Genomic DNA, 104,761 nt, shown 5'->3' with positions numbered 1-104,761 from the left:
GATGTTGGTCTGTTGTGTCGTTATCTGGCTTTGTTATCAGAGTGGCGCTAGCCTCATAAAACGAGTTTAAGAGTGTCCCTTTTCTTTAACTTTTGGAAGAGTTTGAATAAGGATTAGCATTAATTCTTCTCAAAATCTTTGGTAGAATTCACCAGCAAAACCCTCTGGCCCTGGGCTTTTCTTGGTTGGGAAGTTTTTGATTACTGATTCAGGTTGTTATTGACCTGTTCAGATTTTCTGTTTCTTCGTGACTTAGTCTTGGTGTGTTGTATGTTTCTAGGAATTTATCCATTTCTTCTGGGCTTTCCTGTTCGGGGGCACTTAATTGTCTATAGCGATCTCTTTTGATCTTCATTTCAGATAAGGGACTCTTTTTGTCCTTGGGGGACTCTTTCATTCAGTAAGCGCCCTGCCTCCCACCTTTATTACAGTGGGCTCCGAAAGAGAAGCTATGCAAACAGCATCCCAGTACCTAAAACCGTCCCGCGGACATCCGCGTTTACTCGTCTATTGACTGTCTTCTCCTCTGGACTATAAATGCTACGACAGCAGACATCACGTCTATTTTCACCACTGAATCTCCGGCCCCTGGAAGTGTGCTGGGCACAGAACAGGCGCTCGTTCTGCGCTGAATCCTCTTGCACTTGCAGTTCCCAAACATGAGCCTGACGGTTGCAATGCCATTTCCTCTGCTGAGAAAGCCCTCCCTTTTTCTCCTGGAAAACTTCTACTTACCCCTCAAGATGCTTTTCAGAGTTGAGTATACCCCCTTCCACCTCCCGTAGCACCTTGAACGTACTGGTAATGATGAACACAACAGTCAAGATTGTTGAGCCGTGCCAATGCACGAAGCACGGGGCTATGCACTTTATATGGAGTAACTCAGTTAATCTGTACCATGCAAGTGGACCTATGAATACCTTCCATTTTACAGATTAAGAAACTGAGACTCAGAGAAGTTAAACCACATGCCCAGGACCACAGATATACTAAGTGATATAAGCAGGATTTGAACCTACAGATGAGGCTCTGGTACCCAAAGTTACCCACAGAAGTAACTGGACTTCCATACCACCAATCGCCATGGCCAGTACAGTACTATGGGGGTAACCACTGGTTCATCTTCCTGCGCCCCCTACACAACAGGAAGCTCCTTGCAGGCAGGGGTCTTGCGTTACTCCTCTCTGCACCTTTTTTGCAGGACAGGGCCTGGGACCCATGAGATAATTAATGTTCCTGGAGTAACTGATTTTTTATGATGCTCACATCTCCTTGGGATATCTTTTTCCATTTCCAAAACCAATATCGGCTTATAACTGAACCCAAACCAAAAACGTCCAACAGGCAGACATTTATAACCATAGGAGCACAAAGTTCTCAAAGCTGTTTGCCATTTCTGATCTCATCCAAGGACGTCAAACACTGGGAATGTAAATTAACTCTAGATTGAAGTTAGAGGAGAAGTCACTGGACTGAGAATGACAAACAAGCGAAAACAACAAGAAGAATATAATCTGTCCCCAAGCACAGCATCCAAAATCAGACAGGAAAGGATTAAGTTTACAGTTGAGTTACCTGCCCAGAATTTCAGCCCCTGGCTGAATGGAAAGAAGAAACCAGGCTATTTACTCCTAAATGTTTTTTAAAGACCAGAATTTCACCCTATAAAGTATGGCAAGAAAAGATAACAAGTTGATTTTCCACTCTGGTAACTGAATTTGGAAGGAGAGAACCATTTATTTTTATCGGTTTCTCATTTGCTTACGACGGTGCTTTTGAAGTTGATGGTAGGAGCTCATAAATTCCCAGTCACGAGGCGGCACACCTCCCTAGTCACCACCCAACACCATGTGAAAATTACGATGATTCTGTTCTGCAGAATTGATATCACCTTGCCTCTGGAGAGCTCTAGGCAGTATTCAAATTTCATTTAAACACCAAATTAAAATTTTAACTATAAAAAATAAGGGGATCAACAAGAGAGAATCATATTATAATACTATATTAGTAAAAATATGGCTGGGAGAAGGAAGTGGATTTTCCATATTGCCATTATGCTAAATACAACGTTATTTCCATTAGAGCCACAGGAAGCATATGGCCCATTTAGCATCAATCTTCATCAGGGCTCTGATCCCTCACTAACATTTATTAAGGCCCCATGGATACCGGCCACTCTCCAAGTCAAGTCACTAGAGAGTAAATTCCTGTACAAGTTTTCCTAACGGTGACTAATGCAGACCTACAATTTCCTATTTTCCAAAAGATATTTTCAATGAGAATAGAAAAAGGCATCTGGCCAAGTTGAGAAGAGGCCGGCCATCAACTCGATTCTTTGCTTTTCATCTAGATGCTTACGGGGCCAGAGCTGTGTCGGGCCACCCTGCTAGAGAGGGGTCTCCTCTTCTCTCTGAAGACCCTCCACTTCTCCCCCTTCCTCCCGCCCTTCTCTCCCTCCCCAAATACAGAAGCCATAGAACTATTTCAAGCTATTGAGGCTTTTAGAGCAATATTGGGAAAGACTGAAGGACACATTTAAAGGAGAACTTAGTCTCCCGACTGATTTATGTAAAATAATAAATGGTGCCACTTGGCTGTTTATAGAGTTAGAGATAAAATTAGATTCTAGACAGTCCTTCCTTGTGTACATGGGGTAACTCTGATGGATTACTGCCTTCATATGACTTAGGGTAATAGCCGCTCGTGGAAATTTACAAGGGGTTCCTTGAGAACACATTTCACAGCCACATCCAATAATTCAGAAGGATATTTTGGGTCCCCCAAATGACTCAAATTTAATTTGGGAACAATACTTGAAAAGAGTAAACTGATAAAAAAGTATCAAGTAGTTAACAATTTTGAAAAGTTGCTTCCCTCTCCAAGGATAAACAGAATGATTTCTACCCTATTTCTCCCTAGGCTCACCTCTACTGACACACTCTTAGCCTGGCCACCCTTAAAAAAAAAAAACAAGCAAAAGGGGAGCAAGTAACGACCCTGGGAATTGGATTGGAGAGATGAACATTTCATCAGCTCCAAGAAAGGAGTTTGGGTTTTAGCCGCTAATGCCCTTGACCTTGGCAGCTTTATTTCTTTTAATAAGGGTTTTTAGGTTGGAAATCAGTCCAACCAGAGCGTCAACAGCTACATAAGCTTTAAAGACTTCGTGCCCAGAATGTTAGCTGCCCTCTGGCAATAGTCATCTGTGCTGAATCCACTCATTTACACCCCCAATACTTACGGGCAACTGCTATCTCCTCAGCACTTTGCTAGTTCTGAAGATATAAATGGAGATCAATAGCAGGGTATAGCTCAAGGGGTAGAGCGCATGCTTAGCATGCACAAGGTCCTGGGTTCAATCCCCAGTACCTTCATTAGAATAAATAAACCTAACTACGCCCTCCCCCAATAAAAAGAGGGGGAAATAAGCAGTTCATGCTCAAAGTCAGCCTATAAAGCAGGGTACAAAGTGCTCTTATAGAGGATAAGTAAGGGATAGCTACACTGAGACCTGAACAGAGAGAGCAAGCTTGCCAGGTCTTGGGGTGGAGGTGCGGGATGGACGGTGAATTTCCGACAGAAAGGCAAGAAGATTTACATGGCTGAACTGTAAAGTGGAAGAGGGAGAAGCATTAGCAATGAGAAGGAAGAGTCAGGGGGAAGCCGGTTGGTTACAGGCCTGTGTATGAGCTAGAACTTTATGGAAACAGTCATGTGATACCATCAGATGTATGCTTTGCAAAGAACACTCGCTGGAGTGCAGAGTTGGGATGGCAGCGTGCAGGTCAAAGTGGAAAGGGAAGACCCTGCTAGTCATTCAGGTGGCCTAGACCAGGATGGGAGATGATTCACCTAAAAGGCACAGTCCACAGAACTTGCTGACGGATTGGACGAGCACGGAGAGACCAAAATGAGGCCCAGGCTTTGGCTGGAGGAGAGGCAGAGAATTTACCAGGGACCGGCACACAAGACAGGCAGGCTCCAGGGACGGGTTCTGAGCTCAGTTTTGGAGAGATGGACTTGGAGGAGTTCAGAGGGCACAGCCGGGGAAGATGCTTCAGAAAGAGTCTACTGCAAGGAATGGGAGTCCCCCACCCTCCCTTTACCCAAGGAGGATAAACTATTAGACAAGAGGGTAAATTCTGAGACAACCCTTTTTCTGAAAACTCCAAGTATCCTGGAAAAAAAAAAAATCAGGGCTTCCAGAAAAATCGACAGGCGGCAGCAGCTGCGCATGCGCGGTGAGAGTACGGCTGGTGGGGGAGGGGGGACGACCTCACTCCACGGGGAGGGCGGAACTTCCGCTGCGGCCGGAAGAAGCTTTTCTCTTCAACGACGAGAATGTGGGCAACATGGCGGCGGTACGTGGTCCCCGTTTGCTCTACCGGAATTTGAAGCAGTTACACTAAGAACAGAAAGCTGCTCTGCAGCCTCCCGCCTCCGCGGCCCTCACTCTCCGGCTGGAGGACGCCGTGTGTGTTGCTGTGCGGGTCCCTCGGGCCTCTCACCCCAAAGCTGCCTCCGGCTTTTCTCCTCACCCCGAGGCCAAGTCCGGAAGGGCCTCGTGGTTCTTCCTCGTGGACGCTCCAAGCTTCATGTTTTCTTTCCAGGGACTGAGCGAACACTGAGCCATGGAAATTCTGGACAAGGTGCGTAGGTAATTTCAGTGTTTCTAGTACATGCGTTTTTAAGTGAAAAATTAAATGTGAAATTAATAGTAACGTATATATGCTGCTGATCAGATACATTTTGAAATTATCAAGATAGTTTATAGTCTTTATGTGTGTGTGTATGTGTGAAAGAGAAAAATCTTTAAATCTGATGTGTATTTTATGCTTGAACCATGTCTCCATTTGCACCGACCACATTTCGAGTGCTCTGTAGCCACATGTGGCCGTGGGTGGTGGTAGCGGGTCTAGACCTTCCAGTCCAGGGAGCTCATAACAGCAGTGATCAACTATCGCTGACATGTACTGAGCCCTGGCTGAATACCAGGGACCATGAAAAGCACTTTATGTGCAGTATAATGGGGATAAGCACAGATTCCTAGGCCTCAGTCCTGGCACCAGCACTTACTAAATTAGGCCGGTTGTTTAACGTCTCTGTGCCTCAATTTCTGGCTGTAAAGTGGAAATGATAATGATACGGTCCAAATGTTTGTTTCCCCCCCCAAAATTCATATGTTGAAAACCTAACTCCTAAGGTGCTGGTATTGGGAGGTGGGGACTTTGGGAGTGATTAGGTAGTTAAGGCGAGTCCTCACAAGTGGGTTAACGCCCTTTTCTATATAAAAGAGGCTCCAAAGAGCTCCCTTGTCTCCATGTACCACATGAAGACACAATGAGAAGCTGGCAGTCTGCAACCCATAAGGCCTTCAGCAGACCCCAAGCATGCTGATGCCTTGATCTTGAACTTCCGAGCCTCTAGAAGCCTGAGAGATAAATTTGTTGTTTCTGAGCCAGCTGGACTAAGACAAGTTGTTTCTGTACTTTGCTAGAGACAGCCAGCTGGACTAAGACGAGCGGTAATACACAGCTAGGGTTGCTGAGGGAGTTTAGTTAGCAGGTGTTCAAATGGTGCCTAGAACAGAGCCCGCCGTAGTCTGTATGTGCTGTAGAGATTTTTGCGATTACTCTTGTCCTAGATCACACAGCTTTCAAAGAGGGCACTGTGATGGACTTTGAAAACTGTCCCTTGGATTTCCAGTTGGAAGCTCTTGGTGACCCTACCAAGGGCAATTGATTTGAATGGTGATGAAAAACCAAAACCGGTCTGCTCTGGGGGAGGTGGGGAGGTGAGTAGGCAGTGACGTGAAGATCTCCATTTTCATTTAGTATCCATGGTTCCTTTAAAACCCAGACCAGAAGCACCCTTTGGGCACCTGCCTTATCTGCACTACCATAAATTGAACATCTGCAAGTCTCACTAACACCCTTCACAATACTGTTCAGTAGCACTGGGTGACTGTCATCAGCGAGCACAATTGAGAGCACCAAGACACTGTAGAGAGAACAGCAAAGGGGCCTCATGGCAGGTCCACGTTTAGATAACAGAGCAAGGTAATGGGGGGAGGTGGATAAAAGAGAAGGAAGAATAAAAGAGAGGTGGGTGGATAATGAGGTATTGCTCCAGTTGCTAAGTCCTGGCCGTCTGTGGCCTGTGCCTTTTGTTCACAGTACATCTAAGAAGACGCTTAATAATCTTAGAAATGACTACCTTTTATTAACTTTTTATTTGGAAATAATGATAAAGTTATATAAAAGTTACAAGAATAGTGCAAAAAGTTCCCAATATTCTTTACGCAAATTCACCGATTGCTAGCATTTTGCCGCATTTACTGTATATTCTCTCTCTCAACCATTTGAGATTAAATTGCTTACATCATGTCCCTTTATCCCTAAATACCTCAGTGTTCATTTTCTAAGAAAATGGACCTTCTCTAATATAATGGCAATACAGTTATCACATTCAAGAAGTTTTATATTGATACAATAATCTTACCTAATCTACAGTTAGAACCGGGGGAAAAATGAAAGAAAAGGCAGAACCAGAGGGCAGATGAATAATGAGTGTTGCTCCATGTTCCAGCTTCACTGTCTCAACTTCAGAGCGACTTTTTTCTGGTCCAGTATCCAATCTGCTATCATGCTTTGCATCTAGAAATAACTTTTTCTTTATCAACTTGAACGTTTTGGACTTTCAGCACTAAATATCCAATGGCCTAGTTCATAGATGCTAGGAATGTAGTTTGAATGGAGGTATCTTAGAAATAGCAGGGATGTTAGGGTTGAAAAGAGAAAGAGCCCAGGAAAGGTAGAGCTGAACAGCTCATGTTTGCAAACCATTGTAAGGACCGAAGATGGCACAGCTGAGTCCTTGGGGACATGTGCTGAGTGACCTCTTTGTTCAGGTACATGACATTACCTGAGGTCACCTAAGTTACCCCTCTGTTAAGGTACTGAGGCGTTAGGATACAAGTCTAAATAAACTGACCCCTGCCTGCGAAGAGATGACAGATTTCTTCACTATGAACACAGATCGCTTCAGTACAAGGTGGTAAATGATGTAAACTCCAAGACCACTGTGCTTACCTGCAGCATCATAGTGGGCCCCTGGTTCATTTCATTCTGGATACTCGGTGGCTCAAAAGCCTTTGGCGTAAGTCTCGCGGCCTCAGCTCTGCTGCTTACTACCGCAGAGCGCTAGCTTCTCATCGTAGTATTTGGAGGGGCTTCTTGTCATGTCCCCAGCTGTGTCCTGAGTCCCAGATTCCTTCTTCCTTCTTTCGGCCTGTTCTTTGAAACCTCCCTCCCTGAATCAATTCTATTTGGATCAGGCTCTGAGTTTCAAAAAATCTAGGCTTAGTCAGCCCAGCTCAAATAAAGGGCACAGATAACAACTGAAGTCCTTCAGCAATGTAAGGATGGCCCAAGACAGCTCATGGACAGTTTCAGCAAGGAATTAGAAAACTACAAGGAAGAACATGGAACTTCACGGTTGAGGGTAGGTGTCCAAAAACATTGACAAGTGTCAAAGGGAGTTCATGCTAATGTAAAAATTCCAGCTGAATTTTTTAAATATTTCCTTTGTCTCATGAGAAACCAGAAAATCATGAGTCCTTTTTGCTCGTAAAGAAGAACATTGCTGAAGAGGCATTTTAGCCTTTATCTTACATCTTTTTAGATTGCACGTGGAGTGATTTGGGTGGCATGTATTTCGTGATGGAATTTCTATCTTCGTTTCTACCAGACTGGGTCTTCTTGGTGAATCATCAGGAGGAGAGAAGCTGAGTTCCGATGCTTCCTGCTGGCACTACAAGTCTGCACAACTGAAACAAGTGTTACCCTGGTAGCAGGGTGCCAGGGAAGAGGAAATTACAAATATAAAATGTCAGTACTCCTCATGTTAAGTGGTGTTGGTGCAAATAATACAATCAAGCATCATTTGTCTGATGTCGTTTTGTTCGATGTGCCATGGTCATTTTTCAGGAAGCTTAAGTTTGTAGTAAAATGACAAAACTTAGCAAGTACTGAGCATAAGGAGGGGACTGACTCTCAGCACAAGAGAGACTTGCCTTTGCTTGGGGATGGAAGTGCTCCATCTTGGTCGTGGTGTTGGCTGCACAGCTGTAAACATCTGTCCAAAGTCATGACACTTAACACTGCTGAAGGGTGAGTTTTATTGTATGTAAATTCTACCTGAATAAACCTGACTCTTAGAAGGAGGGGAAAGTAACTAGGACACAGTCAAGAGAGTGAAATGACAACCTACAGAATGGAGTGTTTGCAAATCATATATCTGATAAAAGTCTAGTTTCCAGAATATATAAAGAACAATTCAACAACAAAAGACAAATCGTTTTAAAGTAGGCAAAAAAAATGGTGGTTCCTTAAAAAGGTAAACATAGAATTACCATACAACCCAGCAGTTCCACTCCTAGGTATATGTACTCAAAAGAATTGAAAACCAGCAGACAGAAAGTTTGCACGTAAATGTTCACAGCAGCACCAGTCACGATATCCAGAAGGTAGGAACAGCCCAGATGCCCTTCAGCGGCCAAATGGACAAGCGTGCTGTGGTCAGCACACACAGCGGGGTGCTGCTGAGCTGTACCAGGGATTAAAGCACGGGTACGTGCTACTCCATGGGTGAACCTCAGACACGCGCCAAGTAAAGAAGCCACATGCAAAAGGTCACATATTACGTGATTCCATTCATATGAAATACTCAGAATTTAAAAATCCACAGAGACAAAATGCAGATTGGTGGTTGCCAAGCCCAGAGGAAGGGGAGAAAGAAGAGTGACTGCTTAGTGGGCACAAGTTTTCCTTTTGGGATAATGAACATGTAGACAGAGGTGGTGGTTGCACAACATTGGGAATGTGATAAATGCACCAAATTGTTTGCTTTAAAATGGTTAATTTCATGTTATGTGAATTTCACCTCAATAAAAATTTTTTGAATGTTTTAAGGAAAAAATTACGGCATTATTGATAGTAGTTTTTCCAAAGTATGTTGTGTTCTTCCCAGCTTTCGTTCTTACAGTATCATTGAGAACTATGGTGGGGTCTCGACTGGGGCCCGTTCCAGAGCTCTGAGCTGCCAGGATGGTTGACGCTGATGAGTAGCCGTGTTTGCCTGAGAACCCAGGAGACCCCTGGGGAGAAGTAGCAAAAAGAAACAGTAGGACTCTAGGTCCCTGGACCGTGGAGATGGTGTCTTTTAAAGAGAGGGGACCGATGCCCCAGCTGCTGACTGTCTGTGAAACTCACAAGGCCAGGCATTCTCCAGCTGGGAGGGCTCTGCGTTCCTCTGCACTGACCAGGCACCCGAGTTGACTCAAACTACAATTGTTGTGGTCCTAGGCAGCACCCCTCAAATGCCCTTGGAGCTGCCCCCTGCGAATTTGTTGCAAGTAACATGGTAGAAGGAACTGAAGAACTTTAAAAATAACTGCACCTACGGTTGGGCAGTGAGCAGAGCTCTGTGAGCACTCCAAAGCCACGCTGGCTGAGGTGAGTGGAGGGAGAGGCGTCTCCTGCAGGGACAAAGCCAGGCCCCGGCACTGGACGTGCACCTCAAGAGGAGCTGTGAGAACAGAAGCAGGTGAGAGGCAAGTAACAGTGGTCCCCAGTCTCCAGTCTTTGAAGCAGTGAGAAGAGTGCAAAATTGTCCTGGCACCAAGCCACCTAGAGCCTAAGAAACTGGGGAGACACCAGGACCACCAAAGGCTTGTTTAACTGACTGGCATCTAAGAGGAAAGCAAGAAGACCAAGGAAGAGTGGGCTCCAGGGGCAGGGCCCGGTGGGATCTCAAGTGATGGCCATTGCTCACGACTGTATCTTGGGAAGATTAGGATCCTCAAGACAGGTTCCCCTCAAGTGTCAGATCAGCCTGGAAGGAGTGGAAGGAGTGCCTCGTTATACCCCTGGGCTCTACTTGACCCTGGATCAGCTAGGATGAAGACTCAGAAGGAATGTGTATCCAAGCTGGACATAGCCCAGAGATGGAAAGAAACGCTTATCCTTTGATGAACAGAACAAGTCAAGATTCAGAAGGGGTTTCACAGGTGGAAGCTGGACCAAAATTAAGAAGAAATGTAACAGGAATGAATGTAAAGACTCAGATTTCTTTTTCTTTTCTTTTTTAAAATACAGTTAAAGGATAGCAGCAGAAATGGTATGATGTGCCCACTAAGTGCTGGAAATTTGACTGGCATTGTTTCCTCTCATCCTCACAACAGTCCTGTAAAACAGCAAATAGGAAAACTGAAGCCCCAAGAGGTTCAAGGAATTTGCTTAAAGTTACATACTGTAAATGTGAGGCAAAGCTACTCTAGGTCCGCAGACCTCCAAAATCCATTCTCCTGTTTTCCACAAGCAGTCCAATAGAATAAACCTTAACCTAAGCACAGTTCATGTAAGAAGGACCTGGGGCTCCACTTGACCATAAGTTTTTAAAGATTGTGTAGACTGAAGGCTACATCAATTGAAATACAGGGTCCAAAACCTCAGGGATATAACCATCCCCCTGTACTTCAAGACTCCGTTGGAGCATTTGAGTCCCAGGCTTGAGAAGGAACTGAGTGCCTCAGAGTTGACTGATCAGTCTCACAGTCCCTCTGAAGACTGACTTGGATCCAGAATCCAGGAATCTTAACCAACAAGAACAACCCCTGGGGAAATCTTAGAAACGAGGCGCCCCCTGGTGGTCCTCTTGACCAGGGACCATGGCCCATTCCGGAGTATTCTGTTCACCTACTGGGATGCACCAAACAATTCTTTTTATCTCTATTTTTTAAATTATGTTTTCATCGTTGAAATTATTTTCATCTTAGCCCTTGTGATTAGTATGTTGTATTTCAGAAACTATTTTTATATACTTATTTACCATTGCGTTCCAAGTTCAAAACTTGGTAGTAGAATTAAACCTAGAATTAAAATTTCAGCTCTTTACCATGAGTTTCTCATGAAGAAACAGCAACAACACAGCAAGAGAATCCAAGCCCATCTCCCGCTCAATGGAGAACTTTTCGAGCTTTATTTAAATTAACATTGTAAGGATGCTTTTGATGGGGAATGTTTATTTCACAAAGAAGAGGATGAATACATTACAGGGGAGGTTAATCATTTCCTATAAGTAATTTATGTTATCTTAGCAGCCTTAGGGTAGTCTTCAGCTCTGAATGAGTATTTTGTTATTTATATTATCCATTGTATGGCCTGTTTATTCTCTGTGAAAATAACTTGCAGAGTTTTTAGTTCCCGTGAATGATTTTGCTTATTTGCTTTTGAGCATTGATCAGCCACAAGTTCTAAAATAAACATGTAATGTATTTTGAGTTTTAAAAAGCAAAGAGAAGCAAAATTGATTAATTTGCCAATCTGCTACCATCAGTGAATCTTTAAGTACATATAAATCATCACAATTCTGAATAATTCTTTAGGTTAATGGTTGGTAAACTTTCTATAAAAGGCCAGAGAGGAAGTATTTTAGATTTTGGAGGCCAGAGAGTCTCTGCCACAGTTACTAGACTCTGCTGTTACAGCAGAAAAGTTTTCAGAGACAATATGTAAATGAACAGATGTGGCCATGTTCCAATAAAACTTTATTTACAAAACCAAGTGGCAGGCCAGATTTGGCTTGCATGCCATAATTTGCTAACATAGTGAACAGTTTTTCTTGATTGGCGCCTTCCATTTTGGAAAACAATTCTGGAAAATTCATACTAAGAATGCCTAGTAATGATGCAGACTTCTCAATTCTGTTCCTTTGTAATAGTATTTACTTGGTGTTTTCCTGATTTTTATTGAAAAATATAAAGAAATGTATTAAATCTTAATATTTTGACCGCATCTGAGTAAGTTACAATAGTTATACCTTGTCACATGGTATGTAAGTCACCTTTATAGATTAGTTACAAAAATTTACCATCCCATTGTTTTTGGTTATTATTATCTGGCCAGCCTCCTAACAGACATGGAAATGATGAAAACATCATTCTCTTCTACTTGTAGAAATTCTTGCTCTCCCAGGCATATGGTCTGGTTATTATTTCAAAGTTTTAGACAAGTACTTTTTTTTATATTTTCATTCTAATGTCTGTCTTGTTCTATATAAAATCATGTAAAGAATTCTGTGAATTTTATTAGAAGGGTTATAAGCTTTGTGGCTGATATATGCCTACATTATTTGGATTTAATTTAATTAGAGTTTTAAAGAGAATGCTGTAAAATCAGATTTAGTGTTTTTATGTTATTTGAAATTTGTTTTCCATCCATTTCACGGCACCAGTAATCAAGGATCTTATTTTTGAAAGCAGTTTATATAGCTATATTTTGATGTTTTAAAAATTGTCTAGAGGATAAGAACAAAGGGAAAATAATCAAGATTTGTGCCTTTTGTGGGGACAGGGTACAACTCCACAGTAGAGTGCGTGCTTAGGGTACACAGGTCCTGGGTTCAATTCCCCAGTACCTCCATATGAGTAAATACCTAATTACACCCCCCTGTCCTAGGAAAAAAAAATTAAAAATAAAGTAAAAAAATTTTTTTTAATTTGTGCCTTTTGATTTTTTTTAATGTTTCAGTTAATGGATTTTTAGCTGAATTTTCCTTTATAAGATTTTCATTTTGAACTGTACTTTTCCCTCATGAATAAACTGGAATATCTTTATTTTGAGTTTATATATTGCTGAATGACCCAGTTTCTTTATGAATCTTACAGGTGGGGTGTTGAAGTAATCTTGTGTATCAAGCAGAATCATTGTTAAATGCAATTATGTATTCATTTTGCCCCAGAAAACCTCCAGCCTGACTACTCTTTGACCAGACAGCTATCAACCATGATCTGTCAACAGCGGCTGGAGATCCAGAAGACACAGGTTAGAATATCTTAATCCTAGCTTTCTCTTTTCTCAACAGCTAATGGGATTTCACTGGAAGAAATTTGGCAATGAAGTGAATAGGAGAAAAAGGGTAATTTTCCCCATGTGTGAATTAAGCCTGACAATATAAGGCAGGTCCATGCTTTCCCTTTCTGTTAGAACTTTAATTTCAGCATATGTGTGTAACTTACAAAGCTGACCATGCAGCCGTGAATGTCCTAGCAGAAGGGAAGGAGTTCTAGAGCTTTCTGTCGTCTCATCGCTACAGGCAGGCATCCTTTGGTTTTCTAGACCCAAGTAGGGATAAGAAGTCAACTCAGTATCCCAAGGGAAGCCTAAACAGAAGGTTAACCCTGGTAAGAAGCCAGCACTTGTCTTAAGGCCCCAGTCTCTATGTCCCGGTGTCCAGAAGCAGTTCCAGAACCAGCAGAAGTTTTGACTGCTACCAGAGACATGGGGATGACTGCCAGGGATGACGCAGCGCCGCAAGACCGCCAGCTGGTTTACTCGGTGCTCAGCTGTCAGAGCAAAGACTGTTCCACTTTCTTTTGAAATACTTTACAAATACAGTGTGATGAAAATGATAATATGCCTAAGAAGAAACATTAGAAGTTGTTTTAATGGAGCACTGAAATAATGGTAGCTGTTTCATTTTAAAAAACAGATAGCATGAACCGTTGGGTGTACAGCTACAGATCCGTGTGCCCCGCCGGGCCAGGCAGCCTCTCCAGGCTGTGGTCTCCACCAGCTCCGGTCTGGAAACCCTGCCAGGGACGCGGGCCCCTCTTCTCTCAGGGCACGTATTGGTTTTGGCGGAGATGTGGAACCACCTAGCCAGGTGAAGCAATTAACGGTACATTTCTTAAAACATTAAATTTCAAATGATTTTAACTAGGAAATATACTCCCGAGTTCAGCATCGTCCAGACTTCCCTCATCTACACCCACCTTTACAATTTTTGCTGTGTCCCTGTATCATTATTTACTTTACATTTTTCCATTACTGAATTTATTTATTTTACCTAAGTAGATTTGTTTTAAAAGAGAGCTTTGTGAAATTACCGTGGGTGGAAAAACCAATATCACTCACCTGGAACAGAAAGTCACCCTGTGAAATGACTGAGTAGCTGTCAGGTGTGCAGGCCCATCACGCCCATTTTGTTCCTCTCGTCTCCTGCCTGGCTCCAGACCACACTGCCTGAAATTCTACTAAGATGAAAGCCCCTGCGATAAACATAAGAACCTGCCGTCTGAGGACTTCATTCTCCGGAGTTAGAATGGCCTGACTGGGGGCCGTAACCCTTACCGTGGCTGTGGGCTGCTTTGGGCACAGGGCCTTCGGAGTCCCTGCTTTCCACCTAATATTCTTGGAAGCCCTGTTCGTCTACCCCTGTCGGGGGACCAAATCCTCCTCTCCCCATGGTCGGACCTTACCCCACACCCGCAGCTCTCCTCTGGCCAGTACTCTTCCCCGCGTGTCCCCTGCTATCTCCAGCCTCTCTCTCTACTGACCTTGATCTGGGCTACAATAATTCTTCCCTGAATTCTCCTGGCTTGGGACATCCTTTGAAGCTCATGCATGCCATCCACCCCAAGGATCTTGCAAAGAGATGTCAGGTGTGAAGGCCCAGGGGCTGCCCTGTCCTCCACAGATAACTGAAGGTGCTCCCAGAAAAGCCTTAATTTCTAAATACCAGGTGTTTCTGGGCCTTCCTGCCCATCTCACGCCACACCTCTCTTTAGCACTTGTGTCCTGTGAGCCAGGTTTTCCTGAAGCATCTTCTGCATGTATTGAACATTTAGGAAGCCCATCCTGTGCTCTTAATCCTGTCCCTCCATCCATCCTCTTCCCCACTGAGGTGGGAAGTCCCCAGGAACCTACCCCTGGTCCTCAGCGCAATCCTCTCCCTCCTCTTGGCAGGCAGATGTCATTTCCAGTTTTCACCACATCTGAGCTCAAGCAAGTTATTTAAACTTCTTGGACCTCAATTTTCTTATCTATGAAGTGGGGATAATCCTGGTTCCTAGATCAGTGGGCTGTTTAAAGGTGTGGATAACTTGGTGCATGTACAGCACTTAGGATGACGCCCAGAACTGGGTGGATATTCAGTAGATGTTAGCTGGTACCCACCTGCCATGTGTGATACACAAGTCTGCATGGCCTGCACTTGACCCTGGGAGAGGCCCTCACGTGCGTTTCCAGATTCTCTCAGACTCCTCCTCCCAACGCTAGCGTTCAGCACGTATGTACCAACTGCTTCCTGGGTGTTGCTGCTACTGAGTGTCTCACTTAAGGCCTGAGGGCCGGGCCAGTGGCACTCAGCCTCCCAGCACTGAGCGCCTTGCCTTAAATTCTCGGTGGATGAGTGGGTATCAGCCTCTGCCAATAAGAAAGAAAATCAGGCATCAAGAGGAGGCTTCCTGATAACAATTAATACAACATCTAGACAAATAATCACGCTATAGACAGAAGTTTAAAGAGTTGCAGTAACTGCACAAGTAGAAAAGGGGAAGATTTCAAAATGCATTGGAAGAGCTCATGCTTCCATAGACTAACTCAGCCTCTGAGTAGTGCAGTTACAGGTCCCGTAATTTCCCTGCTTCTGCATTTTTACCAAGTTTTCTTACAGCATGAAAATACAGGCGTTTCCATTTGGACAGATTTAGCAGCGATCTGAAATAGCAGTAGAAAAAGGGCATATTTTATTTCCTTCTGGTTAAATTGGTCTATTTTAATATACTTTATGAATAAAAGAAAGAGCTCTTATTAATGATGTTAAGGAAATTATATTTTTATTAGATTATATTTTATTAAATGCAGTTTGTGAATTTATTTTCTTGATGTATTTCTTGTAAGTATATTTCTTCTGAGTGCATTCAAAACCCATGTAACTTAACTGTGTTACTATAATTGCCTCAATATCATCTCAACTAAGAGGTAGAAGTCTTTGCACAGAAGCACAGCAGAGCACTTCAGAGCGCCTGGGTGTTTGTTCTGCTGTTGTATCCGGCTTTTCACTGTGTTGTTATGTCTCACAGGACGTAATTTGTCGAGTAATACAGATAAGCTCTTGTAAAAGTTATCCAGGTCATTGCTGGGTTCTGTGGAGGTACTCTGTGAGTCCTGGGACCTAATCCTGATTTTTTATTCCTGTTTTTACTGTATTACCTTTACTTTTTTCTTAATACAAAGTATTACCTGCTAATTATGCGATATTTGGAAATACAGATAATGAAGGAATTCAGTCAATTAGATCCTCACCACACAGACCCCTAAGTCCCCCTACTGAGCAAGGAACTACCACTGTTGACAGTCTTTGTGTAACCATACATACTTCAATAATTTTTTTAGCAAGTATGATAATAAATTCATGTATTCTCTGTCTTCTTACCTACTTTCCCACTTTTTTCCCACTAAACACGGTCAGCATTTCCCTTATCATGAGATACTCTTCTCCATCACCATTTTTTTTTTATTGAGGAAAAATTTACATAACATAGTTAACCATTAACCATTTACTATTTTAAAAGCAGGCAGTTCAGTGGCATTTAGTGCATTCGCAACATTGTGCAACCATCACCTCTGTCTAGTTTCAGAGTATCTTCATCACCCCAAAAGGAAACCCTGGGCTCTGTAAGCATTCACTCGCCGCCAGCCTCCTCCTCCCAGCCCCTGGTGACCACTAGTCTACTGCCTGTCCCTATGGATTTGCCTACTCTGGACATTTCATATAAACAGAATCATACCATGCGTGGCCTTTTGTGTCTGGCTTCTTTCACTTAGCATCATATTTTCAAAGTTCATACACATTGTAGTGTGTTATCAGTGCCCCATTCCCTTTTGTGGCTGAAGACAACTCCATTGTTTGGGTGGACTGCAACTTGTTTGCCCATTCCTCTGCTGGCGGACATTTGGATTGTTTCTACCTTTTGTCTGTGAACAGTGGTACTATGAATGGACGTTCCAGTGTTTGAGTCCCTGTTTCAATTCATTTGGGCATATACCTAGGAGTAGAGTTACTGGGTTGCATAATAATTCTGTTTAACTTTTTGAAGAACCACCAAACTCTCTTCCACAGGTGTGGACCCATTTTACATTCCCAGCAGCAGTATCTAAAGATTCCAGTTTGTCCAGTCCTCACCACAGTGTGTCGTTTCCCAACTTTTTGATTACAGCCCTCCTAGTGGGTGTGAAGTGGCATCCCACTGTGGGTTTGACGTGCACATGCCTCCCAGCCTCATCTTTAATGTCTGCAGGCCATGCCGTCGTGTAGGGTGTATATTCCTAGCGTTCTGGTGGTAGATGTGTAATTAATAATAATTTTCTGTTTTTATAAACAGTGCTGTAGTGAACATCTTCCTACCACAGTCTTTAAACAAATTCATTATTATGTCTTTAATATATATTTCTAAAAGTGCATTTGTTGGAACAAAAATAAAGCTAAGGCTTTGGACATGTATTGACAAGTTGCCTTCAAAAATAGATCAGCTTTATACTTCCTGCCATATCTGACCTCTTTCTTGTAAGTTACTCATTTCTGCCAAAGTATGTAACAGGCTTTTGGAAGAAATTACTGCCTGCGTTAAAACCTGCTGGTACTAAGCCTTTAGAGATTTTTGTCACTTATTTTCACATACGGATTTTTCCCTATCCTTTGCTAAAAAGGATAATCATTACTGTGTTTTAAACGTGTCTGAGAGATACGACACTTTCTTAAATGTATGTAAAAAGCCCTTTATCAGGACAGCTCAATTTATGAACAGTCGAGTATAACTTTTGGGTTGTCCAGGTTCAGTAATATGGCTTGAGCAATAACTCGTCGATTAAATCCTAAAACTAGGTATTTCATTTGTTCAGTCAGATGCCACTCCTGAAACCCCATTATTTCTGCTCTCTAGAGGCAGTACCTGCTCTTCCCTCTGCTGTGTGACCATCGTAATGTTGGACGTCTTTAATTTTTTGTTGAGGCGATGGTGGTTTATGTATTTTTACCTTCAGGACAGTGAAGCTCCTCTCTGGTGATGACCTGATTTCCCTTCGTGGAACATAAAGTAAACTAGTGCATGGAGTTGATAACTTGTGTCACTCTTTACCAAAGAAGTGCTATTTCGTGCAGCTTGAAAGTTCTACACATAATTAGGGAACTGAGGAAAAAATATTCTGTGGACAAGATGAATAGCAATTTTGATGTTTTGTAATTTTTTAATTTATTTTTGTTGTTTCTAGGATATTAAGAATAAGTCACACAGCAGGAATCTGGATGCACCCACTTCCAGAAAAATTTAATAACTGTGAACTGTGATATTTTGTCCAGCACGTTTTTCACTGGAACAGGTTTCTGTCTTTTCGAAGCCTGACTCAAGAAAGCTTATACGACAGAAGGAAGGGCAGGCCCTGTTTTTGAAGGAAAGTGTTGTTACTGCTTGCGGAGCGTGCAGGGGACAGAGTCGGCTGAACTATCTGAAAGCATTAAAATAGCTAGTTGGTGAAGACTGGGAGAATCTGAAAGGTGTTCAAGAGGGGAGCCTTCAGCCTGGATGCGTGGCACAGACAGTCATCATGGTCCTCATGAACAAGTCATTTCTGCCCTAGGAAGAACAGTTCTGATTCAGTGTGAGAAGACAAAGTGATTTATAATTCATACTCCCAACATATTAGCATGCTGTGGGAGCACTGCTTCCAAGTGTCACAACTGGTCTTTATCTCAGAACAGAAATATCCCAGACAGAGCCAAAATACGAGAATATTTATTACAGTTCATTAGTTTCAACCACTGGGACCTAACTAATAACTCTCTAGTTAATGACTATTTTCTGGTTTCTATTCTAAAACAGTTCCCTCCTTATTAGTACTGAAATAATGAACAATTTTCATTCTCTGCATTTGGGTTTTATTAAATGTTTAAGGTTTCTAGTCTTTTGTGTTGTTAATACGGAGTTTGTCACTTAGATTGTATAATCACTTAAGCTGTTTCTACTCACGCAAACCATTTAGATTTTTTTAGATCAATTTATTCAGAAAAGGCTCATGTGTTTTTGAAAAGAATCTGTTCAACCTGCTTTTAAAAATCATGGTTGACAAAAGCAAAATTTCTTCCTTATCCTAGTGGACGTTGCCTCCTCTCCCTCCTCCTCCCCCTTTCACTCCCATCTTCTCTCCCTCTCCATGCTCTCTCCATTCTGATAATACCCTTCATGTCCTGGTGAAATTCTCCATTGTAAGGTCTCTGCCACTCAGAAGGGAGCCAAGACGGGATGCAGGTGTATCCTCTCCCCATTTCCCAGCTGCCAGGATATGGGCATATACTAGGCTTAGCCTACTGCATGCTCTTGTCCATAGCTTTGAAATTTTAGGGAGTGGCCCTAACAAACAGGGGCACCTACAGGTCATTAAGCATGGTGGCCAGTGCACGGACAGACAGATGCCACGAGGGGAGACCCAGCCAGACCCTCCTGATGGTGTGCTCTGGATGTTCTTGGCTTCCTGGCCCTGCACACCTTGCTCACATCCCAGGACTATTTTACCAGCCTTCTCATTGGTTCTGTGAGCTGTTGATATCCCTCCAATAAATTCCTGTCCTCTCAAGTTAAACAGAACCAGCTGTGTTATTGGTAATCAGAACCCCTGATTGATATAATGTATATCTCAGCTTAAACTTGAGATACAGACCTTGGGCTTGTCACTGATTGAATCTATTAATAGAAAATAAATTTGAAATTCAAACTCAATAAATATTTGTTGAGGAACAATTCAGTGTAAGGCATTATTCTGAGGAATGAAGAAAGGCTAAAGATGTCTTCAGTTTGTTTTTCTTTGGACCCCAAGTGTAGTGAGGACACAATACATCTGATCACACTATGGGGCAGATCACACCAAGTCCTGCAGTTGAGGTAGAAACCAAGAACTGGGGGCCCCCAAGAAAGGGGAAAAGCACTCTCACTTGACTGATCCAGAAAGACTTTCTGAAGAAGATGAGACCTGAGTTGGGCCACATCCCTCTAGGTTTGTCAGAAAGCACCACCGCATGTTCTGTTGAGGACAGTGATGTGCTGAGAGCTCGTGGGGAGAGGTGGGGGAAAAAAACCCAAAACCTTTGACATGGCAGAATAGTACATCAGGGAACTCTTGAGCTGAAACTCCAGTCTACCTAGGAAATCACTGGAAACAGGATAATCTCTGCCACAGGGTGGACACTGTGGTCCTACGTCACTGCTTCTTCCCGGAAGTACCCGGCCCCCTTCCTGCCTTCTCTGAGCTGAGGGCAGAAGTGCCCGATGAGACCAGCTGTCCAGTGTCCTTGTGAAGAAGGAAACCTTCTTCCTACTGAAAGACAAAGTGAAGCTATGAAAATGCCAGTCATTCCACTAAAAAATACATAGTTGGTTTCAGTGCAGGTCTTTCTCACCTTCGGCTGAAGGCTGAGGGGACCGTTCCTGTGCCATTAACTCCTTTTGCTGGTAGCACTGGCATTGTTTCCAAAGTCCTCAGAATTCCCCCCTCCAAGTCTGAGTACTCTTTTCATGCTGTACTGGCTCCCCGCAACATTAAAGACACAAATGAAAGAATCAGAAAAACAGAGCATGAGAAGTTTGAGTTTCGTTATGACTACCCTGTGCTCTTGGACCTTAAGCCTCTCATTTCAGCTGACCACTTTATATTTGAGCAAGGTAAAAATGAAGCCACTTCTCAACTCTAATTTCCTATAGCAAAGGATAGAAATATTTTGGAATAATTTGCAAATTGCTACCGTATGTTCCAGGGACCAAGAGGAGGTATTTGATAGTCTATATTTTTAAATTTGATGTGTTACATCTAAAAATTCATTTACTTGGAAGATCTTAATTTCTTTCATAGGGTAAAAAAAAAATGTATATGTTTGCTTTAAAGGAAAGCCGTTCCAACTAAGAACGTGGGTTCTACAAATCCAGACACAGCGGAGATGTAGGCAAAGCTGAAAGATGGAATAATAGAAAGCCAGCACCTAGAAAGTACAAAGACCTGGGTCCCAACCCACTTGCCCCCTTTTATCAGCCCCATGAACTTCCCGCTCTACAAATGGCAAAATTGAGGCTCAGAAGATTAAGGGACCTACTACTGGCAGACGGCGAGGCCCCGCAGAAAGCAAAGCAGTCTGACCCCAGACCTGTGGGTTTCGACCTTTTTACATCCACAGCAGTGCTGGAGCACACGTTCATCTTGAGCTTAAAGGGTAAAAAGACAGATCAAGACTGCATATCGTCCCTGTGACATTTTACATTGTGTAACTGGAAAAAAAATTAGCCACGCAATAGGGGATGGGTGTTCCTCGTCTTTCCCCTTCCACTTTGTCCTCCATTCCTCCCTAGCTCGCTGATGGCACAAGCCAGAACCCTGCAGCATCTCTGATGCTCTCCTACCCCTGGGGCAGGTGTGTGCCCGTGTCTAGGCTGTGCACTGCGCCACATCTGAAGGGGTGCAATTCACCGTAGGCTAATTTACATGAGAACACACAGGTGGCACAAAGATTCTGAGCCTCCCAGACAAGGCTTGGTCCACCCTTGGTCCACACTTGCACACACTGAGGGCATGTGTATGCACATGTTCTCTGAAACACACGCCCTCAGGGCTGCTTCATCCCTGCTGCATCAAGTCCTCGCTCCCTCGCCTGGCTGGAACCTACCTTGGTGCCCTCCTGAGAGTGGGAGAATGATGGGGACCAGGGCGAGAAGAAGTGCGGGTGCCGCCCCTCCTTCCTCTTACTTCCTACGTGCTCACACACCCCAGCTGTTCAGACCTCAGGTTGCCAGCCCGCCACCTCCACCCCGCACCTGACCCCTCTCCGGAGAACTCTTCCTGCTGGCCAAGGCTGCATCTTTCTCATCCTTCAGATCTCAGATTAAGTGTCACTTTCTCAGGTAGCCAAACCCATCTGCCTCAGTAGCCATCCGCCTCCCTCTCCCCTCCCACACAGCAGCCTCAGTTTTTCAACCAGACTTGTCTCTCTCACGCTTCCCCACAGTTTGTAATTGATAAAGTGTTTGTTTAAAGCCTGTTAAAAAAAAGCTTTCTCCCCCACTGGAGGGTGGACTCCCATGAGCTCAGGTGCTGTGTCATCTTTGTTCTGTGCTGTAGTGGGCACATAATAGGTACCAGGCTGAATGAAGAGATGATCAGAACACTAGGAAGCTCTGAAAGAACCAGCTCTTCGGAGATTCTTACTGTTTCCTCAGAACTTTGTGATTCCTCCATGGACGTTTCTCTCGGGAGAAAAAACTCACGGATGCCCCTTTCACGTGGAGGAAGTGTTTATAATCACCGCAGAGCTGAGTGGTCTGCAGGTAGGACTTGGATGGAAGCTTACCTGCTCACCCTCCTCGCATGAATCCATTCAGCTCCCTGCTCTTTTGTAACTGAAGACAAGAACGCACAGTGCACTTGGTCTCTTTCTAAAGTTTGCCCCTTTGAAGTTTTGCTGCTAAACTAAAATCTCCATTTCCATATTGGAACAGGAAACTGAACTGGAGAGCTCTGACTTTTCACAAAGGTGTTATAAATTAGTCAGGAGGAGTCAGTAGAACACAGTTGCGAGCACAGTTACTTAGGGCTCTGTTTTCCTGTTCTAATACCCTGTCACTGAAAAGACACCAAAGTGAAAAACCCTTTGTATGATCTCTTCAGGCCCTGTCGGTGCCAAAGGAGATGAAGCAAACAAAGCCACCCCAGATCTCTCCAGGCACTGACATTTCTCACACCGTGTTTTTAAGAAATACAGGATTCTTAAATTACCCAAAATGTCTTGAATGTTCTTGGAGAATAAATGAGGCCATTTTCAAAATTGTAGGCGAATAAAGAGCCTTACTTTCTCATTAGAGCTTGACAATAGAGCCTGTATTTTAAAAGATCTTAAAATGTCCTCATAGCATTCTGTTAAAGTTACGGAAGTGTTTCCTACAGAACTTCTGGATGGGGTTAGGTAATTAAGCGCATTATCTGGGGAGATATCACTTGTTTAAATGATTGATAGCCTGACCATTCTTATTATGGTCAAGATAACTCTCTGCAGTGCACACGTTGGGTCAATTTTTTGTTATTACTGAAACTCTATTTGAAACTCCAGTGTCAGTGTTATTGTGAGTCAGCCAGGTTGGATACTTTATTTCAACAAGTGCTATGAGTCATTTGAAATGATGTATCATTCATAAGCAGAAAACTTTTTAAATTCTGTTGTATCCCACCTACCTGTGACATTTTGATTCTCTATAGAGTGGGAAAAAAACAGTATACATTGTAATTTGGTGTCTGTTTTTCAGGTAATTGACTTAATAAGTTGAAATGAAATCCTGTGCCACCCAGTTTGCATAAGAGTCGCAGAATTAAGCAGGAACTTTCTGAGAGTTGCATCAGAGTTCAATATGGTAATTCTGAAAGTTGCTTTTCTCCCCTTTGGTGTGTGAGAGCTGGAAGGGTATCGGGCAAGTTTTTCTAGCTCAGAAGCACTACTGAGTTGATCAGAATAAAGTACATTTAATATATTTATACTGAATGTTAAGCATAAAAATATGTATTTAGAGGACTCACATTAGGTAAGATGCATACTGTGTGGGGTGCTACTGTGTGTCCGGCAGTGAAATGGGAATTTTCTGTGACCTTTCGGTTGCATGCATTTCAGGCTTCCTTACACAGTATATTGATGTGCCGCTTCACTGAACCCGGCTGGATTTTGATTCTGACTTCTTAAGAATTCATAAGATCACATTAGCAGTGCCTTCCAGGCAGCGTGCATGAGGAGTGGCGTCCAGCTTCTCAGCAGACTGTTTCTGAGCTGATCTGAGCTGCCCTTCACTTGCTTCTGAGAGGTAGAAAGATGCATGTCATCATTTTCACTGAATCTCTGTTACCAAGTGACTTGTTGGAATTTGATGTCTGTGTATCTCACCATTGTCATTACCAACTCGTGAGAGCCTTCCCATGCTTCTTACTTTCCAGAACTTAAGGTATTAATCCTCCCCTTTACCGTTCGCAAAACGATGCTTGCTCCCTGACCTAAGAATTGTGTTTCCTAAGCTCATCTTCCCCTGCCCTTACCTCTCCTACCCACCTCCCCAAGAAAGAGATTTATGAACTCCTAATAGCAATTCCATGTACTCCGGAGATTGCTGTGAAATTCCATTTATGCCTTGTTTTCCTTAAAGGCAGCCACACAAAGCAGTGGGGAAGATCAGGCCCCCTATGACCAAACAATAAGACAGTCCTCAAAGTCTGAAAACATCCTGTTTGAAAGAAGCTACTAAGTGAAATCAGAGAAAAAGATATTATTCTTCACTTGGTCAGGAAACACTTACGAAGCTTTGCTCTGTATCAGGAGGGAACTGTGCTGGCTTAACCGTTCGCGGACCGATGAGGGAAGAAGAGTGGGGTTTGGAGCCTGGAGATTCTCCAGTGATTAGCTCTGTGACCTTGGCTAAATTTTTGTTGAAGTCTCTGAACTTGAACAGTGGCTGCATCAGTGATGATGCCTGAATGTTAAGAGTTTGGTACTGATTGGATGAAGGTGGGTGAGAGTGCAGGAGAGGGAGGGGTCCCGGGAACCGAGGCCTCCAGCCTGGGTATCTGAGGGCAAGAGAGTTGAAGGAGGAACAACAGGATTTATCATCTGGGTAAAACCTCGAGCAGAGTACAAGCTGACTTGGAAGTTGTACCTCTTATGAATTAATGCTTGCGTCGCCCCCAGCCCCGTGCCACCTGCTGCTGTTAACATGTCCCCAGCCTCTAGGCTGCTCTCGTCCCTGCCAGTCTGTTCACTGCCCTCAGGTTCATTCTGAAACTAAGCCCCCAGGCAGTTCTTGGTTGGTGGCACCTCGATCGCCAGTCCATGGAGATGGCTTCTCTTTCTCGTGTTGTGGGGAGGAGACTGTCCGGAAGCCCTGCAACATCTTCATCGTGCAGCTTCCAGCCTTCATGACTTGAGACAGTACATTTCTGCCGTTTGAGTCCCTCAGTGCGTGGTGCTTCGTTAGGGCAGCCCCAGCAAACTGAAGCACTCGCTCCCGCGCTGAAACATAATCATCATCCACTGAGAGGCGCTCGCACCGCTTTCCGATCACGGAAAAGCTTCCTCAGAGTGTCCGACTTCAACCATGCCACACATAGGTCTTCCCTTCCCTCAGGCTGGGAGTGGCCGTGCTCTGTCCTGGTAATGGGGTGTGCTGGATAATGGCTGGCCCCCCTCGGTGCTCTCTCACTCTCCCCACATGTGACACGCATCTGATTTTTCCCAATAACAGATGAATCAAGAACTGTCAGTTAAACTCCCACTTGAACCAACTTCTCATAGCCTCCTATTCAAAAATTAAAATTCGTACAAAGAGGCTTTCTTTTAAAAGATAAAACAAGGATGACTCCGTGTGATGTTCTTTGCACCAGTATTTTCGAGAACATTCACCAATGGATATGCCCAGTAGAATCCCAGGACATTCAGAAGCTCTCAACTTTTCATTTTAATACCCCAGATGACAAAATGAAATAAATGTTTGGGGCTCCTTTAAAAAAAAACATTTTAAGAAACCAAACCTGCTTTCAGTAGAGGTTTCAGTTTAAATATTTGATGGGGGAGGGTATAGCTCAAGTGGTAGAGTGCATGCTTAGCACGCATGAGGTCCTGGGCTCAGTCCCCAGTACCGCCTCTAAGAATAAATAAATAAGTAAATCTAATTACCTCCCCCACCAAAAACAAATTTTGATGAAAACAAAATTACCACTGAGAATAAACAATACGTTTTCCCCATCTATGTTCTACAATTTAGTCACAGTTTATAAAAATGCTTTAATCATTTGCAGAAGTCAATCCAATACAGATACGAGCTGTTAATGTAATACAGTGTGACCGTCGAGATGTATGTAAAAGATAAGCTAAGGTGTGATTATTCACTTGACCAACAGGGCTTTGGGATTTCTTTTGTAAATGATTTGCTTTATAAATGTTTGGTTTTAGGTTATTTTAGGGTACATCTATTGCCAAAAAAACCCAAAACTCCAAATCCTAATCAAACAAAAGATTTACTGAGGAGGTTCTAGATGCCCAGTTCTAAATTGGGTGCTATGGGGGGAAAAATACACTGAGACACGAACTTTGACCTCAGTAAATTTATGGAATTCATTTTGAGTCTGCTTGCAAAGATTAGAAAATTATACAGTTAAGGGCTAAGTGGATGGAAAGATTTGTATGTGCAGTCAGTGTTCCTAGCAGACAAAAGTCCTCGCAGCTGTCGTGAACCACAAGGGAGGAAATGGGCATTAATTCAGCCTCACCTCAAAGGAGGGTTGTTAGTCTAGCTACATGTAAAGAGGGTGGAGGAAGGATTCCGTGCGGATCCGCACAACGTCTGTTCTCTCCTCCAGCTCCTGGGCTTTGCTGGCCGCCTTTGGTGTTCCTTGGCTTGTGCAGGCATCACTCCATCTCTGCCATCACCTTCACGTGACCTTCTCCCTACATGTGTCTGTGTGTGTTATCCAAATTTCCCTTTCTATAAGGACATGGGTTTGGGGCTCACCCTCATGACCTCACCTTAACTTGATCATCTACAAAAATCCTATTTCCAAATAAGATCGCATTCACAGGTCTGGGGATCAGGACGTTAGCATCTTTGAGGGGATGGGGGCATAATTTAATCTATAACCATGGGCAGTCTTCTTCTGTGAAGGGCCAAAGGGGAAGTCTGTGAGGCTTTGCCAGCCGTGGGGTCTCTGTGGCAGCCACCCCCCTGAGTGCTGCAGCGTGACATCTGTGGCAGGCAACGCGCAAGCAAGTGGCGGTGGCGCCCTTCCAATGAAGCTTTCTTTACTGACAGCGAAATTTGAATCTCAGATAATTTTCATGTGCCACAAAGTATTATTATTTTAATTTTTTTCCCCCAACCATTTAAAAATAAAACCACCACCCTTAGCTCACAGGCTATACAAAAACAGGCGGCTGGCTGGATTTGTCCCTCGGGCCACAGTCTGTCCACTTGTACTTAAGAGCATCCGTGTGCGTCTTCCCGCAGGATTTCTGTACATGGACGTATATTAACTCCAAAATATACCTGCAGCAAATCGAGAAGCAAGAATCTAATCCCTGCCTGTTGGGTACAGAGAGTCAGCGTCCTAGGCCTGCAGCAGCCCTGACAGTCTCTTAAGAAAGGAGAATCCGTCAGTAGAAGCCTCTGAATTGCTCACAAAATTGAAATGCCAGAGACAGCATTGAAAACCAAGGAAATAAACGTCCTGCTCGAGTTAAAATAGGCCGTCATGTTTCCCGTCAGGTAGCTGAAAGTGTTTGAGGGGAAATGCATGGTATCTTCCGTTTGCATGCTGCTGCCAGACAGCAGCGTCTGGGATGAACAGGAAATTGAAACGAGTGATGGAATGGCCATCAGAAATCTTTTATGTGAAAAAGATTTTTTTGCAAGTTTGATATCCTGTGTTTGAGTCTCCAATGAGAGCAATAAAGGAAGACTTTCTTTGCTTCTTGGGTTCTAGGGGTGAGAGATAGAGACCTCCCCTCTGACCCCCAGCCCGGCCCCCCACCCTTCCCACCGTCTGGATTTGAAGGCATTCTGCTTTCTCTGGGTTCTGGCCTGGGCTGAGAAAAAGAATGGAGATTGAGTTGGATTGTCGCTGACTGACACCATCGGTCCAGCCCCTTTGCCCCACTTGCCACAATTACTAACCTGTTTGCTGACATTTATAGCAATCTGGACATGTGCTCGTGATGTTAACAAGTCTGTGTTAACTGGCCCACCTGGACAGCACACTGAATACTTAATTTTTACCAATATTTGGCATCATGGGAAGACCAGAAATCAACTGCCAAATTTTGAAACAATAACATTTCAGTAAAAATATTTTGATCAGAATAATTGTATATCAGTTTTGAGGTTTCCAAGCAACCGTTCTCCTGTTTTATTTACAGCTGATGTCACTAAAAACTTCGGGAGACCGTCAGGATCCTAAAACGGCAGTTCTCGGTAACTGAGAAAAGATCAGACTGAGCATTTTAGCATTTTAAAAATAAAAAGTAGAGGTTAGACTCCTTTGGAACAGTGTAACACCCAAATGAAAACACCTCCTAGGCTATTTATCTTGTTTTCCTTTTTTATTGTGGTACAACTTCCACATCGTACAGTGCCCAGATCTTAAGGGCCCCACTGCAGAAACTCTCGAGCCGACATCATCACTAAGATTAGGAGGAAGATGCAGGTGACTATTCTGACCACAGCTAGTCAACACTGTGTTGAGAGAGTAGCCAGTACTATAAGCTTCTGGATATATTCTAACTCATTTTTGAATACTTCATCTTTTCATCCATCCACATTTGCCTCTGTTTTCTTTAGCATGTTAATTGTAGTTATTCTGAAGTACTTTTTTACTCACTCCAAATCTAGACAACTTCTGGGTCTGCTTCTGTTGATTCTTTGATCTTCTTACTTAATAGTCACGGCTCTTGTCTATTCTTAAATCAGCTAATTTCTTACTGTATGCCAGACATTGTGGACAATACATTGCAGTTTCTGGATTATATTAGCTTCTTCAAAAACATCTTTTAAAATATTTCTGATAATATTTTGTAATAATGAAAGTAAAAGCATTACCCTGTCATAAGGGAGAATGTTTAACTTAATTATTCTGAGCCAATATCCTTGCTGTTTATCCTTTAGTAACATTAAAGGCTGAAAATTTTCACCCAGTCTATAGAGTCGGTAATTCAGAATAGCTGGGAAAGAATGCAGGAGTGCTCTTAAACATATTTCGTTCCTAAACCATTCTAAACCATTGTAGACTCCAAAACTGTTTCAGTGTGATAGCTGCCTACTTATTATACATGTGTTCTATGCTTCTGAAACCTTTGAGAAGAGCAAGGCACAATGACTGTCTCTCCCTCAGTGTGACGCAGAGCGTGGCTTCCCTCTGAGGAGGCATGAGGTTCATCTGAAGAAACAATTCTCTTTTTCATCCCCTTGGACCATTATACATTATCTTGGTGGTGATGGGAGAATTAGAGTCATAATGTCCAGTTCGATAGTCAGAATCTTTACCTTTCTTGATATCCACCTAATTTTTTAAAACATTTAATGCAGCCTAAAGTTTTTTATTCCATAGTCTCTTCATCTTGTAATCCAAACTCAGGTTTCCATCGTGTATTTGTGCCTCTCTCTATAGACGTACCTAGATTTCCCTGCACCGTTTATTATTGGCCTCTATTGATGTAAATTATTAGAACTTCACCCAACAGCACAAATTAGTACTTGTTAGCTGTCCTTTGCAGCTTATTGATAGTACTGAGTGCAAGGGGAGAAAATCAAAGGTAAAAGAAAATGTTTATTTTCTGTATCTTTTTTGCTAGCATAATATTTAATTCTACACTGATGTTTTGTCATATGGATAAAATGTACTTGAAAGGAATGGGAAAAATCAGTTGTGCCTCATTAAGACCACAGTTTCCCCCTCATCTCAGAATTTATGACAACAGCTTGATGGTATACAAAAACTAACAACAGAAACTGAAATTAATTTGTTTGTGTTTGTTCCTAAGCTCTTCAGGTTATTTAAGGAAAAAAAAATAAAGTATGCTCTCTAGCCTCCTATACTATTTATCAATTTAAAAACTAGAGCTAATTTTATAAAAAGATAAAAATTAAAAACTACTTTAAAGAACTATAGTGTTTAATTATTGGCCTTACTTGGTTTTCATAAATAGAACATTTTCTATTCGGTAGGTAAATCCCATTTTTGCACCTATTACCACAGGCTTGTGAATCACTAAAAGGAAACAAAAAACCTAATTCCCACAGGTGATTGTTTTCATTAGTAATGTCACAGAATTGATTTTTAAATTTAGAACCACTGATGTGGTCTGACTAGTTATTTGGTATTTATTAAATGCCAGCTGCGTGTCAAAAATGTTATTTTTGTGATTACATGCTTGTGTAGAATCATTCACTGAAGAGTTTAACCACTGCGTCATACAGAGTTCACAAAGACTTTCCGGGGAGGGGAGTAATTTGGAGTAGCTACTAAAATACTTCCATTTTCCGTCAAAAGAAGAAAATCAGTTAAATTAATTAAAGCTGGCACTGCTTAGGTCCGGTTGAATCTGGCATGCCAGGCGTGTATGAATAAACAGCCTGGGCTCTCCAGGTCGGGGCACGTTGTGTGACCCTAAAACGTACTCGGAACCTTCCCCTTTGGGGTGAACTTCTGCATCATACCCACTGACACCCGGATCCTGAGTCCTTTCTCTTAAGGATCCACCAGAAACGTGTCATTTATCCTAAAGCAGAAGCCAGAAATCCCACGTGCGCAGGTGGCTGCCGGGGGGTGGGGGGGGGCAGGTGCCTCAGCTGTTCAGATCCTCCAGTCATCTTCAGTTGTCACCCTGCAGAACACGGTGAGTTCACTCCAACTCTTCTTGATGAGTTTCTGAACACTTAAAGCACTTCCAAGTCTGTTTTGATTTGCAGCTTTCGCTTGTCTTGAGGTCGAGTATAAATTGCTTTCACAAAGCAGTCTAACCTTCCATCGTCCGTTTAGCTTTCCCCCCATAGAATCATCTTGATTCACAGTGGAGTTTCACTATTTTTAAAGACTGGCTTCGGGCCTGACGTCATGATTCCTGACCCGCGCGCATCTCCCGCGGTGCCAGAGCCCTTTCATTTCCACCCTCCTCCACATTCTCCCCCTAAATCTCGGTGACTCACTCCGCAGTCACCGAGCAGTCACTCAACGCCCCCGCGGACGCGCGGCCTTGCTCCGTCCGGCGCAAAGCGCGGTGCCTGTCTCTTGTCTCCAGAGAGGTTAGGATCTGCTGAAGCAATTTTGGAGGCCGAGCAGAGAAAGACAAAGCAGCCAAGCAACACTCCAGATAAATTACCCACGGAAAAGAAAACACCGTGAAATTACAGAAGGCGTCAGTGTGTGCGGTGGGGGAGTTAGGCTGGCTGTGAGAGGAACACAGCCGAGTGACTCGCACTTGAGGGGGGACACGCGGGGGGGGGGCCGGGAGAAGGGGCCGGCATGGGCTTCCGGCTCCCAAACTGCTGCTTTGCCGTTCCTCTGTTTTCCCAGCCCCCAAATGGGGGGTAGCATAGGAGAGTCACAATTCCAGTCCGAGTTTTCCAGTGTTGCTTTGTTTATCCTTCCGGAAGGAAAACCAAGGTTACGCATCTTATTTAGGTGGTGTCAGCTTTATACGTGTGCATGTGTGTGGTCATTCTAAAGTGATTTTGCTCCATTTGGGCCTTCTAGTGTAAAAGGAAGGTCTGCTCACATTATTTACCTGGGAAAATCTGTCAGCTTCTGAACTCCATCTACAAATGGGCTCTACATTCTAGATTCTCCGCTGATTTTACACGTCCTAACATTTTATCTTTCCATTAGCAACACGGTGATATCTTTCTGCAAAATGTCATTGGCTAGCTTTCTGTCCACCCTCAAGTATATACCAAAACTGTTTTTCTCTTTTGAAGTCGCCCATTCTTAATGTTCTGTAAGTGACCTGGGTGGAGGCTAAGCAGATGCATACGTGTGTGAAAAAATGCATATGTAAAAACACTTTATATGCACTTTGATACTTCAACAAAAAAATTAAATTAAATCACCTGTTTTCTCCTGTCTGCAGTGCAGCCATTTTCTTTCTCGTTATTTTTATTCTGTTGCCAACACAGTATTTTAAATAATTAAAGGAATTTTAAAAGTTCACCCAGAATCCTCCTACTGTAATAAAAATGTTTGTTTTTCAGTATCTGCTCTTTGGACATATTGTTGTGATTGGGAAATATATGCTGTTTTGTATTCTGCTTTTGTTCCCCTTGTAATATTATATCATATATTTTCCTGTCTTTCGTGACCTTCATAATTTTCCATCTTAATGCCTGCAAACTCTTATGCTAAGTGATTATAACATCATTTGCTTATCCACTCCTCTTGTATTGGACATTTAGATGACTTCAGATTATTCATTAAAACAAATTACCCTCCTGTAAACATTTATGCATGCATGGATGTATGCATCCAATGGATGGAATATTAATTTAAGCCTCTGTTCTATGCAGAGGGCACAGAAAAGAAATGCAAATGTGAAATCTTTGAGGAGCGCCAAGTGTGGTCTGCACTCCACAGTGAGAACTGCTAATTAATTATAGTGTGATTGTGTTTGTCGAGACCTGCGGCATGATCACCGTGGGGCAAACCCATCCCTGGGCTCGGCTCCAGCTGGACACGGGATGGCTGATGGGGCTGCCTGGATTATCCCAGTCTGGCCGTGCTGGTCAGCGCCCTGTAACTGTTCAAGCCTGCGGCTTGAATGAATGAATGCACGCATGATCTGATTTCACCATCCTAGCAAGCCTGTGAGCTGGGCGTTATCCCCGTGTTACACTTAAGGAAACTGAGGCTCATGGACAAGGCTACAAAGTGCCGTGAAGATGCAGGACTTTTTAGCTGGCATGCACACTATTGCTTCTGACCCTCACTTGAACCCTCTGAGGTGCAAATGGTAATCCCAACTTTGCCAGTGAGGAAACTGAGAATCAGAGAGAAACTAGCTTTCCCAGGATCACTCAGCTTGAAAGTATTAGAATTAGGATGCAAATCTAGAATTTCCAACTCAAAATTCCACATTCTCTTCATGTATGTGCCTTTTCTCAGATGTGGGATTATGGAGTAAAAAGGCAGAAACATTTTAATTATTCTGTCTTTAATATTGCCAGTATTGGCAATATACTCTTTTTATTTGTTTGAAAGAAAATTATTACCTGTAACAGTTATCAGTGTAAGTAACTACAGCTGTACCAGCAATAGGTATTATCTTTTCATTTTTTTATTGACATATAGTCAGTTTACAGTGTTGTATTAATTTCTGCTTTACAGCATAGAGTTTCAGTTACATGTAAATATTCTTTTTCATTATAGGCTATTACAAGATAGTGAATATGGTTGCCTGTGCTTTACAGTAGAACCTTGTTGTTTCATCTTTTTAAATATTTTTGCTAATTAAACTGTTTTAATAGCATTAACCTATTGTACCTCACTTAGCATTTCTTTAATTCACGTGGAAGCCCAACACTTTTTCACATTTGTTTACTCTGTTCTTGTGTCCATTGTCCACTTATGAACTTTGTCTCTTTGCTTCTTGGACTCTCCATTTTATTAATGTATATTGAAGTGGCTTCTTTACATACTAAGCTTTTGTCATATTTGATTCCATTTTCCCCAAATGGTTGTTTCCTTTTTTATTGTGTTAATTTTCATTTTATAAAAGTGGTCTACAGTGGAGAGAGGGTATAGCTCAGTGGTAAAGCACATGCTTAGCATGCATGAGGTCCTAGGTTCAATCCCCAGTACCTCCATTAAAATAAGTAAACAAATAATTACCTCCCCCCAAAAAAATTGAAAATAAAATAAATAAGTAAAAATTTGTTTAAAAAGTGGTCTACAGTCTAACAGCCAAGGGCTTGGTTTCTTCTATTGCTTTATTCCTTAGAAAGTTGTACCACTCTTCCAAGAATCTAGTTAGCATCAATATCTTATACTTAATGTACTAACTCATCTGGAGTTCAATATGGTATAGAATATGGATCTAAAGAGTATTTCCCAATTTCCTAATTTAAAACCAGGGCTGGATTAAGTTCACATCTACCTGTATTGAGGCACCTGGTGGGCATGGTCACCACCTGTTCTCATACCCATTCTAATACTGTTGTGAATATTTTGAACATCACCTGGATTGTTACCCAAACCATGTATTAAATTATAGTTTTTTTGTGACATTTTCTCATACAGTTAAATTTTATGTATCAATGAATTATTTCTAGCTTTTTTTCCCTATTCTAATGATTTATTGTCTACACCACTCAGGTAACCTGTTAATTACTGTAGATTTATAACATAATTTTTTATCTGCCATGGTGGAATCAAATATTGTGGCATCTGGAGCTTACACAGTTTGGGGGGCAGAGGCTCGTAAAGAAAATACATTTATTTTTGTGAAATTAACAAAAACATGTGACCATGAGAACACATGGCCAGAACCCCTCCCAGGACATTGGGAAGGTCTGCACAGAGAGGGCATGGAACTCTTAGCTTCATAGCTTCATGGGAGATCCACCTCTGCCATCTGGGCTACTCTCCACATATTTAAATTATGTATATATTCCTGTGGCCATTCTCTCCTAATGAATTTTATAATTATGTTTACTTCAGTTGTTTTCATTTGTTTGCTCTGTTTAACATCTTCTAGGGTTTTAATTAGACTTGGGGAAATGATCATCTTCAGAAAATTTATTCTCTTCTAGAACAAATTACTCTAAATTCTATCATCTCCCTTTGTACTTTCCAGTAAATTTTTTCATAGTTTTCATACATCTATCCCTTGTTAAGTTTATTTCTAAGTAATAAACTTATCATTAATTTTCCTGTTATAATTTATTTCTTGTTATAATTTATGAGATGCTAATACTGGTACATAAGAATATTACTAATTTTGCACAATTTCTTCTATATCTGGCAACTTCTGGCAGGTTTATTTGTACTTCTCATCACCTGAAATTGAATTTTGTCTCTATGAGCCCAATATGTATTCTTTGTAAATCTTAATTTGGTTCTTAATTTATTGAAGAGAATAAAACAATGTTAAATTAAGGCAGCACCTTAATTTCATTCTGCTTTTAAAAAAATTGTCTCTTGATTTAAAAAAAAAGTTCCATAATATGTTAAGTCCTTAGAAAAAAAAGTATAAAAGGCAGTGATGCTCAAATTTTCCCTTTCCTTCTCCAAAATAAACAAAGTAATGTTTTGAGTCAAAAAAATGTAGTTGGCATGTGTGTTGAATTTTTTCAGATCACTTTTCAGCACCTATAGAAATGACCATATGTGGACTTTTATTTATTTCATTGATGTCTTATAAGACTTTACAATTGAACCATCCTTGAATTCCAGGGATACATTTTACTTTCCAATTGAATGCCCCATTTATGAGTTTTATTTAAGATTTCCCCGACTATGTTTATGACACTGACACTGTTTGGAGTGCTTATCCTATCCTTATCAGTAATGTATTAGCTGTTTTTCTCTGTCAGAAATGCTCTTTGTAACAGTATTTTCTATTTCTTAAAATATTTTAAAAATTCACTCATGTTAAATGCCTTTTTTGTGGCATTATAATAGTTCTCCGATGACTCTTGATTTTTTCCTTCTCTTTTAAATTGATAAATATTATCTTTGTCTTGCATCAATTTTAGGAATTTTCATTTTGTATGAAATTTGAGAATTACAAATACAGTAGCATACTTATAGATATTTCTTTCTTATAGTTTTTATTTCAGTAGAGTTTTTATTTCCTTTCTAATTTCTATTTTTAGGTGTTTTTTATTTTTCTTGATTAGACTACTAGACTTGATTAGACTACTAGAAGTTTTTTTCTATATTATTAAGTTTCAAGGAATCAACTCTTGTTGACTTTATTTTTTACTTTCCAATTTATAACTATCTTTCATTGTGTTTTTTTCTTCTCTGGGATACTAAGTTGAATTAGTTACACACTTTCTATTTTTAATTTTGGCAATAAAATATTTAAAGATTTTATCGACACTTTCTCTAAACATTGATTTTGATATGTAGTACTTTTTTTTTAATTTTCTAAATTGCCTTTTATTGAGTTCTTGATTTTCCCATTGTCCAACTGTTCTTTAGGAGAGTATTTTAAAGTATCAGAATAATTTGCAGTTTTGTTTGTTTATTCTTAAGTCTTACTAATTTTAAGTTTTAGTTATATTTCAGTTAGATTGTAGACTACTAAACCCTGATGAAGCTTATTCATTTAATTTTATGTAAACTAGCAAGAGATAAGATTGGTAAGCGTTTTTGAGTAATTCTTTAAAATTTATCTCATTTAAAAACTACAGAATTTTGTCTACTTTACTTGTGGTTTTGATTATGAGGAATTTGATTCCCCCCATGACAGAATTTTTGTTAGTTTCTACATGGAATTCTTATATTCTTCACTTTGTGTGTTTTGTTGCTATGTTGTTTGGTGCATATGAATTCACAATTATTAAATCTTAAGTATGTACTGTGTTTATCTTTGTATAACCACCCATTTATTTCACTTAATATGTTTTATCCTGAATTATTTGAAATTGTTATTTCAACTCTCACTTTTCTATATTTATTATCACTGGTATATCTTTGTAGCAACTTTTAATTTAGGTTGTCGGTATGACTTTTTATGTTATTTGTGAGCAGCACAATTTTGAAGTATATTTTAGAATCCTTTTTGAGCATCTTTGCCTTTTACTGGGATTTCCACTTGGTATTTTTCTTTTTCTTTTAGTTTCTTTCATTTTCCTTCTACAGAAGTTTTAAAACTTTTGATTAAATTTGATTCACCTGAGTGATCGTTTTCATAGCTGATATGTTTCTTTGTTTTAAGCCAGTTTATAAACATTTTAGAGGCTCTGAGGGGGAGAGGATCCCTGATGTTCCCTACATTATCATTCCAAAAGAGTAGAGCAATGACTGATAAAACGTAGGAATATCCAAGTTTCCAGACTTCCCACCACCACAAACAGCTCCTTTTCCTATTTAGGTTGTGCTTTCTTCAATTCTGTAATTGTCCATTTGTCTTCCACCACATGCTGATTCCTATGTGTTGATCTCAAAATTTATTATTCTGGTATAATATTTTTAGATATCATCTTCAAACTTTAAATATGCCATTCAGGTTCCTTTTAATACCAAAAATACCATATACAAAGCTCATTTTACTTTCCTCTCAATTCTTCTACACAATTCCATAGTTTCTTTCTTTATTTTTTTTTAAATCTCAATAAACCATAGCATTTTATTCATTCTGTTTCATGAAGAACTTTGAGAAAATAATGTTCCAAAAGCCAATTCCTTCTTTTTAATGAACACTTTATGAAATATTCTTTCTCTTAAGGTCATTATTATTATTGTTCCAATTTGATAGTATTAGTGTTTACATAGACCACTGAAATATCAACTCCATTTTTTTTCTGGTACTTTCTCACCTATTCTGATGGAAAATTTCTTCTGAGTAAATGACAAGCACAATGTAAACTCTTCTCCATATAGCACTAATTTCTTAAAAAGTCAAACTTACCTGTAACAACTATAATAAATAGCAATATTAAATTAACTCTTTTTAAAACTCAGTTTTGTAACTGGTGGTTTTGAGGCATTATTTATCTACTAGTAGTGAGTGTATGTGGTAGTGAGAAGTGAAAAAATTGGGGTGGGGCACAGAGAGCACAAGAGGGGCACAGAGGAGATCAATAGTAACCAAGATGAAGAACTGTAAGATTAATAAGTAAGCGTTATGTGTATTAATATTAGAATTTCCAGCTTTGGTGCACCCCCTACTGACTGAAGTCCAAATAAATTTATCTTAAAATATTTAATGCATGTCATAGAAATCAATCAAGTTACTTAGGAAGAGTCTTGATTAGTTTTCTTCCTAAGAAACTTCATTGGATCTTCACTGGCGATAGAGTAACACCACAGCTCTACAACATGGAACTCAAAGCCACTCACCATCTGAAAGAAATCTGTTTATTTTTTAACAGACATTTATTAAGCACCTAGTAGGAACTTAGGAGGCTATAAAGATGAACAACACAGAATCCCTACAGCTTAAATTCTCATGAGGGAGACAGGCGACTACACAAGGGCTCCTGAGCCTCCCCTTTTCCTACTCCGGCTTCGTGCCCACGTGGCCGTGATAGCGCGCACTGCAGCCTCCAGGCCAGCCACGCAGAACATTCACACCCCTCGTACCGCCATGCACTCCCTTCTCCGCAGAATTCCCTCTTCCTCTTCCCTCCCCTTGAAGGACTTCTGTTACTTCATGATCCAACCAGGGGATAATTTTTTTTAACATTTAAGTTTCTCTCATTTTACATTATTACAAATAATTCTATCATCTAGATCTTTGTCCAATTTCAGAATATTTCACTATAGTAGTTTCCCGCATTGGGAATCACAGAAACAAAGAGAAATGTTTAAGGCTCTGAAGAGATGTTACCAAATTGGTCTCCAGAACGATTGTACCAATTTATCCTTTCAACAGAAGTGCATAAAAGTGCCTATTTCACTTCACTCACCAACTCTGAATAAAAGCTATGTTTTAATCACTGCTAGTTAATAGGCCCCCAGAAAGCTATAGTTGGATCACCATTATGGTTGAGCATTTTTTTCACATCTGTTAACCATTTTTACTTTTTCTGTTGATTGTCTGTACATGGTATTTTTATTTTCTGAAAGGTTTTAGTGGGTTTTAATAGTTTGTATGAGTTTTTTTTTAATTATAAGAAAATTAACATTTAACCCAACATACTTGTGGTAAATATCTCTATACAATATCTTCCTTTTAATTTTGTTATTGGTGTTTTCCGTATTTGTTAATCAGTTCTATTTGTGCAGTTGAATCTGTATAAATAATTAGATTTTTAATACTTATCTCCTTAATCTAGATAATACAGTCTGAACTAATACAACTTTGTTTTTTCCGAATACTTAATAGACTGTCCCACCACTGTTTATTTACTTATCTATCCCTTCCCCTTGAATTCGAAATGCCAATATAAATCAAATGCTAAAATATCAATATATACTAAGGTTAATTTTAAGGCTCTCTACCCACTTTGCCCAGCATCACACTGTTTTAGCTGCTTTAACTGGATAATGTGTTGTAATAGCTGGTAGATCGAATTTTCCTCTTTGCCTTTTCAAAACTTTCTTGGCAATTCTTACCTCTTCATTCTTCCAGATGAACATTACAATCACTCTGTCAGGTTCCAAAAGCATCCTGTTGGGATTTTGATTGGAATTTCATTAAAGTAATTTGGGGAGAATTGACATCGTCAGAACATTCAATCTTCTGTCCAGGAGCATGGTAAGTCTCCCTTTATTCAAGTTCCCTGTTATGTTCCTCTGAAAAATGTTAGGACTCCCTCTATACAGGTCCTGTACATCTCTGGTTAGGATTTCTTCAAAGGTATTTATTTCATAGTTGGAGCTACTCTGAATGGAAATTTTTCACTATTGTTTATAAGTGATCATTGCTGACATGAAAGAAAGCTACTGATTTTTGTGTTTTTAAATTAATTTTAAATAAAATGTAAACAATATACTACATTAGCTTTTCAAATAAATCACAATTATCCAATACAACCAATACTATGTCCTGATTAATTCTGTTAAAAATGCAAATATCTGAATGTATCTGTGCTGAGCACCATTTGGCTGATGGAAATAACAAAAGCTATATGAGAATTTCATCTTATTCAGAGTTACAGTCAATGCCACTGAAGAAATGAGAAGCCGCTGGAATTACTTCTTACAGCAGGCTTTTTCTATATTATTATTTAGTGAACAGACAAGTCAGAAAAAGAAAAGGTAAAGGCTCGGCATGCCGGTCTGGTCTTCCACCACCGCATCCCACAGATTCTCAGTCATGGGCTCTGATGCCTCTGTTCCCCACCTGCTAGGTGTCTCAAGAGTCTGGAAGGAGGATCCATGGAAATTTAAGAGTCCATCATGATGTATCAGCCTGCAGGCACTCGTGAACGTTTTCATTTTGTTTAATGTAACACACAGTCCATAAAAGGGGGTGTTTTCTGTTAGAGCAGGTGCTTCCCTTTACTGTCCTAGCCCTTAAGAGAATTTCTTACTTTCCCGGTGGGTACAGCACATGTATTTGTCACATATTTCTTTGACGGAAAATGGAAGTGGATGGAGCAGGGTGGATTTTGGCTCACTTTAACATTAAACAGACATGCAACACACAAGTGAAGCAGTGTGCAGGAACTGGCTGGGGAGCTTCTAATCAGTCATTCAGGCACTTTGTCTTATAGGGCCATGCACGGATTTTCTAAGGACATACGGCTCGGCGCCTTTTCCCTGGCCTTCAGCCCAAGCAGACAGCTGCTGTCTTAAATGGAGGCAGTCTGGGCCATGTGCGCATCCCTCCCTCCGGGCCTGCTCTGAGCCCCCAGCCTGGTACTGCCCCTGTTGCTCTCTGCTCTGGCGCCACGACCAGTCTCCCCAGACTGACCCATTATGCTGTTGGGGGCGCTGCTCAGACTCAGGCACCTGCTGTTCTCTCCCTGTTCCCTTGTGTTCTTTCTGCCTCTGACACCTTCATGTTGTGCCTCGCAAGTTCCAAATACTGGTAATTATCCAACTTCATAAATCTGTCAGCGCTGTTCTTGACCCCCACCAGCTCCCTCGCTGAGCAGCCACCCTGCCTGGCACTGTGCTGGGTCACAGGTAGGCACCTGAGGCACAGCTGTGAACCAGACAGACCATCTCTCTGGACTGTTCCCTCTGTCCGAGCGGGACACTCAGAACTAAGATCAAAACTCCAGTTTCTTACAGGCCTCTGGATCCCTCTGGTCCTAAGTGCTGGGGCTGGGTTCACGTCACAGTGTAAAAGGTATGAGTTTACTTTATACACCACGGAAACCTCTCTTGGCAAATCTCCCACATCACGTTGAAGCACCCAGATGTGAACAGACCCATTTTCTCAGTTGAGAAGCTCATGTGAAGACAGAAAGGACACACTCTTGTTCTGGCTCGTTTTGTGAGAGGAGGCACAAGAACGCAACGGGAGTGGTAGCCGACCTCGCGGCCTCGTCTCTTCCTAAAGGTTTTCCAACACGACACTCAGGAGCACGAAGGCTGTGCCCGCACGCTGCCAGCAGCGCTGGCCACCCGGTCTTCTGGTTTCCATCTTGATGCCGATAACCCAGCTTAGTTTTCTTTCATGGACTGATTGAATCAGCTGGTCTGGGCACTGTGGCAACATGAGAAGCATCAGGCTCCCAAGGAGGGTTTGCCTGCTGGGCCCGCAGGTACCTGCTGACAGTATTCTCAAGGCCTCGGAAAGACCCAGCACTCGAAAACCTGCCCACACGCTGTTCGGCTCCTCATTGTGCTCCATGGCATCACGCCGTTCTCCTGGGCTGGGGCCAGGTCTGGATGATGAAATCATGTGTTTTTTTAAAAGGGCCAGGTCGGTCATTACCAGATGTTTCTCGGCAAAACACTGACTTTCCTCCCATCCTCCCATCCTTTTGTGCTTGTTTTTGATACAATTTCTTGAATGTACACAAAGTGTCACCCTGCTGCAGAATGGACCTCTTAGACAGACCACAATAAAGCAAAAAAGGTGACTCTACCCCCAAACTCTGTGAATAGAATCCAGCAAATACTGGATGTCCACATATGTTCACAACATTGCAACACACCCACCTTCTTACAGAATAGATACGGGGAGCCTGGCAGGTCAGCTCTGTGATCTCAAGCATCCCAGCCCTGTGTGGCCAGCCTTGCCACCACCAGCCTGGGAAACGAAGCAAGCACATCACCCGAGTGCTGTGTAGTTGTGCCTCACCCCCACCCCAGTCCCTGCACCACAGTCTAGTAACAAGAGAACGAAGCTGGGAAGCGAAGGCTCGCGTGACAGAGAAGGCACAGCCATCCCTTTGCCTCCGTTTTCTGGCTGCAAAGCAGGAATAGTAGTCCCTGCTTCCTTTCTTTACAAGATGTCACACTGGCCAATGAGAGGAGGTACGGGATGTGCTCTGAGCTGCCTTGGAGAAAGACAAGATATTTCTTAATCCCAGAGTACGGCACAGATGCTCGTTACAGAATAGTTTGGACCCCAGGGGTTTGGAAGAGGTGACGCTTTGATCCTTTGAAACCAGTCAGCTGAACTGCTTTCAGGAAGGGGATTGTGGCTGTAATTGTTCACTCCCTCGGTGTTCTCGCTGTTGGCCACTGAAATGTTCTATCTGAAAGGCCACCAAGATAAAGTCGAGCAAGAATAAGGCTGCACAAAAAGGAGCTGTCTGACTCTGTCCAGGCCACTACGCAGCTGCATTTGTAATTCCGTTTCCAAGATCCCCTGTGGATGGGGGTGCATGGAAGGGGAAACCCCTACAAGCCTGGTCTGCTTCTGGATTGGTCCGTTTGCCTCCAGGCTAGACAGAGAACTAATTTGTCTCCAGCAAAATGGAGGAGTCTGCCAAACTCGACAGCAAAGAGCCAGGTTCCGCCAGCCTCTTTTGTAAACTCAGTTACATCTCTCACAGAGCAGGTGGATCTCAGTGCACTGTCACCCCCCAACCCCTCAAGGACACAGAGGCGAGCGGTCAACTTGCTAGGTCAGCCATGGGCACCAAACAGCAGGTCACAGTCTGGGTGACCTCAAGAAAGAAATGTCCTCTCCAAGAAAAAGGGAAAAGGCTGCTCACACTTCTGTGGATCCTGCTGTGAGCCCTGCCTTGCCTTCAGACACTTGACGGTTGGCCGGGGGCCTCCTCCCACCCTTCCGTCTCCTGGTGTGCTCACAGGGACCAAGCGTGAAATGACCACGGAAGGACGGAGTGCCGGGACCGTTCACCTCAGAGCGCGCGTGTCGTGACGACGCGCTGGCGTCCCGGCCTGGGTCTGGCTGGGCGTCACGCCTGTGTGTGCGGGTGCGTGCGTGAGGGAGTCTTGCCGCAGTAGAAGCTGTCAACACAGAGAGGGAAGCTGGTTCCGACAGGACTGCCAGGTCGTGGGAAGACTGCTCATAGACAAACTGGTTTAGCTTTAAGGAATTATCCTTAATTTCTCAGGATGAGGAGTTACTGGAATAGTCAAAATAGGGAGAAGGGATTCATTTCCTATGACAGGAACTTAGGGGTAACTTGGTTAGATACTTAGGTAGACAGGGAGCAGGAAAAAAATCACATAGGTCGGAAGCTCTGGATAGCTACCCAAAACCTCCAATCACCAGTGGGAACGAAATTGATTTGGCCCACCACACGTGCTGAATTAGGAGCAACGTGAGATTCCTGCGGTGGGGAGGTCCCCTTTGTAGAGGCGGTGGGTGGGCTCCAGGGCTCAGGATCCCTGCAGGCCTGAGTCCCTCCCGCTTTCTGATCTCTCCTTCCAGGCCAATGAAGTTCCCCAAGGAGGAGAGGCCCCAGGACGCCCAAGTCCGGGGCTTCGGCTGCACAGGTCGCTCCCCTCCGGCTCCCCCTGCGGCCATGCAGCCTCTGGCCCTCCACTTACAAAGGCTGCTTGAGTCACAGAGCGGAAAGTGAGTGTGTGTGCACAGGGCTCTGCCGGGAGGCCTTCCTAAAACTGCCTCAAGCTTCCTCTCCCCTCCTTCCACCTCTGCCCCTTACCGCTTCTCACCCTAAGTACTTCTGCATCTTTCTTTAAAGGATCTCCCTGAGTAGCCAGGTCTTGGGGTTTAAGAAAGCCCTCATTTTAGTGTATAGTTGGTGCCCAGTAAGCCCACTGGATCCACTTACAACTAACACCGAAGTTTCATAGTAAATAATGAAAAACAAAAAGTATAGCTAGGACTTTACCCTGAAAAGTGGAATATAAAATAACCATAATAGGTTTATATACACATACAGGCACATCTATACACAGTCATGGTAATATATTTATATGTACTGAGACAGACACACAATTGAGGTTAAAATTGTAACTGTGCAAATTCTAATTACATAGAATGAATCAAGTGCCAATTGTTGCCAGTTTTCCCCACCAAGCTGGAAAAAGCGCTGCACAGTGTGTTTGAATCTCACAGCCCCGCCACGGTGATGGAGATCTTTGCAGAAACAGCCAGGGACTTGATTAGTTTTCCTGGGGGTCCCTCCCACTGCTTTGCTCCGCAGCTCGTCGCCGTATGACACGCTTTTACTTTGGGAGTCATCTCTTGTCGATTTTCTCTTCTTGGCTGTTAATGGCCTTAATTCCACAGGAATTCCGGGGGGTTCGTGTGTGGTAGGGCAGGCCTTGGACGTCACCTGCTCAACCTGATGAAACCCAGCACCCTTTCCCAGAGTTTCCATTTCACTTTCCAACCGTTTATGGTACATTTTCATCCACAACCAACCAGTGAGAGACTAACCAGCAAACACTTGAATTTAACAGGTGAGGGTCTAGGCTTGTGTTTCCAATGGGCACCAAGTTTCTGAGTATTTGGCTCAGGGGTAAATAGTTTCCTGTCTTGACTGATTCTTGTTGCCCAGTATGGCTGCATGACAGCAAGGACTCAGAAGATGAAGAGCTGGATAAGGAAGCCCTCCCCTCCCCATCACCCGGAGGTTGACACGGTCTGAACGGCTGTGTCCCCCACCAGAGTTCATGTTGAAAGCCAAGTGCTCAACGTGATGGTGCTAGAAGGTGGGGACTCTGGGAGGTTCCCAAATGAGTGATTCACGCTCTTATAAAAAGAGGCCTGAGAGAGCTCCCCGGCCCCCTTCCACCACGCGAGGATGCAGTGAGACGCTGGCAACCCAACTATGCTGGCACCCTGATCTTGGGCTTCCAGCCCCCCAGACTGTGAGAAATCAGTTCCTGTTGTTTATAAGCCACCCAGTCTGTGGCATTTTGTTACAGCAGTGTGAACGGACTAAGCCAGGAGTCACCACTCTGTACTCTGACTGCAGCTGTGGGGACGGACACACACACACGCACACTGAGATCATATCCCAAGACGTGAGTGAGACGGTTTAAAGCAAATAAGGTGAAAGTGCCTCCTGCACAGAGAGCACCAGGCGCGAAGCTCAGGGGCCCGGAGCGCGCGGCCTGTGGGGGGACAGCTGGTAACCGACGGCGCTGCAGGGCGCAGGTGAGTTGGCCGCTGGAAGGACAAAGATGGGGTCCAGACAGCTAGACCCATCTGATTGTAAGTCTAGATTGTAAGAGCCTGTTCGCCAAAGCCTGGGGTCTCTACGCTGTGACACTGCTGACACTTGGGGGCAAGTGCTTCTTTGCTGTGGAGGCACTGTCTGTTCTGTGGACTTCAGGGTGCTCAGCAGCATCCTGACCTCTGTCAGGCAGCACCCCCTCCCTAGATGTGACAACCAAAAAGGTATCCAGACGTTGTCACCTGCCTCCTGGAGGAAACATGATTGTGAACCGCTGGTGCTGTGTAAGCTACAGGAGCACAGGGAGGGCCGAGAAGAGATCTGTAGCTGTTCGCTGAATAAACAAAGAGCAAAGGCAAGAAGACTGAAGAGAGGAAAATACATTCTCTGAGTCCAGAGAAATACAAAGAGGATTAACGAGATTACAAGACATTTTCAAGAGGAGGGGGGTGAGAAATTGAAGGAGCTCACGTTAAATTCAGAGACAAAGGTCATGGCTGAGAGGTTCAGAGGAAAAGATGGATCTGGAGCTTGAAGAGAGTGGATGAGAGGTAAAGAGTGGTTAAGAAGCTTGAAAACAGACCCCAACGGGAGACACACCCACGACCGGAGTCAGGAAAGATACCAGAGAGCCCACTGGCTTTCGGTTTTACTTTAATAGTTGCATGTTTAGTGAAAAGCAGGGGGGAAATTACCAATTTTCTTTTGGCAGCAGTTATATAAAGTTTCATTTTAAGTGTATTTGTAAAAAAGCTGATATAAAAAACTTAAGTAATAATGGAACAGATGGTATGAAGACAGGGCAAATTGTGAGGATGGCATGTGAATGACTGAAGTTTGGGAATAAAAGGAGCTAGCACCCAGCTGAAGTTGGGGCACGTGACTTCATCCACTTCTCCTGCCAGGCCTGTCTCTACGCCCCACGCACATGGGCCTGGTACCATTGATGCTGTGGGTCTGCCCAACCCCTGACCTCAGCCCTTCAGCCAAATCCTCTCTATGATCCAGGAGGATGCTCTACCCACCACCCTCCACAGGGGAGCTGCCTTTCACAGCCATGGGTCTCTCTGCTCTGAACACCTAACCCTGCTTTAAATATCTTCTAATTATTTCTTGGCTCGTGTTTTGGCTCCTAAGCCAGATGTGAAGTTCATTGCTGGTAGGAATCCCATCTGTAACTTCCTCCCCCGCCTCCCCCCACCCCTGTAAGGCACAGGGAAGGGCCTGGAGATCTGGGTATTGTGTGTCACCTCTGTAAGTAAGTGCCATAAGTGCCAGTCACCTACTTAATTTCGAGTCAAATTAATGACCTGCTAATGACTTCCCTGTTTCTGTGAGGGGCACAGTCAGTAACACAAGGCTTAGGTATCTATAAACCATCCGTTTCCTCCGTGTGTTTCTAAGTGAGGCTCCAGGAGATTATCTCTGTAAAGCTCCTGCTCTCCAAGTCCAAGTCCAAGGTCGTATTACTTCCATGCTGAAAAGATACTTGGGCCTAGATCTCCAGACTTGGGGTCCCTCATCCTTAACACTCACAGGCAGCAAGTGAAATCAACAGACTTGAGTATTGAGTATAATATGGGTGTGGGGTAGGTGTCATTTAATTTTCACAACTTTAAAAAACAGAAATTTTGAACTTGGTGGGGCAGAATAACATTCTCTAGCAAAAACAGAACAGGAATCCTGGATGGTGAACAGCTTCACGGAGCTCCAGGAATAGCAGGGACAGGCTGTTCTGTGCACGTGGTTCCTGAATCAGTGTTTCTGACACCCAGCAACGTTAACTTTGCATCTTAATCCAGGCTGAGGCACTCTCAGCAGCCCTTAAAGCATCACCTCCCCAAAAATTCACTCTAAGTACTGTAGGTTTTCTGTGTGTGTTTTGTTTTCTTTTAAATCCTGGGTACCACTCCAGGTACTGTAGGTTTTCTGGCTTTTATTAAGTCCTGGTTACCACAAATTACACCTACCAGCTACCCAATTATATTATTTTCTTCTGTCTAATGTAATTTTTCTGTTTCTTGCTATTTGTTTGTTTGTTTGTTTATAATGGAGGTACTGGGGATTGAACCCAGTACCTTGTGCATGCTAAGCATGCACTCTACCACTGAGCTCTACCCTCTCCCCTTCTATTTCTTTATATAAAGGACTTTGGCTATTTTTTAAAAATTATCCTCCCTCCTGTATTAACCTGGCTTTTATTTGTGTTTTAATAATCAAAGGAGCTAAGAACAAGAATGAGGCAGTGGTTCTAGTAACCAGATGTAAAAATTTTCCTCCACAGGTATCAGTTAAAATGGCAAATTGTTCTGTAGTGGGTACAAGGTTGTGGAGGATGGTGCGGAGCCGAGGAGGGAGGGCTTATCCTGAAAGCTAGTTGTCCACTGAACAAGGCTCATCTGTGGATGCAACCACATGCCATTCCTGACTGCCCCCTCACATCTTAGTCATTCATTTATGCAACAAGCAACTATTATGTAGGTATAGGGGACGGTTGGACAAGTCTGGCAAGAGCCTCGCCCTCAGGAGCTTACAGTCGAGTGCAAGCCAAACATAAAGTAGATGATTTCAGTAATTCATTCATTCCACAGATAATTACTGATTATTTCATTTTTCAATAAATAGCCATTGAGCTTTTACACAAGGTACTGAGAATCAATACGAGCAACACAGGTACGATCCTTGCCCTTAAGGGCTTCCAATTCGAGAGGAAGTTAAACAAATACACAAGATGATCTCAGTGAGTGAAAAGTACCAAGAAAAATGCAACAGGAAATTGTGACGAACGAACTAGGGATTGGAGAATCTGCTGAGGAAGGGTGATGAAAGAAAGGCTCTCTAGGCAGTGACATCTGAGCTAAGACACATCCCATAAACACAGGACTAGGAAGCTTTCCGCCTGTTCCATCGCGCACTCATGCTTCCTAATTGCACCCTCCACTGGGCACTACTCAAACCTGATGTGAGCCTCTGCGTGTCCACTCTGTATCTTCTCCCCACCGAGCGTCCACGTCTCTGCGCGGGCAAGTGGAATGCGCCCAGGGCTGATTACCTGGTTGGTTGGTTGGCTGGTTAGCTGGCTGACTGGTTGCCTTTGGACCCTCCACATTCTGAGCTGAGACAGGAGGTAGCCGGAATTTTCTAATGGGGCGCCATGAACATTTTCTCTAGAGAACACCGACCACCACCGGGACTGTCGGTGTAAGCGGGCAGACTGCATCCGGCAACAGGCCTCGTAACTCAAGGCGAGCGTGAGCCGGCCGGGAGCGAGGAGACAAGGCGAGGCGCCCAGCGAGCCCAGGAACCGGCTGAACCCGGCCCAACTCTGCCCAGAGCTCCGCGCTCCGGCCGACGCCCACGAGGGGGCGGACCGCAGGCCCGGTGCCGCGCCTGCGCAGCACAGCGGCCGCTCGAACGGCCCGGATCGCTACCCTCGGAACTGCGCCGGCGCGGTGCGCCGGGCGCTAAGGGGCGGGGCTCCGTTGCGCCGCGCGCAAGGCTGGGGCAAAGCCCGGGCCGGGATAGGGCGTGGGGCAGCGCGTCGGGGCGTCCCTCGCGTCGGGCCCGACGGCGCGTGCGCACTGGGCGGCCTGCGGGGTGGCTGGGGAGCGGGGCGGGGGCAAGAGTGGCCTTTTCGCCTCATTGTGCCCTAGCGCCGCCCGGACACCTCGCAGGTCGCCGGCACCATGAAGATCTGGACTTCGGAGCACGTCTTTGAGTAAGTCTGGGGCGGGGGCGGGTCGGCGGGGGGCACGGGGCAGCAACGGGGTGGGAGGGAGCTCGGGCCTGGAGTCGCGGCGAGGCCGAAGAAGGCGCCTCTCAGGAAGCTTCCAGGCTCGGGCCTAGCAGGGGAAGCCGGGCCCGAGCTCCTGGGGCCCTGGCGGCGGGGCTCAAGGTCACGACCCCGGGGACGCCCCAGGAGTGGGCCCCCAGGGGAGAAGGCGCCTGACCTCCAGGCCCAGTCCCCGCCCGGCCAGGAGGGGCCTGGCGGTCATCCTCCCGGGGACGCCCCCTCGGGCGCTGGGGGCGTCGCCGAGCACGAGGTCCTTCACTGCACTCGGAGTGGGAGGGCCCCTCGTTGCCGTGTCAGGCCTTGCAGCACCGTGTGGGTTGTGGAGCCGAGGAACCCCCGAGCAAGGTGTGGGCTGTTGAGTCTAGTCTCCCCACCATCTTTGGGTGGAGTTCCTTACCTCGGAATGTGGATTTAGCGTGAGCTCAGGAGACGGGGAGGCGAAACTTTCTGGCACTTCCTTGACCTGAGGAATTGCAATTTATGGCCTTGGAATTGAAGTCCAAGGTCCACTTCTGGCTTCAACAAGCTGTGTGACCTTGGGTTACCCATTTTCGTCTGAGACATGGAAGGTAATGGTGTAATCAGGGCCTGGTGGTGTAAGATGTCTTTGAGGTCACGTTCATTAACATCTCTGGGTTAGCGAGAAATATTTAGTAACGAAAATAGGCCTTAAATCTGTTGAACGCTGATAATTAGATTCCCTTCTGGGTCCGTGATTCATTGTACAAAAGAACCACACATTTAACTCGCTATATCATTTTTGCCTAAACAGATAGTTGATCGATTATCTCATCACTCTTTATTGACTGACCTTTCTCTCTCATTGATTTGAAGTGTCACCCGTGCCCTGAACACTGCTGTGGTTTGTATTTGAATCCATTTCTGAGCCATCTGCCCTATTCCCTGTTCCACTGAACTTGATCTTGTCGCCACACCATCTTAATTTTTATAGCTTTGAAATGTATTTTAGTCCAACCATTTGAATTGTTTTGAACAATGTTTCTGAAGGCAATTTTTAAAAGAGGTTGTAACCTTATACATATTCCGTGAATCAGACACATCCCAGAGTCCACTGGATCCTGGAAAGTATAGGAAGTTAGAATCAGAGGGAAGACTTCTTTTCTGTCTAATATTTTATAGCCTTTCTGGGGGGAAAAGACCCTAAATTTGTAGTCTTTCTGATGTTCTTTAACCTGGTCACATTCTTCACTACTCCATTTCAGCCCTTGGGACCATGGGTGGTTTCTTTGCAATGCTCTTCTGGGTTTAAATGCTTTAACAAGCTGTATCTCCTTAGAACTTTAACACTCTTCTCTTTGGCTTGTTCCCTACCCCCCACTCCCCAGTTCTGCCCTTCTCTTTAATATTTCCCTCTCTACTTTCCCTTCAGTGTGAATGTTCAGTGAAATTCTGTTGGCCTTCTTATCTTGCATTTCATCAGAGGTTCCTAATCTTTCTTTCTCTCTTTTCGTCACAGACCTCTCTGAAATTTGATGACCGCTTTGGGACTCTCCTCCCAGCAGATAGACATATTCACGTAAATGCTGTGTCTGTCCTGGGAGAAGGAGCTCTGGTCCTGATTCTCCCCAGATAATCTGGGCTTTTTGATCAAGGTCCCAGCTGATACATGCACATACATGGCACCCAAATCTGTACCTTGGGCTCCAGCCTCTCTTGAACTTCAAATCCTTAATTTCAGGCTTTAGCAGGTATCTCCACTCACATGTCCCTCAGGCTCCAGTCGCCCTGTGTTTCCCATCTCAAGGATGTTACTAACAACAACATCTAAGTGATCATTCTGTGTCTTACCCACCTTTGATTTTCCAACACGTCCTTCTGAGGCCTAGCATGTAGTTGGTATCCAGCTGAAATCATTCATTGATGCCTTCAAAAAATATGAAAGCTTGCTCTGGGCCAGGAACTAACTGTTCCTTAGATTGGTTACACTTCGGCAAATAAATCAAGACATTATTGCTGCCTTGCAGAGTTAACAGTGTTCCCCACCTGGTTTTATAGGTTAAAAAAACTGGACAGCTCTCTAAGCCATCACCAGGTTCTACTGACTGCCCTTTGGAGCCATCTTTGACTGTCTTCCACTGTGAAGTCTTTTCACATAATTACATTAATTCAGTTAAAATGAGTTGCTGGAAGACTGTTAATCATAATATGCAGCCTTTGTAACTTTTCAGCTAGTTATGTTTCATAAAGCAGTCTCAGTCCAAGCTAAGTCAACATCAGTTTCTTCAGGTTGGCTCAGAGAGGACAGGACTAAATTACAAATCATGCATAACCACCCTGAAGCCATACAATTATTAATTTTTTTAGAGGAAGTGGGGGGAAGAGAGAAGTGTGAGGAAGCCAGCCAACCGTGGTATATGACTAGATGGATTCAGGGGAGGGCTCATCTGATTTTCATTTTAGATAGTTACCTTGGTAACAGTCAGAGTGCTTGGCCTGTGTCTCTTCTGTGTGTGGGGGCTTGTTAGATTTATGAAATAGCTCTGCTTATATACCTGCACTGATTGATGAATAAGACCTGAGGTTAAAAACAGAATGAGGTTCACTTGTATATAATGTTATAGCAAAAATGAAAACATTAACGATAAAATCACTGGTTATCCAGGGTTTTGAGAAATGAACGGGGTTGAGATTTTCCTTCCTTCCACAAAAAGCATTGTCAGGCTTAGTTCTCTGAAAAGTTGAAGTAGGGTACTGTGTACCTGTTTTGCTTTTATCGAAATTAAAAGTAATGCTGTGTGGTTTATCGGTAACTAGTTTGAAACATCATCTCCAGATCTCATCTTTTTCCTCTCAGTGCAGACATGTGGAATCGGACTGCAGGTGGCCTAAGTCACTTTTAATGCTCATTGTGGCTAATAAGGGGCTCTTTTGAGTAGGGTATCTTCTGTACAAGCATTTTATTCAGATAAGTTGTGAAGAGAACAAATGTACATCACATTTTGAATCACCCAAGTACATGTGCTTTTTCAAGAATATAAAGATGCTGTAAGTTCCATGATATTGTTACCATTTCAATCCTAAATGATAAGCAAATGCTTATTAGGAGAGAATATTAGAAAATAGCACATTAGCAACACCTTAAAAAACATGTTGTTGTATTGAGTGACCTTTTCAAAACAACTCAGAAATCACTCCTTTGAGGAAAGTAACCTTAATAGAGAAAAATACATTTTTAATAGTATGGTATTTGAAACAGTAATGCTTTGGGTCTTGTAATCCCTGTAAGAATTTACATTGCCTCTAAGTTTGTTGACTCTTACTAATTTTTTATAGCTTCACAGAAGGGTCAGATAAAAGAATAAATGGTATGATAACATTTTTTGCTGTCTGTTTCTGTAGGACATAATTTTTAAATACATTTTTATGAATCTGATTTTTAGAAACAAAATTTATATGTGAGAGTGGACACATGAATAGAAAAGATTACTTAAACTGTATTGTAACGCTCTGTAGGTTACTTTAAACTTTTAGGCATCAGTTGTACCATAGAGCCTGTGTGCTGAAAAAAATACTGAGGCCTGTACATATCCGAGATGCAGTCTGAGCCCCCGCAAATCGTGATCTTTCAGTCAGTATTTCAGAAAATAATTTCCCTAGGGAAATTAATTAAACTTCAATTATAAAAAATGATGGCTTATGAAAATGGTTGAATTTATATTCATATTTTTAAATGTTTGCTTTTTGATTCATTTTGGCAGCCACCCATGGGAAACTGTCACAACAGCTGCAATGCAGAAGTACCCAAACCCTATGAACCCGAACGTGGTTGGAGTTGATGTATTGGACAGACATATAGATCCCTCTGGAAAGTTGCACAGCCACAGACTTCTCAGCACAGAGTGGGGACTGCCTTCCATCGTGAAGTCTGTAAGTGTGTCTTTATTCCTGGAGGAATGTGACTGCTGTAGAGAAGTTTTCTAAACCACATTATAATTTCAAGTAGGTTGTGGGAGCTGATTCTGAATGTCATTTTTGCATCAGTTCAAATTGTATTATAATAAACTTGAGTTATGAGTGTATAATGAATTGGAAATATTATTACAGGCTTCTTGAAGGTACCTGATAAAACCTTCTGAAGGAAGCCAGCTGATGCTCTGTAATCGCAGAGTTTGGTTCTGCCTTTCCTACCTTGCCAGCAGCTTGAGGCCCTCGGTGGATGTGGCAGTGCCGGTGTCGCCGTGGTGGTTGGCTGGCAGTTGCTGTGGTTGATGGAGGAGGGACAGGCACAGCAAGTGAGGAGCAGACTCTCGGGCGTTGCTGTTGCCCCATTTGTTCCAAGATCTGGGCCTTCTCCCTGTACATTTAAAAACAGAATTCTGTGCTGTCACAAATGAGCAGGCTTTAGTGAGCCAGTTTCACCAGCAAAAACCTGAAATGCCAGTTTATCACAATGTGAGAGAACCCTGCTATGATAAGTGGACCCCGTTTTCTGTAGAGGTTCTCTTTCTAGAAGGTGGGCCCACTCAGAAAGCTAAAGGACGCATTTTTTAGCAGAAATGCACTGACTGCTTCCTTTGTCCGAACCACTGCCCTTGGTGGTGGGGACACAGCTGTGAGCACGACTGGGCCAGTCTTGGGACCCGAGCGCGGGGGCACTGCAGGGTTGCTGTGTTGCCCTCCCCCGTGAGAGGGCTGGTTTTCTGTGTGGCAAATGGAGCCGCACATCCTCTGCCTTGGGCTGCTCTAGGAAAAACTGACAGATACTCTGAAGCGCTCCTTTCTCTCGATGCCACGTTTCCCCCGAATGTTACGCTTTCCACGTTCCAGGCTCGCTGCTCCACCGTCACGTCCTGGTGGTCTCAGCATCCTGCCTGGTTCCCCGTGCGTTCTCAGTGGGCTGGGTGCTAGTTGCCCCTGAGGAGAGCTTTAGTGTTTGACAGTCTCATCTCCATGGTATGTGTGTGAATTCCTTTTACCCTTAAATGGGCCTCCTTTCTGACCTTTGCTGATTCCTCGTGTTTTTTATGAAACAGATTTTTGATTCAAGATATTAACACATTTTTACCTTCAAATAAAATGTTGATACCCTTGTTGAGAAGGCCTGCCTCCTCTGATTACTAACTCTGAGTGTTTGACCTAGCTTATTGGCGCAGCAAGAACCAAAACGTACGTGCAGGAGCATTCTGTGGTGGATCCTGTAGAGAAAACAATGGAACTGAAATCTACTAATGTAAGTGTGAGCTCCCTTTTGTTTTATTTTTAGACTATTTTGCTAAATTTTTTCTTCTCTTTTGTAGTTGATATACAAATGAATGTGTGCTTCTTGACTTTGGTTTAGAAAATCAGAGCTTACATGCCCTGTTGTCTCCGCCTGTTCGCAGCTCAGCCTCACCGCCCTGGTGAGCCTGCTGATCACTTCTAAGGGGCGGCCCTTGATGAAATGAATTTGGACTCGTGCATGTTGTTACCATTATAATACTTTTGTCAAATTTATTGTTTTTTTAATAAAAGGAAGTAATACATAGTGAAAAGTTCTGTTTACACAGTAACATGAAAGTGGTTTATTTGTTGTTGTTTTGTATATTTAGCTGGCAAGCTTTTGGTTTGTGAATTAATTTTGGACATGTGTTCAATCTTGGTTTCCAAAATGATGTGGCTTTTTTTTGATTCTATAGATTTCGTTTACAAATATGGTTTCAGTAGATGAGAGACTTATATACAAACCACATCCTCAAGACCCAGAAAAGTGAGTAGAAAATGTTTTAGCAAAGTTATTTTACAGTGTGTTTTAATTTTTCTATCAAATATTTCTTTAAAAAATGAAAGTTAGGTCATCCTGAAACTGTGTGAATGTGTTTTGTTCCAGAACTGTTTTGACGCAAGAAGCCATAATCACTGTGAAAGGGGTCAGTCTTGGGAGTTACCTTGAAGGACTGATGGCAAGTACAATATCTTCAAATGCGAATAAAGTAAGTGAGGCTGCTCCCCACCTGCTCTTACTCCTGGGTTTTGTTCCCTACCAGAGCTGTCCTTGTGAGCTGAGTCTCAGCCACTGGGGTGGGGGGCGGTTACTGACAAGGCTCTGGGATCTGGCGCGCCTGGAGTCATGCCCACACTGTAACTGTGACCAGCCTTTCACCCTGGGCTTGAAGTGAGTCTTTCTCTGCCTCCGTTTCCTGTCTGTGGGGACCGATGACCCACCTCACTTGGTTGGGCATAAAGAGTGAATGCGATCCCACATGGAAGGCCCGAGGCCTAGGGCCCAGCTCATGGGGCATGCTGATGGTGTGTAGCTGTGTGTCACTGTTGGACACATTGATTCTGAGCCTTTTTTTTTTTTCCCCATTATCATCTCCCACCCCATGGAATTAATACCACAGGTTGTATCTGTGGATATAGATATGTAGATATATATGCCTGTGTTTTATACGTTAAAAGAGTGAGATTTTTCTCCATCCGCCCCCTCAACTAATTTTTGCCCCACTGAGAATGCATGATTTAAAATAAAGTTTAGAGAAAGATGCCTAATGCACTGTTTTGTAACACGTGTTTAATATAATCATTTAGCAGTCAAAAGATATTCATAGATGCCTTCTCTGTGCCAGGCAGAGTGCTAGGCTAGACTGGGGATACAGCGGGGAGCAAAACAAACGTGGTCCCTGCCCTCGTGGAGCTAAGAGGAAGGCGACATTAATCATACAACACGTCATTAGGAAAGGAAAAGTACAGAAAGGTATGAGTGTTTAATGGGTGTTCAGTAAGTGATGTTTCTAGCAAGTTCTGAATGAGGGATGGGTAGGCTGTGAGGGGTATGCTAGGAAGAGGCAGTGCATGTGCAAAGGCCCTGAGACAGGAAGCAGGGAATGTTCCTCTTTCTGTTCCTCAGGGAACTGCATAGAGTGGCAGGAGGGAGTGGTTGAAGAGGAAGTCAGGGGCCAGATCTGTCACAGCCTTGTACAGGGTTTTGGTTTAAAATACGGACATAAAAAGAAAAAAGGAGTTTGACCTCACCAGTCCAAAGGGGGATCACTAATCATTGTCACTGTCATTTAATTGTAGACTCTTGAGAACATCTTTTGCATACAGAATCAGTGTGTATAGACCAAGCCCATTGCTCAAGGCATTTGATATTTGGTAAATAACATTAAAGAAGAAAAAGCAAAGATAAAAACCATCCTTCCTAGTGAGGTTTAGTTATGGTGAGGTTTGTGATGCTCCTTGTTACTTCCTGATATGCCATTTATTTGATATGTGCCTTTGCTCTCACTTGGTAACAATAAATGTACTGGATTTTTTTAAGGGTCGAGAAGCAATGGAATGGGTAATACATAAACTAAATGCTGAAATTGAAGAATTGACGGCTTCAGCGAGAGGGAGCATAAGGACACCAATGGCTGCGGCGGCACTTGTAGAGAAATGATCATGAAGGTTGATGCACAGCGCCCGGCTCCCCAGGTCCCTGCAAGCTGGCAGTGTATTTATTTGTTATTTAAAAAATACAACCATATTTTAGGTAGATTTTTTTTTTAATAAGCCAAAGAAAGGCTATGTGACTTGATCAAAACAAAGAGGTGCAGGGTTTCTAAATAAAACGGATCATCTGAAATTAGTTTTGTTTGAAATGACTGTCTCTAATTTTGAGGATTCCAGGGTTTATGTGAAAATTTAACAATTTTTGAAAAGTACTTGAAAATTGGTATTGGCTTATTAAATCTCCTTCAGGTAGAATCTTTAAGCTTTTCACATATTGGAAGTCTACCTGGCTTTGGACCAACCCCAGAACAAAGCAGAGCCACCTCTTACATACACACAATTGCTCTGATGCAGTAAACTTCAAGAACTTTCATGAGGGAACTCACTTTAAAGTTTAGAGAAGTTGTTTAATTTTCAGAAGACGTATAAATAATTTGCTCTGCTATAAACTACCATTAAAATTCAGTGTTTTAATTTGGTACTCAACAGTCTTGGAGTAAAAATTATCACAAAAGTAATAAATGACTCCAACAAAAATGCCACTTGAATTGTGTTGAAGAGTACTGTATTGACTTGCCAAAGTCTTGTAACTTAGTAAGGGTATCACCTTCCTTGGCTTTGTACTTTGTGACTTAGTATGCTGTGTTGTGGGCTGGTTGTTAACTAAAAAAATAAAGTCATTACCAGAATTTTGCAGCACTAAGCAGAAGAACAGCTGTTCACATCTTTTAGCGTTTCACATTTGCCTAACTTATAAATTGCCATGTGTCAAAATCATGGCTCTGTAATTGCTAAAGCATGATATGTCAGGTTACTTGAATATAATTACTTTTGAAGTAATTGTGACCATGAAACAGCTTTTTTTACGTGAAGAGCTGTACATCATTTGAAACTACTCAAATGATATCTTGATCTGAAGCATAAATCCCAGGTACTTAATGTTTTTAATAAGACTGTGTTGTTGCCAGGGGTGGGACGGTGGAGAAGAAATAATAGGGAGAAAAAAGCATTGACCTAAACTAACTGCAGCTTTTATTTATGGGAAATCCTTGCTTTAGATGCCAGAGGGCAGCTGCAGTCTGAAAAACAACACAGTAAATGTATTTTGTTTTGTATTTTGTAGCAGGTAATAAATTATCAACCACTAAATAAGAATATCTTTGATACTTGGAATTGTTGCAGAGTATTTTTGTTAGAAGGTGGTCAGCTCTTGCCTTTATTTTACAATGCTTAATGTGATAAACTAGTGTCCGGATTCCTGTAGAAGAAACCAGTTAAAATATGTATATAAACCACAAAAATAGTATTCCAAACTATTTTTAATTACTGGTTTTCTACTTAAAATATTGTTTAGCTTATAAATTCTTAAGACATTTATAAAAGCAGATTAAAGCCAATAAGGTTTTTGATTTTTTTTTTGTAACTAGAGATGGTTTTTACAATTAAAATTTCAGCTAAGCAAAACATTGCTAAATACTGATATTTGATAAGTTGCCTTGTATAATTTCTGAAAATTATACTTGTTCTGAAAGGGGTAACACCCTAACGATAAAAGGATTTCTAAACAAAATTTTATCCTGTTTATTTTTTTTTTACTCTGATCCAATGATAAAATTCTATAAATTTTTATTTTCCAGCAGTTTCTTCTTTTAGTTAAGTAGCTGGTAGTCTGTGGCTTATACCTGTTTAACTACAAGTAACATAGAAAGCATTTGCGATGACTGACCTGGAACAAAGTGCTCATGGATTAGAATTAGACTCGGACTATGGAACATATTTTCCTATTTTATTAAAGATGGATCTTATATGAATTAAGAAAAACTTTTATTGTTAATAAAAACTTCCTTTTAACTACGATGTTTTTCCTGATTATAATTTGTTTTCAATAACTGTAAAGAGCAAAAGTTATGTTTTTCCTAAAAGAAAACAAACTTTTTCCTAGTAGTAATGCGCTTAATTGCCACAGGCTACAAGCGGGCGCCGCACGGCGAGATCGTCTCCGTCCAAGCTGGACGCCCCGAGTCGAGGGTTGTCTCCCCGACGGTCTCCTGCGCCCCGTCCCGGGCTGTCACACCGGGGACCCGCCGAGGGTCACTTGTTCACTGTAACTGGGGTTGGTGCTCCATGCGGGCCGCAGCCCGGCCGCCTGGCCGCCGTGACCCCGGGGCCGGGCGGCGGGGAAACACCGGCCGCGGCGCCGCGTCTCGTGCTACCCCCGGGTTCCCTCCTGCGCGTCTCCCGCCGGGCCGCCGGCCGGGCGCTACGGAAGCCCGCGGGGCACAAACACGTGGCCCGCGGAGCCAATAGGCAGGCGCGGCCGGCAGCCCGCCCGGGGATTGGCACCTGCGGTCCGGGCCTCGCGCCCCTATTGGCTCCCGGCGCGGGGGCGTCAGCGGCGGGGCAGCCAGGCCGCCCGGGAGGGGGCGGGGCCGGAGGAGATGGGACTGGCAGGCGCGGAGCCCCGCCCCTTCCGCTCCCCGGGCCTGACCTTCCGGCAGTTGGGCCTTGCGCTGAGCCGACGTTGACCGGTCCTCGCGACTTGACCCAGCGCGCCCACCCTCGCGACATCATGGTGGCCTACTGGCGACAGGCTGGACTCAGGTAGGTCCGGGCCTCGGGAGGGGCGGGTAGTGGGGCGCGGGCGGGCCCGGCGCGGCCGGGGTCGGAGGTCACGGAGCGCGGTGGGGTGGGGGGCGGGCGGGCGAGCGCGGCCCAAGATGGCGGCCTGCGGCCGTGGGTCTGGCGTCCCCGGGTCCCGGCCTCCAGGTGCAGGCGCCGACCGTGCACCTGCGCGCACCTGCCCTGCGCGCTGCCATGACCGCCTTCGACAGCGCCGTGCCTGCTCCAGGTCAGCGGCCCTCCCGGGCAGGGCCGGTGCCCTCGGGAGCCGGATCACCTCACGTTGGAGAAGTTACATTGGCACCTGAAACGTGGGAACTCGGAGTGAAGAGAGGTCTCTATAACCACTCGCCATAACTGACCTCTCTTTCCAGCGTCAAGATGTACACGCTTTTTTTTTTTTTAATTAACTCATCTTGCTGTCAGGTTACTTTATGGGTTAAACGAGTAAACTGTAAAGGGCACTCCACAAGGGTGAGTGCTAGCGCGTGGGGAGCTCAGATACGGAGCCCATTTGAGGACATGGCTTCTAGTGAGACGGAGAAACCGTGCATCCAGGTGTCTCCTGATTTCTTTACCTGTGCACCTGTGGACCTACGTGAGCGCACCTGGCTCCAGCTCACACACATTGTTACTTAGCCAGATTGACTAGCACCTTCTAGTGGTGACTTTCTGTGGCTATATGACCGGGCAACCCAGGAGTTTTCTGACTTCCCAGGTCAAGCGAGGTTCTGTAGAAGTGGAAGGATGATGATCCCAGTCACAGGTACCATTTATTAAGCACCTCCTACAAGACAAGGGTGGTGATCCTTGCTTTCCACACTTTGTCTTTCCTCCCCCCAAGTACCAGTGGGGCAAATATTATTATCCCTCTTTTATTCTATTGTTTTTTACAGGTGAATAAATTAGCCGAAAAGATTGAACAGCCTGAAGGTCACCAGTTAGTAACAGTGCAAGCAGGAATTGGAACTCCTACCTCTGGCCCAAAAAAACAAGTCTGAAACATGAGCATATAGTCGGCACCCTCCCCCTCCTTCCTGTTTTCAAAAAGTGTAAAAAGTGAGCTGACATCTTTTGGAAAATAAGATGTTGATAGGAGTCCATCTACCAAACAGGAAGCAGACTGTTAGGTATTTTCTAGAGTTGATGATGTTCTCTAAGGGCTTCTCAGTTGAGCTTAGAAACCTTGACTGAGAAGCGTTCTCAACAGCAGGCTTAGGAAACGGAATCCAGTGTTCTCAGGAAAACCTTGTGAGAATAATAGTAAATTTTAAGTAGTGAAGTGGGAAAAAAGTCACTTACGTTATAGCCTCTGTTAGTATTTAGGAATATTTCCTGCGCTGTGAATTGTGTTTTGGTTTTTTGCTTCTATGCCTTTTTTATTTTAAATCAGTACGTATTAAAGAGAGAAAACAGTACAAAGAAGAAAAACCAAAAATCACCCATTCTAACCCGAATTAAGACTTTGATACATTTTTTTCTGGTCTTTTTCTTTGTATAGATGCCTTTTGACATTAGGTCATTTTTAAGTTCAGGTCTACAATCATAGTACATTCAAACCAAAATTAAAAGCATAGGAAGAAAAACAAAAACACAGTGACATGGCCAGTCTGGCTGGATCATTGATAATTAGCTTTATATTGCCTCTTCTTTTCTCCCAGCTACATCCGATACTCTCAGATCTGTGCAAAAGCAGTGAGAGATGCCCTGAAGACAGAATTCAGAGCAAACGCTGAGAAGGCTTCTGGCAGCAACGTAAAAATTGTGAAAGTGAAAAAGGAATAAATAATCTGTAAGTTGCTGATTGATTTAGAAAAAGAGTTACATTTTAAGTTTTTGGAGCACTTTTTAAAATCAAAGTGATTTTAGTTTTGAGGCCTGTCCATTTCTGATCAATCAGTACGTTTAGAAGTTAATGGGGCAATCATTTAAGGCATACAGCTCATAGAAGTCCTGTGGTGTAATCAAAGGATGTCATTTCGGGGTCCTGACAAGCAGAAGTAATTGGCACATTGATTTTCAGTTCATTTAGCAATGCTTATTTTAATTAAACCTGTTTCATTTGTCTGCACAAAATCAAGTAATTCAGAGGATAGACTCCCCACTTTAATAATTGCTGTTGGAGTTACATAACAGTTCAGGAGCATGAAAAATTACAGTTCTTTGAGTTTTTATTTCCCCCACATCTGCTAATGTTCTCACAAATCACTGCTTCCTGAGCATAAGGGCTACAGGTACAGCCAGGGTCCCACTATTCTATCAAGCACCAAAGTCTGCAAGACCCCGCAGTGAACAGTGCTTTGCTAAATGTGCTGTGGTTTCAGAGTTTGGTTCATTTTACGTCTCAAAAGGTGTTGGCAATGCTGAGTTACATTCTATGCAGTAAAAGACAGTTTTGTACAGTTAATAAGTTTGAGACTTTTGTCTCCAAACTACTCAAGTGATTTGATCTCTAAACCACTTTCTTGACACTTTTATTTCAAAGATAAAAGAGGCCAATTACCAGATATGTTTCTCAGATTTAATTTTATTGTTTTGCTTTACAAAAGCCTCAGACCCCCAGTAGCAAGGAAATGTGATAAATATTAATCGTTTGGCAGCTTGTGGTGATGAGCAATCTTACTTATTGGAACCATCTCCCCTAGGCACTTCTCATTTTCATTTTGAATTAGTAAATATTTTATTACAGGTCTGGAGATGCAGTGTTTTGAATTTACCCCTTGTTCTTGGGGCTCTCTGTCTAATCTCCTAATTCTAAGTAGTGAGACCTGGTTTTAGGTCCAGTTGTTTTCTTCTAACAATGAGCCAGCTGAGAAAAATTAGTCGGCCTCTGCCTGCAGCATGGCTGAGCCAGTTTCTGCAGCGAACTCCGTTGCCCTTGTGTTGTCCTTGGGGCCAGGAAGGTAAACAGAACGACCATTCTCTATGTCCTGCAGTGGAGGTGGCCCTGCCACCTCAGCACGGGGACCTTAGCATCTTTTAAAGGAAGAGTGTTTCTTGCATTGCCAGGAGAACGTTTGGCTTCCTTAGCAGGGAAGTGCCTCTTGGACTGAGGCCGAGCACGGGAACCAGCACTCTTTACAGCTGAGAGACAAGGTTTATCGCCACCTGAGTAAACTGAACCACGGTCATATTGTCCCTTCCATTATAAGGAAGTTACTTCCCCCATGCATACTGGATCTTTAAGAAAGCATGACGGACTGACAACCTGCATTTTCTCTTTTCCTCCTAGACCCCAACTTCAGCTTGAAATGCTGCCCTTCTGAGGGGAAGCTGTGTGGGCACGTGTGATGGCAGAGGGAGAACAATCTCACCTCATGGGAAGCGTCCTGTCTCACTCATAGGTTGACGATGCCAATAAACTGAAGTGTGGCTCACTCGTGCTGTTGGTTTTTGGTGTCCGTCAGACTTTCTGTTTATAGGGACTGCACAGCTGCAGGGTTACGACCGGAGAAATTGGGGTTTTTTAAAGCGGGGAGCAGATATCATATCTAGTGACCAAAGGGATACAGGAGACATTTTGAAAATGTCTCAAAATAGAAAGTTCTCTTTTTCAAGACAGAACTAGGCTCTGTAATCGAGGCTCTCTCGGGCCCTGTCTTTGTGTGAGGCGAACGTGATAACCACTACACTACGGAAACAACCTTCTCGGGCCCTGTCTTTGAATTGCAGAAGCCATGTGGAGCCGGTGCGGGCACCTGTCTGCTGGCTCACCCCGCGGTGTACGTGGCGGGGTCTCAGGGATGCTGCTGCGCCCACAGGCTCAGTGGGACTAATTACTAAAAGCATAGATTCGCAGGGAAGAAACAAAACTGCGGTGTCCACTTTTTATTGTGCACTTAAAACCTACAGAGAGGAACTGTTAATGTTGGAATTTACAAAGCACAAAATGCTTTTCCAAAAAAAAAAAATAAAGGAAAAGATGCTTTTCACATTATATTATAAATGAACCCTCATATTCTGGAAGCATTTCTCACAGGAAGCAAGGCAGAGCTCTTCAGCGACTTGCTTACTTAGTTGATGGCCCAGCTGTGCTGAAAATCGAAGCTTCTGGACTGAGGCCTCTGGCGTGGTGATGGCAGCAGCCCTGTAGTGTTTGTGGTGATTTATTCGTTAAATGTTTAGGAGTGAAGAATTGTTGCAAGTGCTGTGTTTTTCTGTCTTTGAAACTCGGAAGCACTTGGCCGACTGAAACACCATTGCAGAGTTAACTGCTTGAGTGTTCACTGTTTTGGGAGAATGGAGTAATGCATTTGGACAGGAAATCTTGAAGCACTGTTGAGTTTCTGCACTGGGACCGGTTCTCACCTTGGTCCTTAAACTAAGGATAATCTATCAGGGTCACTCAGCAGTGCGGAGAAGGAGGAGCCCAAGAAAACATCTTTGTTCTCAGCTTCTGGACTTCCTGCCCCGGGACCCTTGACCCATAGGTTTTGTCTGGCTCTCAGCACAGGGCACACAGCAAGGCGCTGGGGCGCTGGCCAGGAGCAGTTCCTGAGCCCCGCAGGCCCCTCGAGCCCTGTACCTCAGGGCTGTTGTCCTGCTGGTTGAAGTCATGGCCCTCAGTTAGTGCTTCGGTCCCCAAGATGAAGGTATCAGGAAGCGTGTGTTTCATTACAGGGACAGGAATAAATGAATCACAAGGCTGGCCGGCCTTTTTGATACCAGATAAAGTAACTGGTAGGCAAAGGGCTAAATTATTTCCAGCCAAGTTAATTAGAGATAAGTCATTTATGAGGGAGGCTGAGGGGATAGAGGTGCGACTTGGGGCTTGTGAAAGGCTCCAAGTAACAGTGAAGGACAGAATCGCTGCTCAGTAAAGATTCTTTAAGGCTCGCTCTCTGTGATTAAAAAAAATGCTGAATTGATGCTCGGAGGACCTGTATCCAGCCCTGCTGGGCAGCCGGCAGGACGACTGTGTCCAGGTTACCAGGGGCCTCGATCACGTCCAGCGGTGGGTATTTCACTCACTAACTGGGCAATTTTTGAGAGTCGGTCTCTTCACTCATGCGGTGATCTTGTGTATGACGTGAAGGACTCGGACAAGCTCTAAAATTCTGATTCTGCTGTCTTGGTCTCCGAGAGACCAGTGTCTCTGTAGCAACCGTGCCACTAAAGAAACAGGCTCTTCAAAATCGGAGGGGACAGATTTCTTTTGGTTTCTTGTGGTTTTGTTTTTTTTTTTTTTTCTTGTTTAAATCTATTTCTACCATACCAAAGAGTAGGATGGTGAGATGCATTTTGAAATATTTTTAACTCAAATTAATCAGTCTGGGCGGTTAGGCTCCAAGAAAAGGAATTTATTTAGTCTGAAATAAAGTAATTTAGCCATTTAAAATTGAATTTCTTTGTACTTTAATGATTACCATCAAGCAAACAAAAATCTTTACAGTAATATAAATCAGCAGGGTTTTTTTTTCATTTAGATCTATATCCTTTCTTACATCTATTTAATTGCCTTTTTAGATTTGAGGGGGAAAATGTTAGGAAGCACGTGTATAAATTCTTATATAATCACAACTTAGAAGTCTCTTTAGCATCTAAGGAAGTTACGAACTTCAGACTAAGTTTAGGTGCAGCTTCTTCCTCAATTTGCTTTTTTTTTTTTTTTAGTGCCTCTTGAACCACAAGTAGAAAGTTTAAAATTTCTTTAAAAATTCCGTAAATACAAGGCCTATCATGGTAAAAAAAAAAAAGCAAGACTTCGTTTCCTCTTAGTATATATTTTAGTTATTTCCTCATGATGCATACGTGAAGAGTGAAGTTTCTCAAAATGAGCTGCTGTCATCCGTCTACTGGCTACCTCGTTACTGCAGATTCCAAAGCAGATCGGGAGAGGAGAACCCTGTTGCCTGCAGGTACCTATTTCCTGCAGCGAGGGTCACAGCATCTTCCCATCACTGGCCATCCGTGGATCAAACAGTATAGCTCCGTGGTAATTCAAGAAGGCCATTAAAACCCTAACAGTGCTGGAAGGGCTGGCAGTGCTGTATGTCAGAAATAGGTAGACTGTAATTAAGAAGTTATGGATGATTTGATTACGCTCTTGTGTATCTGGTCCTGTTGTAATGGGAGCAGATTAAAATCGTGTAATGGTTAAAGCTGTGTCATCATGCAAACATTTATGGCAACTTCTGCAAATTAATTTGAACTGTAAAAGTTCCCTAATGAGACCATGTCCTCCTTGAGCGCGCGAAGGACACTGCAGCCACTGCTGCTTATTTCATTTCTGCATCGGAATGGTCGCCAGGCGTGTGTGTGCCCTTTCTAAAGAGCAGAGCAGCTTTCAGGAGGTGATTACTGAATGCAAGTGAAAAGGGCACTTCCAAGTAGCCTCTACAAGGAAAACCAAAGATGATGATTAATGAATTCCTGGAATCAAAGACTAATAAGAAACATAAAGTATATAAATATGTATGCTGAAAGCTAGCTATTCAGAAGATTGGAGCTCTTGAGTTTTGCTTGTCATTTTTTATTTTTTGGTGGGTATTTTTGTGGGAAGAACCACGGCTTTCCTTTCTGCCCTTTTCCCCTTTGCAGTTAGGATGCTGAAGTGTACATGGGGTCTCCATGATTTGCTAGTGGACACTGACTCCCATTTATCTCGAGGCTCCCACACACCAAGCAGCCACCCGGCTTTTCTGGAGGCCAGCAGGTGGGTGCGGGGCAGCGCGTTAAGAAGAGGCAACCCGCAGGAAGAGCCGAAGCAGCCCTGGGAGGCCAAGAACAGACTCCGGAGCGCTCACCAGGGCGCTAACACGTTTACAACCTAAAGGCAAGGGCAGTGGGCGCCCTCCCCGCGTGTGCACGTGTGCAGTCTTGATGCCTGGCTGCATGCTAGGCGTACAGAACTCCCCCCTCCCGACCTTTAAACAAACGGTGAATTCACTTGGCTGTTAAAAACAAGTGACTAGAGTGTGCATTGAAGAGCAAACTCTTCAAGGTTAGTAAATGCCAGCCAAAGACCCTAATGCCCATCAGTTACTCACTTCCCCCCACCCCACACCCAGCCCCGTGGTGCTGTGTCAAAGCGCATACTGGGTGGCTGCTGTCGCTGCTGTGGCTCGCTGGGCTGCAGTGCAGAATCGCTTTGGCTTTACTGCAGGGAAATGCTCCTCTTAAGACTTGAGAGAAACTGCTCTGGAGGTGACCACGCCACAGCCGACACTCACACAGCTTCTCTCTGGTTAATGTCCCTGACCTTCTAGTTCCTGGTCTGCCTCGGCCACCACCTCTTCGTTCTCCTCCAGAACCACTTTGGTGTCTTGAAACTGTTGGTACTCGGACACCAGATCATGGACATTGCTTTCAGCTTCCACGAATTCATTGACGTCCATCCCCTCGCCCGTGTACCAGTGCACGAAAGCCTTCCTCTTGAACATGGCCGAGAAGTGCTCCGAGACCCTGGTGAACAGCTCCTGGATGGCCGTGTTGTTGCCAATGAAGGTGGCGGCCATGTTCAGCCCCCGGGGCGGGATGTCGCAGACGGCCACCTTGACGTTGTTGGGGATCCACTCCACGAAGCAGCCGCTGTTCTTGGTCTGCACGGAGAGCAGCTGGTCGTCCACCTCCTTGGTGGACATCTTCCCCCGGAAGATGCAGGCCACGGTCAGGTAGCGGCCGCGGCGCGGGTCGCAGGCGGCCATGGTGTTGCGGGCATCGAACATCTGCTGGGTGAGCTCGGCCACCGACAGCGCGCGGTACTGCTGGCTGCTCTGGGCGGTGAGCGGCGCGAAGCCGGGCATGAAGAAGTGCAGGCGCGGGAAGGGCACCATGTTCACGGCCAGCTTGCGCAGGTCGGCGTTGAGCTGGCCCGGGAAGCGCAGCGAGGTGGTGACCCCGCTCATGGTCAGGGACACCAGGTGGTTGAGGTCCCCGTAGGTGGGCGTGGTCAGCCTCAGGGTGCGGAAGCAGATGTCGTAGAGCGCCTCGTTGTCGATGCAGAAGCAGGCGTCGGCGTTCTCCAGCAGCTGGTGGATGGACAGCACCGCGTTGTACGGCTCCACCACCGTGTCCGACACCTTGGGGGAGGGCATGACGCTGAAGGAGTTGAGGATGCGGTCGGGGTACTCCTCGCGGATCTTGTTCATCAGCAGCGTGCCCATGCCCGAGCCCGTGCCCCCGCCCAGCGAGTGCACGATCTGGAAGCCCTGCAGGCAGTCGCAGCCCTCGGCCTCGCCCCGCACCACGTCCAGCACGCTCTCCACCAGCTCGGCCCCCTCCGTGTAGTGGCCCTTGGCCCAGTTGTTGCCGGCCCCGGAGTTACCTGCGGCACAAGGGACTCCGGTTACCCCGGCCGGGTCGGGGGAGGGGCGGGGAGTGGAGCCAGGACGTTCCCCTCCCCTCCCCTCCCCCGCAGGCATGCTCCTCTCTTTCCTGGGCGACCCTTCCCGGAAAAACCTACTGTGGACAAAGCTGTCTGGTTGGAAGAGGGCTCCTAGTCGGCTGGATCGGATGCTGTCCATGGTCCCAGGTTCCAGGTCCACCAAGACTGCTCGGGGCACGTACTTCTTACCTGGGTAGAAAAATAGGAGGATGTCAGCAAACTGTTGTTTTTCTAAAGGTTAATGTTTCATCCAAACAAAACCTTGTGACACTGGTTCAAAAAAAAAAAAACAGAAAAGAAAAAGTGATTCTAGAAGGTAGGTCTTTGGTAGAAAAACTTGAAATCATATCTTTGACCTCAACAGCAATCACACCCATCAGTAAAATAGTCCAGGAATCCTTTTTCCATCACTGTCTATGTTGTTGGCTGTCTCACCAGTGACAGAGGTTTTGCTCCGATTGGAAACAACTCTGCTTTCCATTTAAACATCAGAAAGGAAGGTTGATACTTAAACTGCTGGTGCTAAGAGCTTGCCCCCCCCCCCCAGTGATGTCCTCGGCAGTCCTGCCCTTGGACGGGGGGGACCGTCACCCTGGGACTCTGGGCTCTGCCTGGACATCACTCCTCTGGCCTTCTGGTCTCGGGGGCCCTCCTCGCTCTGCGTGTCCCAGGGCCGGCGATCATCGCTAATGGTGCAGGTCCTACCTTGGGCCTCGTTGTAGTACACGCTGATTCTCTCCAGCTGCAGGGCACTGTCCCCACGGTAGCTCCCAGCCACATCGATACCATGCTCCTCGCCAATCACCTCCCAGAACTGAAAGCAAGAGGGAAGGTCAGTGTACAGGGGATCCCGAAAAGCCATGTTGGCACCAGCAGATAGAGCAGAAAGACCGAAAGTGAGGGCTGTGGGCCTGCTTCCCTTCCCAAAGCCTTCTCTGGGGCCCTTTTCCTAACTGCCCGCTCCACTGTGTCCTTTCCTCTTGCTCGGCTAACCATGAATATGACGATTGCGTTTTATACCCACCTGCACTGCTTAAATAAAATGTCAACACATACAATATGAGATTGGATGTTGCTCCTATTAAATTCAGGCCCTTGTCTACATTAAAGCTATTGTTTTGGAATTTCGCATCAGACAAGGTGTCTCTAGTCTCGTCTCCCAGTGCTTCCAGCCAGCGTAGATCACATTACACGAAAATAAACGGAATTCTTATCTGATTTCACAACAATGTCTCATTTCACTTCACGGATTTATTTTTGAGCAGTTTTCCCCAAATCTTGTAACTGGGACATCTACATGCTCTTGTAACAATTTGAAAGAGATTACACTTTCAATCACATAAGAAGTATTTATTAATATAGGTGTTTGCCAGCTCTTCACACAGAAACAGTTACTGAGATGGCCCTTTTTCATGACCCTGGAGAAGCCCGTACTGAAGTGCAATGAGTGGGGGAGGGTAGAGCTCATGCCGAGCATGCACAAAGACCTGGACTCAACCCACAGTCCCTCCATTTGGAAAATAAATAAGTAAATAAATAAACCTAATTACTCCCACCCCCACCCCAGGAAAAAAAAAAGTGCAATGAAAATACATTTGTTCATGTTAACATCCCCAAGGGTGTTTTCCCAACCGTATCTTGTAAATGAGGGCTCTGTTTTGGCCTTACTGACAAGGCTCTGTTTTATAGTAAATTATCGGCACTGTTCAGGGTGTAAAAAAATAAAGTTCTATGACATCACAAAGGAAAAGTGTCTTAAAGCTCTTATGGCCCCAAATGCTTGTCATTCTAAGTGAAATAAGCCCGAAAGAGGGAAAAATATTACCATATGATAGCGCTTATATATGGTATCTAAGAAAACAAGGGACACAAATGAACTACTTATTATTTACAGCTTAGATGACTGATTTCTTGATTATGGGTAAGCACATTTGACTGTCCTTTATGATTGGATTACTGTGTTCTGTTGACTTGTATTTTGTGGTTGGCTCTATTCCTTTGATAACTATGTAAGTTTAAAAAGCTAAAGCTCTAAACTGCTCTTAGAAACAATGAACAGTACATATATGTAAATTTAAAAGTAATTAATTAATTTTTTAAAAAGCTCTTATGGCCCCAAATAGTAAGGAGTTGCTGGGGCTCTAAGCACTAGACAAGGCAATTCTGGATCAAGAGCTAAGGCCCTATCTAGACCGTGCACTCCCCCTTGAGGTCCTTTCTCTATATTATCTTCCACCTTCAGGGCAGTGGGGGCTCATGCCTCCCACTTCTCTATGTGTTTTAGTTTTGAACGTCTTATCACTCTGGCAAGGAAGGATGACAACTTCTTTTCAGGCAGTCTTTTTTTTTTTTTTTTTTGCCCCAGGTCTTAAACACCTGTATTAAAAGACTTTCGTGTTTTCATAGCTGCATTCTTTACAATAGACAAAAGTTGGAAACAATCCAAGCACCCACTGGCAGATGACTGGATAAACAAAATGTGGTCCGTCCGTACAATGGACTATTATTCAGCCTTAAAAAGGAAGGGAATTCTGACACAGGCTGCAACAGGGATGAACCTTGAAGACATGATGCTAAGTGAAAAAGGCCAGTGACAAAAGAGCAAATACTGTTATATAAGATACCAGAAGTACTCAGATTCACAGAGACAGAAAGCAGAGGGGTGGTTGCCAGGGCTGCGGGAAGGGGAAATGCAGACTTAGCGTTCCTAATGGGTATAGAGTTCCAGTTTTGCAAAAAGAAAAGTGTTTTGGAGTCTGGATGCGTGACAGGGTGAATATACTTAACACTACTGAACTGTACACTTAAAAATGGTTATAATAGTCAATTTCATGCTGTATTTTACCACAAGTTAAAAAAATTTTAGGTATTTTTCCCTTTTTTTTTTTTTCTTTCTTTCTATTTTAATGGAGGTACTGGGGATCAAAGCCAGGGCTTGGTGTACACTAAGCATGAACTCTACCACTGAACTATACCCACTCCCCTTAAATTTTAATGCAATCAATTTTTTTTTTTGGTACAGGGAGGTAATTAGATTTACTTATTTATTTATTTTATTGATGGAGGTACTGGGGATGAACCCAGAACCTTGTGTATGCTAGGCATGTATTTTACCTCTGAGCTATACCCTCCACCCTGCAATTAAATTTTTAATGCAATTCCTACCTGGTAAAAGTAATTTCAAAATAGCAAAGAGAACGATCAGACAGCTGTTACACAGTAGAACTGGTCATATTAAAATTCAAGTTAAAGACCTTGTGCCGTCATCTCCATTTTAGTGTCAGCCAACAGAACCAGGTACTTTGCAGAAAAATTTAAGGGGGTGAGGAGAAAAACTCATTTATAATCCAGAGGATATATTTTAATTATTTCTGTTGCTGGACACAAAAAGCTTTTAGGTTTACCTCTTTAATTTTGTGCTGCATTTGAAATAAAACAGTAGTGGATCTTTTTAAACTTTGTAATATAAACGTGGGAGGGGAGAGAAAGAAATCTTAGTGATATGGTATAAAAAGTTTCCCAAGAAACTCTGGAAAACGTTTTTGAGACAAATTACTGTTTTTAGATAGGAAAAGTTCATCGCTAAGGTGGTAAAAGCAAAAATGACTGACAGGTGTGTTATACACATGTAACTGTCAACAAAATTAACATGAATGAAATTAACCCTTTAAGCTTTTACTATTTCTTCCATCTCTTTAACCAAAGGCATTGTTTAATAAGTCAGACATCCCACAAACACATCAGTCTTCTAGGCTCACTGTTCCCCCTGCTACCTTAGGGCATTTGCCGAGCTGCCTACACCACGGAGCATGGAAAAGCTAGCGCTAGTCATGGAACTTCCCTTACCTTGGCCCCGATCTGGTTACCACACTGGCCGATCTGAATGTGTACGATTTCACGCATCCTTGTTCTGCACACAAGTACAAGATCTTCAGAGAGTCCTCAGTCTCTGGGTGAGCTGTCTTCACCGCCGTGACTCCACGCAACTCTGGTCTCTGCAAAGAAGGGACCGGCTGACCAAGCGACCCTCCCAGTGGGACCCAAGGGTGTGTCTGGCCCAGAAGTCCAGCCCCAGCCCTTCTCTGTTCTCTATCATCCTTGTGAAGGGTGGCGGGGTGGGGGGGTCGTTTTCCTCTCCCAACACAGAATACTGCCCCGTCATTTCCTAGAGTTCAAGACCAAAGGTCGCCTTTGTGCCCAGTGCCTGGAAGTCGGCCAAGGTGCCATGGTAGGTTCTGGGCACCAGTGCAGGCTCTGGGCTCACTCTGGTGACCAGGACCACCTCCAGAGAATATTCCCCATCCAAACCAGTTGTAGTCTTAGAAATCCTGTAGTCTAAAGTCAAGTCTTAACAGATGAGACCAGGAATCCCAGAGAGAGAAGTAACTTCACCACAGTCACATAGCCAGTATGACATCTCCCCCGCCTCCCTTCAGAACCTGCCATGGCTCCCATTGTCTCCATCCTAAGGACTACTCTGAGGTTTTTATTTTTCTGTTGTATACGATAATGTTAATAGAGAAAAAAACTAGTATTTAAAATAGTAAAAAGATAATAAGAGAAAGTTTACCTTTTGAACATGGCCTAATCTGTAAGAGTGACATGTGATTCTTAGGGAGTTTGGGAAACAAAAATCAAGAGAGAAAATCTGAACTCCCTAACTTGCCATCAAGACCTTTCCTAACCTGGCCCTAGACTTCCTTCCCAGAGTCCCCTGTGGTCCTGTGTGGTGAGGGTTCCAGAGACACCTCCACGCTGGACCACTGGGCTCTTGGCCCAGGACTGCACTTTCCCATCACACACGTTCACACAAGTGTCCACTCATCCCCTCCCTGCCATACCAAGGCCCTCTCTTCCTGCAAAATGTTGTCACTGTCCTGCCCGGCCTTCTGCCCGGTCAGGGTCTGGCTGCCCCTAGCCCTCCCTGACGCCACACTTTGTTGCCCCTTTGTTGTTGTCTCTTTGTCTGGGGTTCCTTGTTTGCTGTTGGTTCCTCTGCTGGATGAAGTCCCCCAGAGGCCAATGGACCCCTTGCCACATTTCCCTGATGCCCAGCAAGGGCTCCCCAAACCAGCCTCAGGCCCCATCACCTCTCACCCCTCAAGCTCCATCCTGACCATCAATTCCTCAACTGTGTACCTTTTCTACAGATGCTTCTGGTCCAAACTCAGCTGCAACTCCCCCACCCCCTGCCAAGTCGAAGAGGCCAACATGTAAATTCAAGAGGGAGAAATCTGCACGCATTTAGCAGGATTTCTCACAAATTAAAAAAAAAAAAATCTACGCAGGATGAACCTTTCGGCTTCCATAGAAGTCACCGCGCCCTCCCTCCCTGGTGCCTCCATCCCTTCCTCTTCCTTCTGTGCGCCCACCGGCGCTGCCCACCCTGCACCTGCCCGTCAGCCCCCTGCAGCTCCAAGGCAGCTGCGGGGCTGTCACTTCCCCAGGCCGTCCCCGCTGGCCCCGGCACTTCCGTGGCAGTTCCACACACGGTCGTGTTTGCTAATTACTTACACCCCTGCCTTATCTCCGCGCCCGCCCAGGGCGGCGGGTGTCTGTCGTTTCACCTTTGAGGCCCCAGAGTGCCTGGCGCACATAGCGCGGCCTCGGTCACTGCTGAGTGCGAACCAACCGCGGGGCAAGTCGGAGCCGCCTCGCTCAGAGCGGCAAGTTTTCTTGGGGTGGATAATGTATTTATTCACGAGTGGGTCCTAATGGGTGCAGTGGGGGAAGGGTGCCAAGGGCTTTGTCCTCTGTCCTCTAAGAGGTGGTCCAGGCTGAGAGTATGAACTGTTCCAAGCGCTGAGGATGCTGGGTCGTTCGTGGAGTCACCTCACGTGACATTTCGGTACCTTACGGGACACAGTGGCTGGCAGAGCTGCTGGGAGGGGCCGTGTAGGCTGCCGCGGGACCAGAGGGGCATCCTTGACTCTTTTTTTTTTTTTTAATGGAGGTACTGGGGACTGAACCCAAGACCTCGCCCACACTGAGCATGTGCACTACCCCCGAGCGCTACCCATCGCCCTCCATGATTCTCCCCCTGCCCCGGGGCATCCTTGTTCTCCCCGTGTTGAGTCTTTGCCAGAGGAGCAGGGTCCAGTGTCCTAGGTGGCCCCCAGCCTCCCCCTGGAGCACAGTCCTCTTGGTCACCTCAGTTTGCTCAGGGAGGGAAGATGCCAGATTTCCAGATGAGCGCTTAAAAGGTTTTTCTGTTAATGAGGCAGTTGGCTAAAAGTGGGGAAGAAGAGAAACCCTGTTTGCTTTGATGCTGGGCATGGCGGGCAGTGTTTACTCAGCCTCTGCGGCGTGTGCTGAGCTTTGCACGCTGCCAGGGGTGGAGTGTGGGGGCAGAGACCAGGCAGGGAGGCTGTGCGGGTCCTGGGCCCCGCAGGCCTGCAGCTCCGTGGGGCCCACCTCCCCTGCAAACCCAGGTCATCTCAGCTGTAAAGCAGGATAAGGGTCCCAGGCCCAGGCTGACTGTGAGGACCCAGCAGCCTGCAACACCCCTGGGTGGCTAGTGTTTTTCCAAGTCGGCTTCGCAGGATGGAAGGCCACGATGTGGCTGACCGTGTAGATGGCACCATCGCCCAGCACCCAGGTACGGAGCACTGACTACGTACCAGGCTCCATCTAGGCGCAGGCACACAGGGCCATCTGCCTGAGTTGAAAACGTCTGGGGAGCACAGAGTGGCAGGCCAGGCAGTGCCTCCTGGCTCTGCTCCTTTGTCCTTATTCATGAAGTTCCTGTTCCCCTAAGGACAGCCCCCCACCCCACCCCAGCTGACAGGTTAGTGACAGCCAGCGAGGTGGTGAATATCCAGTGTCTTTCTCGGGGCAAGAGAAGTGACCTCTTCCCGCAACACAGGTGAACGGTGCCTCTGGAGAGGCCGGCGAGACCCAAGGTCTGCTCTCCTGCCAGGCTGAAGGTGACCCCTTGCCCTGAACTGCAGCAAGTGATTAAAAGTGGCCATCGGTGATGAATGACAAAGTTGTCTTCTTCCCCTGAGAAGGGCTGCAGCCAAAGCAGGTCACAGTGACGTCGCTGGAGCAGAGCTTCCAGAGGGCAGAGGGCAGAGGGCAGGAGCAAAAGCCTCCCTGAGCAAGGATGGGGTGCCTGCCGCCTGGGGACACTGGGGTGATGACATACCACAGGCCCGCCCTCTTCCATGCAAGGAGCCATCTGTCCACGGGAGGAAGCGGGGTGGGGGAGCCGACCCCTTCCTGGATGATACTTGGGTCTATTATGGGAACAGAACCAAGATGATAAGAAAATCCCAGTGTCATCCAGAAAGCCCAGATCAGGTGCTGGCAGACTTCCCCCAGGAGATGTCCCTCAGGGGTCAGATGGCCCTCCCCCGACCCTCTATTTGACAAATGAAACATAATTAGGAGAAAAACAAAGTTCTCAGAGACTTCATTGATTTCATCCGCCCCGATCCTCCCTTCTGAGTGCACCGAAGTGCCTTGAATAACTTCGAGAAGATTGTCGAATTAGAGTGTTTGCTTGTGATTCAGCAGCAGAAATTTTTCCAAATGTCTTAGCAAGAAAATGACATCTGAGGGGCTATTATGAGTGACTCAGCGGGTGTGGGCAGATCATCAGATGAACCGAGTTCCCCTTTCTTGTGCTCTGCTTCGTTGTGTGTTCTCTCACTGGAAAAGAAAGTTCTGGGAGGATGAATAAGAAGCTGCCGGAGGAAGGGACTCGGAAGATATCACTGTTTTGCATTAAACCAGGCTGCCCAGCTATGCGGAGCTCTAGACCCCTGTCCCGCTGTGCTCCGCCGTCCTGGGTCCGCACCGAAGGCTCTCCACCCCTTTGCAGCTTTCAAGCCCAGAATGGGAACCCTGTGCCACCTCTTTGGGTACACTGAGAATCAGCGTCCTGGGCTGCGGCACCTCTGATTTAGAAGGAGGACACGCACTTCCCGGGAATGTATGTATGGAAACACTGACTTCTCAGCGGCATCTCTCCCATCTCCCAGGGTCTGCAGCCCCTGAGGAGCAGCGTTCAGCGTCAGACAGACAGAGGAGCATCACTGGGGGCAGCACCTGGAGCTGGAAGCAAACACAATGCATACACTTCTTCAAGCCCGAGGTTAGTCCAGGAAACCTCTGCCGTACGAGGCTCGGAAACCCATTGGTTTGTCCAACAAATATTGGCTGAGTGCTGTTCGGGGGCTCAAGGGACCTCGGAGAAGCAGAACCTGTGGGCCCTGCACGCAGGGCTGAGGGACCCTATCCACTGAGTTCCCTTGCCCTGGCCTTTCCTGAGTTCTCCACCCCGTCCCTTGCTTAGCCCACCTCCAAGCAGGGGCGGGGTTCTCTCCGCTGTGTAGAACAGCCTGAGGCTCCAAGAGGGAGCCGGCATGCTCAGGTCCCAGGGTAACTCGGTAGGACCAGAGACGGGGGCAGGTCCTCGGACCCCCGCCTCTGGGGGTGTGATTCGAGGTGTCAAGAGGCAGGCTGGCCAGAGGGCCTCCCGCAGGGCCATCCCTTCCCCTCTGGCCCATAACTAGGTCTGGCCAGCCCTGCCTCCAAGACAGACCCGCCCACCTTCAGCATCCCTCCAGCAGAATCCCTAACCCATCACCACCAGCTCTCCCATCCATGACCACGTGGTCAGCCTGGAACTGACGACCACTCCTGTCTCCTTCCCTCCGTCCTCCTTCCATCCGCCCATCCTCCAGTGGGATCTCATAAAACATCGGGACCTGACCCACCGTCCTCCGGAGAGGAGTCCTGCACCCAGAGGACAGGGGTGAGTTTACGGCCACTGGGAGCTCTCAGTGACCTCGGCCAGCCCACCTCTTCTCCCCCCACCTCTGCTGCCAAGCCCCCATGTTCCCCACCTCCACTTGGTCATCCTTCTAAGTTTGCATTTCAAAGCCGTTCGAAATGCTCTGCCTTCTGCTTGAAAAGTCCAGCACTGTCCAGGGCTGTGTCCTCATCTGTCAATCCCACTCATTGGAAGGCTGAGAGGACCCCGGCTCAGCACATCCCCTTGATCTGTTTCCAAGCACGTCCAACCTCCAAGCCTCTTCCCATTTCTGCATGTCCCCTTACCAGCGTGGTCCCTCCTGACAGGCAGGGGCTTAACACTGCCATGTCCCCGGGGCTGGGACACTGGTCTAGCACATACCAGATATCTAGCAGTGCTTGCCAACCACCCGACTTCAGAGAATGAATCGGGAGAATGACCAAGGCTGCTCAGCAAGAGCTCCTGGCCAGCCAGTGGGTGGACTACATGTGGCCTGCCGGGCAGTGGCCAGCGTGTTCGGAAGGTGATACCGATGGGCCAGCCTCATGGATGTGACCCCCAGGAGTTCCCTCCCAAGCGAGGCCAGGAGAGGGTGCGGTCACGGTGGCTTTAGGGGATGGTGGCAGGGGCCACCCCACACCTGACCCACCTTCACTGCAAAGGTGTCTGGGAGGCGGCATGAGCATCTCTCTGCCCCAGTGTCCACCTGGATGGAGGGGAGCCTGCAGCCGGTGAGGAAGCCGTGGTGCCCTGCAAAGCCAGACCTGCCTGCCAGCCCTGTCAGCATCCAGGAAAACAAACCCCCGGTCTCCAGGATGTGGCTAAACTCAAGAATGTAGAATCACAGGAAATGTGTGTGGCCTGCCGGGTGGGAGCCAGACAGCACAGCCCGAAGGAAGAAGCAAGGAGAGGACTTGGGGGCGACTCCACAGTCGACACTCACCCCATCTCCTTCCCCTGCAGGTTGGGAGAGGAGGCTGGCCCCGGCCTCACTGTAAAGTGTATGTGTTCTCAATCGGGACAAGGGGGAGAAATCCACCCGACTTTTAGAAATGAATAGGCTTTTGGGTCATGGCCTTGGGTCAGGGGTTTGCCAGAAGACTTTTCAGGATGTTAAAAAAAGAGACTAGATTCAAACCTGGCTCCCCCGCCTCACCCTGAGCCTCACACTGAGTACAAGTGTCTTGACCTCTCTGGGGCCTCAGTCTTCCCATCCGGAAAATGGGTGACAGCGTCTGATCCCAGCTCACAGTGTTGTGCCAAAGATCAAACTAGAAAAAGACTTTCCCAGACTGGAGAGTCTTCTAGAATGTCACTGCAGCTGCCTTCCAGGTACGACTCAGTTCCCTGCAAACTCCCAGTCGGTTTCCCAGGGAGAGAGTTTTGTCTTGGTTTTAGGGAAGAGTGTGAGCCTCAAGCGTGTACTGGCTGTGCTTGGCCTGGGACAGGGACACATGCGGCGTGGGAGATAGCTGTCCGGGCTCAGCCCCGGGCCAGAAGGGCTTCAAAGGGCAGCGGTTCCCAAGGCCTTACCCCGAGGAGTGTCCTCTGTTCCAGGCAGATAAGATGAGTCATGAGCTGCAAAATGCCCTCACAGGCATGCAGAGCCACGTCAGGAAGGGACACAGAAGCCTCCAGGTCTGCAGGGGCCCGAAACCTCCATTCAGGTGCACCTGCTTTGAAGAGAGATGGGCGGGCGGCTGGGGCGGCCGGTCCAGCCTGTTCTCTGGAGTGTCCTTCCTCTTCCTCCATCCCAGCAGCCTTTGAATGACATCTGTGTGCCGTTCAGAGAGCTCCCGGGGCCAAACGCCCTTGGCTAACAGCTGGGCAGGGGCCGAGGCTCCCCCCGATCCTGCGGTTGGGTCGGCAGCCACCTCCCTCAGCAGAACATGTTAGGAAGCACAGGGCAGTTTCAGTCACCCCCAAAGTGACACAGTCAGCTCACCCTCGGAGCCATCAGCCAGGACCACAGCCAAATTCAGAGGTGAAGAAAGGGCCCAGGTGCTTGGCTTTGTGTTTCGTACCCGTCAGTAGGGGCTGAAGAGGTGGAGTGGGTCACATGAGAACTCATTCACTTCTCCCTGCCTTGAAAGTTGTGGTTTCAGATGTCTGGACTCCCTCCCCCTCCTGCCTGATTTTTTCATCACTCTGAGTCTCAGTCGCTTCTAGGGCAGGGAAACCCTGGTGTATCGCCATCTGTCAATTCTGGATGTCCTAGTCTTTACCAGTCTGAAAATGTCACCATCCCTCCCTTTCACCTGCCTCCTCCAGGGCCAATGACCACCCCCTCTGCTGTCTGACCCCTGCTGCAGGCCCCCACCTGTTGTGGCCAGATCATCAGGCAGGCCCAGCTCTGGAATTTGCCTCTCAAAACAAAAACCAGGGGCCTCATGAAGCCTGATATCTCGTTAAGGTCTTGAGACCCTGTGTACTGGCAGGAGTCACACGCCTGTGAGGCCGGCCCTGCCTGTCGGAACACCTAAGCGCATGGCCTTCCCTGAGAGCCCCAGGGCACCTGCCTACCATGCTGGTCTCCCAGCTCCGCAGGGACAGAAAAGCTTGCTACGGGGCTGTTTTCTCCTGGCATCAGGGGTGCGGCCCTGGCCCTCGCAGCCCCAGCTTCAGAGGCCAGGCCCGGGGGCCGTCTGTTTCCCGTGTCGTAAACCCCGCGATTAGACTCTGCACCTCGGGGGCCCTGACAGCCTATGAGGACTCGGGAGTCCCCACGACATTTGTCACTGGGCAGTACTGTGACCACTTCGGTCATTCTTCAGCAACTGTGAGCTTTTAGCCTTTTTTTTAGAAAAGACCAAAACCCCACCTCTTAGGAAGACCCCAGCTGGATGGCGGGTGTCACGGGGCCGGCGTTCTTCCTCCTGCGGACCACCTGATCAGCTCTCCTTAGCCGTGGAGGGCGGAGGCGTGGGAAAGGGCAGCCTCAGCTGGCAGCTCCCCACGAGGGAAGCGAAAGGCTTTGGGGCCGGGCCCAGTGCACCTGCGGGGGAAACCAGCCTCTGGAGACCTGGTTCCCATGCCCCCAACCTCTCCACTCAAACCCCAGCGTTTTCTCACCGTGTGGGTGGCCGCCCCATCCCGCCTCCTAACCAGGAACTGACTGGCACTAAGGGCTCGGAGGAGCCGACTTTCCAGGAAGATGAAAGACACCTCAGGGGGTAAAACCGGAGTCTAAGCTTTGCCTCAGTGATGGCATTTCAGGAGCCAGGACAGCCCTGCTGGGATTCCGTGGTCACCTCAGCGCTTCCATGGGTGGTCATGGAAATTGCTGGAAGTACACAAGACAGACACTGATTTCTGATTGCAGGCTTGGCACTGGCAGGGGGACAAACAGGGGTGGGGTCCAGGTGGGGTTGGCAGTGCCTGTTAGTCCCCGGGAGAGAATTCTCTCCTCTGAGGACCCTGTAGCAAAGGCTGTGGGCCCTAAAACAAAATGCCTGATCCCCTTCCTTCCAGGACGAGGGAGGCCAGTCTGTGGCTGGTTCACATGACCACCACCCCGGTAGAACTCAAGGAAGGGAAACTCCTGAGTTACGAAACCAAGGCCCCGGGGGCTTGTTGGGGGGGGGGTCCCACTTCTGCTTTGGGCTCTCCGTGTGGAGATGAAAGGCTTTGTTAGCAGAAACCTTGCTGAGCAGCTTTGGAAGCTGGAGCGTAGAATTAATGATTCATGTGTCAAGTGACATTTTCCTTTAGGGGCACTTTCTACAAGGCGCCTGCCTCCCCAGCAAGGGCCTGGGACCTCCAGAAAGGGTGTCCATAAGGAAAGATCGGGGCATAATTCTGCGGGGACAGCGGCCTCCCCGCCCAGGACTTGGGGAGATCCCTGCCCACCATTCCTGGGAGGCCTGGGTCCAGGTGGGATGAAGACAAAGGTGGCAGCCTCTCCCGGGCGCAGCGTCCCAAGAATCCAAGGACCCTGAGAGTGAGTGAGGTCTGACTGCGATGTGCTCCGTGGGAGGCGAGCGGCTGGCGGTGGGATCAGGTCTGCGGTCCGGCCCGAGGGCCTGGCGCGTGACCCCAGTCGGGCGGCCCTGCGGGCGTGTGGGCGGGCGGCCGGCCAGGCCGGGCGGGGCGGGGCCGGGTCACCGGGGACAGGAGCGCGTCCCGCCCCGGGGGAGTGTCCCGCCCGGGCGCAGCCACCTTAAGGGCCGGGCGGGGCGCGGGCGGAGGCCGACGGAGGGGTGCTCGGCGCGGGATCTGAATCGGGGTCCGGAGCGGCATCGGCGCGGGAGCCATGGCGTCGGCCGGGCCGGCGCGGCCGGGGCCGCCGCCGCCGCCGCTGCTGCTGCTGCTCGTGGTGCTGGCGGGCGCGGCGCGGGCCGGCCTCCACTTCCGCCCGGGCGGCAGCTGCTACCGGCCCCTGCTGGGGGACCCGCTGACCCAGCTGGGGCGCAGGTCGGCGCGGCTTGGGGGGCTGCCCATCTCGCGGGGCTTCGCGCGTGCTCCCGCCTTTAGGGGCCCCCGGCGCCTCCTCGGGATGCGGGGAACAGGGGCGCCCTGCCTCCCTTGACCTCTGAGGGTCAAATGCAGCGCCTTTGCTTTGGGGATGCGCTCTCCTACACTGGCGGGTTGGACCAGCCCCACCTGTGCAGACAGCAGATCGGCCGGCCGCTCATGGGGCCCTGCCTCCTTCTTACTCCCAGAGGGCGGGGGTCGCCTGGTGTGAGATGGTGCACTCCCACTCCCTCTCATGTTGGGGAGGGGAGAGGGTTCTGGGGAGCGCTGCCTGGCCTCCACCCCCACACCCAGGAGCCCTACTGCTAATTCTGTTGGTGGTGGTCTGTTCCCAGGACATACCCCCGGCCTCATGAGTACCTGTCTCCATCTGATCTGCCCAAGAGCTGGGACTGGCGCAACGTGAACGGGGTCAACTATGCCAGTGTCACCAGGAACCAGCACATCCCCCAGTACTGCGGCTCCTGCTGGGCCCACGGCAGCACCAGCGCCATGGCGGGTAGGTAGGGGGCCCATGGCCCCTCGACTGTGGGCCAGAAGGGCCTGTCCAGCTGCCTTCATGTCTGCACACATGGCTGCAGCCCAGGGTCCCAGAGGACTGTGTTTCTATGCCAGTGCTGGGCCTGGGATGGGGTGTCTGAGCCTCTCAGGCCTAGGGGAGCTGACCTAGGGGAGGCCTCGGTGACGCGTGCCGTGTGGGGCAGGCCTCCCTGGGCCCAGTGGGTGGCCAGCAGTCACAGGACTGAAGCCCAGTGACGAATGGCTCCCAGGGCCTTTCCTCTCCCACCTCGGCCCCTAGGGATCAGACCGCAAACTCACTAAACCCTTTGCTGGTGTTTGGGGAACGGAAGTGAAGCCGATTTTCAGCCTGAGTGAATATTTGAGAGAATGTCTATCCTGGGCTTGGAATATTGAGCCAGGCTGGCCGTTTTCCCGTTGGGACCTTAGCCATCCAGCCACAGCGAGGGTAGGGAGGCTCGTGGCCGATAAGAAGGGGGAGAGTCCGTGCCTCCCTGGGCTGCCTTGGGAGGGATGGGGGTGAGAGGCTGAACCCCAGCCTAGGCTTTCTTCTGCCGCAGGCCGGCCTGGCGGCCTGGGGGTGGGGGGCTCTGCCATCTCCAGCCTAGGGTTCCCGGAGCCTACAGACATGCTGAAATTCCCCCGCAGAAGAGACTCCCTGACTTGGGTGGCTCATAGGGCAGGCCTGCTGTAGGTGTGGCCTTGTGTTAATCAGATGAACAGCAGTGTGGCCACTGTCCCGGCCAAGGCTTAGGGCTCAAGCAGTATGCCAGTTAAGCCTCCCAGCTGCCCTGTGTTTGCTCCCACTTTGCAGATGAGGAAACTGAGGCTCCTGGCAGGGAGAATTGGCCATGGTGTGAGTGACAGCTGAGAACAGAGCCCAGAAGCCTGGGCTTTGGGCCAGGACCTCTGCTGGGCTGTCTTTAGGGTGAGGAGTCGGGATGGGGTCTGGAACCCAGGGCTGGCCAGCTGTAGCTAGGGCATCTGGTGGGGTCTCCCTGGTGGCCCTACTGGTCTTTCTTGGGGGCTGGTGAGGAGATCCCTGGGGCTGGATTGTACTTCTGACCCTTCAGGGAGAAGGAGGAAGGGGCCGGTATTTGAAGGTGCTGGAGCGCTTAGGGGCAGACTGGGGTGGAGATGGATGGGCCCTGGAGAATGTGGAGCCACTGGCAGACTTTGGGCAGGGTGTGGGCAGGCCTTGAGGCCCTGGGCAAAGGCTGGGCAGGAAGGCTCCTGGGTCTTGAGGAACTGAGAGGGCCTTGTGGTGAGGCTTGGGTGGGGTGAGGGGGAAGCTGAAAAGGTCACCAGGGGCCCTACCCCCAGGGGAGGAGCCTGTCAGAGCCTCAAGGGCTCTCCAAGAGGGAGTCACAGGCCAAGGTTTGCTTTTGTCAAGGAGGGCGGGGCCGGGAGGGGATGGCCCAAGCCCTCCTTTGACCTGGTGCCTTTTCAGAGGTCAAACCTCCACTGACTGCCTCGAAATCTCCTGGGCAGATGCCTGCTTCTCTCCTCTCTCCTCAGACCTCTAACGATTTCCCTGCAGCCAGCATCTTCTTCCTCTTTAACTGAGAAAATAGAAACTCCCAGAAGGGGACTTCCACGGTGCCCGGCCCAGCTGCCACCTCACTGGCCGGGCTCCTCTCATCCCTGTGTGTCTGACATCTGAACCACCGCCCCCCTCAACCCCCCACCCTGGGGGCTGGGACCCGGCCTTCGCTGAACAAATGGGCAGGGGGCCTCGATGCCACCCCCTTCCTGCCGCCACCCCATTTCTGGGCTCCTAGAAGTGTCCACAGGTTCTGTCCTGGCCAAAGTCACCAGCATGGGGCTGCATGTGGCAGGGCCAGTGGTCACCCTGTCCCCATCCTGCTTACACCCTCCCCACCAAAACGCTTTCCTCACCTTTCACCTTCTCCCTCCCTCCCTGGCCGTTCCTTCTGTCCCTTCACCAACTCCTCATCCTTTCAACTTAACCTCTGGACACCGGGTTCCCAGAACCCTTCATCTGGACCCGATCTGTGCACCCACCTGCCACCCTCCCTCCCGCTTGGACACCTGACACCTCCAACCTCACAGGCTCGTCCTTCCACAACCCCCTTCACCCCCAAATCAGTTCTCCCCTGGCCTCCCCACTCACACAGTGAGACCGCCATCCTCCCCTGACTCAGGCCAAAGCCCAGGGGCTCCTCAGCATCCAGTCCCACTCACCCATTAAGATGCCCCATGCGTGCTCTTGCCGGAGCTACCTGACCAGTCCCGCTGCTGCCCCCTGGCCGCCCTGCCTCGGGCCTCGACCAGCTTCACCAGCTCTGACCCAGATCGGGTCCATTTCTGCTCTGCTTGAAACCCCCCCAAGATTTCAGGCCAATAAAACAAAATCCTTAGTTGCCACAGAGCCTCTGTAAACTGGGACCCAGTTTGGAAGCCAAGAGCTGCAGAACGGGAGGTCCCCTCTCAGGCTAGATCCCTGCCCCCTCCCATGGGTGCCACCCTCTGTAGGTGATGCGCTGCCCACCCCAAATCTTCTCCCCTGTTTTCCTCGGCCCTGCATTCTCCTGCTTTCACGTTTACATCTGTCTACTGTCCCATCTCCCCACCAGGCACCCTCACATGGGTGGGAGCTTTGTTTTGCTTGCTGAACAGAGCCTGCTGCACTGCAGGTGAAGGGGCCTCTGTGGATGGGAGGGGAAGACAAGAGAGCAGGTGGGGAGGGGATGTGTCGGTTGCATCTGGGCTGTGCTGAGAAGCAAGTTAGACCCTCGAGGGGTGGGTTAGGTAGGGATTGGATCCAAGAGTCGGGTGTGGACGGGAGGCCAGAACTGGGCTGCGGCACCCTTACCTGAAGGAAGGAGTGGGCTCCCGTGAGGCAGGGGGTGATCGGAGACAGATGCAGCCTGGGAACCCAGGGCAGGACCTGCTTCCGTAGGGTGGGCAGCCAATCTGCTGACCACTGCTGGGGAGGGGCAAGATCAGATGAGGAATTAGAGACCTGTCAGCCTGGAAATCAAAGGCTTTGACCCCATCAGCTTCAGCAGAGGGGAAAGGACAAAAACGGGCATGGCTTGGGCATCAGAGAGAAGGTGCCAGCAGTGGAGAAGGGGGAAGCGGGGGTAGGACCACCCTTTCAAGAGCTGAGCTCAGCAGCAGAGAGAGGGGCAGTAAGTGGAGCTGGGTGTGGGGTCACCTGAGCTTTTGGCTGTTGTTTTCAGGTAGGGTCCACATGCATGTGTGGGTGCTGATGCAGTGAGAGAGAGGGACCCAGGAGCCAGGGGGACCTAGGCAGGCAGGCTGGTGGGGACACGCCACCTGCTGTCACGGGAAGCAGGTCTGTGATGCAGAAAGTTGATGAACTGGGTGGCAGAGAGATGAGGGACCTGCTTTGGAGTCTTCGGTGAAGTAGAAGCAGTCTTCAGATGGAGCAGGGACAGTTCCAGGGGACTTGAGTTGAGAGACACTGAGGGAGGGACCCTCATGAATTTGCCCATCTGACTGGTGGGCCTGGCGTGAGGACAGCCAGCCGGCCGGGCTCTCTGTCTCTGTGCAGGCCAGGAGCAGGAGAGTGGCTCAGCCACCAAGGACCACAGAAAGGAGGCCTGCGCTGGGGGGATGCAGGATGATGACATGCTGGGGACCTGAGTTGGGTGCAGGGTGAGAGCACGTAGCAGGAGGCGGATGTTGAAAAGGATGGGTTGTCACTGCATTGGGTGGGGGTCCCATAAGATCATCTGGTGCTGGAGTGGGGACCCTGGGGCAAGCGAGCTGGAGAGAGGATGGGCGATGTGAGATGCAGGGAACTGGTACCCAGGGTCTGGAAGACGCTGCAGGTAGTCCAGTTGTCTGCTGGAGCAGGGGCTGGGGGAATGCGGAGAAGGCCAGTGTGGGCTGGGTGGTCCGCAGGGATGTGGAAGCCTCTCCAGGCTGGCCGGAGCAGCGCAGGTGGAGTTGGGGTCATCATGGAATGAGGGAGGGGCCGCAGGGACAACGAGTGAGAGGGAAGGGAGGTGGCACAGTGTGCAGGGGTGCTGGGACAGCTGGAGGACAGAGGACAGGACCAGGGCCCTGTGTGCCCTGTGTACAGACACGTACTCCCCTCTCAGCCAGTCTGAAAGTGGCTGCAGCATTCCGGCTTCTACCCCGATACTTGAGCGAGTGTCTCCCCAGGATGGGGTCATCCCTGCGTAACCACAGCATGTAAGAAAACCAAGACACAGGAGATTTCCAGCGGAGGCGAAGTGGGTAACAGCAGTGGGGGTGAAGGGGGCCGCCCCCCACCTCCAGGCCTTGCCCAGCATGGGGCAAGGCTCCCAGGGGAGCTGCCAGGGGCTCAGCAGCCAGGGCCAGGCTTCCCGCCGTTTGCGGAGCTCCTGCTGTGTGTTGAGCAGCACGGATGGGACCAGGGGCTGCAGCTGTGAACGGAGCCCCGTGGGAGGGGCCGCGGACCAGGAAAGTAAGGGGAAGAGGGAGTGTGTGAAGTGGTGCCAGCTGGAGGGTCAGTGAGGCTCGGGAGGGCGCTGGGAGGGGCAGAGACAGCCGGGGGACTGCTGAGAAGGGAGCTTGGGGAGACCTGGAAAGAGGGCCCAAGGAGGGATGTCCACAGAGGGGTGTCCCCGGGAAGAGCACTAGGGGGCGGCAGCTGGGGGTGGCCTGAAGGACAGGCTGCGGGCACGTGGTTGGTGACTGGTGGTAGGTTCCAGAAAGCACAGGGCTGCTCAGATGAGTAGATGGAGAGCTCTGTGGGCAGGGGGGCCTGGGTGGTGTGACCCTGGGGATGTGAGGTGGGCCTGGGGCTGCAGGAAGAAAGGAAGGGTGCGCTTGGAGGGGGCCGCTGGTGGGCGGAGGGCGTGGGCAGAGGGCCTGGCCACTCTGTCATCAGGTAAAGAACGGGTGGGGCCGTGGTGAGTTCTGACTTGGAGGTGTGAACACTAGGCGAGGCCATGCGGCGGGTGGCAGGGTGTGTGGCTGTGGAGTCGTTGCCTTGGGAAAGTGGAAAGTGAGGTGACTGGCCCACGTTGGGTTGGCTGCAGGGCCTCACAGGATTCTGTCTGTGCGTGAGAAGGGAGATGGGCCAGCGGGCCCTGGGTGGGTGCCGTGGGGCGGTCTGTGCTGTTGGACACCTTCCCTCGGGGCCAGGTCTGTATCAGCCTGCAGGCAGGACACTCCTGGCCCGGCCCCCGTGGTGCGCAGACACACCAGTGTGGGGAAGAGGCCCCGAGTGCTCCCGGGAGATGGGAGACCCCGGAGGAGAGGGACGCGCGGCACCGGGAGCGCGGGCGGCCAGGCTGACCGGGTGGGCGCCGCCCCTGCCCTGCAGACCGGATCAACATCAAGAGGAAGGGGGCGTGGCCCTCGGCCCTGCTGTCCGTGCAGCACGTCATCGACTGCGCAGACGCCGGCTCCTGCGAGGGGGGCAACGACCTGCAGGTGTGGGAGTACGCCCACCTGCACGGCATCCCCGACGAGACCTGCAACAACTACCAGGCCAAGGACCAAGGTAGGCCGGCTGCCCCCCGTACACCTGTCACCCTCTTCCCCAGAGGCAGTGCCCTGTGGCCGGGGCACTGGGGGTCAGCGGGACAGAGATGGGAGCCCCCTGCCACTGGGGGATCAGGGAACTGGGGCCTGGGGTCCTTGTTGAGAAGACCAACAACAAAGACTTGGAGAGGGGTCTCCAGCCTGTGTGTCCTGCGGCCAGGCCTGGCCATGGCATTTGGGTTCTGATGCGCTGGCATCTTGGTGGTTTTTCATGGGCCTTTGTTAGGGGAACACTTGTCGAGGGGAGAGTAAGTTTTCCAGGAGCAGGATGGGGAGAGCAGGCAGGCTGTGCCCCAAAATGGAAGCAGCAGTTCCAACTGGAACCCAGGATTCCGGTGGATTTGGAGCTGAGGGGGCACTACATGGACCAGGGGACCCCAGCTGGCCTGGAATTAGCACATTCTTCAGGCTGCTCCCCTTGGAAACCAAAGGAAAAAAAGCCCCACACTCATAGTGGGTAGATTTAAGTCACCTGTCCCTGTCAGAGCTTCCTCGTAACCAGAGGAGAGAGCCAGGATAAACTCAAAAGTCCGCCTGAGACAGGAGGGGCAGGACTGCCAGCAGCCCGGGGACTTCCCTGCCTCCGCCATCTCCATCTATAAAAGGTATGCTCTGGCCCCTGGGCCTACCCTGGGCGCCATCGCACCCCCATGGGGGCCCTCACCTTGCCTCCTGGGCCATGTGACCCAGCCAGAAAGAATCCCCCCAGACGGGTTGGGCGAGTCTTGTTGCACTGGTAGATACAGCTGGGGTCAGAGAACCAAGGAGAGGTGCCCATGACTGATGAAGAGGATGGGGGAATTAAAGACTCGGAATTGGGCATCAGGTGGTCCCTGGGGCTCCACCCACCGGGAACTGGTCTTGTCCATCCCAGGGCCCTTGGGCCCACGCAGTGGGACAGGGCCAGGGGGAGCTAATCACCTGTTTGCAATGAATATTCTTGTCTTTTTTATCAAATGTGGGCACAGATCCACCTTTTTCCCAGTTGTATTGGGCATTTGGCGTCCAAGGGACGAATTAAACCAACACTTTAATCCTCGAGGAATTTAATGTCCTGGGGGGAGGAATCTGGACAGATAAGAAACTAAACAGAAACAGCTAACATGAAAGGAGTAAAAAGTGGGGCTGAGGGCCCGAGGCAGGATGGGTGGGGTAAACAGTGATAATGTCTAGGGTCTAGGAAGAATGCAGGTGATGGTGTGGAGTCTTCCAGAACTAACAGTTATAATTATTATTTTTTTTAAACAGCCTAATTCTAGGGGAAGGGTATAGCTCAAGTGGTAGAGCGCATGCTTAGCAAGCATGAGGTCCTGGGCTCAATCCCCAGTACCTCCTCTAAAAATAAAACAATAAACCTAATTACCTCCTCCAACCAAAAAAAAAAAAGGAAAAAAGTCTAATTCTTGATACCTCCTCAAACCAAAATAACAACAACAAAAAAAACTTATTTTTTTCAAAGATGTGTGGGCCTGCTCACTATCCAAAAACACTATCATCTTAAAAACTAATGATTTGAGTACATGCTATTCTCAGCTATAGAGTATCGTGAAAAGGCCTTTTTCCTGGCCTTTAAAGGAAAAGAAAAGATAAACTTTTGAGGGCCTACTATGCGCTAATTAATGCTTATCTGTCTTTTCCGCCTTGGCCTGGGGAAGGGCTTTTCCTAAGTCCTTTGCAGCTAAAAGGTCGTCATTAAACAGCCCCGCCTGCAAGCTGATTTCCATTATTAATTAGCTGCTGGACGGAGAGCGCAGGGAGAAAGGTGGAGGTGGGTCTGGGCGCTTCCTGTCAGCAGCTGAATGAGGAAACAGCCTCACGCTGGCTCTCCTGCTGTCCCCCAGCGTGTGACAAGTTTAACCAGTGTGGGACGTGCACAGAGTTCAAGGAGTGCCATGTCATCCAGAACTACACCCTCTGGAAGGTGGGTGACTACGGCTCCCTCTCCGGGAGGGAGAAGATGATGGCCGAGATCTACGCCAACGGGCCCATCAGGTGAGGCGCCAGGACCCCGCCGGGCCGGTCGCCGGTCGCCGGGCGTCTGGCCCCTTTCCTTCTGGCCCCTTTCACGAGGCCGGAGGCACAGCTGCCACTGAGTTCTCTCCGAAGCAAAGCTGAAATGACCAGGCACCCGGCGCAGGATTGGGAGTGAAGCACATATGCGGGGAGGTCCCCGGGGTAGGCGGGCCGCGGGACCAGCCTGGGCTGGGGCCGGGGGGCGCCGAGGGGGTGAGCACGGAGGTCTGGGCAGTCATCAGATGCGCGTTCCCCAAGGCGGGTGTATGTGAGTGTTTCTAACAATGGTAGTTTCCATTTGAAGTGCTAATTCTTGGTAACGTAGGTTCGTTTTCTGTGTCTGTGAGTCTGTTTTATTGTTATAAGTTCATTTGTGTCATTTTTCTAGATTCCATACCTAAGTGATATCATACGGTATTTGTCTTTCTTTGCCTGACTTGACTTAGTCTGATGATCTCCAGGTCCATCCATGTTACTGCAAATGGCATTTTATTGTTTTGTATGGCTGGGCAGTAGTGTGTGTGTGTGTACGTACGTATGTATGTACACCACATCATCTTTTAACGGGGGGGATGGGGAGGGCGGAGGGATAAATGGGGAGTCTGGGATTTGCAGATACTACTGTTTTCTTTTAAGTGCTCATTCTTGAACTGCTTGCTCTCAGCTGCGGTATAATGGCAACAGAAAAGATGTCTAACTACACTGGAGGGATCTTCGCGGAATACCACGAGAGGGCCTTCATAAACCACATCATTTCCGTGGCTGGGTGGGGTGTCAGCAACGGCATCGAGTACTGGATTGTCCGCAATTCGTGGGGAGAACCGTGGGTAAGACGCCTTCCCTGAGACCCCGCTTCCTTTGGTGGTTCTCTCGGTTCTGTAGCTGAGAACTGCGGCCCCGAGCTGGGGGGGCTTGGTGCTCCCACGCAGGAGCAAGCACGGGGCTGTCCCCGTCCTGGGCATACAGCATCCCTGGCCCCCACTCGTTAGACGGCAGTTGTTCCTTCTCCCTACCCCCCAGCTGTGACAACCAAGTGTCCCCACACATTGCCAGTGTCTCCTGGGGGAGGCAGGGGATCACCCCGGCTAAGCAGCACTGCTTTGGAGGTGTCCGTTTAGCTCGCTTACTCCTTTACAACCATCCCATTCTTCTTCCTGTCATAGTTCTGGCTCTCCTAAGTAACACTGTGGAGTTTCTTCAAAAATACTTTGAGTTGGGTCAAAAATCTAAGGGAATTAACTGCCTTTTCATTTCTAAGACCTACTATTAACCATTAACAGCTTAAGATACAGAAATTCATTATTATGAAGTGGGAAATGATTCACGTCGAAGTGATGAAATCTCAGTATTTTCTATTAAATGACTATAGATGGGGATAGTAGTAGTCAAGTCATCTGGTCTAAAGAGTCAACGGTTTCATTACATTAATTAGCTTCTGGCATACAGGGCCGTGCACCCCTCGTGTTAAACATTTACTAAGCTAAGTATTTCACAAAAGCTTTCCGAATAGGGGTCCCGAGAGGGCAGGGGCAGCCGAGTGGGCGGCCTGGATGCTCAGGTGCCCGAGCCTGGGGTGGGTGAAGAGGCGGAGGAGGGGGTGGGTCTGGGGCCGAGAGTGGAGGGAGAGCCGGGAGGGGGACTGGGGGGGCAGACACAGAGCTGACTTGCGGTCCTGCCCCCAGGGCGAGCGGGGCTGGATGAGGATCGTGACCAGCACCTACAAGGACGGCAAGGGCGCCAACTACAACCTTGCTATCGAGGGGCAGTGTTCGTTCGGGGACCCCATCGTTTGAGGGACGTCGCTGAAAGAGCAGTTTCCAAGGAATGAGAGCGCCAGCTGGGACGAGAGGCTCCCTCATCTCAGGCTTGAGCGGAAGGAACCAGGGGGTCACAGTCACATACCTGACGGCTGGAAGGGCACTGAGCACCCAGGGGGCGCCGTCAAGTGTGGGACAGGCTGAAGGAGCGTCCCGAGGGGAGCCCGAGAGGGCAGGGCTGGGATGCCCGCAGGGACAGCGTCCTGCCACGAAGGCGGCAGGAACCACCCGAGAAGCAATCCGCGCGACCTCCGTGTCCTGCCGCCTGTGATTTGGCGAAGAGCGAAACTGCGGACGTCTCGTGGATTCCTAAGTCACCTTGAAATGGGGGGGAGGGGGCGGCGGTCTCAAGTTGCCCCAGTGATGAATAAAGTGCACAGCTTCACAGCAGCCCCGAGCCCGCGTGCTTTATTTGCGCAGCAGCACGTTACCACCAGGGCCTGCGCCTTCCAACGCAGACAGGCTTCTACTCGTTTTTGGAAAATTAAAGCGTCACAGTAATACGCACTAACCATCAGGTCTGGTGAAAACCTTATGTCATCTTTGAAAACAGTTCACCTAAGTCTCGGTTTCTGACTTCCCACCGCCCTGGGGCTGACAGGTGGCTACACCCCGAGAGGTGATGGGAACCCAGCTCCGATACCGGGGGAAATGAATTCTGGAAACAGGATTCACGGGCAGCCCTGGACTTACAAGGAGAGGGGACCGTTCGTAATCGCAGGTTTTCACTTTGCTAACAGTTTCCTTTTTAAAAAGTTACCCACCTCCTCCCACCAGAGCCCATTTCCAAGATGCTGACTGGGCCTCTTCAGCCGTAGCTTCTGGAAAGGGTTCTTCCACAGCTGGCTTCCTGGAATGTTCTGCTCAGCCCTGGAGGACGCTCTAAGTCAGTTCACCAGGATGAAGTTAGACTTGCAGTGAGCTTCAGGGGACAGAAGGAAAACAGGCACTGGGTTAGACACGACGGAAATGGCGACCTGTAAAACCCGTGGAGACCCTCCCGCCAGCCCTACCTATGAACTCTGCCACAGGGTCGTGCTCGCCTTCTGTTTTGATGGTGCCTGCGATGCTGTCGTTTTCCAAGATGGGGAGGAAAAGCTGCACAAAGTCAGAGGTGTACGGAGGGGCGATGACATCCAGGACCTGCAGGAGGGCCAGCCTGTGAGCTGGGGAAGTGGCAACTGTGGGGCGATCACCCTCCCTCCCCCCTTCGCTGCTTCCAGGCGACAATTCCCACCTCCAGCACCAAGACACCCAGGGGTTAATGCAGGTAAAATTCACAATACGTTCCTGCAGGTGGGAGCTGTTTGGTAAGCTGTTATCTGTGTCACTGTCATCACAATGATCAGAATGCACAGTTCTCAGAGTTAGGTACAAAGAAATTAAATTAAGCCAAATAGGGCACTGCTAGGGTAAACAGAATGAAATCAGGAAACAAACGGTGTGTTGCTGACCTCAGTTACAAAATAGCGAATGAGTGAAATGTCGGTGTCCAGCTTCTCCAGACACTTTCGGATATAACTGACCACGGGAAGTACGTAACCTCGACTCAGCAGGTGGACCATCCTGTCCAGGAGCGTCTTCTTCAACTCAAGCTACAAGAGTGGGGGCGAACAGTCTCTTAGAAAGGGGGCATCTCCGCCACCATGCCACACCCTGGGGCCACCCACTCACCTGCTCCATCACATCCAGCTGGGAGTGCTCAGTCTCAAACAGCTTGACCAGCAGCTGCAGGACCTGGGGGTGCAGGAGCTGGTGGCAGGTGCTGATCTACAAACAGGCCAAAGGGAGCCTCCCTGAGCACTGCGGTTGGGTCTCTGGGCGCGCCCTCAGCCACGGACAACCGCCATCACTGTTGTGGCCACAGAGACGGCTTACGGCCGCTCCCAGCGGTCCCCACCACTCAGCCCCGGGCTGGTCAGCTTCCATACCATTCCTCATCCTCTCAGGGACACTTGATAAAAGTGGAGAAATCTAGAGTCACTGAGACTAGTTCCTTAAAAGGAAAATCCTCATTTAGAATAGAAATAACTAGCTTTGAAAAGAATGTCTTCTGAATGCACTGAACAGGTGGGCTGGAGGGACAGGCACAAGCGATAGTCAGTATCTTGTAATAACCTTTAACAAAAAGAATATGCAAAGGAATGTGTGTGCACACGGGCACGACCAGGACACCATGCTGTGCTCCAGAAACTGACGCTGTAACTGACTGAACTCCAACAAAGCAAACAAACAAGAAAAGGCGCAGACGCAGAGGACGCAGCCCGCCTACCTCGTCCAGCAGCGCCAGGTGTACCGGGGTGTGGTCAGTCTGCAGCTGGAAATACCTTGGTTCTGACACAGTCCAGTCCACCCACTTCAGCACCCCCATGGCCACCACTGGAAACCTACAGGAACATGAGGCAGAATGTTTCCTTTAAACAAAACTTAAAAAAAAAACAAACATCAATGCTGAATGGTTGGGAAGATTTACAAAACAACAACTCTGTCTGTCCCACTGATCCGCTCTTGCGTCTGCTCAGCCAGCATCCTCTGAGACCTGCGGCGCAGGAACCCGAATTCCACCCCCAGTGACTGGGGGCCACTTCACTGCTTTCAAGGGAAAGCTCTTTCATGCGAAAGTCAGTGAGCCTGGTGGACTGGGCTGAAGTTTACTTTTAATTAGCAAACCCTTTCTTTGACCCTAGAACAAATTAACCGGGGAAAGATTCAAATGCCTAAGAGGGCACCCTACTTGTAAGCTTTTCTAGTAAATGCTTAATTTATATAATTGGCATAATCACAAATCATTTCCATCTAGGCAATACTTCATTGGTCTATCTTTCACTGTAACTAGACCCTTTGCTTCAAATCAATTTCTGTATTCTGGTTGGCCTTCCTTTTTTCAAGTCTAATTTGTGAACAGACTTCTGGCAAGTAAATACCTGAAAATTACTCATGCTAACAGTTTAAACTTCTCTATATACATTTAACAAAGAAAAAATAAATAAAATGAGTAAGTATGTCTGAATCTTTTTATACTTTTTGAGCTTTTAACATGAAAACTCACATGGCCCCCTCCCGAAAGAACCCGTCTGAAAGTGTTACGTGTGCTCACCTGATGCACTGGTAGAGCGTGCTCAGCTCGGCCACCAGCTCAGATGCCCCTTTGTTCTCATTGCAGCACAGATTGTGAACAGTTTCAACAGCTTTCGATGTTGACTTCAGCTCATCTTTGTTGATGCTCACCCGCTTGTTCTGAAAACACATGAGAGCCGGTGACCCCCGACGGGCACACCTCCTCCTGGGGGTGGGGGGGACCCTGTGTCCACCCTTCTCTCTGCAAACCATCTTCCCCATCTCCCAGGTCAAACTTCCCAGCCACACACGGCACATAGAAACTGAAAGCCAAGGAGACCGTCGTTTGCCTGTGGCTTAGGGAAATCAGTTCATCTTTTAAGTCACTTCAAATTACAGTTTGAATTAGTATTATAGATGCGATGCACATTTTCTTGAGACATTTAGCACTTTGACTATTTGATGTGTAAACACTAGGAAAGATGCTTCTCACACTAGTTGGGCTCATGATTTCTTGCAGCCAAAATGCCCAAATGACACCAAGGAGAAGAGGTGTCTTGTCTCCCCGAAAGTCCAAGAACTCGCAGAACTGAGGGCACCTTCTTCCAGGTCTCCACCACGCTGGCTGCGTACGCCAAGATATGGATGTACTTGTGCTTGTGGTCCTGGTTGATTCTGGCCCCTGGTTTGAAGAGCGACTGCATAAACAGGTCCAGGAAGGCCGGCACCCGGATCTGCAGAGAAACACACAACTCACTGAGAAGGAAAGAGAGAGAAGGCAGGTAAGTCCATACACACTTTTAGGGGAGTGCCGGCTCACATCCGCCCCTGCAGGCGCCCTGGGCGTGCGAGGGTCAGGCGCGTGATGAGGAAGGACCAGGGAAAGGATAGAGATATTTCAATAGGAATTTGTACTCACTGACTTAAGAGAAGTAAGAGGAACACCAACTTTCCAAAGCAGTACTTCCAATTGGCATTGAGGGTGTCCCATCTTATTAAAATGAAAGGCAACTCACAAGTTCAACAGGCGGTGGGTCCATGCTTGTGAACATCTTGAACAAGACCGTGATGTCAGCCGGGTTCAGGGCGCCCTTGGACAACATAGCCCCGAGGGCCTGACAAGCCCTGGGGTAGGAGGCAGCTGTGCCCAGGGCGAGCGTGATCTGACTGGCATCATGGCCTCTAGGAAAAAACCACATACCCCATCATCGACAAGGTGGCACCCCGCCTCGCCCTCCGCTTTCTTCTCTCCCTCCCTCCTTCTCTCACACTTATGCTTTCAATTCTTGGGGTCCCTCTGTTTCTTCCTATTTCTGCATTCACTCGGATGTTCACTAACGGACCCGAGAAAACAGCGTTTACAGCTAACTGGGGAAGAATGACTGAGTCCGGCTCACAGACTTCCCAAAAGGAACCATGTACTTCTTGTGTATCTTAAGATTCTGTTAGTAGAAAATAAAGCTAGTAAGGGCTAATTTTGTTCGAAGATACAGGCAATCTAACAATTAGATGACTGAGTAACTGTTTCAGGACTGTTGTCATTTGCCACTGATGAATCCCAATACATTGGGAATTCAGGTTCAAAAAAACAGTGCATTGAACGATAATCAGATACTTTACAAAATATTCAATAGAGCAGAACTTTACAAAGCAGGCTGTCTCCACGTAGTGAGAACCACCCTGACTCTTCCAGCTCTTCAGGTTACCAGGATGTTTACTTATATGTCAAAATGGAAGAGAGAGCCTTCGTTTGTGGGAACAGGGCAATGGGAGGGGTGAGGAGGGAGCACCCGGGAGCCCCGCTCACTTCTCCTGGGCGAAGCGCTGAACCTCCTGTGCGATCCTGCGCACGGCGGAGCCGCCCTGCTCCTCCTGGGCCAGCACAGACATCATGGCCTGGGCAAACAGGTACGTGTGCTCCCCGTGGCACACCATCTTCTGAAAAATTGCAGGGACAGAGTGTTAGGACGCATGATCGCAGCAGTGACACCTGTAGACAGAAGAGCGAGACGCCAATCGTTCTGCACGGGAGGCGCCTTCCGAGCCAGACAGCCTCCACACAGAGCACCTCGTGTGTGAACGCGCGGGACCCAAAACAGCCTCCTTGTAACCAGAGCTTCAGAAAGTAAAGAACTTACAGCAAACTCAGGGAGATTTTTTTCAAGGTTTTCTTCTCCTCCGTCCAAAATTGTAGCTAGAGAGGTACGCAGTACTCTGGAAAACACCTCCAGCTGCTGGCAGGCTGTGGACACACTGGTTATCTCCCCTTGGTATCCTGCATCAGAGATAAGCTACAACGCAGAAATAAGCAGCCAAACACGGTGTCCCCAGGCCCACCCACCACGTCTGGGGTGGGGGGTGAGGAGGGACAAGCACGACCTGGTCGCGGGGTCACACCTTTACCCGGATTCCTGCTTCAGCTAACTAGGTTTGTGGCCCCAGCCAACCACCCCCTTGGCTCTTCGTGTGGGAGATGGAGAGAGGGCCACGCCTTCCGAGGGCTCCTCTCTGAACACAAATGGCTCTGATGTGTTCCTGCCAAATCCTAAAACAGTCTACGTCAATCCCAAAACATACAGATTCCGTTTTCTTGCTCAATTTAAGACTCACTAACATGAAACGATGAAGACCTTCACCAAACAAGCCGATGGGACCTTTCAAAGGAAAGAGACTACCAACCAACCGGCCCAAATAACCCTGTTCACAGACACCTGTCTCTACCCCCGGGCTCTTCCCACCTTGACAGTGAAGTTAAGCATCAGACAGTCTGGATGGGCTTCCGCCAGCTTGTAAAACAGATCTCTCCAAGTGGTGTGTGCGATCATCTGTTCAAGCCACGCGGGGGTCTGACAAGACACAAATGACAAGATAAGGGGCCCTGCGAACAATCACAGAACAGTGCGGCCGGAGAAGCCCCGAGCATCCAGCGTGGCCCCACAGGCCCAGGGCTGGCAAGGACACGCGGGAGCTGAGTGGCAGAGCCAGAGCCCTGAATGCCCACTCTGGCCGGTGTAAAACTCAGCTCCGCGAGAGCGAGCTGCAAGGCGCCTCCTGGGATGCCCGAGGCCGGCGGGAGCACGCGCGCTGCACTGCGAGCCCAACTGGCTCTCGGCCGTCAGCCGTGCGCCCGTGACAAAGAGAATAAGGCGACTGAAATGACACATGACGCAGGTGGTCTTGTCCATCGTCATGTGGAGCAGCCACGAAAATGTGCCTCCGGCTCTCCAACTGTGTGATTGACAGGCCTGGGCCCGGGCCCCGGGAGTGGCACAAAACGGGAGGTGAGACCCCACTGCTCCTCCTCGCAAGCTCAGCACCCAGCTGCCTCCTGGTGTCAAGATCTCACCGCCCTGAGTAGAGCATTTAATGGGCAGTTCTGTCTCTGCAAGTTCTGTCTCACACCCTGATTTCAGACCCCAACTCTCACGTCACTCACACAGCCCGCCGCCCTCCACTGTATACGCGGAATTAGCACAAGACTCCAGGAACTGGTATTAGAAACAGGAAAAAGGTTCCTCACCTCTCCTTCTTCAGTAAAGATAGAATCCGCTTTGCGGGGGTCGAAATGTTTGATCAATAAACTCTTCAAGTGATTTTCCACAGTTTCCTGAACCTGCACTGGTTCAACACCTGATGGAAAATGAAAGCAACTAGGTGAAAGCGGCAATCTCTCAATTCGCTGTGTTACTTTAGAACAAGTAGAGAGATCAAGAGTCTACAAGTGAATCAGGTATCACAGGACTGCTTCTGACCACTTAGGATTTGGGGCCTCTTTAAAAAATCAGTATTAATCATAGTTAACGGTAAGACCCAAAAAGGAGCACAGGGCAGAACACACAAGGATGTCTGTCCACATGGAAAGGACAGTGACGTCTTTGAAGCCTTGCTAAGGACAAGGACAAACATCCACAATAGACAGGTAGGAGGATGGAAAACCACACCCTGCCCAGGAGAACAGAGCAGATGCCAGGCAAGAGGGACATTCGCATGTAATCACCATGACAGCAAGGAACCGACCAGTTTCCGGGCAGTACTCACTCTGTGATGTCGTCTGTACCCAGTTCAGTGGATTTACAGTAAAGCTCTACTTTGATCATATTAGCTAAAAGCCATCACCATACCCAGTCCTAAACTACCCTCATTTACCGCTTGCTGTAACAGACCTCAAAAGTGACACACTCGACATGCGCTGTCTAATTCTGTATAGAACAGGGCGGGGAGAACAGCGCGGGGAGCATCACATTTGCAGGCTACCTGCAAACCTCGATTATTGAATCAAAGATAAGAATCAAGGGGAAGGTACAGCTCAAGTGGTAGAGCATGCACAAGGTCCTGGGTTCAATCCCCAGTAACTCCTCTAAAACTAACTAAATAAATAACCCTAATTACCTCCTCCCCTGCCCCTAAAAAAAAGGTAAGAATCAAGAAGATGAAAATGAGTGAGAAGTTCAGTTCTTACTTACAGAAGTCTTAAAAACCAGGAAAACCAAGAAGGCCTTTCCCATTTACCAGCATTATAATGATCCAATGGTCTATTATAAAGAGAGGGAGGTGACGAGCCACGACCAGGGCGCCCACAAAGCACCTGTCTGAATGAGCCACTCGGCCAGCAGGTTGACAGTCTGGGCCACAGCAGTATAGTTCTCCGACAAGAGCTGGATCACATTCTCCGGAGACCCTCCTGCCTGAAAATACCTAGAAAAGTCAATGAACTAGCTATGCCACTCAGATGAACGGCACAGGGCGTGGGGGCGGGGGCCCTCAGAGGGGCAGAGGGGAAGACAGGTTACTGAGATTTTTAAGTCGGGGAAGACCCCAGAAGCCTTCCATTCCAATATCCCATTATTCTTACTTTTACATGTCATCTTCTGGGTCTATTACAAAACTGTCTAAATTATCCCCCGCCTCCTCCAGAACAAACCACCTTTCTCACATACCTCTTCAGAGTGTTGAAGATGGAGGGCTCCATTATATAATCCCGGGTGGAAAACTTGTGTAGGCATTCTTGCTGGACCTCGGCATCATCCTCTCCCTCTCCATAGTCATCCTCCTGCTGTTGGTAAAAAACAGCCATGCCACCTGTTCATTAATACAGACATCCTCACCTTAAACCCACATGACGCCGTCCATGTCAAAAGTATTCCACACGCGTTTCACCTGCCTCTCACGACAGTCAGGAAGTACGCTGGACCAGTAACGACGGGCTAAGAAGAGGGAAGCCAGAGTCACACCAAGTGGGCTGGCCTCTCAACTGCACGCTGGCAAATGTGTGTACGGTAGCCACACAAGTGCCTTCATCTCATGCAAGATACGTTATCTGGGCACCTGTTTCCTCCACTGTTACACAAAGAACAACAGTGCCTTCTCCCATTGGGCTGTTGGGAGAATTCCGTGTGCTAATTTTTGGAAGAGCCAAGCACGGTACCTGACATCTAGTAGAAGTTCAATAGCTGTCAGCGATCATTATTGTTCTCACTATTACTATTTCACACGTGCCACGTAACGCTTTCCAACAAGTGATTCTTGAAGGCACAAGCCATCAATTTGCTGGCAGAAAGATCTCTGACTTGCCTCGAATCGGCAGGCCCGGCTGGACACTGGGCACACACCTTGCCCACGCCTGTATTTTCACACATTGTCTATGGCCGCTGTCCGCTGTGACGGCACGTGGAACTGTGACAGAGACCCGCAGAGCCAAAAATACTTACTCTCCAGCCCTTTATGGAGAAGTTTGCCCACCCCTGGTCTAGACTTACATCCTGAAGGCATGCTTTGGGGGCAGAGGGAACAAGATCCCTTCACTGTGGAAACCAGGGGCCTCCTCTCAGATCTTATTTGAGTGGGCGCCTTGAGCAAGGCCATGAAGGGGCGCTGGCCTGTGCCCCGAGACTCACCCTGTGCGTCTGTGCTCCTACCGGCACTCTCTGCTCCTCCACATCTTCTCTTGGGTCATGCCACCTCCCTGCTCATACATTTAGAATCTGTCTAGATCTCTCTCTCTCGAGCTCCACACTTGAGAATTCTCTTTTCTCATTTCCATCCGGATGTCCCATTCCAAACTCATGAGATCCAAAACTGACCTCTTCTTTTCCCTCTTAACAGATCTTCCTATAACCCATATTTTAGTAAAGGATTCCATCATCTACCTGCTACCCTAAACTCAAAAACCTAGGAGTGGTCCTCAATTTCCATCCACCACCCCACCCCCACATCCTGTCACAAAGACCCATCAGTTCTGTCCCCGACATGTCTACCCAATGTGGCCCCTCCTTGCACCCCTCCCTCCACCCTTCCTTATAGTGTGCATGCCTGCAGTAGCAACAGTCCCCCAGAGGCTCAGTCTCATTTCTTCCTGATGCCACAATGACCTTCAGAAGCCACAAATCTGGTGTCTCTTTCTTGATTAAAGTTTTCTCTCTCCCTCAGAAAAGACATCCAAGTTCCAACATGACCCTCCCCTTCCACTGGTTCTCCTGGCCACTCCCATCCCTTGCCACTCCCCACCAGCAACCTGCAGCCAGACTAAACTACTGCATTTCAGTAGCTTCTTCCATCATCTGGGCTTAACATCACAGTAGCCTCCTTACCCTTCTTCCTGCCTCCCCAAATCTGCCGAACATGAGTCAAGTGAACAGATTTTGGGTCACAAAAACTGATCTACTGCTGTCTTTCAAAATCCAGTTTGTGTCACATTCCTTGACTTTCTTTCCCTGTTCCATGAAGTAACAGTTAGAATGAACATGAAATGAGCACCCAGTCCACCCCTCTCATTGATGAGAGCCTGTTAGGGTCAGTGGGCCAAATTAGGATCATGATTAAAAGTTTTCCAAACCCGAGACCCCCCCCAACCTCCTGTCTGGGGGGGATGTCTGGGCCTGGGTCTGCCAGTCCCAACTGCATAAGGCAAATCACTGGAGTGCTCAGTCAATAAGTGAAGGCACTGGTCCTCAGATATGGCCTCGCTGTAAACCCCTCTGACTAGAAGGGTGACAAGTACTATGACATGGTGAACAAGACGCTGGAAACTGCAACCCCCCACTAAACTGACTGACACCGGAAGTTCTCACACCTGGACCACTTCGGTGGGTCAGCAGTTAGCTACAGCAGCCATGGAGACAACGGACCTGCGTCGGACCCCCGGTCCTCCATTTCTTAGCTTCATGACATTGGGCAGGTCACTAGCGCCTCCTGTCTCACACTCTTCATTTACAAAATGAGCGGCGTGACAGCCAACTCAGTATCCTGAGCGTGGAATGAGATCATGCATGAAAGCCCAGAGCCAGCACAGGCGTTCCATCAGCTAAATCCGAATCCGTGCACTCCACGCTAAGCCTCCAACGCCGTGGAATGACCCAACACTCGAGTGTCGGTGTCACTCCCTGTCCCACACTGTTGAACAAATCGTACTTTTCAGCATCTTTCAAAAAAGTCCCCTCTGAAGCGGCTCCCTCCCGGACCTCACGCCAGTTTCCACCAGGCAACTAACCACACAGGGCTCCTTTCAGCTCCAGGAACAGAGCATCGATCTTCACATCCTTGGACTTCTCCTTCCAAGCCCTCTTTGCACCACCTGCCCCTTTCAACGAAGTACGCTCTACTCTGTGCTTCCTTCCTTGCAGCTACCGGTTCAGTATGTCCTAAACATGCCTAAATTCTGCCTCCTGATAAAAGGCAGGTTCCCAGGCTCCCCTCAGACCAACTGCTTCGCGGTCTCCAGCAGAGGAGCCTGAGAAGAGGATTTCAAATAAGCACTTCAGATGGGTCTTAAGATGCGAGTAAGGCTGGGGTCCCCTGGCTGAGCTAGAACGCCGGGTTCCGGCTTCCCAACCCTTGTCTTCAGGGGGGAAGGTTATGACCCCTCCTCAGCTTCCACAGCAAACCCCGGATGGGCCAGGATGGACGATCCTCCCCTAGTCACTTAGCCCACGGATGGCTTAAATCCGCCCAAGGCAAACACGAGTCTGGTTTACAAAACTGTGAGGCACACGGGAAAGGGCCCAACTCCCACTTTTCCCCCTCATGATGCTGGGCTAGACTGTTTTTTGAAGAGTATTACTATCTTTTTTAACCGTGTGGCTGAGACGACTCCTCCACCTTCGACCTCACGTCCGACCCACCCGGGGACTCGGGAGCCACAGCGTCTGGCACTGAGGCCGCCCCAGCGCGGTCGGCGGTCACCAGTGGGGGCGGCGCCCTGCAGCCAGGCCCTCCCCGGGGGCCCGGGTCCCCGCAGCGCTGCCCGACCCCGCGCCGCCCCCGCCGCCCCCGAGAGGTCGCGCGCTCGGCCCCCGCGGCAGCGGCGTGAGGGGCGGGCCCGCGGCGGCGGGGGGCGCGGGGCGCGGGGCGCGCGCGGCAGGAAGGGGCGGGGCGGGCTGTGCTTGGACCATGCGGCGGGGGCGGGGCCGGCTCGCCAGCGACGGAGACCAACTGGCCTCGTCGGGGGCGCCCGGTGCCCCCCCTCACCTGGCCGCTGTCCGCCTCGTCGCCCCACTCGGCCGCGCTCCCGAAGTAGTCCTCGTCCATGATGGCGCCTGGCGCGGTCCCCGCCATCCTCTCCCGCGAACGCGCGCGCGAGCACCGCGCATGCGCACGGCAGATGGGCGAGCGCACGCGCGGCCCCGCGGCCCCGCCCCCAGCGGACGCGCGCCTCCGCCCAGACGGGAAGCGAGGGGGCGGGCAACGGGGGCGGGGGCGTGGCCGAGGCAGGGGGCGGGGCGCAGAGGGCAGCCTACCAAGGCATAGGCAACCTACGAATTTTGTTTAAATATGGGTTATTATTATTAATTATTATTTTAACTTATTGAATATGTGTAAGTATATTTGTCCTTTATGATTGGATTACCGCATTCTGTTGATTTTTACTTTGTAGTTGGCTTTATTCCTTTGATAACTATATAAGTTTAAAAAGCCAAAGATCTCATCTGTTCTTAGAAACAATAATTAGTACATATATGTAACCAAAAAAAAGTGCAGTATACTGTATATGTGTATTTACACGCAATATAATGTGTATGTGTAGTTGAACTGTAATAATTCTAAGAAAACTGAGAAAGGAAAACAAAAGGATAATAAAAACAATTTTGAAAGAGAAAAAAATAAATATGAGTGATTTCCTGATTTTATATATATATTTGAAGTATAGTTGACTTACAATGTGTTAGTTTCAAGTATACAGCAAAGTGATTCAATTATAGATATATATACTTTCTTTTTCAGATAATTTTCCATTATAGGTTATTACAAGATATTGAATATAGTTCCTTGTAATATACAGTAACTTCTTGTTGTTTACCTATTTTATATATAGTAGTGTGTATTTTATGTATAGTAGTGTGTATCTGCAAACCCCAAACTCCTAATTTATCCCTCTTCCACCTTCCCCTTTGGTAACCATAAGTTTGTTTTCTATGTCTGTGAGTCTGTTTTTATTTTATAAATAAGTTCATTTCTGTCATTTTTTTTTAGATTCCACATATAAGTGATATCATATAATGCTTGTCTTTCTCTGACTGACTTCACTTAGCATGATAATCTCTGGGTCCGTCCACGTTGCTGCAAATGGAAGCGTCCCTAACTGATCCAGGGACACAGCCTGGTTGGGCCCTCATTGGCTCCCAATAGAAGTTTTGCTCTAGACTCACACTTGGCCTGGGTTCGGGTCCTGGCTCTGCCCCTTCTTCATTGTGATTTTTGGTCCTCTGAGCATCAGTTTCCTCACCTGACACCTGGGTACAGGGGCAGGGCCCACTTATCAGATACACCGTGTAGAGCCATGAAAATGTTTTAATATCTGTTAAAATCAGAAGAAAAATGAGTAGTATGATAATGAATCCAGCCAGGGTTGGATTTGTATAAATATAATTGGTATAAAGTACTAATGCAGTGTAAAATACAGTTTTTTATAACAAATGTGTAAAATACAACTTTTAATATTTCTTTATGGAAGAAAGGTCCAAGAAGGCAAAAGTGTCTAGGGCCCACGAATGTCACAGAGTGGCCTGGAAAAGGGGGCCTACCTCGTGGGGTTGTTGCTAAGGATAACTGAGAGAATGCATTGAAAGCCAGTAGCTCGGTTCCCAACATGTAGCAGGGGGTCAAAAAATGAAAGCCTGATGATAATCAGGGGAAGTTTTGAGCAGGGATGTTACCACCACCAGATCTGGATCCTGTGAAGGGTAACACCCACGTCTGTAAGGAGAGAGCCTTAGAGACAAGAGCTCTAGAAGACTGCTCACAGCCCACTTGCAGAGGGCTCGGCCCCACTGTGCTTCCATGCAACCCTTCTTTCCTCATCTGAAAACAAGTGAAATCAGGACAGAAGCTGACAGGTGCTGCTGTTCTGAGACCATTAGGAGAGACCCGCTTGGGGCAATCAGAGAAGGCTTCTCCCAGAAACTTGTATTTGAGCTGAGTCAGATGGCAAAGGAGGAAAGCAAGCTGGACCAGGACGAGGACACTAAGAGAGCAGAGCTGACAGGACAAAGGTGGCCAGGGATCCTTGGAACCCAAAGGCCACCGAGGCTGGCAGCTGGCAGGCCAGGGAGAGGCCTGGGTGAAGTGGGCCAGGCAGGTGGGGTGAGATCCCGGTGGGGAATTGGTTTTTTGCCGAGAACTATTGGGAAGGATTTAAGGCACTAATGTATGTAGAGCACCGAGGATGGAGCTTACACACAGTAGGTGCTCCATAAGTATTAGTTATTATAATGAGGATGAAATGTTTGGGGTGTTCTTTGGTTTTTTGTTTTTTTGTTTTGTTCACTTTGAGGGAAGGACCAGATCATATCTGGGTTTTTGAAATTGCTTCTCTTGGGTGAGGCCACAGGCCTTCTGGAGGGAGCATGGAGGTGAGAATGCAAGTTAAGAGGCCTCAGTGGGAGTTAACGGAAGCTAAGAGGTGGCGAGGTTGGGGGGGCTGATGTGGAGCTGCTGTGATCCAGGTTAACTCCTGAGGATGCTGCAGCCTTGGCTGGGGGGACCGAGGAGCCCGCCAGGAAGGATGCTGCTGAGACTTGCAGCCTGTGCACCAGCGATGGTGCACCACAGAGGCAGGGAGCCCTGGAGATGGACAGGTTGCGGCAAGGGACCCTAATGAGTTCAATAATGAGCTCGGATTGGGTCGTGCTGACTGAAGGTGCCGTCAGGACACCCACACCGAGATTAGGTGCAGGAACCCAGAGGGGGGAGGTCTACAGCTCCCGATTCAGTGACTTGGCCCCAGCTTCTGTTCACAAGATTAAGGTGTATGAAGTTAATGAGTGCCCCTGCTGTTGGCTTGTTTCAGGGTTCATTTTCATTTGCTTCCTGAAAATGTTATGAAGAATGGATGGTTGCTAAGTTATCACTACCTTTCCTCTTGGACTTTTTAAAAAAATAGTGCCTGAATTAAATGCAGGCAAATTAATATGTGTATAACTAATTGCATCTACAGAATCAGGGATTATTTAACTTGCCTCTCCCTCAACCAAAAGGTTACTTATTATTAAATGGATTAAGAAACAACCCCTAATGGAAACATCACATTCAGTCTATAAGCAGCAGTGATTTAGAATAGTTGGGTCTGTCGGTCTTGCCTCCTGAGATACTGTTGCCCTGTCATTTTTGAACAGCCTTGTCTGAAATGTCCAAATTAGCTGGCATTACTTAACATAAGTGCTCTCAAGTCTTTTAAGATATTTTCCTACTTAAGAAAAATTCTGGTGGAGAACTTCCTTGGAAATCAGAAGTTGATTTCACTTAGTCCATTCAAGAAGTATTTCCCGGGTGCCTACTCGGTGTTGTGTGCTGTGATGTAGCTGTAAACCATGGACCCAGTCTATCTTGTGCTAATGGCCGAGAAAGG

At 47.3% G+C, this 104,761-nt stretch overlaps 5 protein-coding genes and 1 long non-coding RNA gene across 9 annotated transcripts; 4 read left to right on the top strand and 2 right to left on the bottom strand.

Annotated features, from left to right (window-relative positions):
- Positions 1-48,136: 48,136 nt before the first annotated feature.
- PRELID3B (PRELI domain containing 3B) lies at positions 48,137-57,663 on the top strand. 2 transcript variants are annotated; one of them, XM_072944494.1, is made up of 6 exons: positions 48,137-48,299; positions 52,094-52,262; positions 53,476-53,565; positions 54,011-54,081; positions 54,202-54,304; positions 54,941-55,069. In XM_072944494.1, the coding sequence occupies exons 1-6, from the start codon at positions 48,268-48,270 to the stop codon at positions 54,950-54,952; spliced, it is 477 nt and encodes a 158-aa protein (XP_072800595.1). In that variant the 5' UTR covers positions 48,137-48,267; the 3' UTR covers positions 54,953-55,069. The 2 variants fall into 2 exon arrangements, with proteins under 2 accessions (XP_072800595.1, XP_072800594.1); XM_072944493.1 differs by lacking the exon at positions 54,941-55,069 and adding an exon at positions 55,636-57,663 and having other exon boundaries at positions 48,141-48,299.
- A 587-nt stretch (positions 57,664-58,250) lies between these two features.
- On the top strand, positions 58,251-61,804 carry ATP5F1E (ATP synthase F1 subunit epsilon). The gene is made up of 3 exons (XM_072944492.1): positions 58,251-58,409; positions 60,089-60,219; positions 61,660-61,804. The coding sequence occupies exons 1-2, from the start codon at positions 58,378-58,380 to the stop codon at positions 60,210-60,212; spliced, it is 156 nt and encodes a 51-aa protein (XP_072800593.1). The 5' UTR covers positions 58,251-58,377; the 3' UTR covers positions 60,213-60,219; positions 61,660-61,804.
- A 436-nt stretch (positions 61,805-62,240) lies between these two features.
- Positions 62,241-70,793, bottom strand: TUBB1 (tubulin beta 1 class VI). Of its 2 annotated transcripts, none has more exons than XM_006214002.4 (4): positions 70,600-70,793; positions 67,459-67,567; positions 66,832-66,942; positions 62,241-66,693 (listed from the first exon to the last, which is right to left on the bottom strand). In XM_006214002.4, exons 1-4 carry the CDS (start codon positions 70,654-70,656, stop codon positions 65,615-65,617), a joined length of 1,356 nt encoding a protein of 451 aa, XP_006214064.1. In that variant the 5' UTR covers positions 70,657-70,793; the 3' UTR covers positions 62,241-65,614. The 2 variants fall into 2 exon arrangements, with proteins under 2 accessions (XP_006214064.1, XP_072800592.1); XM_072944491.1 differs by lacking the exon at positions 70,600-70,793 and adding an exon at positions 68,347-68,436.
- LOC140687479 (uncharacterized) lies at positions 68,543-76,571 on the top strand. Of its 2 annotated transcripts, XR_012061866.1 has the most exons (6): positions 68,543-68,674; positions 69,119-69,339; positions 70,532-70,706; positions 74,739-74,851; positions 75,444-75,514; positions 76,214-76,571. It is a non-coding gene; the product is annotated as an uncharacterized lncRNA (long non-coding RNA). The 2 variants fall into 2 exon arrangements; XR_012061865.1 differs by lacking the exon at positions 69,119-69,339.
- Positions 76,572-79,630: 3,059 nt separating this feature from the next.
- Positions 79,631-90,067, top strand: CTSZ (cathepsin Z). The gene is made up of 6 exons (XM_031687660.2): positions 79,631-79,927; positions 80,323-80,486; positions 85,815-85,994; positions 87,877-88,027; positions 88,713-88,875; positions 89,731-90,067. Exons 1-6 carry the CDS (start codon positions 79,767-79,769, stop codon positions 89,839-89,841), a joined length of 930 nt encoding a protein of 309 aa, XP_031543520.2. The 5' UTR covers positions 79,631-79,766; the 3' UTR covers positions 89,842-90,067.
- A 286-nt stretch (positions 90,068-90,353) lies between these two features.
- NELFCD (negative elongation factor complex member C/D) lies at positions 90,354-101,535 on the bottom strand. The gene is made up of 15 exons (XM_072944490.1): positions 101,386-101,535; positions 97,860-97,975; positions 97,508-97,617; positions 96,443-96,552; positions 95,661-95,768; positions 95,061-95,213; positions 94,730-94,860; positions 93,939-94,104; positions 93,522-93,656; positions 92,963-93,102; positions 92,138-92,252; positions 91,540-91,635; positions 91,320-91,460; positions 90,879-91,008; positions 90,354-90,787 (listed from the first exon to the last, which is right to left on the bottom strand). Exons 1-15 carry the CDS (start codon positions 101,470-101,472, stop codon positions 90,753-90,755), a joined length of 1,773 nt encoding a protein of 590 aa, XP_072800591.1. The 5' UTR covers positions 101,473-101,535; the 3' UTR covers positions 90,354-90,752.
- Positions 101,536-104,761: the final 3,226 nt, after the last annotated feature.

The sequence above is a fragment of the Vicugna pacos genome, chromosome 19, assembly GCF_048564905.1.
Source record: "Vicugna pacos chromosome 19, VicPac4, whole genome shotgun sequence".
In the NCBI taxonomy this organism is placed as follows: domain Eukaryota; kingdom Metazoa; phylum Chordata; class Mammalia; order Artiodactyla; family Camelidae; genus Vicugna; species Vicugna pacos.
The sequence above is the reverse complement of the archived record's forward strand: the minus strand, read 5'-3'. Positions and strand labels throughout refer to the sequence as shown.

What these genes read in the sequence shown, in the direction of transcription:
- PRELID3B (XM_072944493.1), top strand. Translation starts at nt 48,268, where the DNA reads ATGAAGATCTGGACTTCGGAGCACGTCTTTGA. An exon ending in ACTTCGGAGCACGTCTTTGA is followed by an intron (nt 48,300 to 52,093) that starts GTAAGTCTGGGG and finishes TCATTTTGGCAG; the next exon opens with CCACCCATGGGAAACTGTCA. An exon ending in TATCTTCAAATGCGAATAAA is followed by an intron (nt 54,305 to 55,635) that starts GTAAGTGAGGCT and finishes GATTTTTTTAAG; the next exon opens with GGTCGAGAAGCAATGGAATG.
- ATP5F1E (XM_072944492.1), top strand. Translation starts at nt 58,378, where the DNA reads ATGGTGGCCTACTGGCGACAGGCTGGACTCAG. An exon ending in TGGCGACAGGCTGGACTCAG is followed by an intron (nt 58,410 to 60,088) that starts GTAGGTCCGGGC and finishes CTTTTCTCCCAG; the next exon opens with CTACATCCGATACTCTCAGA.
- TUBB1 (XM_006214002.4), bottom strand. Translation starts at nt 70,656, where the DNA reads ATGCGTGAAATCGTACACATTCAGATCGGCCAGTGTGGTAACCAGATC. An exon ending in GTACTACAACGAGGCCCAAG is followed by an intron (nt 66,943 to 67,458) that starts GTAGGACCTGCA and finishes TTTTCTACCCAG; the next exon opens with GTAAGAAGTACGTGCCCCGA. An exon ending in ACCAGACAGCTTTGTCCACA is followed by an intron (nt 66,694 to 66,831) that starts GTAGGTTTTTCC and finishes CTTGTGCCGCAG; the next exon opens with GTAACTCCGGGGCCGGCAAC.
- CTSZ (XM_031687660.2), top strand. Translation starts at nt 79,767, where the DNA reads ATGGCGTCGGCCGGGCCGGCGCGGCCGGGGCCGCCGCCGCCGCCGCTG. An exon ending in CTGACCCAGCTGGGGCGCAG is followed by an intron (nt 79,928 to 80,322) that starts GTCGGCGCGGCT and finishes GTCTGTTCCCAG; the next exon opens with GACATACCCCCGGCCTCATG. An exon ending in CAGCACCAGCGCCATGGCGG is followed by an intron (nt 80,487 to 85,814) that starts GTAGGTAGGGGG and finishes CCTGCCCTGCAG; the next exon opens with ACCGGATCAACATCAAGAGG.
- NELFCD (XM_072944490.1), bottom strand. Translation starts at nt 101,472, where the DNA reads ATGGCGGGGACCGCGCCAGGCGCCATCATGGACGAGGACTACTTCGGG. An exon ending in AAAATCTCCCTGAGTTTGCT is followed by an intron (nt 94,861 to 95,060) that starts GTAAGTTCTTTA and finishes GCAATTTTTCAG; the next exon opens with AAGATGGTGTGCCACGGGGA. An exon ending in ACCTGGCGCTGCTGGACGAG is followed by an intron (nt 91,636 to 92,137) that starts GTAGGCGGGCTG and finishes GCCTGTTTGTAG; the next exon opens with ATCAGCACCTGCCACCAGCT.